Source organism: Hypomesus nipponensis, chromosome 12 (genome assembly GCF_054491055.1).
Source record: "Hypomesus nipponensis isolate SF chromosome 12, ASM5449105v1, whole genome shotgun sequence".
Lineage (NCBI taxonomy): Eukaryota > Metazoa > Chordata > Actinopteri > Osmeriformes > Osmeridae > Hypomesus > Hypomesus nipponensis.
Window position 1 is genome coordinate 9,535,661 of NC_140372.1, and position 121,896 is coordinate 9,657,556.

The 121,896-nt window shown below is 49.1% G+C and overlaps 9 protein-coding genes, 1 long non-coding RNA gene and 1 pseudogene across 13 annotated transcripts in view; 5 read left to right on the forward strand and 6 right to left on the reverse strand.

The window, feature by feature from the left end:
• LOC146260992 (receptor tyrosine-protein kinase erbB-4-like) overlaps nt 1–3,180 on the reverse strand; it is a 144,021-nt gene extending 140,841 nt beyond the window's left edge. The window contains 1 exon segment of the mRNA XM_084667462.1: nt 2,821–3,180. Within this exon segment, the coding sequence (XP_084523588.1) occupies nt 2,821–2,893 (73 nt within the window). The 5' untranslated portion in view covers nt 2,894–3,180.
• A 1,339-nt stretch (nt 3,181–4,519) lies between these two features.
• LOC146260993 (receptor activity-modifying protein 1-like) lies at nt 4,520–10,674 on the forward strand. 2 transcript variants are annotated; one of them, XM_084668648.1, is made up of 3 exons: nt 4,520–4,985; nt 6,214–6,385; nt 8,421–10,674. In XM_084668648.1, the coding sequence occupies exons 1-3, from the start codon at nt 4,931–4,933 to the stop codon at nt 8,674–8,676; spliced, it is 483 nt and encodes a 160-aa protein (XP_084524774.1). In that variant the 5' UTR covers nt 4,520–4,930; the 3' UTR covers nt 8,677–10,674. The 2 variants fall into 2 exon arrangements, with proteins under 2 accessions (XP_084524774.1, XP_084524775.1); XM_084668649.1 differs by having other exon boundaries at nt 4,528–4,985; nt 6,247–6,385; nt 8,421–10,356.
• On the reverse strand, nt 5,503–8,488 carry LOC146260994 (uncharacterized). Its single transcript, XR_014724818.1, has 2 exons — nt 8,439–8,488; nt 5,503–7,077 (listed from the first exon to the last, which is right to left on the reverse strand). It is a non-coding gene; the product is annotated as an uncharacterized LOC146260994 (long non-coding RNA).
• A 686-nt stretch (nt 10,675–11,360) lies between the features above and the next one.
• LOC146260995 (putative methyltransferase DDB_G0268948) lies at nt 11,361–14,278 on the reverse strand. Its single transcript, XM_084668065.1, has 6 exons — nt 13,966–14,278; nt 13,514–13,674; nt 13,186–13,399; nt 12,911–13,014; nt 12,493–12,630; nt 11,361–12,204 (listed from the first exon to the last, which is right to left on the reverse strand). The coding sequence occupies exons 1-6, from the start codon at nt 14,173–14,175 to the stop codon at nt 12,108–12,110; spliced, it is 924 nt and encodes a 307-aa protein (XP_084524191.1). The 5' UTR covers nt 14,176–14,278; the 3' UTR covers nt 11,361–12,107.
• A 35,239-nt stretch (nt 14,279–49,517) lies between these two features.
• Nucleotides 49,518–73,308, forward strand: LOC146260996 (Krueppel-like factor 7). The gene is made up of 4 exons (XM_084668647.1): nt 49,518–49,891; nt 64,195–64,822; nt 67,660–67,783; nt 69,073–73,308. The coding sequence occupies exons 1-4, from the start codon at nt 49,790–49,792 to the stop codon at nt 69,122–69,124; spliced, it is 906 nt and encodes a 301-aa protein (XP_084524773.1). The 5' UTR covers nt 49,518–49,789; the 3' UTR covers nt 69,125–73,308.
• A 3,587-nt stretch (nt 73,309–76,895) lies between these two features.
• LOC146260997 (cyclic AMP-responsive element-binding protein 1-like) lies at nt 76,896–81,440 on the forward strand. Of its 2 annotated transcripts, none has more exons than XM_084668203.1 (8): nt 76,896–77,058; nt 77,942–78,057; nt 78,331–78,477; nt 78,582–78,682; nt 78,833–78,972; nt 79,140–79,319; nt 79,519–79,672; nt 79,759–81,440. In XM_084668203.1, the coding sequence occupies exons 2-8, from the start codon at nt 77,950–77,952 to the stop codon at nt 79,901–79,903; spliced, it is 975 nt and encodes a 324-aa protein (XP_084524329.1). In that variant the 5' UTR covers nt 76,896–77,058; nt 77,942–77,949; the 3' UTR covers nt 79,904–81,440. The 2 variants fall into 2 exon arrangements, with proteins under 2 accessions (XP_084524329.1, XP_084524330.1); XM_084668204.1 differs by having other exon boundaries at nt 76,899–77,058; nt 77,942–78,039.
• A 125-nt stretch (nt 81,441–81,565) lies between these two features.
• mettl21a (methyltransferase 21A, HSPA lysine) lies at nt 81,566–82,963 on the reverse strand. The gene is made up of 3 exons (XM_084668215.1): nt 82,558–82,963; nt 82,344–82,455; nt 81,566–82,211 (listed from the first exon to the last, which is right to left on the reverse strand). Exons 1-3 carry the CDS (start codon nt 82,702–82,704, stop codon nt 81,814–81,816), a joined length of 657 nt encoding a protein of 218 aa, XP_084524341.1. The 5' UTR covers nt 82,705–82,963; the 3' UTR covers nt 81,566–81,813.
• A 150-nt stretch (nt 82,964–83,113) lies between these two features.
• LOC146260999 (cyclin-Y-like protein 1) lies at nt 83,114–86,201 on the forward strand. The gene is made up of 10 exons (XM_084668202.1): nt 83,114–83,911; nt 84,173–84,247; nt 84,331–84,365; nt 84,505–84,605; nt 84,725–84,760; nt 84,886–84,937; nt 85,046–85,165; nt 85,282–85,448; nt 85,600–85,762; nt 85,896–86,201. Exons 1-10 carry the CDS (start codon nt 83,752–83,754, stop codon nt 86,010–86,012), a joined length of 1,026 nt encoding a protein of 341 aa, XP_084524328.1. The 5' UTR covers nt 83,114–83,751; the 3' UTR covers nt 86,013–86,201.
• Nucleotides 86,202–86,255: 54 nt separating this feature from the next.
• LOC146261000 (frizzled-5 pseudogene) lies at nt 86,256–89,520 on the reverse strand (annotated as a pseudogene). The gene is made up of 2 exons (XR_014724776.1): nt 89,159–89,520; nt 86,256–88,945 (listed from the first exon to the last, which is right to left on the reverse strand). The product of XR_014724776.1 is annotated as a frizzled-5 pseudogene (transcript).
• Nucleotides 89,521–95,328: 5,808 nt separating this feature from the next.
• Nucleotides 95,329–116,013, forward strand: LOC146261001 (voltage-gated delayed rectifier potassium channel KCNH8-like). Its single transcript, XM_084668592.1, has 15 exons — nt 95,329–95,419; nt 99,612–99,845; nt 100,002–100,136; nt 100,316–100,461; nt 106,196–106,454; nt 107,172–107,329; nt 107,769–107,976; nt 108,904–109,269; nt 110,980–111,179; nt 111,396–111,645; nt 112,591–112,805; nt 114,287–114,555; nt 115,044–115,141; nt 115,267–115,319; nt 115,423–116,013. Exons 1-15 carry the CDS (start codon nt 95,344–95,346, stop codon nt 116,011–116,013), a joined length of 3,258 nt encoding a protein of 1,085 aa, XP_084524718.1. The 5' UTR covers nt 95,329–95,343.
• Nucleotides 116,014–116,513: 500 nt separating this feature from the next.
• LOC146261002 (gamma-crystallin S-like) lies at nt 116,514–117,731 on the reverse strand. The gene is made up of 3 exons (XM_084668225.1): nt 117,723–117,731; nt 117,175–117,417; nt 116,514–116,786 (listed from the first exon to the last, which is right to left on the reverse strand). Exons 1-3 carry the CDS (start codon nt 117,729–117,731, stop codon nt 116,514–116,516), a joined length of 525 nt encoding a protein of 174 aa, XP_084524351.1.
• Nucleotides 117,732–121,896: the final 4,165 nt, after the last annotated feature.

Below are 121,896 nucleotides of genomic sequence, written 5' to 3' on the forward strand. Positions count from 1 at the left end.
TGAGGGTAGAGTGAACGTGGAGAGGAGAGGAGCCTCGGTAAGCTAGTGACTGGCGTGGGCCGCCGGCCCCTCCCCAAGACACCCTGTCAGTGCTGACTCATTTACACCGGGAATTCATTCCCCCACGCTCCTGTACTGTGAAGACAAACCGATTGTCTAGACAGATGCTATCTAAAGCGCTTAATTAGACGCTGATAAATTCTCATTTCCTGCCCTTCTGTGAACTCATCCACCCAGATTAATCCGAGCGACGGCTGATGAATAATTTGATATTGGTATTCACAGGTCCTCCCTTTGCCGTTTACTACAGAGAGATGCTTAAATGTCAGACTGCAGCCTGATCAGAATAGGAGAGCCAGACTGGGAGGCAGACAGACAGACAGACAGACAGACAGACAGACATGCACAAGGGCAGGAAGACAGACTGGAGCCCAAAATGATGTGTCAGATGAGAAAGTACTGACTGAACACTGGGTGTGTGAGCCAAGCTTTACTAAACCATATACTTACAGTGTCCTCACAGTTAGTTTATTCAACTTTGGTTAAAGCTTGCAGGATGTACTTAAGGCCCTCAACTGAGCTTAACAGCCAAGACAGAAAGATGGGGATGAGAGAGAGAGTGTGTGTGTGTGTGTGTGTGTGTGTGTGTGTGTGTGTGTGTGTGTGTGTGTGTGTGTGTGTGTGTGTGTGTGTGTGTGTGTGTGTGTGTGTGTGTGTGTGTGTGTGTGCATAAGCATGTGTGTGTGTTTGGTAGGAGTGGAGGACTAGGGAGATGGTGGGAGTCAAAACCAAATTACTATTCAACGCACATACACACAAACACACACACGCTCTCTCACACACACAACTTCCCAAGCGAGCAAGCGGCATAGTTCAGATTCTTTGGCAAATTTGCATCACAAATATGGCCTTGGCTGGGAATATAGGCATGCCAAATAACCCAATCTGGGTGCTGTTTTTCTCCTCAACGCCCAACCATCCATCCATCTCTGTCTTTCTCTCTCCATTCCACCTCCACTTCTGTCAGTGTCGACACAGTCACTCTCAAGAGAAACCAGGGTTCAGTTCCCATGTTCGGTTCCACAGTGGAGATGAGGGTTGGCAGTGTGGATCCCTCAGCATAACGAGAGAAGTGAGGAAGCCCAAGCTGTATAGGTTTGCGAATCCCCACGACACACTTACAGATAATGGTATTGGCATTCATATTTGCTCTGGCACAACAGATGCATCATTCACTAAATCAATTGGCACAGGGACTCGATGCCCGAGGGCCACCATAAAGCAGGGATTGCAATAAAGCACATATTCTCCTCTATCAGTCACCAAAGAAAGCAGGATTGGAAACTGTCAGCTCCCAGAGTATGTATATGTTTGGATTGTGAACTGTTAAATAAAGGTACAATGAAAGACCCTCACAAATTCACCATTTCACAAAGTGGCTAGTCCCCCAAACAATGCCACGGTGTTCATGTCAGAAAGGGAGAGAAAGTTCAAATGATCAATAGGCCCATGAAGGTGTATGCGTCTGTACAAGTGGAGGCAATAGAAAAGTTCAACAGTAACCATAATTTCACAATTTATATGCCACCCGTCATTATCATCGGTTGAATGGTTAGGCCTACATTATTCAAATGGCGTGTAGGCAGTAGTCACATTTGCAGAAAACACTGATAGTCACAAATGATTTTAAATTAAAAAGGAACGCTGACGCAGCCACCCCCGTGCATACCGAGGTGACAACAATCCCTTGATTCATAAACGACTCTTTTTCACTTGCATTCAGAAATGCATAATGAACAAACTCGCGGGAATACGGTACGGGACACGGGGTAAGAGCAGCGTGGGACCCCGGTAGGAAGAGAGATATTCGCTTGCATCAGTAACAGTGTACCTCTGTTTATAAGCCTCCACCGCTGACCAGACCAGAGCGAAAACTATTTCACCTGTCGCTTTATTTTATTCCGAGAGAAGGTAGGGTGACATAATAAAGACAGAAACTGAACCCTAGTGCATTGCCTTGCACTTCTCTTTAAAATAAGTATTGTTTTGTGTATGCTCAAAAGAATGCCCAATAATATTGCTTCTGAAAACTCATGCCAACCTGGTATTTTAGGTAGATTAAAAACAATTATGAGGACGCAGACAAATTTGTTCCTAATAATATAGCCTATTATGAAATATGCCACAGCATAAAATGTTGCCGAAATGCAATAATATCGATTTGCAAATAAACCAACCTACAAATGCAAGTATGACGTTACGACTTTTTAATTATTTTACAATTCATTCATAACAATTCATTGCGTTCACAACTGCCTTGGGTTGCCAATCCATCAAGAACAATTTCCCCCAACAACATCGCCCAGACCTGGCTCCAAACATTTGAGAACTAATTTAAACCAGAGATGAGAACGACGCAGATCAAACACTTCTAAATTCATAATTTCATCATCCCTTTAAAATGTATGACCAGTAAAATCTGAATACCAATTCGTTTCTTAATTAATATCAAGCTGTAGCTCGTGTATTCCGCCAATATATCGATTCAAAGATCGTTTATGGTACCACAAAATAAATTTAATATAGGGATTATTGTGTTTATTGACGAGCTTGCACTTGTCCTTTGTGGAAGTTTAGGATGCCTTTACGCAGTCTGTGTTAGATAAGAGACTGCCTTACAATGCCTAAACAGAGTTATCACCGTAGAAGCCCCTTGTTTCAACGACAGATTGAGGCAGATTGCAACAAGAGGATCCGTTAGTTCAACCTGCCCAGTGTCCAAACACCTTGCGCAACAGCGCGCACGGCGCTGTCACTCACCTGCTTGTGTAGCGCTCGACCGGATCACAACAAAGATGACGAGAAGGCTTCGAAGACACGAGGGAAACTTCATTTTGCAGGGTGGTGATTATAACTCCTGTAACTCACATGTCCAATAAGATATCCCGTTATCAAACGAACTAAATGAAACGTCAGGTCTTGATAGTGTCAACTGTGCCTTCCGCGAGTCGTCTCCTTGGTCCCTCGGCAAAAGTAGTAACTGTGCCGAAGTTTAAGCAGTATGTTTGTTGTTTTGATTTACAGCAACAAATATTTTGACTATTTTTCACGGCAGATAACCAATGCCATTACTCTTCTCTGTTCCGTACTGCCGTTAGTTCGGACTCTGGGAACACACCCTCTGTGCGACTCACACCTCTACAACTAGCGGATTGGACACAAAGTCGGATAAACACGCCCACACCACTTGTCACCTTTTCTTATTGGCTCACTAGACTAAAATTAATTCTTATTGTCAATAGTTTATACACCTGTTTGGGACACCTGCCGCAGCTACGATATTAAAAGACTGGTATAAACTCAAAACAAAACGGTTACATGTTTCTCATTCACTTACTAAAAGTTGGCTATTTGAACATACATGTTGTCCTTATCTATTTTAATTGTCATGTCATTTATGCTCAGGTTCCATTTCGTAAACCCTACATTTTGCAATATCGGATACACAAGCGAAGTCTTGATATCAAACCAATCCTAAATACCTTACTCACCCACACAAACATATAGTATAGACCGAGCATGTGCAAGATAAACCGATATATGAGATATGTAAGTGGCTGTTATCGACTTGAAATATATTACCCGTGTAAAGATGTTCGACTCCAGTTTGCTACTCAAACGTAGCTGTGAATAAATAATTGTCAACCGATTGACGCCCAACAAGAACGCACGCGTCACCATCTGGAAATATCCACAAGGGGGCCTGTGAAATTATATTATTTACATTTGACTTGTACAATCTGTAATTTTATTACAATCCATACTAATTTTTACGCATTTATTGAATGGAATCATATGTTTTACATCTGAATGCTGGAACCACTACATGGGCAGCTGGCCAGGTTAGGAGTGATGTTAGGAAGAGAATTATGATATTAACTTTCAGTCTATGAATATCAGTTCAATATGTCCGAGGGATATATTATACATATTCATAGTAAAAGGCTAAAGATTGTTGGTTCATCAATTGTAGTAGAAGTTAGACGCCGAACTGTTCAGGTGATGTTCATCTTCTGTCCTCTACTGCAGTCTAGAGGAATTAAATGGAACATGTGCATCAACCAATGCGCTCACGCGCGTACACACACAAAGGCATACACAGTTTACACGGGTAATTGGTTTGTTAAGATCATATTGTTAAGATAATCACAATGGGTTAATAATATACTATAGTTGTACCCTTTCTGTGAGTATATTGCTCTCACTTAAGCTGACAACAGCCTCAACAAACACTGGATGGCAGCAAAGTTATACAAAATTCACACAAACCTCTTTGGGCAAATCAGACAATAATTGTTACTGATTGTCCCAAACTACACCCACTCGAATCTAATCAACCTTTATGTAAATTGGAGCAACAATTGTTTGAGTGGAAAACACAATAGAGGCTATTCGTTTTATTTGCCACTGTCAAGGGCAATGCTTGGGATAAATGCTTAGGACTTATGATTTCTTCCTTAACTGTCCCCTGCTTTGCAACGCCTTATGAGCTCCTTAATGTCAGTGCCATTTAACACCCGGAATAATTTTCCAAACATTATTTGAATTTCACGTGTAGTATCAGAGAAAAAAAGTGAATACTTTTAAGCAAGGTTAAGAAGTAGCCGACCAAAAACATCTGGGTGTTTTATTAACCACTGTAGGCAAAGTCAAATGGAATATGAAGACGGTTTTACGCAAGCCTCAATCACTTTCGTCGCTGTAGGTTTGAGAAGCGAGATGTTACAGTAGAGGGGGCAAGGAGTGTAGTGGAACTCACGTTAATTTGAGAAATTAGAGTACAAGGGACTTCAGAAGAATATTATAGATTGGTAGGTTGCAGGTCTACACTGCAATACGTTACCTCAAGGTGTATTTTGGTAAATAAACCATGACACTGGATTGGTTATCGACATTGAAACTTGGCATTGTTCTGTGTGCGACAGGTAAGTTATTTTGATTAGTGAACAATACTATGCGAAAGCATTCTTGATCGTACACAATGTGTCGTTCAACCATTAAACTTTGATAAGATTTGTTTGAATACATTACAAAACGGATAACGTAATTGCATCCTTTTTGACAGATATCATTGTGTGGATTTCACGCAATAACTCAATGATGGTGGCATTTCCAATGAAAATGAATATAATAAGTTGCATGGAACAACATTGACTAAAGGTGTAATAAATCAGTGTCCGATGAGGGATCGATGAAGTCACAGAACGGCACATAGTACGTTTACTTGGTATATAGGAGTGTTGGACGATGTCTGGAATTTAATAGAGATTAAATTATTTTGAAAAATATTTATTTAATGCAAGGCCTTGCACAGGTCTCACAGGTCTTCGTAAAAAAAACATGTTCTCAGTGAAGATGTATTTTTCATATTGATTTGTTTTGGGAAACTTGTGACCTCTGACCACAAGGTAGATGTACAGTATAAGCAGAGAGACAGCAAGGTTTTAACGCTGTGATAACTTTTTTTAACGGCATGAAAGATCTTAATCTTACAATTAACATTATTTTCAGGTTCAGTGTATACCAGCTTGTAGTTTTTCATTGAGGACAGCTTATGTGATTTAGTCTGCTAGAGAGCAAACAGTACAGGCTACACAGTGGGCTGTTATCAGCCCTGTTCAGACCTGCTTTGCACCAGGTTTATGTAGACATCAATCAAAAGCACCTGTGTGTGCCCCCTTAGACCATTCAACAGCCATAAGCCACAGACTACTAGTGGACCCCTCCTTCCCTGCACAGAAGCAGCATGTCTGAGCTCAGATCCCTCGGGGGGAAATTGCTCTTTGAACTTGAGTTTGTTTACATGCACCAAAAAAGTATACAAGAGCAGGGCTGGGATTGGAACCCAGACCGAAGTTGAGAAAACAGGCTTCTAGTGCATGAAGCGGTCGATGATTGACTTTCAGATAATGTGGATGGTTTCATGTTGTGGCATGATGTTTACAGTGCGTTCAGATGATTCACTTCTAATGAGAATAGAAATTTGGTTGATCATGTATACTAAACAGTGTTTAGCCAACTCTGACTTTGTGTTTTTTTGTACTGTATCATATTGTTTTTATTTGAGTCCCTGAGATGCCAATTTCATTGAAGCACACTCTTAGAGTCACCACCTGTTATCTTCCTGATTGCTGCTTCCCTGATTGTATCCAGTCACCACTGGATGTTTCTTCTGTCCCTATCCAGCTCATGGGGTCCATGCTGTGACTGGTTGCAGCAGCGTCTACTATGAGAGTGTCATCACTAAGTTATGCCTGACCAAATTTACTCTGGACATGGAGGGACTGGACCCAAACCTGTGGTGCAACTGGCCTCAAACTCTCCAGTGAGTCACTGTGCACATGCAGCAAAAGCTTTTACCAAACACTCTGGAAAGGACTAAATGCACATACCAAAAATGTTTTATCATCATAAACATGAACCATGGGGAGTGATTGGGACATAGGCCAATTTGAATTCATGTTGGATCAGACTAGAATGTTTTCGTAAAAGCTCATTTCTTTACCCATCTTGGATATCAAGTGTTTCTCGAGGGATCTTGACTGTGTGTGTTTATCTGTATGCCATGTCAGACAAGTCACCTCCTCTCTCCTTGATTTCCTGAGGGAGTCAGACTGACAAGTGTCACTGAAGAGGCCACCGTCCATGCAGGGAGTTCCCCCAGCAACGCCCTCTCTCTCCGTTCTACACTGCTTGTCACTGGTGACCTTGCTGTGGCAGCGATGCACTCAATGTGACAGTTCTGTCACCCTCAGAAAGGGACACATTTGTGTTGTCGCAGTGTTCAAAATCGTAGGTGTTTGGTAGTTTTGAACGTCCACATTAGGCGTAGGCGATGTCAAACGCTTCCATGTTATCCATTTTAACAGCTTTAGATCAGATGCCTTCAATCTAACGCCTACAGTTTCCAATAGGCTTTCCAGTGTTAACATGTGTATCACCACGACAGAAGCGACTCTTCTCCCCGTACATGACCATGCTGTGGTTCCACAATCCTTTTATATCACTGCCAATATCCTGAGTCACAGAGATAGAGAGAGAGAGAGAGGGAGAGAGAGAGAGGGGGAGAGAGAGAGAGAGATGGGGAGAGATTGAGCTCCATTCATGAACATAGATAAATGCATTGTCAAAAAGGAATGGAAAGAAGACAAATCCACAGATGTAGCGTTCGGAGAAGAGAAAGAACGAGTGAGGTTCAGCTGCAAAGAGACAAATAGAACCTTTCCCTCATCACTATGTTCTGGGGCCTTGACTTGGAGCAATGCAGGATTCTAGTGGAAGGTGACACCTGTGCGCAGGTGCTGTTGAGTGGCACCCTGCCATGTTGGCTCTTTCTGCATGGTGCCAAGAGAACAAGTCAACCAGGGGATAGTGTGTCATCTCTTTTCCTCCACATCCTCGCCTTACCTTATTAAAGGTTCCTCCACTATGCAGTATACAGTGCAAACCAGGAGAAGGAATATCATGACAGATGATTTAACACTGGATGGCAGCGATAAGTATAACTGTATATGCTTGGTGGGAGGTGTGGGGATTCTGTACTGGAATTGGAAGCAGAGGCAGAAAACAGTACTCACCAGGGTTGCCAGTTTCAAAGGAAACATTGTATTTTCTCAAGGATACTTTGACCCAAATCCAGTGGGACTCCTGCCCTTTGGTCATTCTCTGTGACAGAAAACCCCATGTGAATGTCATTGCTGTTGACTGGAAGTTGTATTGAAGCATGAGTCACCTGCTGCCATGTTGATACTTATGTGCAAAGACTTTTGATTTGAAACATGTTGTGATGGTGCCTTGAGAGAACCACGACTGTGTCGTGGCGGGCTTCAATCATTCAAAACACCTGTAGTATCGCCAGGGGACTAAAGGCACTTTGGTGTCCAGCACTTCTAAATATACCCAGCCAGACATCCTGGTCATTCTGAGTAGCTGCAGTGGTATGGTGAGGCAGAGCGGGGGGGAACTACTCTGCTGGCATGTGTCTAACTTCTCTGGACCCCCCTCACCCCCCACCACCACCTATCTAGTTATATTTAGCTGTGCTAAGCCCAGCCTGGTAATTCTATCTAGCTGCATTCTGCTTTGGATTCTCCCATTGCTTTGACCTCCGCATTGAAACTGGTCACTTTTTAAAGGTCGTTTTCCGGAAGACGAGAGGTGATCCCGATCTTGCTTCTGTTGTGATGGATGAGCGCTCCCAGATTTCTTCCCACCGTCACTGCCTTCATGTAAAGGCCACTTTGCATACAGCGACGTGAGAAACGGAATCAAACCAGTTGCGTTGTTCTGCACTTTGCGTAAAGCATCGTGTAGTAAGATCAGAAATGAATCAAATGTAACTCTGCTGTCTCCCCCTGCAGGCCATACGGAGCACTAACCAACTGCACCTTCATGGTCGCGTGGAAGTTAGACTGTTTCTGGCCCAACCATGTGATTGACCAGCTCTTCATCCGGATCCACCAGCACTACTTCCACAACTGCTCTCTGACGGGCCGGCTGCTCCACGACCCCCCGCTTCATATTCTAGGCCCCTTCATTGCCGTGCCTGTCCTGATCACGCTGCTCATGACAGCCCTGGTGGTCTGGAGGAGCAAGCGCAGTAAAGGAGTCCTGTAGGAGGGGGACAGCCGGCCCGCAGACAGGAGGGTCCAATTCAGGATATCAGCAAGGAGACCTACAGTATCATGCCGGAAATTTCTCATAGTTAAGACCTGTGTCAAAATACAGTCAGAAAATTATTTTATAGACTTCAGCATTTGCTTATGTTTTCCCTTGGTTTCAGTTTGCCAGACAAGAACAATCAAGCTCAGATAAGCGAAGCACGTTAGATAGCAAGTTAGAACCGAATGTTAACATTGGTCTGCTAGGTTTATGGGAATGGGTTTCTCAAAACCCCACTGGGACAGCATAACTCTGGGCTTTGTGCATTTAACTAAATCCTCTACAAGTCGTGAGCAGTGCCCCTTGTGCACTTCTGGATAAGGCACAGCCCAGCGGAGAGCTGTCTGAAAAATACAGTAAAAACTAAATGGGATACAAGACAGTACACCTTCTGGATTCAAAAGCCGTATATTAATTGTACAGAACATCCCTTCCCCCAATCAGTCTAAAGTGGTTTGTATGTTACCAGTCTTTGTAACAATATAATTGTCAAGATTCAATTTGAAAATATGTTTTATGTGAGCAGTGTCACCACTAGTACATAGTGTGTGTAAATATTGTCATATTTTGCAAAGGATGGGGATATATGTTTCATATTCCAGCATGAATAACAGTATAACAGCCCTTTTGATCCCCCTTCTACAGAGTGGTGTAGGATTGCTTGTTTGTGCTCCATCAGCCCCCACCAGGACCAGAATAGCTCTGCCCAGCAGAGCACTGCTTGTGACTGTACAAGCCATAATAGCACAGCTCCCACAACCCCTCCACCTACTACCCTCTCCACCTGTGTGGAAAACCAATAAAAGACATCAGAAGGCTTTGAGCTCCAGCAGGGGTATAGATAGATCCGTTCTGTCCTCCGCGCTCTGGGTCACCACCACCAGAGCGGCGAGGTGTGACTTCCTGCCTCATTTAGAGACGCCGAGCTGGGAGACGGCCGGCAGCCGGCAGGCTTCCTGAGACCCCGCTCTCAGGAGGAGACGGGGGAACACGAGGAATGCCCTTTTTGACTGACAGCTTCCCAGAGCACAAGCGACAGAGCCCAGAGTCCCCAGTCGGGCTCGCCATAGCAACGGGGGTCATTAGTCTCCGTGTAATGGCGCTAAATGGACACAGATTAAAATGTGGGACTTCGCTGGTTATGTGGCAACTGTCAGGCTTCTGGGGAGGTGACCGGGTGTGTAATGAGGAGGACGGAGCCCGCGGCGTTCACACGGTGAGACGCTGGACAGATGGAGCCACAGGACAGCTCTGATATGATGTCAAAGGGGACAGTCACAATAGCAATAAACTAGAGGGTTCTACAGCTGCACGATTAATGCACACCTAGGCCTAACTACAGGGTGATACCTGCCCGAACACAATACAACATGAGTCTGTGTTTGTGTACTATGGGGCTGGTGTCAGACCGCCTCATTGAGATCTCTCACAGTTCTTGGTGTTTTATGTAACAGCCGTTAGCTGTAGGGCCCCGAGAATCTGATTGCTTGGCCATACTTAATTCAATAATAAAAGCCGCAGTGTGCTGTGTGCATTCAAAACGAAACATGCCCAAACGGTCCCAAAAGGCCAACCTCATCTTTTCATCTCTTGGAGTCTGCCCCACCGAGCTCACGCACAGGCTGGAAATAAAAGGCGGTGATGGAAGGAAGGCCACAAGGCAGCGAAGGCCTCAAGGTTGCTCAGTTCAAGGGAGAGCGATCAGGAAAGCCGGGGAGCATTGTGAGGCCAGGGTAATCACCATCTGTTAGCTTGCCCCTGGACAACCTGTGTACTCATTAGAAAAGTGTAAACTCAGACCCCCACAGGGAGAGTCAACCTGAGGGAGGAAACGGCGGCTCTGTTTCTGAATACAGTCAAGGTCAGCGAGGAGGGGAGAAACAGGTGAAATGTTGTTTGAGGGAGGCCAAGCCATGTGGATTCAAAACAGTTGCACCAATAATGCAGGTCAGTGCATAATGTGGTTAAGGAATTTGATTCCCCCGCCCATCGCCCGGAAGATATTCTGAGTTGTGGAGCTCCCATGGTGTCTGTGTAACGCGGTAGTGCACTCCCATGGAGATGTCTGCCATTTTTAAGTTGGTTTCGTCTTCCACACTCATCCACAGCCCTCAGTCCCAAACCTGTCAGACCAGCAACAGCCTCCTGTAAAAGCCCTCTGGCTCCCCATTACGATTGGCTGAGCAGGCTGGCTGTCCGACTGGCTCGGCTCATTACCGAAACTCCAGACACCCAACTCCAAGCTCTGCAGGCAGAAACAAATACTCTGCTAATAAAAAGTTAGAGCTAAAGTCTTTGGAGATAAAAAAAAAAAAAGAGTCCAGAAGTGAGTCTGTGTAATTGCTTTGGGAGGAAGGGCCCCTTTCAAAGATGGGAATTTAGTTTCAGTAAAAGCCATTTCGTTTTAGTAGGAGCAACTAATATCTCTCCTGTCGTTGATTGTATGTCAGAATTCTGAATCTATGCAGGGACCAGGTGACATGGTTTCCAGAGGGAGGGTTTGGGCTGGGTCAAGACCACTTCTGTTCTGCCTCTAGGGATACCCTGCAGCGTAGAGGAGACTGGAGACTCATTAGTCATATTTGCTCTGCTGGCAAGGCCTCACTCAAACCCTGAATGACTGACAAGCACACAACTCATTGACTGAAGGGGTCACTTGCAACATTTTATTGTTCAGTTGCACACTAAGAACATTAGCATCACCATCATATTTTTATCATGGAAGGTTTACTCCTCAGGTCTTGTTATGGTAAATTAGCTTGCAAGAATGCCAGCAACAATACCAGCCATGACTCTGACAAAAGCAAGAGGAGAAGGAATCAATTTGACAAACAACTGCATCACTGTGAAAAAAAACAACCAGCCCAAGTGCCACTTGCCCCCGAGACAAAGAAGACCTTGCCAGCCATGACTAAGCTGCATTTGAGGACAAAACTGCTTGTCACTTTTTAAGAGTGAAAATACAACCGTTTCAAAGAGCCAGCTTTGGCTACAGTTGTCCTGGGCAGGGGGTTACAGTGGAAGGCAGATGTTTGTGGACTGTCTGAAGGAATTAATTAGTTTTAGCTTGTCCTGACAGCTACCGGAGAGACAGACTGAATTTGCATGAATCTGTTTAACATAAACGTCAGGATTCAAGTTCTACAGTACCATTTTCTGACAAGAGGGGGAGCCAGTGGCCTAAACTCCCTGATCTGCAGGAAACAAGAATGGCCCTAAAATGTCACACTGTAACCAATGGAAATAATTAGCTGAATATATACCTCAGGCACAGGTGTATAGTTGTTCTGTGGGAGGTTAAAAGATTAATTTAGTTTGAGAATCATTTGCAGGTTATGGAATCATGATGACGCAACAGTTTTGCCTTGAAACAGCTTGAGGGCCATTCAGTCCGAATCAGGCTTGCGGGCCAGCCAGTAGAAATACTTCACCACCACAACAACCTCTGTGTCTGGGGAGGGCACCCCCATAGCAGACAGCAATCTAGAGGAGCAGGAGACAGACAAAACAGTAGTCAGCACAGTCACACAAAGAGTAGGGAGACATTCAAGCCAGATGTAAGGATCCTTTCTCCAAAGTGTTCATGCAGAAATGCTTCAGGTTACAATTTCTCGGGTATGCAAGCATTAGTTTAGTCGACTGGGATATGGCTTCCGAAACATTTACTTCCCATTATTATCAGTGTAATACTCTCATGGCCAGTATTCAAGAGCTCCATTAACCTGCACAACTCATACCTCCCACTCTGTCCGTGTAACTGAGGATAATGACCTGTTCTTAAACTCGTGAGAGAGCTTTTGTGCCTCATCCGGATGCTGCTTCAGAAACGCCTGGTAGGTGGAGAAGCTTTCCACTAAGCCAATGTAGCCGCTCAGAGACATCGCCATGCTTGCACGCAGACACTCATGCCTGAATGCACACAGATACAGGTAAAAACTCTCCATAAAATGACACTGAAAACATCCTCTATCTGTCCCTAAAGACAAGGACATCCCACCTGTCGTCTCCTGCGACTGTCTTGTTTGCCCAGTAGTGACGTCAGTTGTGACTAACCCAATTCAGTCAACCAGCTGATTATCAGAATGAGGTCTGCTGAAACTGGTTGCAGGACAAACCCCTTCAGTACGAGGTGCTATGTATCCTTATTGCAATTATTTCAGTCCAGCATCACTGCGAGCGTCTGACTCACCACTCCTTCTCTGGGTATGGGCATGACTCGTACATGTGTTTGTAGAGCGGTAGAGCGCCCGAGCCGAGGTAGGCACTCCGATAAGGCAGCAGAGCGGCGTAGACCTGGAGGTAAATCAAGCCAACACTGATCCTAAATTCTCATCCATGTTGCAACAGCAGAAACGAGCTGCAACAAAACAATCAAATGTTGTACAATGCACGCTGTGTGTACAGTACAAGTCCCTATACTATAATATGTATTTATTTATAGGTGTAGTTTGGCCTTGTGTTGACCTCCTGACAGATGTCATTGAGGGTGCTGGAGAGGGTTTGGTACTCCAGCTCCATGTCCATGGTGTAGCTGAGCAGAGCCAGGCAGCCCCGGGGCTTCAGCAGCCTGTAGGCCTCCTGGAGGAACCGGGGATGGTCGAACCAGTGGGCCGCGCTCATGGACGTCACCAGGTCGGCCACGCCTGCCCCGAGCGGTAGCTCCTCTGCCGGACATTGCCTGCGTGGGCAGAGAGCCTGACGCTTCAGTGGATGAGAGACTCCAAGCTTACACAGCTGCTAGAATAAGCCAAACTAGTACACCTAAGTTTAACCATCTCCTCCTCAAACTGACATGTAGGTGATGTTTGGGATGCTGCCATTGGCCAGGGCCATCTCCAGCTGGGCGGGGCTGATGTCTGTCCCCACCACCTGGGTGAAGTGAGGGGCTAGCAGGCGGGTCCCCTGACCGGAGCCACAGCCCACATCCACAGCAAGGTCATACGGCCCTGCTCTCTGGAACAGCAAGAAAGAATGCAACAGATTAAAAATATGTGCTAATGCCGTGATTTCTGTTGAATTATACATTCTACAATTGCCTGGATTAAACGTATGCTTCGACCTCATTTGTTTGTGAGGTGAAATGTTTATACAGGTCAAAGGTCTTGGGGAAAGTACACATTTTACAAGATTTAAAACCTCCACTTTTTGCTCCAAGTATTGATTAAGTGAACTCTCCTAGATGAATGCACACACACACACACACACACACACACACACACACACACACACACAGAGGCACCTTACCCTTTTCTCCAAGAAGCCCAGTATCTCTGCGAGGAGTTCTTGAGGGGGACCCGACCTGTACCTGAGGTAGGCAGCTGCATGTTCTCTCCCCTCGAAGCGACGGTTAGCCATGGTGTCCGCTGCTGAGTCACTATGACAGAGACCGAGGCTCACCAGCTGACTGGCTCTCTGACTGTCTGAGTGGAACTGATTACATCTCCAACACTTCATCTCACATGAACATGTTGATGATTAACCGCTCTCTCGACCCTTGCACCGGCACACTTAGCCCCAAGCTGCTTTCAGTTTGCCACCGCTTTTGATTCTGTTTGACATTGCAAAGCAACTCTTGTGGTGTCATGCATGTGCCGTGCGAGTGCTTTGTGTGCTGTCAGGCTGAAGTTCCCGAGGATGCACTGGGTTTGGACGCCCAGCAGAGGGTGCTCATGGCATGATGACCAACAGCAGCACGAGTTGAAGGAGTTCATTCAGTGTAACGTTAGTTTAGGGAATGACGTTCCTTCACATGTTCTCGATGTGGATGCGTTGCAGCTCAGCCTACACAGTGTTTACAAGATAGATGAGGCCTAAGTGTGTGTGTGTGTACGTGCGAGTGTGTGTGCGTGTGGAAGGGGGGGGGGGGGTCATGTGTATGTGTGTGACTGCCTGCTATGTTTTAATCTCATTTTGTCATGTGTATGTGTGGTAAACCACAGTTGTGGCGAGGGACCATGGTTTCCAGTAGGAGAGTAGGGAACTTCCATACACGGAAGCCTCTCCATGCCTAGATCTTCCGTGGCTAGCTCATCCATGCCTAGCTCATCCATGGCTAGCTCATCCATGGCTAGCTCATCCATGGCTAGCTCATCCATGCCTAGCTCATCCATGGCTAGCTCATCCATGGCTAGCTCATCCATGGCTAGCTCATCCATGGCTAGCTCATGACATGGGTTCTGGAGAAGAAGGCTTGTTTTATCCAATCATCAGACATTGATCTGCTGTGTCCACTAATCAATAACAGTCACTGTGTTTGCTTGTGATTCTGTTAGCCGGGCCAGGGGCCCGGACCTCCAGACCCATGGCTGCCAGGGCCTACGTAGGCAGTCCCCTGAGATCAAATCAATCAGCCCCAATCAAAGCTGTCAGCACTGCTCACCTCACACCATGCATGTCGGCAGAGAAAGGCAGCGCTGGCCGTGTGTGTGTGTGTGTGTGTGTGCGCGTGTGTGTGTGTGTGTGAATGAATCGAGCATGAATGACAGACATAAGGAAAGCGATCATGTTACACCAGGCTCATGTTTACCAAAACATAACCAATTTCTCCCATTGAGAATGTCCTTTCACAAAGGCACACGCACGCGCCAACACACCAATATGCGACACCATTAGGACACAGTGAAGTGAGTGAACTGGGATGAGCTGCGGCGTTCGTTGCCTTGATGGGCAGCAGAGTGTTATCCTGGGGCATTCTTCCCAGTCATGAATAGGAGTTATTAATCCAGCGAGAACATGGAGGAGCAGGTCCTGACACCTGATTCATTAGACAGAGCCAACACTGCCAGGAATGGATGCATGTGTCACCCAGCTCCACTAACAGGCGCACCATAACAGGGCATTGACGTCCCTGACTGTAATTCAAAGAACGCAAGTGTGTGATTTTCATCTTTATATATATATATATATATATATATATATATATCTTTATTCTTTTTTTTATATACATACTTTTTCCATCTAGCAGTGCAACTGTAACCAAGTGAAAATAATTGGAGGAATTCAACAAGGCTTTTCTAGGAAGACAGCTGTCATACAATTAATTACTCATCTTATTAACTGTAACTCATCCAAATGAGCTGTGAGGGTCTTCTGCCTTTGCTAAAATGCTGTAGACGGTGTGTAAACTCTGTTCCACTCCTGACGTGGAGTATTAGACATGTACTAAGCGATCATACCATTAGCATGGTACTTCTCTCTCCACATCAACAGGGAAAACACAGACCCAGAAATGTCATGGCATTTGGAACATTGTACCAAATCACAGTGTGCTTTGTCGATGCGTCTGTTGATGGTGGCGTGGGTGTGGGAGGGGCTAGAATGGGGGGTGGCTCATGGGGGGGGGGGGGGGGTGACTGAGAAGTGAAACAGCTTGTAACAGTCCACTCAAGGATGCCGTTCCAGCTGTCCGTCCACACTGTCTTTATCTATGTCCTCATTGTGCAGTGTATCAAATCAGGTAGATGGAACTTTATTTTTTAATGTGGACTGAGACAACAGTGCATTTTTCCTGTGAGGAGAAGAGAGGGAAGGGGAGAGGAAGGGAGGGGAGAGGAAGGGAGGGGAGAGGAGAGGTATTGACTACAAAAAATGATATTTCCCGGTAGATTTCTCAGCAGGAAGACACAGATGGGATCAAGATACAAGATATTCAGAATGTTTGAGCTGATAAGCAAGAGAGAGACTGGCAGCGAGGCGGGGTGGGGGGGTGGGGGGACGAGAGGCTTTCAGCCAAACTCTTAGCTTCCCTGAGACTCTTTTGCAGCAGTAAAATCTTGCCAACAGGGTTGCCTCAAAAGTTTACAGTCTACGTGCTAAATATCAAGTTGCTCCTCAGGGCTGAACTCAACACCTTGCATGTGGTCAGCAGTTTTGTCCACTTCATGTTCTGCATTGAAGGTCCACTCAGACAGATATCCTGACTCTTTGGAGGATTTAGATAGATATTGGCTCAAGTAATGGCGATGGATTAGACAGATTACATTAAAGCCTGGTTTAATTGATCGACTTTTTCTTGATTATACTAATATAAGAGTGGATGTGTGTGTATGTGTGTGTGTGTGTGTGTGTTGGACCATTAGGTGGGTCCAGTTCGCTGATTCTATCGAGCTGCTGGTGCAGGTCTGAACCTTTGCTCGCATATCTCAGCTACTTAGACTGTTACCGTGGCGATAACTTCCTGAGATGAGCATGTCACAGTGACCTTTCCCTCTGACCTCGTTAGAGGGGCCACCTCGTTAAGTCCACGTGCTTAATTACGGCCCAGAGCAGTGGAACGCCAATCCTGGACACATCACTGTTTCTGTGCAGTGACATAGATCAATGACCGTAAGGGACATTCCGGGCAGGTCAAAGGGCAGAGGGACATTTTGTGCACCTATGTACACACATATTTACTCACACATTATTACATATACACGCACACACACACCGTCATTTACTTTATAGTTACACCTTTACATACGCACTTTACAGTGCACACCTTTACATACACATGTACACACACATGCACACACACGCACACACATACTCACACACGCACACACACACACACACACACACACAGGGCAGAAAGGCTCTCAAACCAACATTAGCATATTGGCTGACTAATTGATAGAATGGTGGAATCTCATGGTTGGTTAGGTCATCGGTGTGTGTGCTCAAAGTGCTCAGTTAGTCTGCGCTCATAACCACCATCACAGATATGACCAGCAGTGCTTGGTGAGTCAGATCACCTGCTGGCAGACATCATGACACAGTCCTTCACCTCCATGCTGCTGTACCGCTGCTGCACTGCAGACAGTAGACTTTGTGCCCGAGCAATCAGCTGTTCTACGTTTCACTACGATTGTTTATGTTAAGTATTGGCACTGATTGGACATTGATTTCCCTTAATGCCATTAAATCTGTTCATTACGGATGTGGATTAGTGAAGCTCTTGTCTATGTATTTGACCAGCATTTGGATCATCGGGGCTGCTTCAGTCGATCTGTTGGAGAATGTGTTAAATGCATTTTTAATTGTTGTATAGTTTGAACTCTGAAGCCTTGTTTAAGTGAGCCCGCTGTGAGGCTGAGAGCTTGTTTTTGCAGTGATTGTGCCGTTTGTTATTTATAATGCTCTGTGTTTCTCATGAAGGGTTATTGTTCTGGAGATATTTGCTTTCATCATCATACGTAATTTTTGCTCTCCTCCCTCTCGCTCTCTCCTTCTCTCTGGCTCTCGCTGCATTGTCACAATGGTTTCCTCTCCCTCTCCGCCAGGTTGCCATGGCTGCCAGTAGTCACAGCAACAGTGGGGTCAGAGAGTTCTCTGTGACTGATGCAGGCTTCCTAAGAGGCCCTGGTGGAGGTGCCTCAACACTCAGCATACTGGTAAACACACTCACACACACACGCACACACACACTCACACACACACACACGCACACGCACGCACACACACACACACACACACACACACACACACACACACACACACACACACGCACACACACACACACATGCACACTTACACACACACACAAACACATGTGGGTGAAAGTAGCAGCACTTTCAGTCAGGACAGAAAGAGTGGGTGGATGAGAGCAGATTTTTGGATCCAGTTTCGGAGCACAAAGACACCCTCTCAGTGTACAGTAGCAGCGTTAGTGTGTGTTGCACGTGCTGGCTTCAACACAGACACACACACAAACAAACACCTTGTCTTTGCATCAACATGGCAAGTGATAAATCAGCTCCATGACGATTATGACCATGTGATCAACACCACATACTCACTCACTCAGTGTTTGCCCCTCACCACGCTCCAACAGACAAACAGCGACACCTGGTTATGTGTCACTGGGGACTGGCATCACAGCAGAGACAACTAGAGCCAGGGGCACAATGTGGTCACATTGTATCACTGTGTCATACGCTCTTGCTGAATTTACATTTCAAATGCAGCGTGTAATCATTACCAGTCTGGAAATATCAGGCCTGTCAGTCATGTGACCCTCGGCCAGACCTCTTCATAGAGCATTGTGGAACCGAGGGGAGCCGCAGAGAATATTCCATATAAATAGAAGCGACTGGCAATAACTTTGAATGTGCGTGACCTTACACATACGTCTGGATTACCTGCCTCAGAACGTCCTCCGCTGCACCTGGGGGTCGGGTTGCCATGGATACCCCCCCCCCCTTTCCTCCCCGTCCTCCTTCACCCCGACACTCCATACCGGGAGCTCCTCAGCTGTGATTGGGTGAACTGTGGCCCTGCAGGTACCTCTTCCCTCCACGGCGGGGCAGTGTGATGGAGCTGGGGGCTAGTTTCTCAGTCGTCTACTGCAAGTTGGCCTGTCGCACATTTCTTGGGGCAGACTGCATAGGCAGCAAGAGAAAGAGACAGAAATAGACAGAGGAAACAAGAAAAAGAGAGAGAGAGGGAGAGAAAAAGAAAACATGGAAAAGAGACAGAGAGAGAGGGCGGGGATGTGCTTATGCTGAATTTGTGTTAGTCTTGGCTGAGCGGTTGTATCGAAGGATCTCAATCTATCCATCAGTGGGTCAGCTCCTCGCCTTTTCTCTGTCTCCCTCCGTCCCCCTTTCATCCTTCCACTCATCCCTCTCTTGCCCTCACTCATCCTTCCTCTCCTGGTTATTTTTTCCACATCTGTCAACACCAGTCAAGTCTCTCTGCCTATCTCCCTCTGTCTCTCTCTCTCTCTCTCTCTCTCTGTCTCTCTCTGTCTCTCTCTGTCTCTCTCTGTCTCTCTCTGTCTCTCTCGCTGTCTCTCTGTCTCTCTGCCTATCTCCCTGTGTGTCTCTCTCTCTTCCTATCTCTATCTCTCTCTCTCTTTCTCCCTGTGTGTCTCTCTCTCTTCCTATCTCTATCTCTCTCTCTCTTTCTCCCTGTGTGTCTCTCTCTCTTCCTATCTCTCTCTCAATAGAAACTTTTGATCTCCGTAGCCCAGGAGAGACAGATCAGACATAAGCAGATGTGACATCATCTTCTTATTTACCCGGCCTGTGAGGCATACAAACACTGGGAGACAGGGAGAGTGGGGGGTCGAATGGAATAATGAGAAGGAGGCTGTATGTGTGTGTGCGTGTGTGTCTGCGTGTGCATGCGTGTGCGTTGAGTCGCCGCAGCACTTCTCCCATCACAATATGTCATAACTGCGGGCGCCATCGCTCCCACAAGACACTGGAGCTCAGTGACACAGACAGGTCGTCTGTCAGACAGGCCCTGCCAGACGCAAAACAAGGAAGAGTGTGTGTGTGTGTAAAGTGTAGACTTGAGAGAGAAAGTGTGTGTGCATTTGTATTTGTCTATAGGCTTTGTGTCAGAGTGTTGGCTCGCACATTGCGTGTGTTAGTGTGTGTGTGTTAGTGTGTGTGTGTGCGTGTCCTACAAGGGTGCCTAAGTGTGACATAGAGACCCTCGACGTGTGACAGTTGGACAGGAGGAACACCATTAGCCGTGACCCCCGGACTCATCGCTCAGCTCGCCCCTGCCAGGGGCGCCGGGCGAGTCAAGGGGTTGCCACGGTTACAGTTCCTCCCGGGAACGCCGCTCCGAGGCATTCCAGGCTCCGGGGTGGAGCCGTGCTGGCCCCTGCCCTGTCAGGGCCTTATGGATGGGCTTGGGGGGCGTGAGGGGAGGGAAAGGGCTGTAAAGTGGAGCGTTCTTCCTCCAAGTCCTCCCTTGTCCCCTCTTGTCGGAGAGTGGCTTAGCCCTCTGAGGTCTTTGGCGCGCCCCCCAGCATCACCAGTTAATCCACTAACTCTTCCTCTCTGTTTCACTTCGGACTCCTCTAAAAGCTGTGTTGGCAGTTGACGCCCCCTCCAGCACTCGGGCCTGCTGGGGCTGGGGCCAGGGGAGTCTAACCCCCATTTGGAACCTGCATCAGGTCCTCAGACCAGCAGGCGGTACGTGCTGTCTACCTCGATAAAACCTAACCCTTCCAAGACAGACTTTGACAGCCCCCCCCCCCATCATTCCCTCCTGTCCCCCACACACACCCCCCCCCCCTCTCCAGGGGACCTTGGTGTGTGGCAGAGCAGCACAGATCTGTCCCTCAGCAGCCAGCCAGCCAGGTTGTCAGTATCCGGGCAGGGAGTGGGACCTGCTGTAGGAGGTTATTTACCGCCGCCCCCCCCTCCCCCACCACCCCCCCCCTGCCCCCCCACCCCCCCCACTCCTCCCGCCCCCCCTCCGTCTGGGTGACCTGTCCGTCCTCCCGTCCAGCCCTGCAGATTAAGATGCAGCCGCGGCCCCCTGCCAGCCCAGCGCCAGATTGATGGGAAACACGGGGGCCGCAGAGACACAGAGGAATTTTCAACAGCTGCCACCTAGCATCTCTCACTGCTGGCTGGAGGAGCAGGGCGACCGGAGCAGCAGAACCTCTCTCTCTCTCTTTCTCTCTCTCTGTCTGTGTCTTTACAGCAGTCTCACGCCCCCAAAGACGTCGCCTCAGCAGCTTTGCCATGTTCGGACACGGTAAAACTGCAAGGTGTGTCAGCACTGTGGACCTGTGTGTGCGTGCTGTGTGTGTGCTGTGTGTGTGTGTGTGTGTGTGCTGTGAAAGACAGAAAGAGTAAGAGAGAGAGCGGGTAGCGAGGGTATGTAAAAATGAGCGAGTTTGTGTAATGATGGATCATTTCCCAGTAGAGATGATGGGTGGGAGCAAAGTATAAAACTGTGATGGATGTGTATGTGTGTCTGTGTGTGTTTGAGAATGTGTGTGTGTGTGTGTGTGAGAGAGAGAGAGTGTGCTGAGCAAACTGCACTGGCAGGGCTTTTGTTTGAGTCCCTAGGGCAGGAGACACACATGACTCAGCGTCCAGTTGGATTTATAGCAGATTGATTAAATTAGCATTTGTTCTGAAACCACGACAGCAGCTTGTCTCTGCAAACACACGTACATAAACACACACGCATACGTCAACACACACACACATACATCAACACACACACACAGACGCATAGCAAACAACGCACGTACACGACCGCAAAAAACACACGCCCAAACAGGCACATGTATAGTCCATATCCAAGTCCACGTGGTTTCCCACTTCCCACACACTCATCCCCTGAGCCAGGAACCCAGAAGCAATACCGTCAGATGCAATGTGTTGCCGTTCGACCACGGAGAACATCATCCCAAAAGATACAGTAGACGGTACCGGCTAATTAGCAATTATCCTAGCTTGTCAGTGTGATTGAACACAAGACCATTAGAGAGCAGATAGATGAGCAGACCGCATCCTGGGTTTGGGGCTGCTGTGTTTCTGTGGGGGAGAAGGTTCAAGCAGCCAGGGCTTGCTGACAAGCCTTTTTTATGACATTCATCAAAGCCATCTGCCATTTTCCGGTCAATTAATTTGTTATGGGAAGTGAGATCAATTAAGCGAGAGAGGTAATGGCTTTATATCCTTGTTTCCTTTTTATGGCCTAATATTTTCTGTTCTCCACTCTAGCATGAAAAGCCCGAATCGATATCCAGGCCCCTTTTTCTTCCCGTGCACTAATTTGTTTTCTGCGCTCTTCCCTGGCATGATAAACACTCTGCGACCAGGGTTAAGGATAGAGCCTGGAAAACACGTACACACATTCAGACACAGACAGAGGAGTGAACCAATGCAAGGAGGTGAAATGTTACATTCAAAACAGTTTAATCAATGACTCAGATAATCCATTACAGCTGAACCTGCGAGTCACCTCTGTGTGTGTGTGTTTTAATGCTCCAAGCTTCAGCTTCTACCATGGCCAGTGTCCAAGCCCCCATGCTTCTGTCAGCAGGCCAGCAGACCCATTGGTCATGCCATGATGACAGTCTCTGGGGGGGAGGGGGGAGGGGTCAGAACACTGGTCCTGGCCTGACAGTGATGGGTAGTGTTGGGGGGTGGGGAGGTGTCCACTCCATTAGTATGAGGGTCACCACTCCAGGTGCTCAGGACTCCGCTGACTGACCCCTAAGATGTATTGATCCAACAGCCATTAGGCCTGGAGATGCTGTTGATTGATATGATGCAGCAGTGTGTCTGTGGTGACGCTCAGAAAGGAGAGGGCCTGGCTGGTTGGCTGTCTGGTTGGCTGGCTGGCTGGTTGGCTTTTTGTCAGTCTGGCTGGCTGGATCGATGGATGGATGGTTAGCTTGCTGGCTGGCGGGCGGGCTATGTTGAGGTCATCATGGCCAGTCTAGCACTGATGACATTGCGTATTGATTTGGAAATCATCTGATTTGGATGAGCTAAGCGGAGCGCGTCCGTCATTAGTGAGTTTTGCACAGGTCAACACGTAGACCTGCGGTGTTCAGAATGAAAAAGCAAGATGTTAACCTGGGGCTGACTGTTAAAGTTTCAGTGTGTGTGTGTTCTTGAGTTTGTGATTGGGCGGCGGGAGGAGACGGGCCGTGAGGAGGGGGAAGAGGAGGGCGGTGAGGTGTGGGGTGAGGTGTGGAGGGGTGAGGTGAGGTGGGGTGAGGGGGAGGGTAAGGAGAGAGGAGAGGAGGTGCAGGTCAGCTGAGAGATCCCATCTATAATCACAAGTGCTCGGTACCAGAGCTGGGTGGGAGAGCCTTGGCCGTGTGTCAAGAGGAACCACAGATTAAATCCTCATCGATCCGACTGTAATTTATTTATCAATTCAACAAAAAATTAAAGGTTGCCTCCGCCCCCCTGCAAGTACACCTTTAATCTGGGAGGATGCTGCCCCTTGAATACCAAACAAGAATCTCTGGGCTCTTTTTTCGAATATCTGGACATTTCCAAGCAGGTCAAGTTACACAGACACGCAGCCACATTCGTATTATTTACAGAAAGAGTTTGGAAAGGCTGATGGAGTCCAATATCACGTGAAAAATTGCAACTCCACAGACAATAACACACCCCCACCACCACACACACACAAACACACACACTGTCCTCTAACCCCCTGCTCTGCAGTGTAACAAGGTTACCATGCTCCCTGGCCCACATTAGCCTGTGTCAACAGCCTCCCTCTCTCTCTCCCTCTTCTCTCTCGTCCCCCCCCTCACTTCCTCCCTCGCTCTCAGCAGCACTTCCTGGAACCTCTCCCCGACCCGGCTCGGAATCAAATTAAAAGCACATTAAGCCAAATGAATAGCAGGAGATTTAATTAGCTGCTGACGAAGGCTGGTGAAGCTGCGAGACGCGCATCGCCTCGTTCCTTTAACCCTTCATCAGGGTGGGGGGTGGGGGTGGGGGGAGACAGTATCAGCGGAGACGCAGGTGGCAGAGCAGATACTGCGGAGGTGCTTGGGACGATCTGACGAGCGCGGGGAAACTCCCGGATGACGATGGGCGACAGAGTTCCTGCGGCTCGCGAGGTCCGTGGCGCTGGACGGACCGCATTGATCCTCCAGCGAAACACTCCTCGTCTGGCATTCCTGTGGTCGGTGATCAAAGGGTGTGTGTGTGTGGGGGGGGGGGGGGGGGGTGTGCGTGTGTGTGTGTTTGAGGGAGGGGGATTTTGGGACAGAGGGATATCTTCTCCCCAGTCCCCCTGAACTCTCCAGCCCGGACGACATTCTGTTTACAAGCTTCCCCTGTCGACACAACCCCAGACACTGCACTCTGCGTACTCAGCCGCATCTCCTGCCCACCAAGCTCCTGGCATTAGCTTCCCACCGTGCAAGCCCTCTCACCTGCTCCTAATGAGGAGAGACAGCCGCCGTCAGGGGTAGCCTTCACCCCCACTCAGAGGACCTCTACCTTCCCTGCACTCTCTCTCTCTCTCTCTCTCTTTTTCTCCTTTGGCCACTCTCTGTTCTCTCTGTTTCTCTCTTGTTCTCTCTCTCTCTCGCTCTGTGTCTGTGATCTCTCTCTTTCCTAAATTCTCTCTTTTACGTTATCTGTAGCTCTCTCAATGGTTCTCTCTCTGCCATCTCTCGCTCTCTCTCTTTCTCCACCCCCCTCTCGCAGCCCTAAAGCAGAGGGGGGGACAAGCTCCTGTAGGATCAGAAAAATGAGATCCAGGTCTTGGCCAGTCATTTTTCTTTGCCGGTAATAAAAATACAGTGTGCCCTCCAGATCCCTTTATGGAGAGAGACCGCGCCTGAAATCTAGGCCAGGCTTCATTGATTTGGAGGCTACAGTATTATTGGCCATTACAGAGAAGGTGATATGAGAGGGTTTTTTTAAATCAAATATCCAGCCCACCCCCAAGGGGAGGAAAGAAAAGCAGAGGCAGGAGAGGAGAGGACAATCTCTGTTCTCCACTGCCTCCTCTCTGATCTCCCTGAGTCCCGGCCAGCCATGGAGGTATTAGATCGCCATGAGCTCCATCCCAGCGTCTCAGGACGGCGACAGCGGGCTCTCAGGGCCTATCCCCACCCCCCACACCCCACCCCCCATACACCCCTCCCACTAGGCTGGCTAAATAAGATAAGGTCGGTCATTGTATCCGCTCATCAACTGCCTCGCCCCCCCCCCCCCCTTCCATCAAATATTCATGGGGCCCACGGTAGACTCTTAAGTAAACCAGCCAATTTGTTGCGGAAGACGGGCATTAAGATTGGCCGGGCCGATATGCAAGTGGTCCCCCGGGGGCCGGGAGGGGGGCGGGGGGGGCTGCCGTAAGGTCTCTCTCCAGCCCTCCAGCCCGCTATTGTTTCCATCAGTCAAAGCAGCGTGACTGGTGGAGGGGTGGGGGCAGGGGTCAGACAGGAGCAGCATGTGCCTGTCTGGTGCTAACAGGAGGCCCGTGGTGGCGTGTGGGGGGGAGAGGAGCTGGGGGCTGGTGAGGGAGGGTTGATGGGGGCTGAATGGGGGCGGGGGGTTGAGGGGTCACAGAAAGGTTCTTTGTCAGCAAGTAGCCTTTCGTTGTGTACTCTTTCGTACTGTGGAGGGAGGGAGGGAGGGAGGGAGGGAGGGAGGGAGGGAGGGAGGGAGGGAGGGAGGGAGGGAGGGAGGGAGGGAGGGAGGGAGGGAGGGAGGGAGGGAGGGAGGGAGGGAGGGAGGGAGGGAGGGAGGGAGGGAGGGAGGGAGGGAGGGAGGGAGAGAGGGAGAGAGGGAGAGAGGGAGAGAGGGAGAGAGGGAGAGAGGGAGAGAGGGAGGGAGGGAGAGGTTGGATGAAAGAGGGGTAGTCAAGTCCATATAACAAAGAGAAATGGGCACATCCATTCTGGGCTGTGATGCGCTGATGTCTAGGAGATGTATAGGGGTGCAGGGGTGACCGGGGTTCAGACGGATGTTGATGGCCAGTGTGTCACTGAGAGGGACTTGAAAAACCCCTTATCTGTTCCTAAATGTAAGGCTGCCTATCTTCCTTGACAGACTCCCCCCCCCCCACAATGTTCCTGCTCAATAGCAAGACCCCCCAGTGCATGGCCCTTACCCAGAGATGACCACAGATTACACTGCTTCAACTGGCCTGTCCACATTTCCACCCGGGGATCTAAGTGAACAAATCCCGAAAGCAGATTTTGATTTTGCTTTATTGACGTGCTACAGGAGGAGACACAGGCTTTCAGTCCTCACGGCCCCGGAGGGGGAGAGAGAGAGAGAGACAGAGGAGGAGAATGAGAATGAGCTGAGAAGGCTGTCAAAGGAACCCAGAAGAAGAAGAAAAAAAAAGCGCTCGTAAAAGGAAGTCGCTGCCTCGTAAAAACCGCCCATCGGATCGGAGAGGATGGGCTCCCGGCGGGCCACGCTGCTCCTCGCCGGGGGCGAGGCCGGGGCCGAGGCCGGGGCCTGTGACCGCGGTCGGGTGGGAGAGGCCGCGGCGTGGCCACCGGAGGGTTGTCACAGGTCATGTGGAGAAGGGATGATGGGGATTAAGAGAGAGAGAGACAGAGAAACAGTTAGAGAGAGACAAAGACAAATTGAGAGAGAGAGAGCGAGAGAGAGAGAGAGAGAGAGAGAGAGAGAGAGAGAGAGAGAGAGAGAGAGAGAGAGAGACTGGGTGACCCCTGCAGCCTGCCCGTCAGCTGGCACCAGGGAACTCTGGGGGATTTCAGTGAGTCAAACGCGTTTGGCATATTGAGTGTGACTTCGCGCATTTGGCCCCTCACAGGCACCGTGTGAGTGAGAGGAGAGAGAAGAGGGAGAAAGAAAGGAAGATAAGCTGCTGAAATGAGATCTACACTATTCATCAGTTATACATGTATTCATGCCTTTTGTCAGCGTTGGGTACCTGCTAATGAAAGCCTTGAGAGAAGAGTGCTCCCAGCAGTCCACACCCCACCCCCCCTCAGCCATGGATTGACTTGTGGTCTAAATTAAACACTTTAAAAAACAAAACATCTCTGAGTGGGCATTCATTAATCCGGAGCGTCGTCCTGGCATGAACTGACTAAATCAACTCATCATTAAAGCTATCTTGTATCATGGTTGAATACCCTTAGAGAACTGCTTTGTAACACAGTGATGATGTCTCTCTGCAAAATGAAGGCCGGGCGATCATACATGCTAATGCTTCCATGGCCCGGTGGAGGTTCATCTGCTCTGTGAATAAGTTGGAATTTTGATCAGGTCATTTACATGCCTTATCACATTGGTAAGTGAGAACATGTTGTTTCCCCGGACTGTTGATCTGCAAATATAAACAGTCGGGACACCGATTGTACTTTTTTGACACGCATCGATTTCATAAATGTGCATCCACTCTCCAATTAAACACGACTGTCACGCATGTTTTCATGTGGATTAATAGTGATTAAGAGTCTAAACTGTGAAATCGTATCAATGCACCGCACCTGTCATAGGCCTTTCTCTTGTCTCTGTTGCCGTGTTGCCGTGATCACCTGTCCTCGTTATCAAAGCCTCATTTCCTCCACCGCCACCTCTGCCTCGTCCTCACAGCGGCTTGACAAACGCCTCACGTCGAGCCACCCGCTTCGACGCAGACGGGTGCACGCGCCACCCAGAATAACTATGCATGGGGGAGTCTGCGGAGGGTCGAGACCTGAAGACAAACAGAGAGAACGAGAGAGGGAGGAGAAAGAAGCGAAGGAAGAGCAAATGAGAGGGGAGGGTGTCTTGGGGGGCGGACCGGAGGGGAGTGGGAGAGAGACGGCGCGGGGGGGGGGGAGGTGGAGGAGACGGAGGGGGGGAGGGGAAGGGGAGGAGACGGAGGGTTTGTTTGGGCTGGATGTTGATGGTTGGACGGGAGGAAGAGATGGCTTGGAGGGAACATCATCACACACGTGATCTAGACAAGAAGTCCCTGGCTCTGTACACAGGAAGTCATGTTGTACCTGTGAACGATGTGTGTGTGTGTGTGTGTGTGTGAGACACAGACAAAGGGAAACAGGACCAGCGGTCAGCCTCATAAAGTGTATTGGGGACAGTCGGAGTGCGAGAGAGAGAATCCAATTAGGATGCAGCAGCGCCGGTGGCCGTTGACAAACAGCCAGGCCGGCCGGCACACTTCTCTGGAAACACAAACATTACACGGCAATGATCAGCCCTCCGTCTAAGTTATAGACCCTACGTCTCGCTTGTGTCTCTTCAGTAATTATGCCTCTAAACACACAGAGATGATGAAGACATCGTCGTCACCATGGCTATCAGTCACCCCAGGGTTTCAGTCTTACCCGCAGGTCCTTGTGCATGTAGCTCTGACCCTGTTCCGGCCATCATATGAAATACATGTATTATCTCAAGGTAGGCGAAAATCAATGAAAGCAATATTCCTATTGGATTTAGTTTATGCCATCGACCCTGGTCTCTGAGCTGTGGCGTAGATCATGGGTGGAAAGGAGTAGGGGACCTTTGGAACACCATCCCCGCTCCGCAGATTAACTCTTGCTGGTGCTCAGGAGATAACCAGGTAACATCGGGACAGGGTCAAATACGGTTGCAAATCCCCTTGAATACTCAAGTCTCCAGACGGCCGTATCTGGATGCAAGCGTCGAGCCCCTCTTCGGGGTTTCACGGCCTGAGTGGGACAGAATAAAGATGCCAAAGCTAAGTATTACCTTGACTTCCCCCCCCACCCCACCGTGCCCCCGGGGTCCCCAGGGTCCCCTGTGCCCCCGTGCCCCAACCCTGCCTGTGTACAGTGCCAACACTGGGGAGAAGGACGCTAGCCCTTGGCGCCCCCTCGTCTGCGAGGCTAATGAGATCCCACAGGCCTGGCAACAGAATCACACCAAACAGGAATCTGTGTCTATGTGTGTGTGTGTGTGTGTGTGTGTGTGTAAACAGGGGAATAAAAAAACCCCACCTTGCTCTAGTTTGCAATGCCCAGTGCCTTCTCTTAGTCTGTGATTTCCTCTCTCTCCCTCTCCCTCTCCCTCTCCCTCTCCCTCTCCCTCTCCCTCTCCCTCTCCCTCTCCCTCTCCCTCTCCCTCTCCCTCTCCCTCTCCCTCTCCCTCTCCCTCTCCCTCTCCCTCTCCCTCTCCGTGGCCCTATTTCTCCAATCTTCACTTCCTTTTCAGCTGTTCTGGGCTGTGGGTCAAGGCTTGGCTCAGTCACTGGGTCATCCACACACACACTGGAACTCAGCAGAGAGCTGCAATGGAGCCCATTCTGGCGTAGCAGAGGAGCAGAGAGGAGGATAAATCTGCCGGTTCAGGTGACGCCTGTAAAGGATAATACAGAGACCCGATGGCTCTGAAGGCAGGAGGACGGCTGCTTTTACTGAGTCAAGGCCAGAGGCAGGGATTTATGGGACTCAGGACGAAGGGCCCACTGTCCGGGCCCTCTCATTGGTCACTGGACTCAGGCAGCACTGCCAACCCTCAGGCTCTCTCAATTACAGCAGTGGAGAGACATCACACACACACACACACACACAACTAAATACCGACATACACTTCCAGGAAACCAATACTTCGACACAAACGCAGATAAACATTTTCTTTTGTCAGAGTACACATTGTCACAAACCCTTATTATGAACAGCTCCATTTCCCAACATGAAGGTACAGTGTGGATGTTTCATGCATGCGTCTAGTGTCCTGTAGAGGGACTGCTCTGGCCCCCATGATCCCATCACAGGATTTAGACAGTGGCTGCCACAGTAGCAAACTGCAGCACGGGTGTCGAAACATGCCGTCCTCTTCTCTCCTTTGCCCTCCCCTCCTCCCCTCCTCCCCTCCTCCCCCCTCAGCCGTGGCACAGCGGCAGTGACAATGGGAGCTCTGTCTGGAGGCCCGGGTGGTTCCAGGAGAAAGCACGAGGCCCCCCGAGCCCCATTTTCCCCTTGTGATCCTCTGAGATCAAAGCCCCAGCAGGACCCAGGGAGGAGGAGCCCCCCCGTCCTCCACCGCACCCCCGACAGCCAAGGACGCCCCGCCCTCTCCTCGCCCTCTCCTCGTCCTCTCCTCGTCCTCTCCTCGTCCTCTCCCTGCCCTCTCCTCGTCCTCTCCTCGTCCTCTCCCCTCCCTCTCCCCCTCTCTCCCCACCCTCTCCTCGTCCTCTCCTCGCCCTCTCCTCGTCCTCTCCCCTCCCTCTCCCCGCCCTCTCCCCGCCCTCTCCTCGTCCTCTCCTCGCCCTCTCCTCGCCCTCTCCTCGTCCTCTCCTCGCCCTCTCCTCGCCCTCTCCTCGTCCTCTCCTCGTCCTCTCCTCACCCTCTCCCCGCCCTCTCCCTGCCCTCTTTTCGTCCTCTCCCCGCCCTCTCCTCGTCCTCTCCTTGTCCTCTCCTCGTCCTCTCCCCGTCCTCTCCCCGCCCTCTCCTTGTCCTCTCCACGCCGTCTCCTCGTCCTCTCCTCGTCCTCTCCTCGTCCTCTCCCTGCCCTCTCCTCGTCCTCTCCTCGTCCTCTCCCTGCCCTCTCCTCGTCCTCTCCTCGTCCTCTCCCTGCCCTCTCCTCGTCCTCTCCTCGTCCTCTCCCTGCCCTCTCCTTGTCCTCTCCTCGTCCTCTCCTCGTCCTCTCCTCGTCCTCTCCCCGCCCTCTCCTCGTCCTCTCCTCGTCCTCTCCCCGTTCTCTCCTCGTCCTCTCCTCGTCCTCTCCTCGTCCTCGCTCTGTCAGCACACACTGGCTCCGGGGCTCCGGCACACGCCCTGACAGACGCTCGCTGCCGGAGCAGGTACCAGAGCTCGGGTTTCATCGAGGGGTGTGTGTGTGCCCGTTTAGGCATGCTTAACCGAGCGTGGGTGCGCGTTTGTACTTCTCCTTCACGAGCACACGAGCACACACACATCCATGCGCACACACACACACACTCCCCTTTAGGATAGGCTCCATGGGATGAAAGGTAACTACACCCCCCCCCCTCTCCCCCCCTGCATACCCCTCTTTCTGAGAAGTCAGACATCAAAAAGAGAAACCTTGTCTTCTGAGCGGCTTTCCCACTCCGCTCACCCCGGGAGCGGGGGGTGTTCGGGGGAGGGGTGAGCACGGTCTACACCGATGTGAGGGTGGTGCCTTTTCATGCCCGTCCCTTCGGGGCACCACCTCTCACCAGTCTGGGTGAGAGTTCCCACTGATTGGTTGGGGAATATTCCAAAAAGAAATTGTGAGAGAGAGAGAGAGAGAGAGAGAGAGAGAGAGAGAGAGAGAGAGAGAGAGAGAGAGAGAGAGAGAGAGAGAGAGAGAGAGAGAGAGAGAGAGAGAGAGAGAGAGAGAGAGAGAGAGAGAGAGAGAGAGAGAGAGAGAGAGAGAGAGAGAGAGAGAGAGAGAGAGAGAGAGAGAGAGAGAGAGAGAGATTTAAGAGTTGTTGAGCAGCAGCAGCCTCCGGCAAAGTTCAACTGAGGGAGAATTTTTTTTTGAATAAGGACGACACAAAGTGCGTCAGGGGTAGAAAGAGAAAGAAGAAGAGGGGAGAAGGTGGAGATAGTGCGTCTGCCAGAGCTGTGATTAAGCCTTTCTCTCCTCTCGGCATCTCCCTGCTGCTCTAAACTCACTCCAACACAAAGGCGTCATTAAGGCTGGCAAACTTGTCTCCATAAACTTAGATGAGGATTTGGAACAAACAAATCAACGTGCACACAAACAACAAGGTAGATTTGCATCATGCCAGCTTGTTTGTCTGGCTTGTTCCTACGTTAGTAGGATGAAGACAGTGTTGGAGCTTGTCTCTTGTGTACCCTACAGCACTGCTGTGTTCGGATGCCTTTTGCAGTGATGTCAGAGGAGCCCAAACATGACATTATCAACACGTACAAACAAGAAAAGTGATGGATTACTGTTTAGATGACTGTCTTGTTTTGCATACATGCCTGTTTATTGTGGCTGTTCTTTCAAGTTGACCTAGCGGCCTGGGACAGTATTATCTACGAGGAAGCATTGCCAGAGTTCTTTCTCTGCTTCAAATGGAGAAACGCTTCTTTTACATGGGTAAACAAAGAGACCTGAGGGGGGGAAAGGGTTTGTTCCTCTCCTTCTACATCTCCAGAGGATGAAAAGAACAACATTATGTGTGGTGTTGTTGCATTCCTCCAACCAGCAAAATGAAAGAGGCAAAGATTGGCAGACACAAAAGGGCTTTTTGAGATTGTTTCAAGAGCGGGATACCGCCTTTCCCTCCAAATGTGCCACTTGACAGTGATAGAGTGCTTGTCTGATACACAAACACACTGCTGGAAGTGTCTTCAAAGACTCGCAGGAAGTCTGACAGCATCATTAGTGTGTGTGTGTTCTCCCCCCTCTCTCCCTCTCTCCCTCTCCCTCTCTCCCTCTTTCTTTTTATCAGTTGCAGTTGCTGCCTGAGCATGTGGAGGGGCGTAGAGACATCACTACAGTACACCGACAACACCGATTGTTCTCTGCCCGGCATCACAGGCGTGCCACGCAGCGACGAAGCCGCGTGACTGCCGGGTGTGAAGCGCGTCTGCCGTGCCTGCGAACGGCGGTGGCGTCAGGTGGGCCCCCACCGCACCCTCTTCAACAGTCGCACGCCCAGAGGTGTGAAGCTAGCAGCAGACGCAACACCTCCCTTCCTCGGCACCGACGGCCAGCCATTGCGAGAACGACGCTCCGTTTCCAAGCTCCCATTCGTCTCGGCGTCTGCGCGGGTAAGCTGCGCTCGCGTGCGCGCCGTACGACAACAGGATTCCAGGGCAACGGCGCAGCTAAAAGGAGAGGTGGGAGAGGATGGAGCCGTCGCGGCTCTGTCGCTCCACAGGAGCGGGTTAGGTTGCGATGAGGTGTTGATTGCTTGTGGCCATGAGTGGATTAAAGCAAGCCTCATAACTGCCAGGCTTCACACCAAAGCTGACTGTTAGCAGCCTCCGAAGGCACCGCTTTGAACCCAGAAACAATAGTATCCTCTCCTCCGCTTCCTCCCAAAAAGACACCTGCTGCCCCCCCCCACACACACACAGATACACACACACACGCACCACCACGAGCCACCATGTTCATAGCTGAACTTCAACGTGTACTTGAGCGCACACACACAAACACACACACAAACACTCTCGCAGAAACCCAGCCGTCTATGGCACACATGTCAAGTCGCAGAAGCACGGTACACTCATGAATATTTAAGAGCCTTCAGTCTGAATGTGCTCTATATGTGTCACCATCAGCATCTTAGAGGCAAAGGGGAGGGCAGGGGGCTGAAGGAAGGGGGGAGGGTGTGTGTGTGTTGAGGGGGGGGGGGGTTCAAAGTGGGCATATCTGGATACCGCACAGCTTCTCTCAGTTGCAAAGCTGGCAGTTCGTTTCGCAGTAGCTCCATTACTCATTCCTCATTCTACTGTGTGTGTGCGGGTGTGTTTGTGCATGTATGTGTGAGTGTGTATGTGTGTGCATGTGTGTGTGGGGCGGAGTGGGTACATAACGTCCTTTTTCTGTGAAGAAACCAGGTCAATAGAGCATGTTTTACTGGGCAGCACTTCACCTTGGTCACTCTTAATCTCTGTTTCTCTCTCTCTGTTTCTCTCACTCTCATAGTCTCTCTCTCTTTCTCTCTCTCTCATATTCTCTCTCTCTCTCTCTCCCTCTGTCATTCCATTTGTGCATTCATGCAGGTGTGCGTTTGTGTGCGCAGGGAAGTGGTTTGCAGGGCATGCTTGTGTAATTGCCATGCCAAAACTCGTTCCCCTGTTCCGGCTTCTTCTCAAAAATGAATTTCTTCCATTCATGGGGAGCATCATGATGAGCCGCACACTCCCAGCCCAGGAACCCAGACCCACAGGTGAACCGCACCACTCAGCAGCCAGGCGCCAGGAGGAGGCGAGGCGGGGAGTTCCATCAGCCCTCGTCAGCAGACCGCCAGCAGGCGAGGGGTTAACAACCCGCCGCACTGGCTCCGAGGAGAGCGGGAGCAGGTGGCGGAGTTTCTCACTTTACACCACAGTGCACGATGGGTAAACGCTCTCCTCGTTGCCGTTCGCTGGTCCGGGAGAGAGTGGCAGTCTGTCGGAGCAGACGCCACGTCTGCTGTGGGCTCGTCACCCGCCGTGGCGGCCCTGGAAACCCGCGTGGATGAACCTCTACCTGCACCAGGCTGGTGCCCTTCCTGTCTGATACCAGCTGGGAGGTGAACGGAATAGTTCCTGTGTTTTTTTCGTGCCTGTCAGACAGGGAGACAAAGAGGATATCTACCAGTGTGCTGCGCACCCCATATACTGAACGCCATAACCGTCACAGCTTATGTTACCGGCCAATCTATAAGCACTTAACCGCTAAAGAAATTAGCTGCTCTACTGCACTCGGAATGGAGAAATCATTCTGGGCGAGCTGCATGCCTCCGTGCCCCGATGTAATTGCGTTTTTTGAACAAACGCGTCTGTGAAATAGTTGGGAGGGCGCACTCGCCCTTCCCTCTACACACCCACACACCCCTGACACGCACGCACACACACACACACACACACTCTGTACAGGGGCCACACGGCGCTACTTGTCATGGCGGCGCTCGTTAGTGCTATGATTATGCTAATTCAGCAGAAAGAGAGAGAGAGAGAGAAGGAGAGAGACAGAACGAGACAAAGACAAGGAGCGACAGAAAGAGGCAGGGCAGAGAGGCAGAGATGGAGGGAGCGGGGGAGAGGGATCAAAGCAGGTCATCGGAGATGGGGAGTCAGCCGTGGCGCGTGGTGGCATCCCTGGGCCCACAGGATCTGCCGTGGAAGATTAGAGGAACAGCTCCTCGCTCTCTCCAAGATCACATACCCTTTTAGTTGAAACGTCCAAACGCATCTGCCTCCGACGAGACTGGTCATGTCAGATTCTATCTCGCGGGGGGTGGGGGGGGGTTAGGTGAACCCCGTCCCTTCGCTCATTCCCAATGCGTGGAGGGGAGCAGTGGGGTTGGGCGAGGGGTTTGGGGGGGTTAAAGCGGTGTAATGCCCTAACACGGACACTAAAAGAAGTGTGGAGAGGTGGAGAGTGGGAGGAACCTCTGTCAATCCCCTTCAAGGACGAGGACATGGGGGGAGGCAGGGAACAGCCATCCCTGTGCCCTCCCCTGGCTCTCTCTCTCTCTCTCTCTCTCTCTCCCTCTCTCTCTCTCCCTCTCTCTCTCTCTCTCTCTCTCTCTCTCCCTCTCTCTCTCTCCCTCTTTCTCTCTCTCTCTCTCTCTCTCTCTCTCTCTCTCTCTCTCCCTCTCTCCCTCTCTCTCTCTCTCTCTCTCTCTCTCTCTCTCTCTCCCTCCCTCCAGCCAGATCTGGTCTGGGGGCGGCTCGTTGTCAGCGGGAGATGTTGTGGAAGGTTATTGCTCTTGCATGAGCATGCATGATTCACACCTACACACACACACACACACAGTCATTCCACACTCCCCCAAGAGTGGTCTTCATGGCTCCTTTGATGCCCAGAGGAGTCCAGACTGTGAAGAAGCCCGAGGACAAGAAGAGGAAGATGAAGGAGGAAGAAGAAGGAGGGAGGAGGCGGAGAATGAAGGAGAATAGAGTCACGGATGACTTCCCTCGCTATGTAACCCATTATCTCCCTGCAGCACTGACCCACTGGATGGCTCGTCTTAAGCCCGCTGCCTTATCAGTGCCGCGCTGTGTTGGCCAGCCATGCTGCTCTGGCAGGACATGAAACATGGCGTTGAAGACATGACACATACATGCCCTGACTGGTCGAGCGGCACTATCTGCAGGCAGCACCAAGCCTGGTCCATATTCATGGAGACTTCCAAGGTGAGCTCCGAGACGGGGGGAGAGGGAGGGGGGGGGGGGGTCGACTGTCCCTGGGGCTCAGTCTTTATAACACACACACACACATAATCAAAATCCTCACTTAGATATGTACAAACTCAATACTGATATGCACACACACACACACACCAAGATCTAGGTTTGCATTGGTAAGCGGCAGTTGCAGGTTAAGTGTCAATTTGTATGCATTTCCCCTGCCTGGAGTTCTCTCTCTCCTGCCTCACACACACATACACACACACACACATGTCAATGGCAGCCATTCTTTATTAAATCTGACAGGGGCCCCATCCCTTTAGCCTTTAATCCACATTTACATCCACCACTTCCTCCTTGTATTCCAACAAAGGCATTAGCGTCCCCAATGCAAATAACCCCAACATTCAGCTTAACGATCGAGGCTGCTAGCTGCTGTGCTGTGTTATTAACTACATGGTGCCATTAAAGAGGGCTGAAGCCAACAAGGCTCTGGGTTTTTTGCCAAGACGCATGGATTCTGCATTAATGATTCCGACTTCCATGTGGAGTTTAGCACCAGTGTGTATGGAGTGTAATAATATGCATGCGATTCTCTGAATCAATACCCATAAGGAGCTGGAAACTTTGCTTGGGAGATATACAGCCATCGGACCACCCATCAAAAGTTAATGAGCTATTAAGCGTGTGCTGTTGGTCAGCACTCTGCAGGGGCAGCATGGGGCTCCGCAGGCCCTGCAGCTCTGAGGCCCCAGATCCTGGAGTCCCTGGAGACTGGCTGGGGCTCCGGGTTAGTCCCCAGCCCCAGCCCCCAGCGGTCCTGGTCCTGGTCCTGGTCCCGGTCCCGGCCCCAGCCCCAGCCCCAGCCCCAGCCCCAGCCCCAGCCCCAGCCCCAGCCCGGTCCTGGTCCCAACCCCAGTTCCTCTCTAAGGTTGCATTCAGAGACAGTGTTTCCCTCAGAACCATCCTCAACCCCGCCATCAACCGCCATCCCTACTTCCTGAGGAATACCAGTGCCCATGGTTACCACCCAGCCCCCACCCCCCTTCAACACATACACACACACAGACACGCACACACACACACACCTACTTCCCCAGTGGTGACAGTGACCATGGAAAGCTCCAGAGCGTGCCTCCAGTCCAGTCCAGAGGGTGTATGGGGAGCCGGGATGTGATCAGAGAGGAGCCCTGCCCCAGAAGACACACCACACAGAGATGATCAGTCATTGATGAACAGTCGCGGCACGACTACAGCAACAGCAATTGAATTATTTATAGGCGAACTGACGAGGTAACGTGCATATGTGTGTGTGTGTCTGTGTGTGTGAGATAGAGCGTGTGTGTGTGTGGGGGGGTGAAGGTGCGTGTGTGGGGGGGGTGTGAGGGTGTGTGTGTGTGGGGGTCGGGGGTGTGAGGGGGGGGGGGCTGGTGATCCTCAATCTTCTCCCTCCCATGGTGGGCTGGCTGTGACTGAGCATGAAACATGGGGAAATGCTTACAAGCCATTTGTCATGGTACCCTCCTCCTGGTCTCCCTGCTGGGAGATTGGATTCCTGGGTGGGAGGGGGTGCTGGCCCCTGCAGCACTGGTACCACTGACACGGCATTAGGGAGGGTTTTTAGAAAGGCTTTCTGATCTGTTGGTTAGAGTCGACACGCAGAAATTCACGTTCCCATCCGCACACAGTCCACCCCCATTTTGCATTTTGTGTGACGTCGTATAGTGAGTGGGTGTGCATGATTTCCTGTGATATAGTGAGTGTCTTACATATACATATGTGTGTGTGTGTGTGTGTGTGTGTAAACCATAGGCTCCCATCTGACCCTCGGCAGTAACACTGTCAGTGAGCTCCCACTGAACGTGTGCTTTATGGCATTCCAGAACCACCCACTGATCCCTCTGCACTACGGATGACTGCTAGCCACCCAGGGGCTCTGCTCTGCCCCTGCACTGAGCCTGGAGCGGGCCAGGCTGCTGTCAAGGCAGAGCTCTGGAGCCACGGCCCTGGAACACGGCGCTCAGACAGGCAGCGGCCGTTTGGACGCTGCTGTGTGCCCGGGAGACAGGCTCCCACTCGTTTCTTTTGAGAGAGGAAATTTGTGTCGTGGGGTGCCTGTTGTTGTTTCGCTCCTGGAGACGTGCTCGTGTACTCTATTCATCTCGCTCGCCTCATGCACACGCCCTCCCCTCTCTCATCCTCACCGTAACCAAATGTCCCAGTGTACAGTTTGGACCGGAGAGTTCTGTTGAAGTGTGAGTCATACCCTGAGCCCAGTCCTTCTCCCTGTCTGTCTTTCTGACTGCCTCTCTGCCTGTTAGTCTGACTGCCTGGCCAGCCTGCCTGTCTGCCTGCTTGTCTGCTTGTTCATCTGCCTGTCTGCCTTTATCCTCTCTTTAGAAAGCCTGTCTTGTCATCCTGCTGCTCTACACTAGACTGGGTGGTTTACTGACATGCCATGGGGGGACAGGGACATAAACTCACACATAAACAATTGCTTTCTGTCTTTCTTTCGCCCTTCTTTCTCTCTCACACAGGGGTTTCTTAAAACCAGTGTTCAGAGAAAAGGTGTTGCTTTTTTGTGGATAGTTGATGACATCAACAGACATTGGAGAGATGGATATGTAGGTTGCAGGAGTATACTGACACTCAAACTACACAGCAATCAATCTAAATATTGAGACATTTTTACCTTCTCATCCCTCTGTCCTTAAAATGTATTTCAAAATATAGCCTAGTAGTCTGTGAATCTACACACATCTCAGATCGACATAAATACCCATGTGAAGCCACAATGACATAATGCTTGCGACTTGCAGACAGCCATCGGTACATAAACATTAAGGCCGACAGTATGTGCTGCGTCGGATTCCTATCAAGAAACCGGATCACCGCACACTCTTAAGCCACTTCACAGTTATGAGGTGTGTGTTTGTCTGTGTATGTGTGTATGTGTGTTGTGTGTGTGTGTGTGTGTGAGGGAAGATAGCTATCTGTGTTGCTGAATGCTATCCGTGTGTTATCCCTCGCCTCCGACAGACAGGTAAACACGCAGACGCCTGGGCCCCGGCCACCATGATAGCATCTCTCATCCTGTTTACTCCTGAGTAAGCCCCCAGATTGCATTCTGACAAGCTCCGATCATCTCACTCCATCCCTGGCACCCCGGTGGGGCCAGATGAGCCCAGCGCTCCACTTCTTATTAAAGAGGGGGGGACGGGGGGGGACGGAGAGAGGCGAAAGTGGAGGAATGAAAGTGGGACATGACCAGACTCTGTCATCGGCGCCCCGAGAGCGGAGACAGATGGAGAGGAGCGAGCGCGGGAGGAAGGAAGGAGGACGAGGAGGAGAGGCGGGGGGGGGGAAGGTGGAGGATGGCGGTGGTGGTGAGCGTGTGTAAAGCATGAGCTCACAAGGCCGTAGTGACACTGATCTGACAGATGACACCCAGGTTATGAGGAGTCGACCGGGATGTAAATTGAGTGCCGTCGCCGCGGCACTTCGCTCGGGAACGCCGCGCACCCCGGAAATGGGAGGAGATGGAGGACGGCAGATATCACGTCTGCACATGTCGCGGGATGCAAAACGGTTGATGAATGAAAGAGAGACCCTGTGATGTATTCCCTGCCCCTGCAGCTTAGATGCTGTGTGCACTCAACTCTCAGAGCAATATACCACTTTATCCTGAGCGCATCTGCCTGAAACAGGCATATATGCAGTGGGCGGTGCTGCCACACGCACACTTCTAGTTTTAAGAAACGTCCTTTTGAGCACACATGGAAGTTGGCACAGTCAGCGTGCGACAGGACACATATAGCTGCTGGAACAGTGAAGGGCTCACACACATACACACACATGCAGTCTGGAGTCCCGCTGGGCCCCTTACTCTATGCCTCTCCTCACTCCTTACCTTAGACCTATGCATGATTTCCATCCAACACTTCTACTGTTTTAAATTTCTTCCTCCAATCTCTTCCTCAAACTCTCCCTGCTTTTTCACTCCTCTGCCCACTCTGGCTGGTGAGGTCAGTACATATTAGATAATACACATCCTTCACCCTCTAGACATGCATAGACCCAGCTATAAGCCAGCTGCCTGTTGCTTCTGTCTCAGTGAGCTAGTCTATCTTCATCCCCAGTCATTTCTCACTTAACACAAAGTCTGGTGGAGTCCAGGAGTAGGCGAAAGGAGAGAAGGATTCTCCAGTCTGTAGAAGACAGATATTAATTACTCCAGCCTCCTCCTCTGTTCTGTATCTGCTGAAAGTGGTAATTACTATAGGGCTGTCTCCGTCCACACACTGCTCCACGCCATCAGAAATGACGCGATAACCAGAACCCCAATTACCTCACTGATGAGACAATCATTGGTAGTTCCAGCTTTGCCATGGCATCAGGGAATTGCTCTAGATTTGGATGCTTCCAACATGTTAGTTGGTTTTCCCTTTTTTTTCTTTTTTCTTCCTCCAATTTCCACTTTGCAAAACCAAAAGATGGTGGGGGGAGATAAACTAGATGGGGGGTAGGGGTTTATTTTCATTCTCCCTGTTTTTTCCACCTTTATTTTTTTTTTTCAATAAGAGAGTGTAATCATGGCCTCATCCAGCTCTCCTCGCTCTTTGCAGCTGGGTAGAAGAGTGATGGAGAGGGAACATTAGTAAGGATCTTCATCTATCTCGGAGAACAGACAGAGGAAGGGCCAGAACCACAATTAAAAGAGCTTTTTCTTCTCTCTCTTCCTCTGACATGACCGTCAGCCCGTTGCCAGGCACCGTTTATGGGCTGTATACCGTGGTGGGACGGTGGGCTTTGTCCCACTATATTTCATGACCTGTCAAGAGGGTATTGATTAGGTGGGGTGGATTAGGGTGGGCAGTGGTCTATGGTGCTCTGGAGGGAGGTGGGGGACATGGAGAGGAGAGGGAGTGTGTGCTGAGGGCTGGGGTGGGGTTGGAAGATATCCCTTGACTGTGTCTGATCCCCCTCCAAATCAAATAGAAAACTGCTCCTTCACTCCAAAAACTCTTTCACTCCACGGCCCCCACCCGCACAGCCCTCCACTTCCAGCCACCCATCACTATCCCCCTGCCATGAAATTGCGCTAGCCAGCTAAGTCCAGAATTACCTCTCTAATAGCTTTTTGCAGCTTTGTGCTAATGTTACCATGGGGGACCATAGCAAGGCCCTAGAAGCCATAGAGAAGCAATCACATAACATATGCATGGGATATGAGGGGATATCTGTCTCTGGTCTGGCTGTGACAGAAAATATCCTTCTCAATCAGGCAGCTTCAATGGCTCTAATGAACAAACCCATTGCCCATAGTGCCCCATACCACAGGGTAAATAGCACACACACAACACACGCACATCCCCACAAACTCACACACACGCCATTAGCATCACCAAGGAAGGTCCATTACTCTCTGTCCGGGGTGTGGGGCCTGTCCTAATGAGAGCCTTCCCTGGGGGGGGTGTGCAGGTGGAACCCAGAGAGGAGTTCCTCCTGGATGGACAGCACTGGCCTCCTTACAGGAACCAGGGCACGTCTGCCGTCCTAGATATGGATGAGACAATCAGGACATGGGAAAGGACACACGGTAGGATTTCTGAATCGGTGGCACTGGTTTGTACCAAAGCACAGGATTTTAATCTCACTGGGCTGCAATGACTATATTCATGCCCGTGACTTTCTGGTGGATCGTGGCCACTGAGAGAGCAACACCCCTCCCCGACCTCCCCCCCCAACCTCCCTCCTTACCAGGACGTGTAGCTGTGTACACACACTCTTTCCATGGGGGTGGAAAGTACGCAAGGGGAGGGGGAAGGGGGAGGGGGGAAGGGGGAGGGGGGGCTCTTTCAGCGCGGCGGCCAGGCCGCTACCAGCTGCGCCTGATTCATCCTCTCATCCTAATCTGCGTAAGTCATCCTTGATTAACCCCCGCAGAATGAGCCTTAATTACTGCAAATTAGCCCCACCACAATGAGCCTCTCTCCGCGGAGGAGAGGCTGAGAGGTGGAAGGGTGGGCGGAGGGGAGGCCAGCCGGCTAGCAGGCATCCCGACCTGGCTCTCCTGCAGTCAGAGGCCCACTCAGCCCTGCCCTGCTATCAGGACGTGCAGGAGGCGGAGGGGCCACGATGAAGAGACCATTTACCCAGCACAGTAATTGCCTCGGTCTATCATCAGCAACAGTATTTCTATTATTTCAGTGTGATGTCGGGTCTGCCAAAGGGCCAGCCTGCCTGAGCGGATAGCTGGTCGGCTGGCAAACAACTCTCATTTTCGGATGGCTTGAAGAGCACATGTGTGTATTCAGGCTCGGGCGCAACAAATTGAAAAGTGGATTTTGTGATTGGGCCAAAAACATGGAGGTGTAAACAGGGGTAATAATGATCAGTTCAGGTCATTATGGTGCCAGAGAGCACCAGAGAGCCAGGCACAGTATGAAGGCAGCAGGCCTCTGTTTACAGTCTAAATTTGAAAAACGGCTCGACAGAATTATTCGTCTATTATTGTCTTGTTATTATGTTACCAAACATATTCAGACTGGGTGAGAATTAGCATGACTCATTTTCTATGGATGGTCGGCCGTGTTTTGTCAGTGGCCCCGTGTATCCTTTGCTATAAGTGGTAGTCTAGCAGTGCTTTGACAGATCCCTGGGTACATAACGATATAATTATATATGATGGTCTGAATTCATATCACATGACCATGCACGGCACACGGTTGTTTTGTTTTCAGGGGAAATAGGCCATACAGTTGTCAGTTGTTGTTGTTGTCTCTGTCTGTGCCAACAACTGTCCACAGAACGGTGCTTTCCACAGTCTAATCATATCCCAGTATTGGTTTATATCTGTAACTTGCCTGAGGTAATTTTTTCCCATATTTGAGTCATGTCCTAGTGGAGTCTCCATGCCCTGTAACCCTAATCGATAGTCATCATGAGCTTTATCTGAATGAATGACTTCTGCTCTGGAGAGATTGGGGACTTAGGTGAAGAGGTGCTCAGCAGTTGACCACCCTTCCCCCCCCACCTTTCTTTCTTTTTCTCTTTCTTTCTTTCTTTCTTTCTTTCTTTCTCACTCTCTCACTTTCTGTATTCCTTCTATCCATCACTTTCTTCCACTTTCTGGATATTTGTCTAGTGCTGCCTCTGCCTCTTCCTCTGTCATTGTCTTTCCCTGCCTCTCTCTCTCTCTTCCTCCCCCTCCCCTGCGTTCTCCCACTCTGTTATGTTTATCTGGGGAAGGGGCTTTGAACCGTCCCAGCATTAGCGGCTTGTGAGGCTTGCGGTGCACCTGCTAATGTCACTGGTAATGATGTGAATCCTTCTATCTGTCTGGCGATGCACCTTGAACGTGCCGACAAGCGGAAGGCAAGCTCAATCACCCTCTCATCTCCGCACCCATTTACATAAATGTATTCATGAAAGAAGTGAACAACCACGAGGAAAAGAGACGCAATGACAGCAAAGACCTCCAGAATTCCAGACTCAAGACACAGGCGCTTCGAGCAAATCATTTCACACATGCCCTTTGAAGTGGCAAAATAAGCCCCTCGAAAATGGGTGGGGAGGCCTCGCTTTTCTCAACGACGCGAGGATGAAAGGAAGTCAGCCCCTCGTCAACCTTTTGACCTCTGTGTGGAAGGGATCAGACGAGGTGCAGGCTGCCTACTGCTGCTGCTTGCATGTGTGTGTGTGTGTGTGTGTGTGTGTGTGTGTGTGTGTGTGTGTACTGGTTCAGCAGTGTGCCAGGCGGAAGCCACATGGCGCTCAAGTGACTGGAGCAGGAGGTTGTGTAGGGAGCATGTGCACCTCTTTCCACCCACAAGGCCATCTCTAGACATCCACATTGCACGCTGATCTGCAAACACACCCCCACAATTATATGACATGTACCGTATAGAAACATCTTGAACAAACATCCCACCAACACACTGATTTGCACTGTAAAGAGATTCACTGCTTTACATACAGTATGCTTGTTTTGTTTTTTACCGTAAAAACAGCCTTTAGCATCAAATGACAAACACATAGGGGAGCTCAAAACAAGAAGCACACATTGTGAACAACCAAAAAATAAGTGCCAAAGGGAAGAACCATAAGAGCATATAGTTGAGCAAGTTACAATTAAACTAGAATCTCTAAGTGCAAGTGTACCTGTAGAAAAAGCAAGCAACAGTAAAAATAAAAATAAGATGAACTAAAATAGATTATTTTGCAGCGAATGCAACAGTTTAAATCAGTTACCACTAACCAACAAGAGCAACAAGTCTTTGTGATCCTTGAGGAAACAAGCATTGGGTTCAGCAAACCATTCAAGTACCGTTGTACTCCCGGAACAAGTGCGTCTTGAGCCTTCTCTTGAAGGTGGAGAGACAGTCTGTGTCTCTGATGGAGGTGGGGAGTTGATTCCACCACTGGGGGGCCAGACAGGAGAAGAGCTTGTGTTGGGACCGGGCGGTCTTGAGCGGTGGGACCACCAAGCGGTTGTCTGAAGAAGACCGTAGGTGGCGGGTGGGGGTGTAAGGCTGCAGGAGAGACTTGATGTAGTCGGGTGCAGTCCCGTTCACTGCTCGGAAAGGTCAGTACCAGGAATCTGATGCGGGTCGTGATGGGTAGCCAGTGGAGGGAAATGAGGAGCGGAGTAACATGGGAGCGTCTGGGTAGATTGTAGACCAGGCATGCCTCTGCGTTCTGAATCCTCTGAAGAGGGCGGGTTGTGCATGCTGGGAGACCGGCGAGCAGCTCAGTAGTTAACACACTGCCTTGTTAGAGCTGAATGTATTACAGAGATAACTCACACTGGTTGGGCTGGGTTAGAGAGATGGATAGATGGTTATCTCATAGACTAATTACCGGTTTCACAAGCCCTGCAAATGAGCCACGGTGTTGGGGATTTTGTCTCAAAGCAGCAGCTTTTGAATCAAAGCTTTCATTTGTTGAAGTTTGTAAAGGGGCGATCCCACTTTGTGTGCCCTTTGAGATGCTACGTCTGTGTCTCACAGCCCTACGGTCGAAGCAACGGCATGATTCAGGAACCATATTGAACCTCGTGCTTCACAGCTACACCTACATGCGATCGGCATGGCCACATTTCGTTACATAAGATCTGTTATGTATTCCTGCAGAAGTATTTCTGCTTCTTCAGACTGATTTCAATACCCTGTCTGTATCTGCATGTGGAAGGTAGCCGGCAGCCTGAGCCCTCTTTGGGAACAGCTCTGATCATCGATGCAGAGTGTGTGCTGTCAATATTGGACCATTCACTGGGAGTGGGCACGAGTCCCCTGACACAGACAGCCATCTGGGTAATAGCTAGGATTAAGAGTGGAAGGTACACACATGAATATACAAATACAATATGGCCTCTCACATCTCGGCAACGATCGGGGGAAATCAGAGGACTGCGTTGCCGCGTGCATAGCAACCAGCCACAGCTGGAGAGTAATAACAATGGGATGAAATATCGCTCACGCATACTTAGAATGAACAAATACCCCTCCACACACACACACAAACATACTTTCAATTAGATCGTTGGAATCCTGATGCAGATTTATCAATCAATGGTTGATCAATGAATCAATCGAATAATCCATGAATCTAATTAGCTTTGAATTATTTACATTGCGCTTTACAGAGGGGGAATCAGTCTTAGTGCGGGGGGGATGCAGGATGCTAATAGATGGCTTTCAGGGTCTGAAAGCCGCTGCGCTAGGTGCTGTTGCCATGGCTCCTCAGTGAACAGCCCGGTATCTCTGACCTCTTGGCTTCGCTTTTATGCCAAGTCACCATGTGAAAACATGCAATCAAAACACAGCGCACCTTCCTCACGCACGCACGCACATCTAAACACTGCCGCTTCACGTTGACAAGATAATGCCTGGTTCAGACCAGTAACGTCAGTGAATGAAAGGCTCATGGTGGAGGCGCAGGGAGGATTGGAAATCTTACAGCTGTTATTGCACTTTCCCAATTTCCCATCACACCTTATCATTTCTGTGTCATCAGTTTAAGGCAGGTTATGAATTCTATTAGGTATTCAGGGGCCAGGTTATTGTCCTGTGTGGTGGTTTATGACAAGGCTGGAACATTGGTTGTCACTGGCTTTCAGGTAAGGTTGGGGGCCAAGCAGACACTGAATGAAATTCTAATGATCCCCACATTCAGCCAGTGAGGCATCGCCAGCATTGGGACTAACCTTTATCAGACAGACAGCCAGATATGAAGGGACAGGCTTTGTGAGAAACATCCCTTTTCCAAACTGTCACTTTCCGCCTACCACTTATTGCAGTTTAATTGGTTCTAAACAGCTGCCCTCCGTGGCCCTGTCTGGGTTCAGCTTCTGTTGATCAGGCTTGGCGTAGGAAGCACCAGCGCAGCATTAAATATCACCCAGCTGAGAGGGCACTTTCCCTCCCTCCCCCTCCATACCACTGCTCTCTCCCTCTCCCTCTCCCTCTCCCTCTCCCTCTCCCTCTCCCTCTCCCTCTCCCTCTCCCTCTCCCTCTCCTTCTCCCTCTCCCTCTCCCTCTCCCTCTCCCTCTCCCTCCCTCCCAGCACCCACTGGGGAGATTGAACCCCCGATAGACCCTACCATTCATTATCGCTTTCCACGGCCCGTCGTTCCAAAATCCCTCCTCACCCCCGCCCTCCCTCCCTCCCTCCCTCCCTCCCACTCCCACCCTCCCTCCCTCCCTCCCTCCCTCCCTCCCTCCCTCCCTCCCTCCCTCCCTCCCTCCCTCCCTCCCTCCCTCCCTCCCTCCCTCCCTCCCTCCCTCCCTCCCTCCCTCCCTCCCTCCCTCCCTCCCTCCCTCCCTCCCTCCCTCCCTCCCTCCCTTCCTGCCACTTCATCTGAAGACAGGAGGGACCGGCAGAGAGAATATCCAGCCTGTGGCGGGCCACAAGTGCACGGCCTTCAAACAGAAGATGAGATCACCGGTGGCAAAGACATGGGAAGGAGACCATGCGTGAGGGTGTGGGGCCCGTTCACGCACACAAGCCCAACACTCGAGCACATCATGCAGACCATTGAGGGACTCATCACAATCCCCCCCCCCCCAAAAAAAAAATAAAAAAAAATAAAAAATGTTGTTGAATCAAAGGATTTTAGTTGTCATCAAATAGATACAAAATAAAATACATAACAACTCTGGCATGAATGCCACCTCATTATTCATAGCAGAATAGAATACCAATGCAGGTGGGGAAGAATAGGCTCCTCCAATGAACAGCCGGAAGAGAGGTCCCATTAATCTTATTCTGTTTAAATACAAGAGCTAACTCCTGCCAATGGCAAAGCCATATAGCAAAAGGCCAAGGGCATCTGTCATGCGCTGGGGCCCTGCTAAACTCCAATGATATTGTCCCACTCCTTCCCCCGGGTGCCAGGAGAGAATCTGGATGGAACTGACATGATTAGCGGCCTCATATTCTAGTTGATGGATAGCGGCTGTTCCATTATTAATACAGTAAAAGCACTAACTGCCAGGTAAGAGCAATGTCAGCAGCATCAACATATAACTGTGTGTGTGTGTGTCAGAGGAGAATGGCAAATGGGGTTATTTCTTTATCTATGATATGCATGCGCTGAGGGGATTCTCAATTGGAGAGAAAGAATAGGCCAGCGATGAAAGCTTTCCTTCTGAATAACCAGCCTGTGTCAGCACTCACTTTACTACACACCATGGGCTGGTATGATATGGTCTCATAAGCTGTGTGTCTGTGTGTTCGTGTACGTGTGTGCGTGTGTGTGTGTGCGTGTATGTGGGGGGGAGGGGGGTTGGGGGTTCCCCCTGAGATGCCCCCCCATAGCCCCCCCTCCACCTGCAGGCGTTAAATATTTACGGCCCAGTCGAGCGTGCCGAGATAAGCAAAGCAGAGCGGCTGACAGACACGGCGGGCCCGCTGGTCTTCCTGGTGCTAGAGCAGTGGCCGCTACACCAGGCTGGGACCAGTCATGTGGGTTTGCCTGCTCTGTTATTTGTTTTGCTTTCATCTCATCTAAATGTATTTTCATGTGCACACATGGGGAGGTTTGGGATATGTAAAGGAAAAACAAAGACAAAGAAGAGAGAGAGAGAGAGAGACATACAAACAGATAGAGGTAGAAGCAGTAAAGAGAGAGAGAGAGGGGGGGGAGAAAGAGAGAGAAAGAGAGAGAGAGAGAGAGGGAGAGAGACATACAAACAAACAGATAGAGGTTGAAGCAGTAAGAGAGAGAGAGAGAGAGAGAGAGAGAGAGAGAGAGAGAGAGAAAGAGAGAGAGAGAGAGAGAGACATACAAACAAACAGATAGAGGTTGAAGCAGTAAAAGAGAGAGAGAGAGAGAGAGAGAGAGAGAGAGAGAGAGAGAGAGAGAGAGAGAGAGAGAGAGAGATAGAGAGAGACATACAAACAAACAGATAGAGGTTGAAGCAGTAAAGAGAGAGAGAGAGAGACACAACAAAAGAGACAGAGAGCAAGAGGGAAAGAGGAAGAGAAAAAGGGAAATAGGAAGAGAGAGAGGGGGGGAAAGAGGGAGACGAACGTGTCAAATGGATAAATGTCAGTGGGTGCTTCATTAGCTCCCAGCTTGCTCTCCCTCCCCAAATGCCATGTGTAAATCGCATATCCAGGGCCGTCAGCCAGCCTCCCAGAGCACTGTAATGAGATTACCGCCCTGTACAGTACTCTCTCTCTGTGTGTGTGTGTGTGTGTGTGTGTGTGTGTGTGTGTGTGTGTGTGTGTGTGTGTGTGTGTGTACTTGTGTGATTTGCTGCCTTACATGAAACCCGCCAATAAGTTACATTACTCACACTGAATAAGTAGAAGGAAAATACAGTGGTACAATGTATTACGCTACTTTTTGGCAACTTAGTTCATGTTTGAAAGACCATTAGGTTTGCTGAGAATGTTAAGAGTTATAAGGGACAAGTGAAAACTCACTTGTTCAGGTTAGCTTTTGAGTAATATCTGTCTTTGGTCTATTGATCATTTGATCCTTTTTTATTTATTTTTATTATTAGACTTTTATATTATATTGACAAAGTACATTGTAAAGCACTGTCACCCTATCTGTGAAAAGTGCTGTATAAATAGCCTACATTTTACTTACTTACTTGCTTACTTACATTATGTAACTCAATGTTTTATTTATTTATTTATATCTTCATTATAAACCTGCAGTATTTTAAGTGTATAGGAACAACAAACTCAATTTCAGGGAGTAGAGAGGCACTACTTGAAGAAACGTGTTAATGGTCATGTTAATATTTATGACAAGTGTATTACATAGGCCCTACTGTATGTCTATTGTGAATCACATTCTAAAAAGTCCTTTAAAAGTTAAGAAAAATAACAACATTCAGTTGCCTGCAAAGCACTACGTCTTACTTGGTGCCACAATTGTGAGACTAAAATAAACAAGAAGAATGAGGGACCGCAACTTCCTCGACAGTTTAGCGTGCACCAAGGTAGATGTTGACGCCGTCGCTTCTTCCTCGAGACTGGCAGCCGAGAGCTTATCAAATCTATATAGCCATCCATAAATAGCTCACCTTTCAAGCCCATATATGGCTTGAGTGACAGTAAGGGATATCGTATGCTGGCCCAGTGTTCTGCATAACTCCTCCTACAGGCATCCTTCAGCGCCAGTCTAATCGTCTTCTCCTTGGATCGTCAACCCCATTTACCTTGTATGGTAACGCACAGAGTTGATTGACAAACACGTCACGCCTCCTCACTCGCTTATCTCCTCCCCTTTGGCTCGCGATCAGTGTACGATCATCCAGCCTGTCTATTTGCCTGCTGAAACTGGGCACGGGGAAAAAACAGCAGAGAAAGGTTCAAACCTGGCAATACGGATACACATGGAGCCTCTATCAGCGCAACTTCCCATCTCTCCTCTACTTTAAATGATACGCTTCTGCATATAGTGTAGAAATAGTAATACTTTCTGAATTCATCTGCTGACCTTTTTTCACGTGTGTGTATTTCCTCATTTGGACCAAAATTAACATGGATTTAGTAATCTGATTAAGTATAGGGGGACTTTTTTTTCGTGGAACTGTCTTTTATCTGCATCCCATAACGAGCATCACCATGGACGTTTTGGCGAACCATAGTATTTTTCAGGAACTTCAGCTCGTGCACGATACCGGCTACTTCTCCGCGATGCCCTCGCTGGAGGAGAACTGGCAGCAGGTAACTAGGCTACTTATTAAATGATTACTGCATAAGGGGTATCTCTTGATTGCTGCCATTAACAGTTATGCGCTTAGATAGAGGTGTCAACTTTTACGCGCGCATCTCCAGTACTAAGCTTAGTGTAAGGAATATGATCTCAAATTTCAATGAAATGTGTAGACCAGCCTATACCATTTGACAGGTGTAAGCCAGTAGCCCGAAGGCACCAAAGGTTTAGTTGTAAGCTACATTACGTTATATTTGGCTAGTGTGCACAATCAAATTGATTAAGTGAACTATTTTAACTTAAATTCGGCTTGATTCTATTTTTCACGTTCATATTGTCGGAGTGTTGTTGTGCGTCGTCGAGAGCAGGTTGATATTCCCCACTGCCGTACACAGACCGGTGCGCATCGTCTAGCTGTTAGAGGCAATTAGAGGAAGTGGTCTTAACAATGTAGACTCTAAATAATAATAACTGACTACGAATAATACATCTACCTGCTTCCTTAAGCTGGTGGATGAATATTTTGGTCAATATAGGTTCCGTATTTGAATGTGCTCTACACACGAGAAGGAAGTGAAAGCGTTTGAAATGTTGGGGATCACAAGTCAAGCATGACCACCCTGCAGGAAAGCTGCTTTCTAACCTGGATCCAGTTTCATTTCCTTATTACAATGTTTATTTGCCCATTTTGTTTCGATATATTTGAATTGTGCACTCGGTAAGTCAACGAAATGTTTTCCATATGGAGATGAATAAATGCTTCACTGTAAAGCCAGACCGCCCCATAAAACACTGATTTAGTTCACATGCTATCACAGTCAATACTACTACACAACAAACACTAACTAATTACCATATCACAAAATGTCTATAGACAGGTGACGGTTTAGTTCATGTGGTACTGATGCGCGCATGGAAACAAGCGACATGCCGGCTGTGGTCTACCTGCATTCGACTGGCATCATGTGATGACGCTTCTCGACAGTGGATGCAGGCAAAACCTGCGCATGGAAAGTCCATGCCGGTAAGCTTCTGGTGCTGGCGATGAAGGGGATTTTGTTCATGCTAAATCTTCGCCGTGCGTAAAAGGCGTAGACTATCGTTGTCTGTAAGCGGTGCCCGCTCTAGTTCCTACTTTCATCAGTGCCCCACTGTCCACCTACTACAAACCCTTACCAACGATTTATTTCCTTTGAACCCTATCTAGCAAAAGCTTGTCCTATAGAGGGAGCAACTTTATTTTGACATCCCCTTCCTCACATTTTCAGAGCATGCAGTGATGTGCTGGGTGTTTGTGTGCAAGAGGAAGTGTCAACATCTTGCCATACAGTATGGCGTTGGGGTGTGATGATAAGTCCTACAGACAGAACTGTCTACCTTCAGTGGCCCATACATGCAATCTACTCCTCCTACTAACTAAACTAATGCCTCCTTAAAGGAGCGACGGCCCGCTGCCGATCCATACACTGTCTATTTGGAAGGTAGAACTGGCACTATGATGACGCCCCAGTGCTGTCAGACACAATTTAGACGGGTGACATTTTTATGAACCCAGATGCGTTGACGACCAGGTAGCGGCCTAAATGGTGCACTGTGTCTTCCCTGAGACAAAGACAGTCATGCTCCTTCCTGTTTCCAGGGGGATGTAGAGGAGAGGGCAGGCCTGGTGAATGTGAGCTTGGTCTCCTCTCATCTGGAAGACGTGGTGTGACAGGGAATGTCAAGTTGCACCCAATTCAGAAGACCTCCAATCCTGACCCATTCCCACTGTTCTTGTTGGCCATTGCTCTTCGACCACTGGGTTCAGTCCTGTAATTGTACTCTACGCGAGCTGTCTGTCAGTGACCTTGAGACACACTCTGACCTCCAACACGCTATGTCCCGCCGTGTGCCAGACAATCACTTAGCCATGCCCATGAGGTCAAACGCTACCTCACTTCTAAATGTGATGATATGGCCAGATGTTTCACATGGGTGAAGTCACACTGCCTATAGAAGTCTGTACAGTATGTGTCTGGGTGCATCCATGTGTATGTACAATGTGTGTGTGAGTGTGTGTGTGCGTGTGTGTGTGTGTGCGTGTGTGTGAGAGCTCCAGCAGCAGCCCAGACGCGTGTGATGTGGTGACTGGGAGGCCGGGGCGGCGAGGTGGGGAGAGGGAGGGAAGTGCAACACACGCATATTCTCCACTGCAGGGTTTCACATTTCACACTCCAGTGGGCTGAGCCCCAGGGAGAGTGGCGGACGAGACGGCGAGAGGAGAAGAGAGACACAGGATCCTCGAGAGAAAACACACATGGAGCAGGTTTCTTAATTTACCCAACACCCTCCCTCCCCCAGACCGCTCCCCTCCCACTGACTGGACTCAGTGCCCCTGAGAGGATCCAGCGCCCTGTTAACACTGACCCGGTTCTGGCCAGCTGGCCCGCCTCACCCAGGGAGAGTTCTCCACCAGAATACACTCCCCCCTCTATAGGCCACCCCTTCGAGAGAGAGAGAGAGAGAGAGAGAGAGAGAGAGAGAGAGAGAGAGAGAGAGAGAGAGAATGTGTGTTATGTCATCCCCAGTAGGGCACAGCTGTGTTCTCACACACATCAGGGTGACGGCATCAGCATAGCCAAGCTCTCCGATCGTCCCCTCTCTTCTCCCCTTGGCTCCTCTTTCCTCGTTTCCTTCCTTGCTCACGCTCTCCAAACCACCTGTCTCTCCCTCTCCCTCTCCCTCTCCCTCTCCCTCTCCCTCTCCCTCTCCCTCTCCCTCTCCCTCTCCCTCTCCCTCTCTCTCTCTATATATATATATATATATATGTATAGCATCAAAGCCCTATGGCTTTCAGGTGGATGGGGCAGAGTAGGGGTTCTTAGTTAGGGGCCCCAGAGCAGGCGAGTCTCCCAGTCCTGGCTGCTGTCTGGGACAGTGCTGAGCCCAGCGCCCCTCTGGGACCACCAGCTGAGTCAGCTCTCAGCTTCTAGAGAATGGAGGCTGAGATCCAGGGAGGCTCAGAGGAATAACAGAAGGCTCCAAAAGGCTTTCCTTGACATCTTCTGCCTTCAGAAGACGAGCCTCTTCTTCCTTTTATCTTCATGGACAATGGGAAACTGGATTCCTGGTCAACAACTTGTTTCTAATTGCTTCGCACAGCCACTCTCTCAGCCTGCTGATCTGTTCTCCATGGCGTGGTCATACAGAATAAAGCATGGTCATGTAGACATTACATCATTTTGTCATGGGCTGAAAAGATGCACCTTGTTTGACTACAGAGGCTCATTTTCCATTTCCCCTTGCTTTGAAACAGTGGATTCAATCTCATTGAGAGCATTAGAGCAAAGTTACAAACTGAAGTATCCATTTGTCCTCTCATTCATGTGAGTCTTATCATATGATCTCAGGGTAATTGAATTCAGTGTGCAACACCCAGTTTTAGAGGTGTTGTGTAATGGTAATGTGTTTCTGACCCTCAGCGCGTGGTGTGGGACTGTGTGTTGTCTACGTGGCGTAGGTTTGAGTCATACACACACAGGTTATTAGACACACTATTAGATATGCTTCTCTTGGTGCTATAAAAAGATGCTTTGTGGTGGAAACATCTTTAATAAGTTCCTCAGGTCTCCAGTGGTTAATTAGGAAGCCATAAACCATTTCTGACAAATTGGAGAGTAAAGACTTCTTGTGGGTGGAGACATATTCCATCCAACCCCCCCCCCCTCTCCATCCCCTAACACTGCATAGTATGTGTTCATTTGGCTCCTTAATACTAGAGATGAATACATTCTGAACACTGTCAGTCTCCGAAGCTAGCAGGTTGTGTCCAGAATCGGAGCTGTTGCTCATGCGCGCCCTCATTATTCTACTCGCACTCTGGAACACCTGCCTGACACTCCTTTCATCAGAGCGTGTGTGTGCGTGCGTGTGAGATGGGTGCTGGGCTGACCCCGTGACCCGCAGTCATCACATATGTCATCGCACCGCAAATTCACTCTGCTCTTCTCCGAGTGTGTGTGTGTGTGTGAGTGTGTGCGCGTGTGTGTGTGCGTGTGGCAGGGGTGATTGCCGGTGATGGCAGCTGCTTGTAAGGGCACCATGAAGAGGTTGAAGTGTTGATGAAGGAGAGGATGGGGGGGAAAGATGTGTTCATTTGTCTGCTGCCTCAGAGAGGGAGATGGAAGAGGAGGAGGAGAGAAGGAGGTGGAGACGGGGGTGGAAAGCAGAGGGAACAAGCACATCTTTATGTATGGATTCTGTCATCCTCACAGTCAGCAAGCGGCCGAAGCACCCAGGGATTTGATTAACAGCAGGGAGAGGAGCCAGTCATTTTTTTTCTCACACCAGCACACATGGCTTGGCAATGACTTTCACATCATTTGAGCAGAAAAATCGGAAGCTGTTACACTGCTTTACAGCGATCCGACACGCTCGGGTGCAATTCATCCTGGCGACCGGAAAGAAAAGCCACAGACATTTCCTTAAGTTTAAGATTTTTTTCGCTCTCCCTTGCTCTCTCTCAATGTCTCCTTCTCTTTCTTGCCCTCAATCAATTTGGCATCTTCTGAGCTTTAAAAGACCCATTACAGAAAGCTGAGCATACATGAGATTCAAGAAGATTCAAAGGATTCGAGTACCTACATGCCCCTCCCTGGTTTGACCTTTCAACCTCCTCAACCAGAGTCCATTCTCTGCATGCCCAGCCATGCCAGACACGCAACAATCCAGACTATCTGACAACACCTGTTGCTAAGCAGCGCTACCGAACAGGAGGCAGGATTTGGCTCATTTGTTTGTTTACTTGCGGGTCTAGGAGGATAATCCTACCCAGGGGACATCCCGGACCAGAAAGTACGCCCTGTGGTGAGCCTCCCTGGGCCAGGAGGAGGGAGTGAGTCCCTGAACAGGCCTTGAACCAAGAAGGAGAGACAAGGGCAATTTGCGCTGTGTAAACACGGAAGCTTGTTGTTGTCATCGCCTCCACCATCAATCACAGCCCAAAGAGCTCCACGTTGACAGCAGCAAGGACAGGCTAGGTCCTAAAAAGGGTCTGTATAAACCCCAGCGTTCGATAGTGAGAACCGTGATAGAATTTCCAATACTACGTTTGCTGTGAGATAAGTACCTGAACCTGGGATGGTGGTGGGTCTCCTTTAGTGTAGACACTATGGAATATTATAGTCACAAAGCTTTCATGTTTTAAAGAAGTATATGACAGTGCTTTTTTATGTTGCAAACAATCATGTTTTGAAATGGGGAAGTTTCAAAACACTAGGGGCTCTAGATATATAGCCAGAGAGTGTGTGTGTGTGTGCCAACGAGTGTGTGTGAAACCGACAGTGTGTGTTTGTGTGTGTAATGCACACGTGTGTGTGTGTGTGTCTGAGATTGAGTGTGCGAACGTTTGCATGCGCGCCTATGCCTTCAGCTGTGCGCCACAATATGCAAACCCAGCGGTATTTCCATATGCTCTGAGTAATCGTTTCCCCTGTTCCAACTCAACCTGGCCACCCTCCAGTCAGGCAGTGTGTCAGGACCTCTGTGTAATGTCTCCCTCCCTCCCTCTCTCCCTCTTTCCCTCCCTCTCCTCGGCTGTCTCTCACTCTGTGCTGGCTGCTAGCTGGCTGGCTAGCTCCCATATGACAGTAATACAACACATCCTGGAGCTGTGGCAGGCCTCTGTAGGGAGCGGGGGAGAGAAGAGGAGAGAGATGGCTGCAGAGCTTGGCGCTAGACTAGACTGCTAAACTGGTAAATAGCCTGAGGAAGTCTACACCAGTGATTTAATGAGTCGCCTTGCTCACTGTTTTTCAGGATGCAACTATAAAACCAGGCCCAGTACAATGTTGTCCTTTATCCCTTTGACTACATTAACAGGGTCTTGTGATGCAAGTGTTCGACACGACAAGGTGTTAGAGAATATTTGGGAGGATTTGTCTGTTTACAAGACAGTATCCCACCTCTGTCTGACTTAGCTACAGTACGACTTCTATTCACTCTAGTGCCCTACATAGCCCAGGGCTGTACAACGATGCTAATTAATGACCCAGTCACCAATGGCTTTAGTCTAACATTGGGTTTTCTACGTTCCAATAGGGGAAGTTATGTGGGTCACTAGCTATTTTTGTCTGTGATCTGTTGCCGGGAATACCTTGGGGAGCAGCCACTGTTTTATAAGAGAGGCCATCAACAAAGTTTTGGTGTGTGTGTGTGTGTGTGTTTGCATGTGTGTGAATTGATCTATAAAAGTGTGTGTGTGTGAGCAGGTGGGTGTGTTTAGTATTTGGAGGACATTTCTCAAAGTCTTGGCAGTGCCCACTCTGCGAAGGTTCAGTGGAGCAGGTCGCATGTGCACACTTAAATCGCAGGTTGTCTGAATTATTTAGGCTTGAACTGCTGTAACCAGCATGCCAGCCAGCAGCCGTTCAGCCAGTCTCCGGGTGGCTGTTTTTCTTCACCCCCCGTCCCGTCCCCTCCTCCCCCCGTCCTTTGGGTTCAAACCAGCCAAACCAAAGGCCCTCGGTCAATCATGGAAGGCCTTCATCCTAATTCTCCCTCAAGCACCTGCGGGTGTACTGGTCTCCTGGCGCGGTGTCTGGCTGGGAAAAAAAGCTTGAGGAACATGGAGGAATATTCACTGAATTCAGGCACTGAGGGTGGTTGAGATGAGGTCATGTTTACAACCTCTTTTTATTGTTTTACACCAGGAACTAAGGTGGCAAAGCACCACCTCCAGCCTCTACAGGGCTTATCAATGAACATGTTGAGGGTACAGCATTCCCTTCCTTATGTTGACCCCTGCCTTTAGGTTCAATCAGACTTTTGTACTCTTTGCTAACCGCTAACCAGATGTAACTCATTGAGTGATTGACCACATTAGGCAGACATGTGAGAGTGGATCCTGTGGCGAGCTGTTTCCAAGCACCCAGAGGTTATGAAGGGGCCTGCGATGTCTTGTGATGGGTCCAGGGAGTCAAACACATCACACGGGGCGGTCCAAAACATGACCCATGGATCGCAGATCGGCTGTTGTGGACAGTGTCATACTGTCTGATGCACAGCTGTGCGCAGCTTACAGTTGAAATCAAATAGCACACCCACACACACACTGTTGTAGGTCAAGGGGGCTTACCCGGTGACTAACATCCATGGTGTCTCTTAGACTCAGAATTCGATCAGTTGTAGCGCACAGACGAGTGACCCGGCTCGCCGTCTCCCCTAAAGAGAGTGTAATTACGGGGATGAGACGGGGGTTAGAAGTGGCTGCACTCTGGCTGAGCTCTGGCTGAGGAGACAAAGCTGGGTCAGGAAGACAGGCGGGGCAGAGGGGGGACTGGGTTCAGCATTGCGTGCTTCCACAGCCTAATCACACAGAAAGCAAACGGGCTGTGCCCTCCTCTCGCTCTCTTTCTCTCTGTCTCTCTGTCTCTCTTTCTCCCTTTCTCCCTCTCTCCCTCTCTATATCTCCTGGAAGAGCGCCCGCTGCCACAAAAGGAGCAGAGCAGAGACGTCTTTCAATATTTATGCGGCTTGAGCCAATCTGTGTTGCTCAGGTTTGTTTTGAAAGCATTCCTGCTTGAATAAAGAGAGTCCCAATGACAAGCTCCTCCTCCTCATGCGAGCACCGACCAACCAAGCTTTTCCTGGCCCATGCAATCACACCCACACACAGAAACTCACGTCAACACTCAACTGCACCCCCTCACTGACCCCCCCCCCCCCCATGGCCATGGTCGTCCCTCGTTTGCCCCTAACCCCTAGTTGACCCCACTAGGGCAGAGCTGTGCTGTAACCAGCCCCACTGTGACTGTAGACAACCACCCCACAACCCCCTTACTGCAAACACAGTGCTATGTGAAGGCATACAGCCTGAAAACTTGCCCACACACACACACATACACACCAACACATGAAAATAAACCTGGCCACTGGCAGAGCGGATGGCATTTTATTTTTTTTCGTCTCAAGAAAAGTGTTGTACATAGCCGAGAGAGAGAGAGAGAGAGAGAGAGAGAGAGAGAGAGAGAGAGAGAGAGAGAGAGAGAGAGAGAGAGAGAGGCCATTTTGGTTCTTATCTCTGCAGACTCAGTGCCACAGTTGCACTTCCCCGTGTTGGGACGTGACTGGGGTTCCAACTGCCTGAGCCCTTTGAGTGGCACCAGCGTGAGGAGGAAGCCCACTTTTTTCCGGTTAGCCGTTCCCTTTATCTTTCCACTCCTCCGTCTCTGTTATCCGCCCCTCCCCTCCACCCCCGCCCCCCCCCACCCCCTCACTGCTCTTTTGTTTTGGAGGGCCGTAGCCGGCAAAGTCTCATTCTCTCTCTCTGTCATTGTGCGCCGTAATGAAGATTAGCCAGCCTATGGAATACAATGGTGTTCCCCACATCCGCCATGCAGACTCCCCCAAATCCTACGGCAAGCTGTTAACCCCTGTGTAAAACGCCTGTCGCCCAGCCCCCCCCCCCCCATCCCCTCCCCTCCACCGTGTGTAGGGGGGGCCACTAATGCCGTCTGACTGGTTGAATGGGAATGGATGTATCCTGATTAGATTAGCATGCTTTTGGCAGCTGAGAGGCCGCTTGGTGACTTGGACACGATAAACAGCGGCTCACCCAAATCCAGTTAAAGAGAGACAGGGATCACCTCCCCAGTGAACACAACATCGCGACAGACCCTCAGGATTATCCCCCTGCCTTCCACTCCAGCCTCTACTCTCACTCCTCCCTGGTCTCTCCTCCCCTCCCCTCCCCTCTCCTCTCCTCACTCCTCCTGTCCTTCCTCCGTCCTGTCCTGGAGCAACGCAGACATTTTCACAGCTGGTCACCGCCAATTTAGTCAAAAAGCAGAGCATTGCTTCGCTCTTGCGAGGCATCGCAGGATTTAACCGCTGGTGCATAGCAAGACCGTGATTCTCTGCACACATTCTATCCGGTGTTCACAGCAACATAATAGGAAGCCCTTTGCACAGTGACACAGTGCTTTGTGTTGAGGATTCCTGTCAATAACAGTTCATCTCAGAGGTGTCTGGCTCCCAGCTGGTTTTATTGGTATTGAGTTGTTATGTAACTACATTGACGAGGTGAACATTGTATGCAGAGTATAGAGACATTAAAGGGCCACTTGAACAGTGTGGCTGACTGGCTGGCTGGCTGGCAAGCTGGACAGGGAAAGCAATTGGAAAAAGGGTTGCGCTCCACTGAGCAGAGGTCTCCAGGTCTGTGCCCTCATTCTGGCCTCCCTTGGATGAGAGCTTCTCTTTAGCCACCATCAAAAGACTGGTTTCCCCAGACGTTTCTTTTTTGGTTATCTTTTGGTAGCTCCAAGATGAATGGACCTGTTACCCTCGAGGAGAGCTGGAGATTCCGCAAAGGCCGCTTTTGTTTCCCATTTGTTTCATCCATGAAACCTGCCCAGCCAGCCAGACTGAACACTCCGTCTTTCCGCCGGGTTGTCAGCGTCTCCCCCCACACGGCGTGCCCTGTGAGGAGAGCCGGAGGCAGCAACCAGCCACGTGTCTGGATCTCCTGTGAAGGAGGGGGCTCTCGCTGGGCGATGCTATACTGCCAGGGTAATGTTGTCTGATAAGGCCGCGTGTGTGTGTGTGTAATTAAGCCATCGCCGTGCTCTCTTATCTGTTCCTGAGCTACGCGGAGACACTGGAGCCGGGACTGAGCGGCCCATTAGTCAACGGTTAAACGACTTTTCTCCACGCCGCTGCCGCCGCCGTTTACATCTGAGGAGGACGGCGAGGCCTCGGCGTCTCCCCCTCGCCCTCGCCCTCGCTCCATTTCACCAAGCTCCGCCCGGCTTCAGACGGAGAGTGGAACCATTAGATGTCTGTGAGCTAACGAACCCTCCGTGTGAATGTGGAGGATAGTCCCAGGTTGTGAGGTATTCAGATCAGGGCCAGGCCTCAGGAAAGTGGAATATTATCTATCCCTCCCCGGACTGTCACTTGCTCTGTGTTGTTCCCTGATGGGCTTAGCTTCTGCTCTCACAGTCAGTCAGTCACACAGACAGAGCCTCAGATCTCAGCCTGACTTGCTCAGAGACGACTCTCAGTACAGGTGCAGGAGGTGTGTGTGTGTGTGTTGGTTCGAGCTTATCTAAGTATTGCTCAGTGAAGCCATAAATTAGCCCCTCTGTGCACCGGCAGGGCCACTGCTGATGAGATCACGCACAGGCGCATCATTTCCCATCGATTAGGAGGTGTGACACGCGCGCACACACACACACACACACACACATCTCAGACTGGCAGGTCTGTGGCTGCAGTCAGGCCACTGGTCATTTGGGTGTCAGGTAAGAGTGATGGGCTGGCTGGTTGGCTCTCATTGGATCAATGGCAGAGCACAGGGCAGGACAGTCCGATAGCACATCGCAGTGCAATAACACACACAACACACACACACACACACACACACACACACACACACTGTGTGACAACTGTCCAGTGTGCTGACTGCAGACGCAGGGCTTGTTTAGCCATTAGAGGCGTGTGTGTTGGGAGGCGTCTGCCGTGTTTGTTGCTGAATCATGAGCTGCTGAGCTTCTCCGAATACAAATGACATAAACGCTGGGAGTACAGTTGGCGTTGAAACACTCGTAGCGTTTCAGGGCTGCAGGGTGTGGCCTCCCGGCCTGAAGAGGGAGAAAAGAGAAAGAAGGTGGATTGACACGAGCTGAACCTTCTCCATGGAAAAATGGCATGAAAAGGAATCCAGACATTCCCCAAAGAACATGTTGGGTCAGTGCTGGTTCTTTGGCCCTTTGTCCAGGGTCACATAGCCTCTCAGTTTATAGTTCAGAGTTCAGTGGTGAGTCGGGCTCACAGCTGGATGGCTGGGTACAAACTGTGGGAAGGAAGCGAGCTCTTTGATGCTAACGGCGCGCTGTGAGCGGGCGGAGTGTGAAAGGGCTGATAGGGAAGAAGCGTGGGTGGAGTTGGCAGAGCTGGCACGACTGTGCCATCGTTCCAGGGTGCCCAGCAGGGGGCAGAGGCAGGAGCGCCGCGGAGAGACGAGGGCTTGCAGTGACTGAAACAGGGCCGTCGCTTCCCTTGCCGTGGTTATAAAAAGAGCTGTCTGTATGTGTGACTGACAGGTGTTTCACGGGCTTCACCCACCTCCAAATGTAGCACACGAGTCACTGTTTGTGTGTGTGTGTGTGTGTGTGTGTGGGGGGGGGGTGTGGGTGGGGGGGGTGTGGGGGTGCATGCGTGTATGTCTGTATGTGTCTGCATGAGGATATCTACCACTGCTTGTGTGTCTGCTTGGGAGATGTGTGTGCGTACCTCTTCGTCTCATCCGTGTCCAGGGAGTGCTGGTGAGTGTGTTGCGTGTAGACAAGCCAGAGCTTCCAGGCCGTCTGTCTGGGTGCTTGAAGGCCAGTCCATCAGCCCAGCTCTTTGTTGTGATAACAGCAGTGGGCAAAATGTCACAGCACGCTTCCTCTGTTGGCCCAACACACCTACGCAGGCAGGTTCAGGCTAATCTCGCGCCGTCGGCTCCGTTGTGTCGTTGCACTTTGTCGGAGGTGAACAGCAGGGCCGCTAAGTGAGAGACCTGCATGTGCCCCCTGAGCAGGTCAGGGGATCATTTCACCTCACTTCCTTGTCTTTAAAAGCCCTTTAGGGGATTTGCGGAGCTATTTGCGTTGAGTGAATTTGTGTTGACGGTCTAGATCAGCGTCTGTCCATTATCCAGAGGGCACTCATAAGTGGGTTGTTAACCCCCCCTTCATCCTGTCCATTGTAAGGCATCGGCCCCAGACTGTTGTCACACACACACACACACACACACACACCCAGGGTATATACATCTTGGGTTCCACTCCCCCTGTTGTATGCCCTGCAGACCAACACAAAATGGGGCAAGTGCACACTTCCTCATGTGGCCACACATGCCATTTCCTTTTCTGCCTCTTTCTCACTTTCTCAGTCTCTCTCCCTCCCTCTCTCACACACACACACACACACACACACACACACACACACACACACACACACACACACACACACACAGACAGAGACATACAGTTGCTCCAAAACTGCAGCGCTGCCCTTCTCTACAACAATATTCCTTTAATGTCACCCCCCTAGGGGTATGGATGAGGTGAGAGGGTGGTGATGGAGTGATTGGAGACAGAGAAAGAAGAAGAGATGGGGGGGGGGGCGGGTAGGGGAGGTAAGAAGAGAGCACCAGAGCTACCTTGGCCAGATAAGCTTGATCCCATTGTGCCGGCACATCTCCCCCTGACCCTATCCAACCGACTCTCTGAACACCTCCACCCACCTCCACCCGGGCACTGCCGTCTCACGCCTTTCAGCTCAACCCCACACCATCACACTGGGCATGACTAAACCCACCCCGCCCGCACGCCCGCCCGCCCGTTTCTGCAGTGTGTGTGTTCATGTTCCGCTGACCTTGTGTGCGTGTGTGTATGTGTGCCTGCTGAGAGGATGCTGTTAGGCTAAATGTCACAGACCCAGATAGGATTTACCCCCCGCAGGGAGAATGAAGTCCCCTCACTCCCTCTCCTTCCATCCCTCCCCCTGCTCCCTCCCTCGATTGGATACCTTCTCTGGTGCTCCCTTTGCGGCTTCTTCACCTTCACCTCTACAGCCGTATCCAAGCCTTGCTCTGCGACTTTACCTGCTAGCTATCTTCCTCTCCCACACACACACACACACACACACACTCACTCACACACACTGTTTTCCATTGTCAGCAGTCTGCTGAATAAACTCTGCTTTTAACTGGTTCCTTTTAGTGGCTAATTGCTCACAACCTCAGGAAGAGGAAGGAGAGAGAGGAGGAGGAGAGATAGAGAGGGAGGGAGGGAGGGAAAGAGAGCGTGTGTAGTTGGGGTTGTGGGGGGTAGGAAAACAACTTAAAGAATACAAAAACATAAAACCAGTGCTGAGCTATGATTTTTGCACTCAGACAGAGGTTCCATGTTTATTCTGTTATCACATTTGAATGTAAATACATTTTGGACAAAGTAAGCTCACGTAATTGAATTTGCATTTCACATGATCATATTATTCCTGGAAACAGTAGGGAGCTAACAGAGAAAGCATGAAAACAATTATCCATAAAAAGCCTCTTCAAAACAACTTCCTGCGTGAAGCGACTAAACAGTTTCCATGCCCCGTCTCTCGCCCGTCTTGGGGAGCTGTTCATTTTCGGTTCATATGCAAATGTCTCAAGTATCTCTCCCCCCAAAAAACCCCAAACAAATTCCGTTATTCCTGGAAGAAGAGGACGACAACAACAACAATCTCCTAGCAACAGAAGCCCCCCTCCACCCCACAAAAAAAAACAACAGAAAGAAAAACCTGTTTTATTTTTAGACAGAGAGCACAGAGGGGGGAGTGTGAAGTAAACGTCTCAGATGTATGCAGGCAGCTTCCTCTCTCTCTCCTGGTAATGAAGCTTGCTGCTCCAACTGTCAGGGCCCATTCTCTCAGATGAAATAGCTGGTGCTGAGAGACCCAATGGTGCTGTGTCCCCCCCCCATTCTGCCTGTCAGAGTGGTTTAGCCCTGACAGACTTAACACAACACTGATATCAGCCTGTGTTGGTAGCTGTTCAAACAAAATGGCTTTATCATGTAGCGTGGAGTCGGACAGAGTAGAGTGGAAAAACGACCACTTCCTTCCAGATGGGCAGTCTGGTCCTGTGTTCAGCGAGCCCTTCCTTCATCAGAGATCTGCCATTGAATTAGTTGCATCTCTGATCAAAAGTATGAGGGCGCTCTCCCAAACACAGCTCCCCAAACTGGTGTTTATCCATTACAACTTGACATTTCCTCGACATGGTCGACCTGCATGCCTGGGTGAAGCAGGGGTGTTTGGGATGGTGGTGGGAGTGGGGGGGTGGAGGGACTGCTAAGATTCAGGGCTGCTCTCCTCCTCCCCTCCCCTCCCCTCCTCTCAGCCATGGTAATCAATCACAGTGTAATCAGCCATCTCCAGCCAGTCAGCCGGTGACAGGGTAGGTCAGCTGGTCAAGACTCTACTGGGGAGCTTCAAACCAGGTTCACCTACGACAGCCGGGACGCTCTGAAGGACCCACATACGAGCGATTCCCCTTCCCGTTCTGAAGCGGTTGTCATCAATACGCAAAACGTGTCAAGTGGAAAGACTCAAGCGTCACATTCTGGCATGTGTGTGTGTGTGTGTGTGCGTGTGTGAGAACCTGACTTCCCATGTCGCGGTCAACGCTGCAAGCTCTTTAGTTAGGGTTACCTACTTTTAGCTTGAGTGTGTGTATTTATCTGTGTGTGTGTGTGTGATGGGTCTGACTCATGTCTCGTCTCTCCCCTCCCAGACGTGTCTGGAGCTGGAGCGCTACCTGCAGACGGAGCCCAGACGCCTGTCCCAGTTCTTTGACCAGGAGCTGGACTGCCTGCTGACCCCCGCCTACCTGAAGGAGGACAGCGAAGAGGAGCTGATGGACCCCCTGCTTCCCAACCTCCCCGAGGAGCCCCCCAGCCCCCCGCCCCTCCTCTGCCCCTCCCGGAAGCACCTCTCTCCCTCCTCCGGACCCAGGAAACCAAGGCCCGGGGCCGGGGACAGGACGGGGGCGGGTGGGGTCCACCAGGCTCAGCTGAGCGCCGTCACCTCCCTGACGCCCCCGTCGTCCCCGGAGCTGGGGCCGCACCTGGCCAAGCCCACCCACACCCTGAGGGCCTCGGCCGACGGCACCCTCACCCTCAAACTGGTGGCCCGGAAGATGGGCCTCAGCGCGGCCAGGCTGGTGGCCGCCCACGCGCTCCCCCTGCCGGGCCGGCACGCCGGGGGGAACCCCGAGGAGGAGGAGCCGGGCGCCACCTGCGTGATCGGGGTGGGGGACATTCCAGAGAACAAGAAGAGGGTCCATCGCTGCCAGTTTAACGGCTGCAGGAAGGTTTACACCAAGAGCTCCCATCTGAAGGCGCACCAAAGGACACACACAGGTGAGCCTCCCTCCTTCCCCCCCCCTCACACACCCACGGGGAGAGCGGACCTCCGCCACTCTGAACACGAGTGTCCTTCATGTGAGACACAACTCCTCTCCGGTCTCTCTCCAGGTGAAGAGCACTCTCTCAGACAGCCCTGCCAACTCCTTCAACACTCGCTTAATCACATTAGCCTGAGTCATGCACCCCATCCATGCGTGTTACTCTAGTCCTCAAGCAGAACATACTGTACATTTACTCCAGATGCTAATGTGAAAATACAGTTCAGTTCTATTCCATTCAATTCGGACGTCGAGTCCAGTCATTAAGTAGTTGGTTGGGGCCTCCTCTCCAAGGTTGCCCCAGTACTTCCTCAGTGGATTCAGGGGGGTGGGGCGGGTGGGGGCAGTGGAAACAGCCCATAATTCTCCCTCTCTTCGATCTCAATCCAGAACCACTCAGACCTCTGTCAGGAAACTGTCTTCCCCCTGACTAACTGCAGCATGATTGATGGATTGACCTGGATAAGCCGTAGTTTCCGAGTTTATTTGAGTACCCCCTCCCCATCCCCCTCCATCCCACACCATCCACATCTGTGCTTCCTATATGTCACTGTGAAGGCACAGCTACCTGGGACTGGGGACATGGTAATGGTGCCGTGCTTATGTGACAAGTCCCAAGCACTTGTAATGTCACACTCTGTGTCAGTTCTCCGGGCTCTGGGAGAGTGGTCGCTGTGATAGAAGGTTCAGTCACTGACATAAATAAATACCTGAGACAGACAGAAGCTGTGGCTTAAACTGAGACAGGGGCTGGCCTGGGGTAGAAATTAGGTTCCGGGGTTGGGACTGGGACTGGGACTGAGGTTGGAGCAGTGGTTCTGGGTCTGGGGTAGAGGTTGGGGCTGGGGCTGCTGGAAAGCAGAAGTGGGAAAATGTAATTGGGAGACCCGATGCCACAGGGGCTCCATTCACAGAAAGATTAGCAAGATGAGTTTAGAGATACTATTACTCAAATCCCCCTCTTTTTTCTGCGTTGTTATTTCCATAAATTACTTATGGAGAAAAGAGTATGATTTAATCTGGAATTAGGGAGACTGTGTGGAAAATGACTTGCCGTGTAGAGTAGTTTATGAATGTAGTTTTTAATGCAGATAAGGGATTGTACAATTAAACTTTTGAATTGAGAGAATGTGTAAAACATGAGCTTAATACAGTTCCTCTCTCTCTCTCTCTCTCTCTCTCTCTCTCTCTCTCTCTCTCTCTCTCTCTCTCTCTCTCTCTCTCTCTCTCTCTCTCTCTCTCTCTCTCTCTCTCTCTCTCTCTCTCTCTCTCTCTCTCACTCTCCATATCTCCCTGTCTCACTCCATCTCTCTCTCCATCTCTCTCATATATCCATATAACAGCAGTATGTCAGGGAGAGCTGGCCTGTTCAGGGCTCTCCTGCTGCCCTCATGTCCTCAGAGACCACCATACCCTGGTCCATCACAGGCTAATGGGGAGAATGCAATTAACCACAACCCTGGCACCTGAAAGACTGTGTGTATCAGCGTGCCTGCCTGCGTGTGTGTGTGTTTTTGTGTGTGTGTGTGCGTGTGTTTTTGTGTGTGTGTTTCTGTGTGTGTGTTTCTGTGTGTGTGTTTCTGTGTGTGTGTGTGTTTCTGTGTGTGTGTGCTCTCGTCCGTCCATGCTTGCCTGCATGTATCGGTGTACATGTGTCAGGGGAGGTGGAAAAAGGAGGAGGGGGGGTGGGGGGGTTCAGTTGCTAGGATACCAGAGAGAGCGTATCAGTGGAGGAGTGTGGAGCTGAGTGGTTATCTGCTGCTGGAGGCACTGGTCTCAGCCTGCATCCCCGCTGCCTTCTCCCGCCTCCGCCGCCACCCTCACTCCCCCCCCCCCCACCCCCGCCGCGTACAGCACTACGGTTACCGTTGCTAGGCAACTGCATCCCCCCTCTCTGCCAGCGTGAGCGGTAATTGGCTGGTGGCACGGCGTCTGTTGATGCCAGATCCAGCCAGCTGCACTGCTGCCTCCTCGTGTTTCATTCCTACTAGGTTGCTAGGCGACTGAGTCAGGCATCCATGTCTCCCAGTGAATATGATTGGTCGGTGAGCAAACAGCGGCCCAAACCTTCCTCTGTGGTTTTGGGAGGACTGAGGGAGAGGAAGGTGCTGGGATATAGCCCAGTGTTGGGAGATGGAGGGGTTCTAGGTCTGCTATATGTGACTTTTCCTGAGTGTTTTAGGTCCCATAGGTCAGAGGACATCCAAAAGGTGATCCCCTGAGACGACAGCTGGCAGGTTGCACATCTGGTGCTACTTTCCGTTTAGCAAAACAACCGGCCTGATCATCATCATCCCCCTCCTCCTCCCCTCCTCCTCCTCCCCTCCTCCTCCTCCTCCTCCTCCTCCTCCTCCTCCTCCCCTCATCCCTCTTCTGCCTGTTCAGCAAGATGGGGAACCGCTGGGAGCCTCTCTCTCTCTCTACGCTGGTTGAAAATTCACCCTCCCCAAAACCCAACCCCCCCAAAACCACCTTATATACCGGCAGTTATCTTGAAAGGCGAGACGGGAAAATATGAAGATGAGATTCTCGTGTGTTTCACTGATGTTTTGGAGGGAGCAAGACATATTTACAGTATGTTGAAATGCGTAGATTGCAAACCAAGTCTCTTCATACAGTCAAAGCATGTCATCAACCATAGCCCATAATCTTTCAATGTTTTTTAAAGCAACGTATTAATATGTATTTGATCTCTTTATGGTGAGGACACTGAACTGAGCTCAGATGTGGCACTGACAAACAAATGATGAACACTGGTGTGTTGAGAGGGTGCGTTTGTTTCGTTTCCCCCAGGTGAGAAGCCCTACAAGTGTTCGTGGGAAGGCTGCGAGTGGCGATTTGCCAGAAGCGATGAGTTGACGAGGCACTACCGCAAACACACCGGCGCTAAGCCTTTCAAGTGTAACCACTGTGACAGGTATGTCAAAACACACACTCACTCTCTCCCTCTCTCCCTCTCTCCTTCATTGATGCTCCCACCCTTTAATGTGTAGCTGCTATGACACAAAGCTTGGAATGAGCCGTTTGCCGCTTGCCGTTTGGTAAGAAAACAGAGTGAGAGGTGGTTAGCTAAATGTTGTGGCTGATATGCTAACCTTCATAGAAACCGTATGAAAACTACAGCAATGTAAATTAAATTACGAATACATTTGATACAATTAAAATAGACATGATTTAAAGATTGGCCTGACATTGACGTGAGGATTAGAGAGCGGGGCTGATAATGAAATGGAAATTTGAAGTCCTAATTAACGTTAGCTTTGTTCCTACACATTTACCCAGTAAGGAACTAAATTTTATTTGCGGGTCGCCTGTCTGATCCAAGCTGATGAGCTCTGGGACCTAGCTGGTGCCTGGAGTGAGGAGGAGGGGGAGCAGAGGTGTCACGTCATATCTCAGCAGGGCAGTAAATACAATATGTTACAGTGTCCAGATCCCCCCCCCCCCCCCCCCCCCAGTCTCAGACACATAACTAATTCTGGCCCATCCTGTCAGGACCCCCTAGTGAGTTGGAGAAGGGAGCGAGGGCGGACAGGGAGGAGGGAGAGGGGGGGGGGGCAGCAACAGATCTGTGGCATTACAGCTGGCTTTGTGCCCCATGGTCGTGACTCATTCCGCCATCTGTCTGGCCAGCCAATCCCCTCCTCAGGGTCCCCCCCCCCCCCACGACACACACACACCACCTCACTCAGGTTGGGGTATAACCATGAGACAGAAGACTGGTGGCTTATTGATGTGTGACGCATAAGCAGAGAGGAACACATTGACTATTTGTGAATGTTTCTCAAAACGATTACATTTTTTACGATGCCCATTTGGTTCCTTCTGCAATTCCGTGCACCCAATCTTAAGTGAGAAGTGGCTCCTCATCCAATTTAGCATTCAGTTCAGGAAAAATGTTGATGTCTGTTGGTTATACCAGCCATGATTCAACAGATCCATCTGCAGCCTCCCTCCCTGTTCAAACTGCAGCTGCCGTCATTATGAGGACTTGAGAAAATGCTGATTATGAGTTAGTTACACAGTCTTAATTGCCTGTACATTAGAGCTGCCTCGGCGCTCTGTAGCTAACAGCAGCTTTTAAACTATTGACTAAATAAACACCCCGCTCCTGCCTTGGCAACAGACTAACAAGTGCTCTCCTCAATATCTCTCTCTCTCTCTCATTCCTTCTTTCTCTCTATCCACGTCTCCCTCTCTCTGCAGATGTTTCTCCCGGTCAGACCACTTGGCACTACACATGAAGAGGCACATCTAAGGAGGAGGAGGAACAGGAGAGGGAAAGGAGGATAAGAGGAGAGGAAGAGGAGGACAAGGCGGGAGGAAAACAAGATGGCTGCCCGCCAAGCTCCCGAGATGTGGAGAGGTGGAGCGCCGGAACTGAAGCCCGGTCTCGTCAGGTGGCGGGAGAGGCTGGGAGAGGCTGGGGGAGGCTGGGGGAGGCTGCACACAGCAGCGTTGTCACATGGAACAGAGACGTGTAGATTTGTGTACAGACAAACCGCCCATGACGGTCCTGGCGTCCTGGAAATGGGACCTAGACAGATCTTTATGCCACAGTTATTCAGTGCCACACCGGCTTCCCCCTGGGATGTGCGCGACTGGAACGTCAGGGAGATCTGCACCCTCTTGTCATCTGTCATGCTCCTGAAAGTTACCTCTCACAAGGAACTACTACCAGCAACCACGAGGTGACTCTATCAATCCAACCAGGTGTCTTTCTTAACGACAGGTCACATTGTACAGACACGGCGACAAGCCCTTATCAGACGCTTCGCGGTGTGATGACGTATGACATTTGCAAACTTGCCCTTCTCCCCCTCCATCGCTTGTCCTGTCTCTCTCAGTTCCTCTCCGCCCGACAGCTGCGCAACTGACACTTTTGAACCTTTTTGTAGAACCCCCCTCTGTCCAGAACGGGATCGTCTTGAAACTCACCAAACGTTGGCTTACATGCTGCTCCGACATGGACTGCCATATGCACAGAAGTAGTACAAGCAGATAACTGCGACAGAAGCACAGACAGCTAAAAGAAACTCAAAAATGTGTAAAGATTATTTTCTTTCGAATACCGCCCCAACCCCCTCCTCCTATGACCGATTGAAAGTTGAAGGACAGATCCCGTCATAAAAAAGAAAAAAAAGAAGAAAAAAAAAAGAAAGATTGAGAATGTTTGCTGATGTTATCTTGTGTGTGTATGAGACAGACTGTGTGGGACTGGTCAGAGCCTGGCTGTGGTTGGGAACCGATAGCTAGGCTAGGCTTCACACTTTCCCAGACAAACGGCACTAACCCTGTGTGCTCGTCTTGGGAGCTCGAGGCAGACGCAGCGCGCGATCACACAATGTGCTTCTCACTATCCAACATCAGACTGCATTCCTGCTAATGTCTAAAGTTCATTTCTATGGGCAGAGATCATTCCGCCTACAATGTGGGATTACTATGGGGGACGGTGGGGATTCTGATTTGTGTACAATCAAAGGGGATTGGGTGGCTCTCTCAAGAGCAAATAAATGTGATGAATGTACTGTTTTGTCAAGTTTGTGCATGACACTGGAACCAGAGAGAACATTGGAGGAGTTGGATCTTAGTACAGTTTATAGGTGGCACTGGTAAACACATTACTGACAGTGTGGTCATGAGTAGTGTCAGTCAATTGTCTCGTATAGAAATAGCCAGATGTAGAAATTCACTTGCCCTCAGCCGAAATACCGACCAAACATCCGTTTGTTGTCATAGACATTTTTTGTTATCCCATGCGGCCATTTTGACATCTGTTCAGTGAGCATCATCCCACAGCTGCCCACCAACTTGGCTGACATTGACCAATGAGAGGGTACTCTGACAGCAGGGTTACCTAGGTAATGAGAGGGGAAATATGCGCCCTCAGCAGTGGTCAGTGTTGTACGGGCCCAAACACAGAATGCAATGGAGTGCGACCCATACCACTGCTCTCTCTCTCTCTCTTTCTCTCTCCCTCTCTCTCCCTCTCTCTCTCCCTCTCTCTGGTCATGCTGACAGAGAGGTCACACCCCTCTGCTGACCGACACAGTCCATTTCCCAGACGTGGTACTCTAAGTGTTATCCTTCCCACTACACGCTCTCTCATGCTGCAGCATCAGTGCCCCAGGCCTGAAGACCTCCAGGGGTAGCCTTGCATGACAGACAGCAAAGGGGATGCTTTAAGGCACACCTTCACGATGTCAATTATTTGCAAGTAGTAAAGAGAGAAAATGAGAGAGGGCAAACAAGGAACACTTCCTGGGAGAAGATACCGTTTAGTCCTGTCTCATCTGTTTAACATGAAGGAGACGTAAAGTGTGCTGGAGACCAAAAATGGGAACAGGAAATGGAGGAAATATTTGAGAGAATTAGACCCTTAAAAGGAGACTGAATAATCATTAGCAGCTTTGCGTGCGATTCAGAATTGACGGGTGAAACACTCATATGAACTGGCTGTTTGTAGATAAACAAATGTTGTATGTGAATTTGGGATCATAATTAAGGGGTGGCCCATATATTTGAGGTTTTGATGGTACTGTACTGTATGTATTACTTGATGCGTAATTCATAACAGGATAGACAGATCCCATCATGGCTGGAAACACAAGTCCAACAGGCTTGGTTTGAATCCATCCCACCTTAGTGGGTAGAAATCTACCACACACAGCTACAATGTGCGTTAAAGGGAACGAGACATTAGCTAGTTACTGTTGTTTCTCATTTGACTACAGTTGTGGGTCTCCTGCGGCATATTGATGAATGATTGTGTGTTATCTGCTGTGCCTGTGTGTGTTGTTGTCTGTTACTGCAGTCAGAGACTTACCAAACCTCTCTTGCACACACATTCTCTCTCGCTCTCTCTGGGGCAAATATTTGGGATAAAACCACTTGGAGCTGTTTTGGGTCTTGTCAAACATATTTTCAGGTGATTTGGTGGTGTTTGTGTGTCCTATACTCTGGGACGACAGGGCACTTTGTGTCTGTAAATTCCCTGTATGGGTTCAGTGAATGGCTGTAACCATGTGGCAGAACCTTGGACACAAACGAACGAACAACAGGCATCGCTGTGCGTCTCTTTTCACAGGGTGCTTTCATCTCTGTGGGTTAGACATCTGTGAAACAGCATCGGTGTACATTGGTGTGTGAGAATAAAGGAATGAGTACACCATCGTGAGCCACGTCCTACTAGTACCAAGTCTTAATCTCAGATGGGAAACTGCTCCTTCTTTTTACCAGCATCTCCTCCCCCATCCTCCTCTCGAACACTCTATCATCTGTCTAATCTGTTCATCCATCTCTATATCCACTTTCGCCTCTGTTCTTATTCTCATGTTTCTGTACAAAGTGTTTGAAAATTATTATTTGTATATTATGATGTGAGTATAATAATGTTCTTTGTTATGGAAAAAGGAAAAATTTATTTTTGTTACTGGTTTGTTTCATAATTCTTTTTTAAATTGGTATTGTAATATCTCTATGCAAGAACTGTTCAGTGAATCCTTTTTATTTAAGAATGTAATGTGTAGTAAATTGTAGAATCAGTTTGGTGTGTGGCATCTCTCTTCTTGCTAAACCGCTTTAAAGCACATATGCTAGTTTTGATGTTATGAGTAATATGGTGCGATTCATCTTGTGCATTCCTAACAGCTCTATTCTTCCTCCGGTTTATATTAGAAATTGCTAGCAGGTTTTCTCAAAGCTTTTCTATTACCACATTATACACTGATGAATGGCCAGTGTGTGTTGAAGACAGAGACGGTATTTCATAGTGGAACATCATCACAGCATATAGACACCCCCCTATGAGCACAGAACAGAAGAGAGATGCTCCTGGAGATTGGCGTGATAAGGGATCCAACATTCTCACTCACAGACACACTGCTTGTTAAAAACAAACTCTTCTTACCAAGGTGATGACTTATCTGGCATTGGTGCAGCCTTTTGACCGTGACTAACTGATAAAAGGATAATCGAATAACTAATGGCTAATTAGGGAGCAATTACGTGCTGTTAAATGGCCCTGTGCAGTGTATTAATTCTGTTTCTATCTGGCAGGGGGCTACTCCCGTAAGGTTTCTCATTAAATGCCCCTAATTGAAATGGGCACCCTCATCAAGTAGCTTACATGTGTCTGTCGGACGTAATGTGCCTCTATATGTAATTGCAGACATCACATTGCCTGGTATCTACTAGTCATTGCATATAGATCAATCAGCCAGACAGGTTATGAAATTGAAAATGAGAGACTCATTTTCACTCCCAGTCCCTTTGACATCCCATGAGTATTTTTCAATATGGACAAAGAGACCCTGCCATCATTTTGATCCCAAGGGGCCATATTGGGACTGACAACATATGAGAAATTGTATTATACCAAGAAACCCTGTTTTGAGATTCAGCATGATCAGTTCACAGTTTTGAAAATGACTATCATGAAATATCCCACTAACAAACAGACAACAAATAAACCTATTGATGAGTCACCATGAGCACCATGAATTGTACACTTCTTGTCCTTGATTATCTGTTGCATTTACTGTAAGTACTTTAGGTAAAAGTGTCTGCAGAATGAATACCTCTAAATTAGTACTTAGCAATATTTGAAATGTTCCTGTACAACTAAAGGATGCTCTCAGTGAACAGCAAGACTTTGCTGCGTGGTCATTACCAACACCCAGATATCTACATCATGCTTTCTACAGCTTTCTAACAGGTTTAACGGCAAGCACAAAATGTATGAAGACAAAAGGGAAATTGGTTATGGAGTTAATTGAATTCCAAGCATAGGATTCCAAAGTGGCTTACTCAGGATTTAGGCTTCTCATGCTCAAATGCTTTGGCCTTCTGATCCAGTGAGCTCCGACTCAACATTATTTGAGGATGCATACTTCAGAATGGGAGAACAACTCGGGTCATTCTCATTCCTTCCTCTCAAAACATCTTCCAGGCGATGTAATCTAGAATATTTACCTGCATGTGTGTTGAGGTAGTGGAAATGATATGCTATTGTGAAATCATCTACTTTTGTGATGACAGGTCCTTTCACACTAATTCTTACTTAACTGACCATATCATTTCTCTGTGGTATGAAATCAGAAAGGGAAAGACAGCTTGGCACTTATTTACTTCTAGACCTGTCTATGCTGAAGGAACGCTGGTATTATATGACACATCCTCTTCCCATTCACAACCACAGTACCAGAGGGAAGTATTAGGAATCCTGACAATAACTCAGTAAAACCTACTGTCTGATCACTGTTTTGGTTTGATTGACATAAAAACAAGAGATAACAAAGAAACACAATGATAGTGTTGCAAAAAAAAACACACAAAAAAACGATCTGAAGACTAAATTGTGTTATTCATGTTCCTCGAGGCAATAATGAAACATTCACCTGTCATCTCTGTACAATCTGGATTTACTTTCACTGTCTTAGAATGAGACTGAACAGTGTTGACATCACAAAGACAAGCAATTCGGCTGGAAAGGCAATGGAATCCTCCACTTAAACACTATCCATGTAATTCACTTGAACAGTCCTCATACAAAACTGATTGGCTGTGCAAATCACTGCGAGCTGCCAGGTGTCTTGTAGGCAGTTGGCAGCAGTTTGGGGAACATTATTGTCACATCTGGCATTGTTTAGGAACCTACCAACTGGGAAAGTGATTCTCAGAGTTGAACCTCCCACAGTTGATCTCTGTCAACCGTACAGCTTCATTACAGCCTGTCACTGGTTAAAGCCTCAGAGAAGGGTCTCTCTTCTCTGCTTTTGTTGTGTCGGCCCCCTTCAGAGGTGTACAGTTGCAACAAACAAAGACACAATCCATGTTTAGTGGAAGAGTGGTCAATTGAAGGTGATTTAGAGATGCTCATTATAGGAATAACTCCCAAAGTGAAACAACAGTTTCTTGTATCATGTGCATATTCATCATAAAAGTCCATATTTCTGTTTATTTGTCTTATTTTCTCGATATCTTATGAGGGGAGTCGTGCTCTAAACAGGTTCATATATCCATCATCACCTTCTTCAATTGATTCTTTTGTATCCTGGTCAGGACACCAAAGTGCTTAGATATTTCCAATTATTGGGAATGTGTCAGCGTGGCCTCAGTAATTAAAGCCTAATCAGCAGGGGTGAATTCCGAGTGCAATCCTCATCAAGGTTTCATTAGTGTCCACCTGCCTCCGCCACCCAGAACCACCCCTCCTCCTCTTGGTCTTTAATAGTCCAGTGACCCAAGAGAAACGCAAAACGTGGGGGTTTGAGACCTGAGAGGCCGCTGCCAGAGACTGTTTATCTGTACGGTCTGAATCCCTCACTCTCTCATTTCTCATACAACCCCCCCCGAAAAAACAGGAAAATGAAGTCTGCTAGAACACATGGGCAAGGACTGAGAGAAGAAAGAGAACCATTTAGTGAAGCCTCAGTGGACAGCTGGAAAGGCATTAAAGAGTGGTCTTGTGCCGTGTAGAGAACACCTGGACTTCCAGCCCAGTGTGTGCTTGACTGGCAGCGTGAAGTCACACCTGGAGGAGGGGGAGAGAGAGAGATGTACATGAATCCCCCCACCACCCTTTCTCGATGGGGCCATGCATTATGTAGGAACCCTTTTCCCCCCCATCTCCCCACCTCCCGCTCTGCAGTAAAAATAGACGGCCGACCTGTGAGCTTCCAGCTCTTTCTGCTTCTGACACCTCTCGTTTCCCAGGTGCAGCAGGCTAGGGTTCTTATCTCAACAGACTGATGATTAATGATCATGTTAGTGTGACAGTATGGCAAACATGCTTAGGCATAGCAGTAGGTCCAGGGACAATACATCAGACATGCACCTCTGTATCTGGGCTCAGTATTTTTCTATAGAGACACAGATCGTAATGGATGGGCTGTGAGCAGAGTCTAAATCGGTACAGAGAGATGGAGCAAAGCGGCTCGTGGCTGAAGGGTACAGTATTGCTGAGTGTTGAAGTGAATGCCAAAGTAAACCATCCTGAGGGAGACACAGTTGGGGCTGTCTGAGACTGCTACCCCAAGGTCAATTTGAGCGCGTGTCTGTGTGTGCAGTGCAGGCTGTGTGCTTGGATCAACTATCTTTTTAAAGCATTGAAAGTGACCCGCCCCATAAAGATCATGGTCATAAATCGGTCTGAAGCATCATTTTCCCTCAGGATCACCACCAGCTGCTGCAGCTCACTATCCATTTCTTCTACAACATTGTTCATACTCAATGTGTCTCGATTAAAGAGCAGGTTTTACAGCTTGTGTAAGTTAGTGTGCTATTATAAAGATATAGCAAAGGGAATGGGCATCTTGAGAGTTATAAATAGAAGTACCTCAAAAGCCTACCTAGCTGGTAGCCTTTCCCATTCAAAACCACGAGTCATATTCACAAAGGAGTGTTGATCAAAGGCTTAATTGAAAACTTACAAATGTTCCATTATTTAATTATTATCAATTAATAGTTATATCCTCAATGTAGATCAGGTTACAGTTTGTATTCAGGTCAAGTCAGATTTACTTATTTTTGTACAGGTGCGAAGATGACGACTGGTAGAGTAGTGTATTTTCAATTTGATGTCTGGCCTGGCCATGTAAATGCTATTGTTGTAACAGAGCGCTCAGAGAAAGGGTTATGCTGCCCCCATCTGGACGAACGAAGCACAGTCTTTCTCCTAGCTTTAATGTTACATGCTGAAATCTAAAGAACCAAAATAAAATAGAAAATAACAATTAAATATATATAAGATTACAGAACCAAGCCAACACATCTATAATGATTGGTGTATTGTTCGCAGAAACGATCAACTTTGTTTTCTTCCGGTCATCACCGCCCTTTAAATGTATACTTAATTAATTTGCATTGGGGTTTATATTATGCACTATTCGCTTCTGTTGTCTTTTATTGTCATAAAATGTGTAGGATTGAAACTTACGCATTTCGATTTAGTTTCCGTTTATGTGCGAGAATGTTCGTGTGTGTCGGTAAACTTCGTGGCATTTCGGCAACACTCGTTTAGAATCGAGCCCTGTCGATAGAGCTGATTTTCGTCGTCTCCCTAGCCCTCTTCTCCGTGTTGTTGTTCTCGGTGACGCGACGGAGGTGTAGCCTGACGCGGTCTCTTACGTGTCGGTCTGAATAAAAGTGGAGCTCCGTGGACCCGGGAGTGACGAAGCGAGTCTGTGTCGGGTAAGAGGATCAGCATCCGATGTAGCAGAGATAGATAGAAGACTTTCTAGACAGGTGTTTCATAAAGATCAGTACAAACCTAACAAAGAAATCATGGCGGCGGTGTTGCAGAGCCACACAAAATGAGTCAGTCTGCATGGCTAGCAAGCAAGCTATGCGAGTGAGAGACTTGGAAAGGGAGTGGGGCTTGCGTTCTCAACGTTTGGAATAAATATTCAAGCATGCCTTGCTTTCTATCTGGATAGATGGCCATCTAGCGTTGCTACTTCAGTGTGCCCTTTTATGTCAAAGAGATTGTTGGATATTATAAACGTTTCTAATTTACCTATCGCTATGTAGCTAGCCGGTTTGCTATCTAGATATGCTAGCTACGTTAGCTTCTACAATGCAGTGCAAACTGGCATGCACTGCACCAGGCATACTGTAGCTAACTAACTTTCCCCACAAGCAGTTTTTTGTTCACAATTAACCAGCCAGGTTGTCGCACAAAATAAAGGAAAAAACCAGCATGGTTTAATAAACTATATTGAATACACAATATCGTCTCTACTTTATTCTTTTGCATCGCATTGAAGACACCCAAGTGTTTTACTTGTTAGCTGAAGTGCTAACCTATGAAAAAAGGCGGCAACACAATATGACTAGCAAGTTTTGACATGCAGCCACCCGTTAACGTTATACATTGGACATGCTATGCAAGTGTCTGATATATACAATACGTATAGAAAATGTGTATCTATATCCAAATTTACTATATGCTGTTGTGAAAAGTAATTATTGGTGTTTAGAAAATTAGTATTTACAGAAAGGTGGCTCTCATACTGGAAATAATGTCCAGTTTTGACCAATAACACTTAGCTCAACTTCCGACTCCTATATCCAGCTAAATAGATGACCATGGAAGCGGGTGCCGAAGCACAGCAAGGAGGTGAAACGGCAATTTCTGAGTCAGATGCCCAACAGATTGCCACCCTGGCACAGGTACACTCATACATACCGGTAAACAGAAACTATCCTTACCAAAGCACTTGCTTTTCTCATCATGTATTTTAATATCAATAAAACATTTGACTGCAGATTCATATCCCTCTGGACAGTATGTCACTTAGGATAAAACGTTAATTACAAATCCATCATGAATATTGATACCTTAGCAAAGTAACAAGTAAAGTTTACAAGGGCAGTTGACAGTTGTGTTTGGAAACGGGAAAGACACTGTGTGTAAGTGTCTCACCTCTATTTGTCTCTGGCTGTGTGGCCTCTGGGATGCAGGTTTCCATGGCTACAGGACAGGTGTCTTCCAGTGGATCCACTGTGACCCTGGTGCAGCTCCCCAATGGCCAGACAGTGCAGGTGCATGGAGTCATCCAGGCTGCCCAGCCCTCTGTCATCCAGTCCCCACAGGTGCAGACTGTTCAGGTGAGCAGGCCCCCCCTCCCCAAGCCACACAGATTATACCTGCTGCTAAATGCCACGAGTCCATAAAATGCAGATCAGCCAGTGAATGATATTTGCTGTGACAGATATCTACTGTGGCTGAGAGCGAGGACTCTCAGGAGTCAGTGGACAGTGTAACAGACTGTCAGAAGAGAAGAGAGATTCTGTCTAGACGCCCCTCTTACAGGTAACCCCCTCCTCCAATATCCGTTTTTTCCTCCTTTGTGTGCTCCCCCCCTTTTTTTTCATGAAAAGCACACAAACGGAAGATTGTCAGATTGTATTAGAAAGATACAAAAAGATTGAGAGAGACTCAAGTGTGCGTTCCCCCCCGCAGAAAAATCTTGAACGACCTCTCGTCAGACGCACCGGCAGTCCCACGGATCGAGGAGGAGAAGTCAGAGGACGACTCGACCCCTGCCATCACCACCGTCACCATGCCCACTCCCATCTACCAGACCAGCAGTGGCCAGTACAGTAAGTACCTTCTCCTCCCCCCCCCCCCACAGACCATGTCAACAATAAACATTTCCACTTTTTTTGTTCAAAATGTGACCCTCCAAATATCGACCTGTAATTCTAGGACTGTGGATCTGACAGGACTAGATGGGCTCTAACTTGTCGGTCATTACTCTTCCCTGTAGTTGCCATCACACAGGGTGGGGCCATCCAGCTGGCTAATAACGGCACAGACGGGGTGCAGGGGCTCCAGACCCTGACCATGACCAACGCTGCGTCCCAGCAAGGCACCACCATCTTGCAGTACGCCCAGACCAGCGACGGCCAGCAGATTCTAGTGCCCAGTAACCAAGTGGTAGTGCAAGGTTAGAACATCAGACAGTTCCTGTTTGAAGACAAATCGCCTGCGTGTAACCAACCCAGAATGGAAAATTCCCTTTCAGCGCTTGGCATTACAAATGTCTAAACCCCAAAATGGCAAAGAGTAACAGTTTTTGATTTCACAGCAAAGATAGTACATGCATAGTTGTAAAAACATGCTCTGCTCCCGCCCTGTGTTCCCAGCTGCCTCTGGTGATGTCCAGGCCTACCAGATCCGCACAGCCCCCACCAGCACCATAGCTCCGGGGGTAGTCATGGCCTCCTCTCCCTCCCTACCCTCTCAGGGAGGCACCGAGGAGGTCACCCGCAAGAGGGAGGTGCGACTCATGAAAAACAGGTATGTCATTGTAATATGAATAGGCCCCGGTCATGTTAAAGTGTGCCTCAAAGTGGACTGATGATGGTTCATGATGTGTCCTACAGGGAGGCGGCCCGGGAGTGTCGCAGGAAGAAGAAGGAGTACGTCAAGTGTCTGGAGAACCGCGTGGCCGTGTTGGAAAACCAAAACAAAACCCTTATCGAGGAACTGAAAGCACTCAAAGACTTGTACTGCCACAAATCTGAGTAGAGGCCCTGGGCTCAGGCCCCTGAAGTGGGGGGTGTGTCCGCATGTACAGAGACTCAGCACTGACAGAGCCATGCATCTGGACATCACTCCTCCTTTTCTATCTCTGTTTGATTTTTAAACCGCCATGTATCCCTCGAGAGACACAAGTCAGGCATAGGAAAGACATGACATGCCTATACCCCCTCCTACCCCCACCCCCCACAGCCTTCTATGATTTTATCATGGGGTTTGAAACCCGGAAGAAAGGAATAGCGTCATGAGTCCTTCTGCAGAACGAAGAGTGCTGTTCCTCTAAAGAGCTCCCCTAACAGGATTGGTTTCCCCTGTGGAGAGAGGTGTCGCGGGGCATTCACATATGCGGCGGCGCATGGATTTCACGATTAGAGACGACATCACATCTTCCAAATGGGGTCTGCTGATCGTACCCCAGCATCGCCCCCACACACACACCCCCACCTCGCAGCGGCCCCTCCATATGTGAATGCCCCATTAGGTGGTGTACTGACCCGTCACTGGTGTGTAGACCCAAACACTCACAGCCTTTGGCACCAAGAAAAACTGCGACATCACCAGCTGTGGATGACTCCACTGCCAATCCTTAAATCACTACCATCTCATGGGAAATCTTTTAGTTCTGGCCTACCAATGAGTCAAACGATTTGGCGTGGTTTTCATTATTGCCGAGGGCATCACTAGTACATGTGCTGCGCTGATTGCTTTAAAGCTTTTGTTAACTTTACTAATACTTATGTGAACTGTAGATCAACCATGTCATGGAGCGTATTCTCTTTTATTTGAGCTAGACTTGGTTTATCATGTATTGGATTTCTGCTTGCAAACAATTGTTCTGCCTCTTTTTAAATACCAGCTTTCATAGATACAAAAATAACTGTTTGGTAGGAAGTGGGGATAAATATGGGTTATCGTGATAAAAAATATATATTAAAAAAAATCATCTCTAGAACAACTAACAAGGATGTTGATAGTGTGTGTACTTACCAAACAGCTCAGACAGAGCCCACCAAAAGCCTGAAAACATTGTTTGGACAATTCGACTGGAGGCAATGGGTGTTGTATATGGAGTTTCGGATCTGAGTGGCATTAAGTGTTGTTTGCATCTTCACGGCTTGAACACGTACAATCCTACTTCATTTCACCTGTGGGGTACACTCGTACCTCCAAATCCTTCTGACGGGACAAGTGAAGCATTAGGACGCAGTAAAGGGACAAGCTGACCTGCGTCACAGCCCACTGCATGGTCTGCCTATCGACTGAAGAATCCAGTCAACTGATGTGGAATTAAACTAGTCTTCTGTTTGATTTTGTTAAATGAAATGCCATACTGTATTATTCTTTTGTAATATATATATATAGCCATCTGTCATATTGTATCTTTTTTTTACACTTTTATTGCCATTCATATTTTGTATTCTTAACGTCAGCATCACTTGTATGAGAAGCAAAACTATTATATTATAGCTATTTCTTCAACTATTACATTTTGGCAGCTGTTAATAAATGTGTTTCTGGTAACTTTTTACTTGGTTGGGTCTTGTAGTTGAATCAATCTCAAGTGCTAAATAAGTTCTGCACACCAACCACTGGTAAAAGGCTCATCCTTCTGCTTCGTATGTTTATGTTTCTGTAAATATTTACCTCGGGTTGAATAGAAAAATCAGATGCTTTATTTACTTCCCCACAGAATATTAATTGATGCGACCAATTCTGCTACAGCTAGTAACTTCATTGTAAGCATACACAGTCAACTTGCAATTTATATATCATAATGACCACAGGTACAGCAAGGCTACACACCATCAATTGCTGTGAGTGAAATTGGTTGTATGTGATAGGTTGGTTGAAGAACACATCCACTGTTGAGCAAAAGAACCCCAAGACTTCCAAAGTTTTTATAGATCCCTCTGGGACGGAATCTTAACAGCCTTGTAGATGTGAATGTCCCTCTGACTCTCATAGTGGACCTCCTCAACCATGAACTTCAGCCTCAGCATGTCCAGGAACTTAGTGTCTCTTTCATAGCGAATCTTACAGGACAGCAGTATCACAGTGTTTGCTGAGCAGAGGTGCTCCAGGGTCTGTAGTAAGCTCACAAAGGTGTCCTCCAGGTATACAATGTCTGCTCCCAGAACTATATCAAAGCCGCCTGCTTGATAGTGTTCTAGACACTCACCCCAGGTCAGCTCTGACACCTGCACTGCTGCCTCCTGCTCTGAAGGTATGTTGGCCTTCACATTCGCAGCCAGGAACTCCAAGGCAGGCTCCCGGTCAGTGATGGTCACCCTGGCACCTGGGGGGAAAAAGCACAGTTTGCACTGATATCGTTAATTGATAAGTTCGTATTTATAATAAGTCTGGTCCTATGTACGTAGTTGTGCGCAATAGAGAAGTGTACATCTAGCTATATAGAAGATCTATTCACCTAGCAAGGCTGCAACGATGCCCACCAGTCCGGTTCCTGCGCCAAGCTCAATTGCAACCTTCCCCTTCAAGTCCACCTTCCCCAACTCCAGGTACATGCACAGTACAACTGCCTGCAAAGGAAATTGATAACAAAGTTATGAATAAAGACAATTATGAATCAATGTACAGCCCTGAATTTAAATAATGCGCAGTGTTTCAAATGTTTCACTGACCGCATCCCAAACGACGGCTGCTACTCCAAGTTTGTTCCAATCTTGAGTAAGGGTGACGTGGTGGTTGGCAAAATGGAACTCCGCTGACGAATTATGTAATTTGGAGAGCACGGGAACATAGTTATCCACGTATGGAACAAGAGCCATTATAAATTCATTAGGTCTAAAAATCGCCTTGCCAAAGCACTAATCTCAAAAATCCATCGAGCTGCCCCATGCTATGAAATTTGCGACACACATCCGGCAGATTGTTAATACCGATCAAATGATAATTTGGACCAATCACTGTCAAGCGCCAAAGGTGGGATAGGCCAATGGAGTACACATGTTTGAAATGGGTGGTTCCTTGTTGGCCTTGGCAGATTCAGAGGATTAGGAGGTCCATTCGTTAGATATACCCAAGTCCTTCCCGCGGTGTACTAACACATATTTGATTTAGGAGCACTTGACGGTGATTGGCCCAAGGTATATCTCGAACCGCGCTGTGTAGAACTAGCTAGACCATGTGACGGCACATAGACAATGTCACCCTAAACCAAGAACCCACGGCCAGCTCATACGAGTTTAGAGATGACAGCAGCGGTATGCTAGCTACCTAAAAAGAGCTATGTTTTAAAATGTATTTGGATCCGCCAACCTAGATGGCCGCTGTCAAGTGTTAGCTACCTACTTCCCTTGACGTCTGCTTGTCGGTGTTAGACGTCGTTGAATGGTTTTTGAAGACCTTCGGAAATCGAGATCAAAAAGACTAAGAGTAGCTAGAAGCTAGCTTGCTAGTTTAGTTGGCTAGTGTATTGGTGAGTGCTAGCAGGGAACGTTAACTAGTCATCGCAGTTTTCTCTGCGCTGCTCTGACTGCAGTGTATCCCGACCGAAGGATTTGGGGCGTTCTTGTGTTTTGGCTTGAGTAGCTGAAATCACCGATCAAGCCTATCAATATCTACTTGACGTATCAATGCGCTATGCCTCTGCGCACACGCCCTGAAAAAGATAGGCAGTCAGCTGTTCTGTGTGGATGGTGTTCAGATATAAACCCTAATAAGTGTACGTGGCTAGCAAGTCATATCAGAACAGATGTTGCATCTTGAAACCAGACATCAGCGCTTCTGTCTGATGTTAGCACAGTGAGTGGGGTTTTTCCTCAGATTTAAGGGATGCAGTGGTAGCTAGCAAGGGCTTAGCTAATTGCTCAGTCATGGGGGCCACTGTGTCATGCTGCATGTCCCCCGGAGGGAGTCCGAAAATTCAGAGGAGAGAGTACGAGCTCGAGGATTATCCAATAACCACTACTGAAGACGTTAGCGAGGACACTGGGACATACCTACAGCACATCAGCGACAGAGAAGTCCCTGACGGTAGGTGTTCAGTGGCTGAGTTGCGAAAAATGCGTCATCAGTGGACACACCTCAAAAAGATCAATCAACTCATAATAAATAAATAAATACAAACCATAAGACCAGCACATTGGCAAAGTACTGCAAAATATAGCAGTGCACTTTGTGATATCGCTTTTCTTCATAGTTTAAATGTTCAGAAGTGCAATTCCCTTTGCCCATGTTATGTAGACTTTTGCAGCCAAAGTTGGTTTCATAAAGCTCTTTTCTGGTTTCTTTCAGAACTGGCACACGAGTCAAACCCGTCTGACCACCCGAGAGCCAGCACCATTTTCCTCAACAAGTCGCAGACAGATGGTCAGAATTATTAGTGTTTTACAGCCAAGTCAACAGTCTACCCCTGATTGTATTTGACCCACAATCTGTCTTTTCCCCCTCAGTGCGTGAGAAAAGGAAAAGTAATTACTTGAATCATGTAAGTAAAAAAAAATACCATCTGCTCTGTGAAGCGTTGGAATTAGCAGACATGTTTAAATATTGAGTCAGGAATGTCTCGTCCACTGTTTTGAACTAACAGTCTCTGTTCCGGCTGTGTCGAACACACACACACACAGATGTCCCCTGGGCTCCTGACGAAGAAATACAGCTCCTGCTCCACAATCTTCATTGATGACAGCACAGTGAGCCAGCCCAATCTGAAGAGCACGGTCAAATGGTGAGTGGCTCTCGTTCCCCTTTCAGACACATTCCATCATTCCCTCAGGCTCTCCTTCCTTATATGGCTCAGCTGTGCAAAGGCTCACTGTCCTGTCTGTCTGTGTCTTTTTGTTCTAGTGTGACTTTGGCGATATATTATCACATAAAAAACAGGTAGGTTGTGTCTGTCGTTGATCATTTCACGTGGAAAGACAAGAGCGGGGCAGCTGGGACAATTGGAGCAGAATTGGGCGTAGTTTGTGTCGAAAGTTAACCTCTTTGTTTTGTTTCGTCGCCAGGGATTCAAACCGCTCTGTGGACATATTCGATGAGAAGAAGCACCCGTTGACTGTGAGTTTTGTACCGGGGGGAAAACCCCCCACCGTGTGTGTGTTCAAGTTTCCCCTTCCTGTGCATACAAGCAGACTCTGACAACCCTGTATGCTCTGTCTCCTCTAGAGAGAGAAGGTTCCGGATGACTACTCCAGTGTGGACCCAGAACACAAGCTCATCTACCGCTTCGTCCGCACGCTCTTCAGCTCGGCCCAGCTCACCGCGGAGTGTGCCATCGTCACACTGGTGAGTTACGTCTGCCGGGAAGACGCAATAGGTCATCCTAACTTTTTTGCTGTTGGGACTAGCTTGTATGTTCACTGTCCAGCCATTTCTAAGCTGTTGTGTGTCCATCCTCTCAGGTGTACCTGGAGCGCCTGCTGACCTACGCTGAGATGGACATCTGCCCGTGTAACTGGAAGCGCATCGTGCTGGGGGCCATCCTGCTGGCCTCCAAGGTGTGGGACGACCAGGCCGTGTGGAACGTGGACTACTGCCAGATCCTCAAGGACATGACTGTAGAGGACATGTGAGGGTTTCCCCACAGTCCCAGCCCTGTGACCCCCCCCCCCCCTCCCCCGTAGCATCAGTCACCCTCACTGTCAGGGTCAACACAACAGCTAACGGTGCCACAGATTGCAGTGAGCGAATCTCTCTCTCTCTCTCGTTTTCCCTCTCAGGAACGAGATGGAGAGACACTTCCTGGAGCTGCTCCAGTTCAACATCAACGTCCCGGCCAGCGTCTACGCCAAGTACTACTTTGACCTGCGCTCTCTGGCTGACGAGAACAACCTGAGCTTCCCTCTGGAGCCTCTCAGTAACAAGCGAGCCCAGAAACTGGAGGTGAGTGGGCTGCACTACCAAATATGGGCCAGGCCAGGGTGTGGAGTGGTGCAGACTCTGTGGGGAAGTTTGTGTGATTCGTTTTGTTGGCTGGAGTTTAATATTGGTTCCGTTGTGGCGATGTTGTCTACAGGCCATCTCCAGATTGTGTGAGGACATGTACAAGGAAATGGGCAAGACCGCCATGAAGAGGTCACTCAGCGTAGACAACCTAGTGGGTGTCCGAAACACACATGCCGTGCTGTCCTAGAGAAGACGGCACACACACGGAGATTTACGATCCCTCTGGAACTACCCTGTGGTGTAGTTCCCCAGAAAGAGCGGGAAAATAGACAGACGGTTTCCTTTGCTTACTATGTAGGCCCTTTAGCTGTGAAATGTATCAGTTTGTAATTGAGATCATTTTCAGTTGCTGTATTTTAATAAACTGTATACAACATTTGGTTTTGAGATAACTTATCAAGCACTTCACACTTCACATGATTTTGAAGTTTGGTTTATTATTTACAAGGCCCTGTGAGAAAAGATTCTACCGAAAGCAATCAATATTCTGTTGAAAAGCTATGATTTGAATGTTCAGGTCATGTCAGCTTACCCAATGTATAAGTATCAGAACCACACATGGGAACCCCTTATGAACTGCAAAGCTAACTAAAAAGCTGTTGTACATGCTGGCAGTCTAGCTGGAGAAGGAGAGTGAGATTATGCTTGAGGGAGATGGGATAGATCAAGCTTCCTGAAGTGCCATTGTAGTTACAAAAACAGACCACATGGGGGCAGACTATACAAAGGTTCTTCCATAAACTGGCAAAGGCTGGTTCAAATCCAGTGACCATCAAATTAAAACACATTCTTAAACATTCATCAGTTATCCTAAGGCAGAGGTTTAATTTATAGGGACACATTCTTATCCTTGCACATAAGCATTTACAGTTGGCTCATAACCATCATGTCAATTGAAAGACCAATTTCACATAAAAGCTAGCACTGCACTCTGAACTTATCTGAACTTGACAACCATTTTAAATAAAAGATATAAACAAATAAATATTGATGATCTATGTTCACTGTACATAAAACTGAATTGGAAACTAGCACTGACATGGTATGTACAGTCTCATTGGGGAATGTAGTATATCCCTAACTACCTCTGTAACCAAGCCATGGTCTTATACAAAATAAGGAAACCTACCTGACATTTTTCCCTAATTTAACTCTGTCCATAATTCAACAATTACACAAACTATTACATGTATACAAAAATACAAGATTTTGTTCTACATTCTCCCAAAACACATTTTGTTTTAAGCAAGTTCTTCTTTGAAGATTCAAGTATAAATACAGGGGAGAGCTCAAGTCTTTGTACATCGTTTGCAACCAAGTTCAATAAGTTAAGCCGACGCCCACCCACGTGGTCAAGGGCAGGTCACACGGTGGGGTGGGACAGGGACTTGTGGTCCGACTGGGAGGGGGGCACCCCGGTGCGGCTGGTCAGGGACGTGCTGGCTTCGCTGTACATGGAGGCGCTGGAGGGCTTGTGGCCCCAACAGGAGCAGCACCTCCCCAGTAGCCTCCCCCAGGCCTCCAGGGTCTTCCCTGACCACACCCACACCCCGGAGGTGATGCCCACCACCAGGCACATGAAGTACTTGAGCATGAACACGGCATGGTCCGGCCCCAGGCGCTGACGCTCCGCCGGGCAGGCACACGCCAGGGCCTGTTCCCACCGGGGCCTCAGGTGCTGCTCGTACACCAGGCAGGCCACCACCGCCGCCGCCGGCACCGTATACAGCACTGTGAACAGCCCCAGGCGGATCATCAGGCGCTCCAGCTTGTCCGTCTTGGTCCCGCCCTGCTTGATGACGCTGCGGATGCGGAAGAGCGACACGAAGCCGGCCAGGAGGAAGAGGGAGCCGGTGAAGAGGTACACCACCAGGGGAGCCAGGACGAACCAGCGCAGGCTCTCCACGCTTTGGTTCCCCACGTAGCAGATCCCCGCCACGGGGTCTCCGTCCACGGAGCTGAGGGACAGCACGGCGATGGTCTTGACGCTGGGGATGAGCCAGGCGGCCAGGTGGAAGTACTGGGAGTAGCCGGCGATGGCCTCGCTGCCCCACTTCAAACCCGCCGCCAGGAACCAGGTGAGGGAGAGCACCACCCACCAGATGGAGCCGGCCATGCCGAAGAAGAACACCAGCAGGAAGACCAGAGTGCACAGGGCCGGGCCCGACGTGTCGTACAGGACGTGCTGGCGGTCCTCGGAGCACGCCACCCTCTCGTGGCCCACGGCCAGCCGCACCAGGTAGCCCAGAGACACACACAGATAGCAGGCTGCCAGGTAGATGATGGGCAGCTCCGGGTACTTGAAGCGCTCCCTGTCGAGGAGGAAGGTGGCCACGGTGGTGAGGGTGGAAAGGAAGCAGAGCACCGACCATAGCCCCAGCCACAGGCCGGTGAAGGTGTGCTCGTCCTGGCTGAAGTAGGGCTGGCGGCAGGGCTGGGCGCAGTCGGGCACTGGGCCCGTGTGGACCCGGGAGGAGAGGGGGTGGCCGTCGCTCTTGACAGGCACCAAGGGGCGGCGGCAGCGGCAGTCGCGGTCGCACTCCTGGTGGCCGTGGCTCTTGGGCGCGGGGGGCCTGCGGCGCAGGGGGTTGTGAGGGGGCTTGGGGGTGGGCTTGGGGAAGGCCGGGGTCAGGGTGGTGACCTCGCTGCTGTTGCGGTCCATGCAGAGCCTCTCGGCGTCGCCCAGCTGGGGCAGCCGCTCGCAGCTCATCCTCTCGGGCCACTCGAAGCCGTACTGGCTCATGAGGGGCGAGCAGCCCCGCTTGGCTCGCTCGCACACCGAGCGGCAGGGCGGGAGGGGCTTGCGGTAGTCCGGGATGCAGATGGGGGTGTACATGCTGCAGAGGAAGAACAGCAGGTCGGCCGAGCAGTGGATCCTCACCAGGGGCCAGAACTGGTGCACCTCCAGGCCCACCTCATCCTGGGTGTCATGGTTGAACTGGTTGGGCATGTAGGTGAGGTTGTAGCCGATGCCTTTACACATGGGCACCGTGATGGGCTCACACACTATGTCCTTCGAGGCTGCGTGAGCCAGCTGTGGACCCAGCAGGATGAACCACAAAACGCAGACAGGGAGAGGAGGGGAGCTCATGGTGGCTGCCATCTCAAAATCTCTCAAGCCTGAATATTTGAACAAAGGGAATTAATTGCAAGATGTTATTGGTTTTGACAATGCATTGAAACACTAAACAATGTCAAAACAAAAAAAACAAACATGAGGGCTGTTTTCACTGTAAACCAGTAACATATTGTATATTTCAGCTCCAAGTTTGAGGCAAAAGCATTTAAAAAAATGGGAAACTCCAAAACAGTCTACTGTGTGGTTTAACTCACCACATAGATCACAAGGCGCAAATCTTCAGTCAATTTGTTGTGCGCAATTTTTTTTATTCCGTTGAATAGAGCGCTCATCTCATTATCATGATCGTCGAAGACTTCTGTTATTTCAGCACGAACTTTACATCCACCATTAGATAACCTGTAATCACGAATTGAAAACAGCTCCCGTATCATGCTCGCGTTTCTCGTAGCTTCCAATTAATTAAATTACAGTCCATGGTTCATAAATCTTAAAACACGGAGACTTGGAGAGCTCCGCCGGGTGGATAATATATTTTTCTCTCAGTTGCCTCAGTCTATAGGTACCCAACAATTTTTTCTCCTTCTGCGTAAACTTAAATACAAGTTACTTCGTTTGCCTGTGGTTGGACATCCTCTCGGCTTTGGATCATGCTTCAAATGCCTTGTGAAAAAAGCTACACCTTCCTCTTTCCTGATCGCCAGCCTCGCCCACAACGCTGCGTCCGCTCCAATAAGAACTCTGCTCGCAACATCTCAATCAGAAGAAAAATTTCCATGAAGATAAACAATTTGTCAGAACGTTCAAATTAGGTCAGTTCCCTGGTGACAAATGTACATAGCCCTATCTCAACTGAACTAAATGAATGTTGTCACAGTTAACTCCTAGCGTCTTACTGTGTGTTGTGAGTAGGCTGTGATAATACCATTACCTTGTCCAAACATGGTTTTCACCTGAGGCAAACATTTTGACACTTCACATTTTTCAATAGTCAATCAACTCACAAACGGAACATCAACCCCAAATATCAAAACTATATTCTTGGGTTATACAAAGCACAAAACCCTTACTTTCCATGTTAAATTTAGGTCAATGTGTGTGTGTTTCTTAGAGACTGTGAGTGTGTGTATGCATGCGTGCGCGTGTGTGTGTGTGTGTGAAAGGGCCACATCCAGGCAGTTTTGCAATCTTGTCCCTCTCCTGCTGCCTGTATTGTTAGATTATCTTTTGTTTTCCTTTTCTAATGGCATCTCTGGCCTCTTGTTGTCGGGACCCCAAATGAGCACCGATTGGTCCGCGGGCCACTGGAGAATCACAAAGACGACTCTGCAGCTTGCTACAGTTGAGCCATTGTGGAGTATGTCAGTGCACTAATTGGCGCTGACAATTATGCATGTTAGCATACTAGGTTTGTTCTCTCTGCTCCTCAGCTAGGCTTAGGGGCAACTGAGTCAGCCAATCCAGAACACACAATGTATGGCATACGTAATGCCCTGCATACACACACTGCAGAGAAGAGAGAACACGTTTCTTGCTGGTTGCGTAGAATGCACCCTAGCCTCAGTTCCCAAGCTACAGCAACAAGTGTGTGACGGGCGTGTTCTTGTGTTGTCAGAATGTGTTTGGTTTGACAACGCTGACCTGCCAGTGTGTGTGACGTCAGAATAGTGAGCCTATGGTCCACTGTGCCAAGTAGCCCTTGTGTTTGAGGGTGACAGAATGGAATATTTACCTGTGTCTAACTGAGGGTGTGTCTGTCTTATCCTCTGACGAATGACTAGTCATTCAGCAACTCCACACCCTGGAACTAAACTGTTATCAGTCCTCTGAGAAGGTAGTACAAAATCAAACTGGATTTGACCTAACTTCTGAAAGGAATGTGAACTACAGCCACATCAGCCACATCACAATGATACTGTACATACTTTCCTTGATACTGTTATTTTGACTATGTTGCAGGATTTTTGTGTTATTCCAACCCCCCTTTGTGTCTGCGTTCATGTAGAATGTGGAATCTTGCCTGATGCCTACCTCACACACAGGGTATTGTTGTTGACTGTGAGGACGCTGCATCCCTCCCTCCTTCCCTCCGTCCCTCCTTCCCTCCTTCCCTCCTTCCCTCCTTCCCTCCTTCCCTCCTTCCCTCCTTCCCTCCTTCCCTACTTCCCTCCCGCCTCCTTCCCTCCTTCCCTCCTTCGCTCCTTCCCTCCTTCCCTCCTTCCCTCCTTCCCTCCTTCCCTCCTTCCTTCCTTCCCTCCCTCCTTCCCTCCCTCCTTCCTTCCTTCCCTCCCTCCCTCCCTCCCTCCCTCCCTCCCTCCCTCCCTCCCTCCCTCCCTCCCTCCCTCCCTCCCTCCCTCCCTCCCTCCTTCCCTCCCTCCCTCCCTCCCTCCCTCCTCAGACCACACCTCAACGGACCTGGTTAACTGTGGGAAAGATGCAGTTCTCCAAGCGTGTGTGTCTCCGGGAGAGACCTTTGCTTGTCAGGCCACTCGTGAGGACAGCACTTCCTCCCCCTCCAGACGGAGCCAAAGCTGGCAGGGCTGTGCCTGAGACCAGCAGGAGCTCCCAGCACTCTGTGGGAGAACAGCAACACTTACTGCCCAGCAAAGGCAGGTTCAATGGAACGAAAAGAAATCCAAAGTGGCCAATTAAATTTCCAGGAAAATGACGCTCGCGACCACACGCTAACTGAAGTACAGTGTTTTTCGAGAGGGGGGAAAGAGAAACTTCCTGAGAGGAGGAACAAGAGGGCAAGCTTTGATGTGTGTGTGCATGCGTATGTGGGTCCCAGACCAATACGCACTCTTCGTCAAGCGGTACCGGACAATTTTGATTCAAGCCAACCCCGTTCCCCATCCCCTGCACCCTGCACCCCCACCCCCAGTCCTCCCTCCATACCTTTCCCCACAATTCCATGTCCCCCAACCCTCCATCCTAACCTGGACCCGGCTATTGTTCCTCCAAGGGCCGGGACCTCTGGTTGAAGTGGGTTTTCAACTCTTTCTTCCCTCCCTGCCTCAACTCTCTTTTTACTCTTTTTATTTGTGCGCCTTCATGAATAAGGCCCCTTTGATGAGGCCTTAAACATAGGGTCCATCTACTTCAGGGAAAGGTGACATGCTAGGGATGAGGTCTTAATGCATACAGCGGACATCAAGACCTAACCGAGCATTCGATCTATAAGGCCTGGATCAAAAGGTTCAATTGGGCTGGATTTTTAATGACATTCATCACACTGTTGATGATATACATCAAAGCTCATATGTGGTTTAATATTCACACAAAGTGTGGTGTTGCCGAGCAGCGAGAAGATGCATCCGCAGGGTTCCGTTCATTTCCATGAGTGAAAGTAAGCGTTTGGACGGTCTTCACAAACGTGAGTATTTGCTTGTCGCAAAGCGAGGACAAACCTTGCCCTCGGGTGTCGACAGCTATGGGCTCCAGTGAAGCCAGACGTTGCTTGAAAAAAGGACTACAAAATAAGAAATATGATTGGATTTCAGTTGACGTACAGAGCGAGGAAGGGACATAGAGGAGGGACTTGGTGACCTGGCCCTGTGGGCTGAACCTCTCTGTCCCGGCCAGCGCCCGCACGGTGGGGATAGGAGCAGAGACGCTGGGCAGAGGGCCTCTTTGTGTCCCTGTTGTTGTTGTACTCATTTGACATTTTACAAATTCCTGTGTCATCAAGTTCCTCAAGTGTGGTAATTAAGAGAGGCAGGTCACTCCTGAATGGGGCCTTGCAGCCTGGAGGGCCTCTAGCAGTACGGTGCAGCTGAGAAAGGGAGGTGGTGGTGGAGGTGGTGGTGGTGGTGGAGGTGGTGGGGGTGGTGGAGGTGGTGGTGGTGGTGGGGATGGTGGTGGGGGTGGTGGAGGTGGTGGTGGGGGTGGTGGTGGTGGTGGTGGTGGTGGTGGTGGTGGTGGTGGGGATGGTGGTGGGGGTGGTGGTGGTGGTGGTGGTGGGGGTGGTGGAGGTGGTGGTGGTGGTGGTGGTGGAGGTGGAGGTGGTGGGGGTGGTGGAGGTGGTGGTGGTGGTGGGGATGGTGGAGGTGGTGGTGGTGGTGGAGGTGGTGGAGGTGGTGGTGGTGGTGGAGGTGGTGGGGGATGGTGGAGGTGGTGGTGGTGGTGGAGGTGGTGGGGGATGGTGGAGGTGGTGGTGGTGGTGGGGTGTGGTGGTGGGGGGATACAGCTTGGGTTATGGTGGACAGAACATTCCCATTATCCCACGCACACTGAAGAAGCTGATTGTACGGAGCATGTGTGTGTATGCCCCGAGTTTGGGAACACAGTCTTCCGTTTGTGTGGTGTCTGTGTGAGTGTGTGTTGGGGGGGGGGGGTAGCGTGCAGCAGCAACACTGTGTCTTCCAGAAAGAGAAACATTATTATACTTCATTTTCTGACCCCCCACAACCCCCCACCCCTCCATCCTGGACTCTGCCGGCCTCCTCCTTTTCCACCTCCCCCGGCCTGGTCATTGTTTAGGTTTGTTTAAGAAAGCTGTCGGTAATGAGGGTCTAATGGGTGCAGCTCTGCCCCTCTCCCTGGGGCTTTGTCAGGGGATAACGGCCACATGGACCCCAGCTGTAGAAGCAGAGGGCCCATATTGTTCCTGACACCACATGTGAATGACTTTGACATGGTAATCATGTTAAACAGGGCTTCTTTTGTCGTGTTTTTTTGTCAGTCAAACAAGAGGGCTGAGAAGGTGGTTTGGGCTCCAGCCGAGGACTATTGGAGGCTATTTGTTTGGTAACTTGACAAAGTGATTAGTGTGGTCAAGCTGGCAAAGAGCAGGAGGAAGGAGAGTTCATTGTGGTGGTGGTTTGAGGTGATTGACTACTTGTTCGGGCTACATCATTTTTGTGTTCACTGTGTGGTGATTCTTCATCTTTTCCCCAATCAAGTCTCCAAAACATTTCTTGTCTTACCCCCACCAACACTCTCTTGCTTTTTTCGTTCTTCTCTCCCTCCCGGGTATCTCTCATTTCCATTCTCTCTCTTACATCCCCCCCTGCCCTGTACGTCTCTCTCCCTCTCCTTGTCTTTCATTATGCCCACCTACACTGAGGACTAAATTATGGTTGTTTGTGTGGCTGGCAAGGCTTTCATCTGCCCTGTGTTTTCATGTTGTGGGCTCTCTCCCGCACAAAGGGGCCCCTACCTCTCTACCTCTCTCTCTCCCAGGTTGGTTTGATGAGTGCGCCTATTGTCAGGTCTCCATAGAAACAGGTGCAGGAGACTCTGCTCTCGGTTAGACTAACGCACACACTTACGCACACACATAGAGATGAGGGAAGAGATGTTGTGAGGAAGCTGTCCATGGCTGTAGCATCACACAGTACTGTCATTTTAATTATAAATAAGGGCTTCATTCAGGTGTTTTGATAAAGAGACAAAAAAGAGAGTATTTTGATATTTGAAAAAAAGCAGAAATTGTGTTGACTATATACCTAACCCCAGACAGCCTAAATATCAGTTGTATATAGGGATTATCAGTAAGGATGTTTGTCAGGTGTTTGGTAACCCCACAGAAGGCATCTTGTTTCACAGAAAATCACCTTCAATTAAGAAGATGAGTCTTTACTTGGAACGTGAACTTTAAACTTTGAATAAAGACTGAGTTGTCTCACACCCCCTTTCCCTTACCTCACTTAGCCTTGGAGGTGGGACTGCTTTAAATCAGGGAATGGTATTGGATGAGGTAGGCTTTGGTATTGTAAAGGCGTCATTGCAATGTGAACACACGGCACCACCCAGTGGTCGTAGAGGAGTTATGCATGAACGTAATTTCTTTTCTCAGAAGATGGCGCTGTCCCTCTTTAAATGGAGCGAACAAAGTCTCCATTGAACTCAGAGAAGTGTGTGATTCATGCGAAAAATTCACAGGCAGCTACTACAACATGAATGACATGAATGAAAAAAAGGAAGAAACCATAGTCAGCTACCTTGTCACCAAGCCATAGCGATACTGACCTTACGTGCAATTATCGTGTGCATGTTTGTGTATATGGGACTGCATTTGATATGTATGTATGAGATACAAAGAGAGATAGAGAGATAGAAAGAGGAGAGAGAGAGAGAGAGAGAGAGAGAGAGAGAGAGAGAGAGAGAGAGAGAGAGTGCAGTAAGCGCATGCAGCGCAGATGCTGCTCAGCGTCCGTATTTGTCGATGTTCTTACATTTCACTCAAGTGGAGATAGTCTGCACCCAGTTGATTTAACCGATTCTTAAATAAATTACATTGTTTCTATTTATCTTTTGACCATCTGGTGGTCATTATTAGAGTCTCAAAGTGGAGTCCCGCGGTTCTCGGATTGGCGCGCTCCTACAGGGGTTGGGAGGCGCGCCAGGTACCTCAAGATTTTTACCCGGATTTGTTCTACCTTCCGAGACCAATGACTCGTCTCGCCGAGATAAGAGAGGGTCTACCCGGTCTAGAATGCCAGTTATGAGGGGTTTACTGGCACCTCAGAATACCTTTCTGGACACAATTGCCACCCGTTTTGACGGAACCCGTAAGTATAACTCCAAACATGCAGGTAAAGTGTAACCTTCTCTCAGATGTATAACAGAGACACGCTATTAGTTAGTAAAATCCTCTTCTTTATTTGAATAATTTTGACCAGTCATTCTTAGCCTACACATGACACACATTTTCATGTGCACATGCATACATTCCTCCAGTGAGGTGTTATTTTACAGAACGCATAGGCTACATACTTAAGATGTCTCTGTGCTCTACATTTACATTTAGTAGACACTCTTATCCAGAGCGACTTACAGTAAGTACAGGGACATTCCCCCCGAGGCAAGTAGGGTGAAGTGCCTTGCCCAAGGACAACATAATTTTGCACAGCGGGGAATCGAACCGGCAACCTTCTGATTACTAGCCCGACTCCTTCACCGCTCAGCCATCTGACATCCAGAATGATCTAGAATGTTGGATCAGGGCTCTCAAGTTTGATTAGATTGGATGGCATTACATTCTATTATAAGTTTGGGGCTAGGCACCATATGTCACCCAGGATAACTCATGTAAATGCATAGGCTTATTCTTCTCCTCTGAGAGTAGAAATGGGTTTGTAAATTTGCATGCCAACAAAAAGATTGATCTCCAGAGTTCTGGATAGATTACCTGCAGGCAGCAAATTTAACCCTTCGCCCCAAATAGACAAATGGTGATGACCTCCCCACTAGTCAACTACACAGTCAATCCTCTGTAGTGCCTCATAAGGGACTGGAAGGTATTGACTGATTGTAAGTGCATCTTATATCAGTTTGACGGCCAAACAGAAAGGGTAGGTTGCATGCAAGTCGATGTTGGGTACACACTTACTTAATTCATTCAAGGGTTCTATATGTTTCTTGATAAGTGGATTCATGTATTAAACGAAGGTTGCTGTCAGAGCACCTGTCCTATTAACACAGAACACGTCTTACTCTCAAAGCAACACCCAGTTGACATCATTTCAACATTGACCAAGGTGCAGAATAACCACCACTGATACCCAGCTGAAACCACCATTATTGGGCACAGTGGAGAGCTCTCGTCAGAGCAGCAATATCGTAAACATTTTTTTATGATTGAGAAGTCATTGCCAAGCAATTGTGTCCAATATCCTGTCCTGACAGACAGCTACCCATGCCCAGTATTTTTGTTGTGTTCCTCTAATAATTGGCTTCCTGCCAGCTCCCAGTTAGACTCCCCTGGGTTAGAAGGAGCCAGTCTGACTGGGGATGTGAAGGTTTTAATGGGAACCACTCCTTTGGGGACATCGAGAGACAAACAGACAGACGCACAGACAGTTAGATTGACACACACAGACACACACACACACACACAGACACACACACACACACACACACAGACACACACACACACACACACAGACACACACACAGACACACACACAGACACACACACAGACACACACACAGACACACAGACACACACACACACACACACACACACACACACACACAGACACACACACACACACAGACACACACACAGACACACACACAGACACACAGACACACACACAGACACACACAGACACACACACAGACACACAGACACACACACAGGCAGGCCGAGAGACAGAGTGACAGACCGACTGTGACTGTGAAAGAGATACAGAGGTAGGGAGGGTGTGCTGAAACATCCCCGTCCAGACCTGTGTGTCTGGACGGGTCCTGGAGCGCTCGTGTCGGGGTGCAGTGCAGTAGGATGCAAGACAGCAGCGAATGCTGAGAAGGAAGAACAGGAGGTTTATGTCACCAGGGTAAAGGGGTTGTTTCCCAATAGACCCACTGCTACTGACACTGTGGCCAATCACTGACGGCAGCCCTCCTACGGGAGAAAGCCTTAACTGCAGCCCCAGCCCCCCAATCAGACCCTGGTCACATGGTCCTGGCTAGGGCAGACAGACTCAGTTAACCCAGGTTGGAAACTCTCACACATTGGGTGGCACACTACCACCTCTGCTGAAATTCTCCCTGATCCATTCTCAGGGAGAGATGTACTATGCGCGGGCCTGGGAGTGCACAAAATAGCCATAACATCTCCTACCAGCTGGATGGTCAAAGTTGGCTTCCCTCCACAACCCAGCTGGGATCCTCCTCTCATCCTCAGCAGCAGTAGGAATCAAAACAACATTTGGGAACATTTCAACAGACAGCTAAAACATCTGTCTTTGGTCCCTCTCTGGGCCAGAGAACCTGTCAGTCACAGAGAAACCGCTGCAGGCCATCGAGATCGAGGACAGCTTTTCTCGCATTTCTATTTGCACACACTCCCGTGGTTCGATGTCCGTGGGAAAACGTCTTTCAGCATTATTTGACGTTCGCTATCCACCGAGGGTTCCAGGGTCCAAAGATGGGGGGGAGGGAAAGAGAGTGTGAGAGTGGCAGGTCCTGGTATAGAGCTCCAGAGTGACAGGAGCTGACAGGAAGAGAGAGAGAGAACGAGGGATGAGGATGTTCTTGTCAGTGCTACGCTGTGGCAGAGGACCCCGGGCCATGTCTTTGTTTGAAGATGATCTGGAGTGAAAAAGTGTCTTCCATGCAGTAGGCCGGCTGCATGTGAGGAGGGCAGGTTCTCCAGGAGCAAGCCAGGTTCCTCCTCACGTGACTCTCTCGTAATCTCTTCTAATCCTGTCTCATTTGTATTCTTTTGAACGCTCTCTCTTCCAGCATTTGTCCCTTTCTCTCTCCCCTCTCTCTCCCTCCTTTCTCTTTCTCCTGTCATTTCTCTCTCATTCTCTTTCTCCTGTAATTTCTCTCTCATTCTCTTTCTCTGTCTCTCGCTCCCTCTCTTCTCTCTCTCTCTCTCTCTCTCTCTCTCTCTCTCTCTCTCTCTCTCTCTCTCTCTCTCTCACACACACACACACACATACACACACACACACACACACACCTACACGCAGGCTGTAGTCAGGCAGCATGACTGACAGGCCTTCATAATGGTGAGTTGTCATGGTTCTGTCAGAGTGCAGCTGTAGTGAAGGGGGCCTCCTGAGAGTGGATTTGGAGCTGCTACACCAACACCTATGTCTTATTTAAAAAAACGGGTGTATGGCAGCTGCCTGTTCCTGCCCCCAGGGAAGCTCTGTTTGGAGGTAAGAGGTTTTAGCTCCAGAGCTTTGTGAGGGTTCACCCAGTGGTCATGAAGATAGCATCCCAGCTAGTTTTTAGATGTCTCTTCAGACTTATGGCCCTGCTGTTATGTCTTATTTAGAGGGTCAGGTTTTTCTAAAGAGTGGCCCTGGAAGGGAAAGTGAGATAGCCCAACCCAAACCCCTTGGGGATGTCAGTCTGTCTGTCTCTTAGCAACATGTGGTGGTGGTATCTATGGACACTCCGTCCCTGGGTTTCTGGAGACTGTTATTCTCTTTGAACCGATCAGAAAGCTAGTGCTGCATTTTCATGACGGTTTTCCTGTGGATTAAGCTGGTATTCTTTCCCATCCACTCTATACCCCTTCCTCTTCTCTTCGCCCCTCCCCTCCCTCCCTCCCTCCTCCACTTCCTCTTTCCCTCTCTCTCTATTGCACCCATTCTTCAAAACGAGTGCCCCCTTTAACAGATCCCATTTCTGTATGGACCTTAATCTTCCTGAGGACTGAATGGTTCTGCTGCAGTGCAACTAATCAGACAGCTCAATTATGTATTCAAATAATAAAGAAAGAGTGTGTCCGTGTGTGTGTGTGTTTGCACATCAGTTACTCTGAAGTGCCTGACAATCCGGCTACCTGTGACTCAGCCACAAATGTAATATATGCCTATGTATTCATATGATCACATGCCAGGCTTTCATTACCCAGGGGTGAAGCTGGCCTTAATTGGGCCTGGCTTCATGGATTCCTCCTCTCTCCCATGGTCCTCAGTCCCTGCAAAGCCCTCGCAATAATTCAGAGAAAAACACTATTAACATTTCATGCAAAGTGCAACTGAGCTCTCTTAAATGCTCTACATCCTTCATCCCCGTTTCTTTTTCTCCTGTTCCAGAGCTTTCTTACACACACTCAGAGCCCATTCAAGTTCAGGTAACGGTCGTCGTAGATAAGCTGCCATCGCCTCATGGTTTTACTGTGAGGCTTCTGTTTCTTCCTAACCGCCCTCCTGTTTCTCTCTCTCTCTCTCTCTCTCTCTCTCTCTCTCTCTCTCTCTCTCTGTCTCTGTCTCTGTCTCCCTCTCCCTCTCTCAGACAGTAACTTTGTTCTGGGGAACGCCCAGGTCCAGTCTCTCTACCCGATCGTCTACTGCTCCGATGGCTTCTGTGAGCTCACCGGATTCACCCGCGGCGAGGTGATGCAGAGGAGCTGCCGATGTCACTTCCTGTACGGGCCAGAGACGAGCGAGCGGTTGACTTTGCAGATCCAGAAAGCCCTGGCAGAGCAGCGGGAGTTCAAGACCGAGGTCATCCTTTACAAGAAGGGAGGTGAGAGCTGTGTCCTGTTATGGCAGCCATTTTTTAGGTTGTCTTCATTGCTTCTACAGGGCATGTATCCTGACATACAAACAAGATGCAGGACTACTTTGGTCGTATTTGCAGACGTAGTGTGGTGGTGACTTGTTAAAAAATGTGTGTCCTCAGGTACTCAGTTCTGGTGTCTGCTAGACATCGTGCCCATCAAGAATGAGAAGGGAGAGGTGGTGCTGTTTCTCGTCTCACACAAAGACATCAGCGAGAACAAAAAGGACCAGGATCTGGGACAGGACTCAGAGACTGGTAAGAGAGAGAGAGAGAGAGAGAGAGATGCAGAGGGAGGGAGATTCAGGGAGAGAGGAAGAGAGAGAGAAAAGAAAAAACCCACAGCAGAGACACGTGACTGTTTCCACATGGTGACTCATGGTGTTTCCTCTCTGTTCTCCCCTGCCGTCTCTGCCTGGTCTGGTCTGGTCCCCCAGATGATGAGACAGGTCTGGAGGTACACAAGATCACCCGCCCCCCAGGCTTCACCTCCAACCGGCGCCGTAGCAGGGCCGTGCTCTACCAGCTGTCTGGACACCTGCAGAAACAGGACAAGGCCAAGAGCAAGCTCAAGATCAAGAACGTGAGTGACAGTTCTGGTAACCAATCAGCCCCCGAATTCCTTCTTGATTGACACATCCTATTACCACTCAATCTGAAACACACCCACATCTCAATTTCTCGCTCTACATCTCTAAGCTTTTCCATGGACAATCTCCTTTTGGAAAACATTACTGTTAGGGTTGCTTGGGTAAAAGCTTTTTTCGGTCTGTACCGTTTTTGCTAAACAGTAGCTCCATGTTATTATACATAAAGCTGTGTTTAGTGTTCAAATCAAATCAAATCAAATTTATTTGTATAGCCCTTTTTACACGCAAGCATGTCACAGAGGGCTTCACATACGCCCATAGAACTGCCCCTCAACCAACCTAAACCCTCAAGGAAGACAAGGAAAAACTCCCAGAAAAACTCCCAACGGGAGAAAAAATGGAAGAAACCTTGGGAGGAGCAATTCAGAGAGGGATCCCCTCCTCCAGAGACGGTTGGCAAGAGAGAGGAGCAGAACACAAGCTAAACATAGTCATACAGTGTCAATGGGTTTTAAAACACCAAAAATCCATTGTTCGGCTTTATAGACGTTGGATGGGACCTGGAAACTCGCTGTTGACCGTCATGGAGGCTGGTTTCCGGTTGACGACCTGGTCCAGCGTTGGTAGACCGACGACCAGGCAGGTCCTGACAGCTCAGACCCCCCACACCACAAGGGATGTGTGGGGGGGACAGAGAGGAGAACAGGGATTAGAGAATGCCAGGAGCAGCTAACAGTTTCAGTCGTAATAGAATGAGATCCCCACCGGTCAAGTGTGGACTAGTGCAGCAATTTAACAAAGCTAAGAGGGTATGTGATGCAGCCCCACACACCAAGACAGCGACAGCCCCCCTTGGTTGGAACATGAAATCTGTTCCAGGGGAAACAACTCTAAAATAGGTTATATTTATACGAATAAGGATGAAAACAACCAGCCCCCCGTTGTCTCCAACTAGTAAACTATAACAATTAAAATATACAGCAACGGAACTATTACAGTAACAATATACAATAACAGGTTTACTTTATTTGTAACATTTAAATGGGCAGTGTGAACATAAGCTAAAATTACAATTTAAAAGTTACATGTGATACACACATAGGCAAACGCACACCCCAGGTTTACATAGAAAGTACACACATTTAACAATCATAGGATTGACTAAACAGGAACGTTTTTAATCTAGTTTTAAATGTCGAAACAGTATCAGCCTCCCTAATTGAGACAGGTAATTTGTTCCAGAGAAGAGGTGCTCTATATGAGAACGCCCTACCTCCAGCAGTTTTTTTCTTAATTTTGGGTATTACCAGATAGCCGGCATCTTGAGATCTTAGAGTCCTTGCAGGGCAATAGGGTGCAAGGAGACCGGAGAGGTACAGTGGTGCCAATCCATGTAGAGATTTGTAAGTTAGTAGTAAAACTTTGAAATCAGCTCTGGCTTGGATAGGGAGCCAGTGTAAAGAGATAAGAGTAGATGTTATATGATCAAACTTTCTTGTTTTTGTCAATAGTCTAGCAGCAGCATTTTGTACCCGCTGTAAATTTTTCAAGTAGGTAATTGGGAGGCCAGAGAACAACACATTGCAGTAGTCCAATCGGGACGTAACAAAAGCATGTATTAGTTTTTCAGCATCATCCTTTGAGAGGAATTTTCGTATTTTGGCAATATTACGTAGATGGAAAAATGCAGTTCTGGTGATTTGTTTAATATGGTACTCAAACGAAAGGTCTGGGTCCAATGTGACTCCTAAATTTTTTACCAACTGGCTTTGAGATACTTTGACACCATCTAAGTTTAAGGTCAGATTGGATAAATTATTTCTGTATTTTTTAGGGCCGAAAATTTGAACCTCGGTTTTATCCGAATTAAGAAGAAGGAAATTTGCTGTCATCCAAGTTCTCAACCCGGAAACACATTTTTCCATAGCATGTGGAAATTCTCCAGGCTTTATGGACATGTATAGCTGAGTATCATCTGCATAACAGTGAAAATTTACCCCAGAGCTTCTAATTATGTTTCCTAAAGGCAACATATAGAGTGAAAATAACAGAGGGCCTAGAACTGAACCCTGTGGTACTCCGTATTTTACAGTAGTGCTCCTGGATGAGCAACCATCATAGTGGACATATTGTGATCTATCAGATAGATACGATCTAAACCACTGAAGTGAAGTACCAGAGATCCCAACATAGTTCTCCATACGCTCCAGGAGAATCTCATGATCCACAGTGTCAAATGCTGCACTAAGGTCTAGAAGAACCAGAACAGAGATAGAGCCCGCGTCAGAGGCTAATAATAGATCATTGACTACCTTAGCTAATGCAGTTTCAGTGCTGTGGTGAAGACGAAATCCAGACTGGAGAGGTTCATAAAGCTGATTTGAGGAGAGGTGCTCAGTTAGCTGTTGTGCCACAGCTTTTTCTAAAATTTTGGAGAGAAATGGCAAATTTGAAATTGGCCTATAGTTGCTAATACAACCTGGATCCAGGTTTGGTTTTTTAAGAAGGGGCTTAATAATAGCTTGTTTGAAATTGTCAGGGATTTGTCCAGTTACAATAGATTCATTAATAATACTAAGCATGGAAGGTCCAATAATAGGGAGAAGTTCCCTACAAAGTTTGGCAGGGAGGGGATCAAGAAGGCAGCTGATGGGTTTCGAGGAATCTACCAGCTCGATGAACGCTTCCATAGAAATAGGGTTAAAGTGGGTAAGAGCCTCAACATGCAGCATGCTGGGTATAGAGTCAAATTCTGTGTTGATGGCCACTCCTCCAGGCCTAGTCTGTAGTTTGTCCCTTATTGCATAGATTTTTTGGTCAAAGAAATCTAAGAAATCATTGGGAGAGAGATCTGAACTAACGCAGAGTGTACTTTTCTTAGTGAGTTTTGCAACAGTATCAAATAGGAACTTTGTGTTGTGTTTGTTCTTACTAATCAATTTCGAGAAATATTCTGATCTGGACCTGATGAGGACTTGCTTGTACTCAATTTGGCTGTCCTTCCAGGCCAGGCGGAAAACCTCCAATTTAGTGGTACGCCACTTATGCTCTAATTTTCGAGTGGACCTCTTGAGAGTGCGGCTTTCCTCTGAATACCATGGAGCCATTTTCTTGTCTTTTCTTTTCCTTGGTTTGAGTGGGGCAACAGAATCTAGGGATAACTGAAGAACCAAATTCAGATCCCTTGTTTTAGCATTTAATGATTTATTTGGGACGTCCAGTGCTTCTAGTGCAGCAGGTAGAATATTAGCCAGTTCCATAGCTGTGTTTGGGGTTATGCAGCGGCTAGTAGAAATATTCTGGGTGCCTCCAAGGCTCTGGCAGAGATCCATTTTAAAGGTAACCAGGCAGTGGTCTGATAATATAGGATTGTGGGGGTGGACAATGATGTCACTAATCTTGATTCCCCGTGTGAGAACTAAATCCAATGTATGCGAGTGAAGATGGGTAGGTTTAGAAACCACCTGAGTGAGACCTGTGGAATCCAATAGAGCAGTAAAGGCCTTACTTAGAGGATCTTTTGGGTCATCCACATGGATGTTAAAATCACCCATAATTAAGACATTATCAGTATATGTCACAAGATCAGCACTAAAATCTGCAAATTCCTCTAGGAAGAGGGAATACGGGCCGGGGGGCCGGTATAGAGTAACTAAACTAAATGAGGGAGGGGGGGCAATAGTAGAAGAATTAGTCCTTTTTAGAGTAGTTGGTGGTTTCATGCAAATTATCTCAAATGATTTAAAGGTATTTACGGATTTTAGGCTAAGGTTGAAGCTAGCTTTATATATCATAGCAACACCGCCACCTTTCTTTGAGACACGAGGGATGTGTGAGTACGCAAAATCCGGAGGCGATGCTTCATTCAGGGAGGAATATTCTTCAGGTTTTAACCAGGTTTCAGTGAGTCCAATCAGGTCCAGGTTGCATTCAGACATCAGATCATTAATCAAAACTGCCTTTGGGGATAGAGATCTGATGTTTAGGAGCCCAACATTCCAGTATGGGTTTTTGGCAGCTTTAGACGTAGGTAATCCTTCTGAAAAGGTGGCACTGCTATCAGAGAACTTAGTAGGAAGAGCAACGGGGGAGCAAGGCTGAATACATATCAAATTGGTATAATTCCTAATAATTGAGGGCCGGAATTTGGAAAAATGGCGGGGGACAGACACCGTCTCAATGGGAGAAACAACATCAGCATCCACGCTGGCTACACTACAAGCTGAGCTATCGGGCCCCCAACAGCTCACAACATGCCTATCAACATATCTATCAGACTCTCTAAGAGACTGTGGCCCGGCTTGTTCTAGTGAGTGTCAGGCCTGCTCTAAAATAGCTTCAATATTCCTAGACAAAAGAAAAGCACCTCTCCAGCTAGGATGGAGCCCGTCACTTTTCAACAAGCCAGGTTTGGCCCAGAAACGAGACCAATTATCTACAAATCCTAAACCCTGTTCTGAGCAAAAGCGAGCCAACCAGCGGTTGAGAGAGACAAGCCTGCTGTAGATCTCGTCAGTCCCCCTAACAGGTAGTGGGCCAGAGACTATTACTCGATGCCGACTCATCTTTTGAGCAAGGTCACATGCCCGAGCTATATTAACCTTCGTGACCTCTGACTGCCTCAGCCTTACATCATTGGTGCCGACATGAATGACAATATTCTCATACCTATCATCAGTGCGTGCGCCATGTGCCTTAGCTTGGGCCTTTGCCTTAGCCCTAGTGCTAGCCAGCACCCTAAGATTAGCTTCTATGTCGGTAGCTCTGGCCCCCGGTACACAGTAAACTGTCGCTGGTTGCTCTAATCTAATGTTACGAGTGATGGAGTCACCGATCACTAACGTCTGAGGAGTCCCACTCCCACCATGCTGCAAAGGTGAAACCGGTGGGGCTAAACTTGAGTTCTCCCTCACGCTAGGACTCCCTGTCTGTGATGTTGCGCCAGTCGCATCTAAAGTTACTAGCATACGTTCTTCCTCAAGCGACTGAACGCGACTCTCTAACAGAGTCAACTTATCGAACAAAATGGCACATGTAGGACAAAGTGAGTGGTCGTGAGACATTATAGTTAACTTACGTGAATAGTTTATGCCAACCAAGATAATCCGTCAAGAGCGTTGAGTTGGTTAGTTCAACGGGAACAGTAGCGTCGAGCTCCAAGGAAGAAAGCCGCGCCGAGTAAACCTATAACTAGACAGTAGATGTATGGATTAAATCGGTAAAGACAAAATAAATGAATAAACGAATTAATATATAATATATAGCGGTTAACAAGAAAAAGTTTGGGAAAAGTTTGGAGCAGCTCAGGTGCAGCGCGGTATGTCGTCAGACAGGAAACAGCAGACACCCTGTCTTTTGAACACAAACATGCTCTTTTGAAGTAAAGATTTTAATTAACCTTTGGAATTTATTATTAGTGTATTGATTTGCTGGCATAGGTCACTGTGATTAATGTGCTTTAAGCAGATATGCTTAATGAGTGATCCTGTTCCACTCCACATGCCCACAGAGTAGCTTCTTCACCACATACTAGACTGATATACCGTATGTCAATCAAATGTCTGATAGGATGAGAAAATACCTATATGTGTATCAGCATTGATTGATATGTTTCCCAGAATTGATCCTTATTGTTTTATTGAATACTGTCATGCATGTCGGTTACACCTTCCATTTCTAAAGACGGTAAGGATCGTAAAGCTTCTCTTGACACGTATGTTTGTCCAGAGTGTGTTTGGGGCCAACGCCAACCCAGTCCCCGAGTACAAGGTAGCAGCCATTCAGAAGTCCCGATTCATCCTGCTCCACTATGGAACCTTCAAGGCTGGCTGGGATTGGCTGATCCTGCTGGCTACCTTCTACGTGGCCATCACGGTGCCGTACAACGTGTGTTTCACGGCGGCCGAGGGGCGCGAGGACGGGGGCACAGGGGCACGCAATCCCCCCAGTGTCAGCGACATCCTGGTAGAGATCCTCTTCATCATCGGTGAGGGTGAAACCAGCTCGGGCTTTTTTTGATCGTAGTCGTTTCAACGCACGAGTCAGAGAAAACCAACCCAAATGTGATTTATGGGGTAATTGGGCACATGTACAGTCTGACGATTAGCAAAATAGGCAAGCAAAGATAGAGAGCCGTTCATTCATGTGGAAATAATTAAACCCATGAGTGGCACTGAGAGCCGTCTGATTTCACTTTGAGAGAGGACTGAGAGTTGAGCACAAACGAATATGAGAGAGTTCTTGTACATTCATGTTTGTCACTCTCTCTTTCACTCTCTCACTGCTTCTCTCTCTCTCTCTCTCTCTCTCTCTCTCTCTCTCTCTCTCTCTCTCTCTCTCTCTCTCTCTCTCTCTCTCTCTCACATACACATCTTTCATCACCCACCCACTGATGGGTTATCAATGGCATCACTCTCTCAAGTCATTACCAGAACACCCTATAATAAACCCCCGCTCCTCACCAGAGTGGTCAATAGACAAGGTTCCCACATCAATGAAGCCCCAAGCACATCAATCACTTGAATCACTACTCTGATTAACGAGAGCTCCTGGACAGAGGCAAATTACACAGACAGATCACTGAATGGTTTGTTTCCTAATTAGTTTGGAAGGAATCAAAGACCCCAAAAATGCAGTTGTTTTGTTTACCAAAAGACTTCCTCTGCTGTTGCCAACCCCTCCGAGTCATGTGTTTCCGCGTCAGACATCGTGCTGAATTTCCGCACCACCTACGTGAGCACATCAGGCCAGGTGGTGTACGACGCCCGCTCCATCTGTCTCCACTACGCCACCTCCTGGCTGTTTGTGGACCTGATCGCCGCGCTGCCCTTTGACCTGCTCTACGCCTTCAACATCAGCGTGGTGAGTCACCACACACACACACACGTACACACACACACTCACCACAAGGCGTCAAAGGCTGGCAGGTCAGTGCCTTTCAAAGAGTCACTGCGGGGGCGAGGTGACGGCCGTGTGTGTGTGTTTGAGGTGTATGAATCTGTCATTTTGACAGGTGTGTGGTGTGCTGGTTCTCCCCCAGGCCAGTGCTAGTGTATGCCAGTCCCTGATTCCTGCTGAAGTATCGATCCACTTCTCATTCCCACTGCCCCCCTCCCCCTCCCCCGGTATGTTGACTGAACTAATAACCAACAGCACAAGTCGATGTCAAAATATGTGCTCATCAAAACCTTCACCTCTCGAGGCGCATGACATAAACAAACAAAACAAAACCCGTGCAGCTTCCCCGCCGTGCTCTCCATAGCTCCTCCCCATGTCTCGTCTCCGTGGTTTCTGGTTGCAGAACTTCGGGGTCCACCTGCTGAAGACGGTGCGCCTGCTGCGCCTGCTGCGTCTCCTGCAGAAGCTGGACCGCTACTCCCAGTACAGCGCCGTGGTGCTCACCCTGCTCATGTCCACCTTCGCCCTGCTGGCCCACTGGATGGCCTGCCTCTGGTACTTCATCGGACGCTCCGAGATCGAGAACAACAGCCCCAGCTCGTGGGACATCGGTGGGCGCAAGTCGGCGTACACTCGCACACACACACGCACGCAATTATTCATAGGAACATCCGAAGGTGGCTGGAGAGTGCAATCATAGAAACACACACAGTCGTGCTCTTGCCCATACAAACTCAGAAACGCCTGACTTGTTGACAGGATAGCTTGTTCCTCTGTGGTCACCCCCTGTACGGTGAGGTCAGGCCCGCTCCTCCTGTATTCTGGGCATCTACCTCTGCAGTATGGACCTTTTAACCTCAGACCTGGGAGACGAGCCAGAGAGACCCTCACTGACAGATAGACAGACAGGCTCTCTCTTTCTGGCATTCTATCTCTCTTTCAAATCTTTCAGAGACAATAGGGATGAGGCAGGACTAGAGGGGAAGGGAGATAAGAGAGGAAGAGAGAGAAGATGGAAAAGGAGAAAGACAGGGCGATGAAGAGGCTGACGAAGCAGTGGAGAAACAGATTGAATGCTGGTCTATAGCAGCTGGGTCTGACGTGCTGAGATTCAGCACCAAGGACAGCCCCAGGGTAGATAAGCCGTGCTGTTTGGATGCTGTCTGCTGTAGCAGGAAGTGTCTGCCCAGACTGAACACTCCTTGAATTAAATACTGTGGTTTAAAGTCGTTTGATTTATTTTGAGTTAGTAATTCACACAAATTGGTCTCGATGAATTTTGAATTTAGACGGAAATGGAATCTCATCATAATGGGGTGTTAGGACACATAAATCCACACAGGCACACACACTCTCTCCCACACACACACACACACACACACACACACTCACACACATACACACAATTACTGTGGCCTTTTGGCATGTGCTGTATGGTATTAGAGCTAATGAAGCAGTATGCATAAATGTCAAGACATTAGCATTAAACCGCTCACTCTGCTATGATGCTAACTCTACTGGACTGGCCTTCTCCTTAGGCTGGCTCCATGAACTGGCCAAGCGCCTGGGCACACCCTACTTCCTGTCACCTTTGACCTCACTACTCGGAGTCTCTGATTCGCCGCAAAGCTCCATAATGGCCCATTACAATCAGTGGAACATGTCTGGATCGGAGCCCGTTGGACAAGGCCCCCTGGGCTCCGGCCAATGGAACGTGAGCAAGAGCGGAGGAGGGCGCCAGCTGAACGGGACGGGGGGGCTGGGGGGCGGGCCCTCGGTCAGGAGCTCCTATGTGACATCGCTGTACTTCGCCCTGAGCAGCCTGACCAGCGTGGGGTTCGGGAACGTGTCTGCTAACACCGACTCAGAGAAGATCTTCTCCATCTGCACCATGCTCATTGGAGGTGAGGTCACACACACACACACAAACACACACGCACATACTCTGATGAGGCCTGAGGAACAAGCCAGTGTTGATTCTCCGTCCGGAACCTTCTAGAAATGGACAGAATCCTGTTGTGCTTCTCTAGATGAAAATGCTACTTCCATTAGCTGTAAGTCTGTTGGCTTGGAAGAAAAAAACAAATAGAGAGAGGGGGCAACTCGTTTTTCAGATGGACGATTTCACGGTCTGTGCACCGCCCCGGACTAGCCTAACGGTTGCTAGGATCTGGAGAATGGCAGTGCGAGACTGAACGACCTGCTCTGCCCTGTAGCTGTCTTTAAAACGCATTAGCGGGCGTGGCGCCATGACAACGGTGCCCCGAGTGCCCTGCTGCTCTCGTCGCTCTCTCGGTGGCAGAGTGAGAGGGACCTCGGATGGCAGAGAGGCTGGTGGCCCCCACACCTCTGAGGCCGGCCCTGTGAGGCCTGGGGTCTCGCGCTGATGGGGAGTTGCACATAAATACACATAAGCCACTGAGTCAGACACTGAGTCACCAGCCAGCTGGGACAGAGAGAGAGAGAGAGAGAGAGAGAGAGAGAGAGAGAGAGAGAGAGAGAGAGAGAGAGAGAGAGAGAGAGAGAGAGAGAGAGAGAGAGAGAGAGAGAGAGAGAGAGAGAGAGAGAGAGAGAGAGAGAGAGAGAGAGAGAGAGAGAGAGAGAGAGAGAGAGAGAGAGAGAGAGAGAGAGAGAGAGAGAGAGAGAGAGAGAGAGAGAGAGAGAGAGGGAACGAACGAACGAACGAACGAACGAAAGAAAGAAAGAAAGAAAGAAAGAGGGAGGGAGGGGATAAGAGGGAGAGACAGAGAGAGAAAACCCAGAAGTTGTATATGCTAGAACCATAGAACCCTGTTCTATGGAACTCTGTCTACAGTTGCCCACAGTCCCCCTCCAACCATGTCCAGCTGGCTCTGAAATCAGGAAGTCACAGAGAGAGTGGGGCAGTGGTCACAGAGAGGGACAGGGTGTTGGGAAGAGCAGCAGGAGGAGGACAGGGTGAGCGTGGACATGTGAGGTGGTCCGACACACTCCTTGTTGTGGACGCGCCTCAGGTCCACTAGTAACCAGCTCCAGCCAGACTCTGGCACGCCAAGCCTCGGGGTCACGCACTGGCACGTCACCATGACAACTGGGAGGGACATGGCACAGATGCAGTGGGTATGCCAGCCAGACAACTCTCTATGCTGACATTAATCCCTTTGGGGCAATGAAGAAAAAGGACTGTGAGTGAGAGAGAGAGAGAGAGAGAGAGAGAGAGAGAGAGAGAGAGAGAGAGAGAGAGAGAGAGAGAGAGAGAGAGAGAGAGAGAGAGAGAGAGAGAGAGAGAGAGAGAGAGAGAGAGAGATAGATAGATAGATAGAAGTAGTGAGAGAGAAAGAGTGAGAGAGTGCGTGTGTCCGTGCATGCGTGCATGAGCATAAGTACATGAATAATGAATGGACAGGAGTAACTCATGAAATATTCATCAACAACGATAGTCTTCACCTGTCTCGTGATCTACACAGTTCTCTTTTCTATCTCGGACTCATCCTTTTCACTCTCTGTAAACCTGACCTCCTATCCCTCCGTCTCCCCAACCCTCTCCCTCTCCTCTTCCCCCTGACCCCCTGACCCCCTGACCCCCTGACCCCCTGACCCCCTGACCCCCTGGCCGCCTGGCCCCCTGGCCCCAGCCCTGATGCACGCGGTGGTGTTCGGGAACGTGACGGCCATCATCCAGAGGATGTACTCGCGGCGCTCCCTGTACCACACGCGCACCAAGGACCTGAAGGACTTCATCAGAGTGCACCGCCTGCCCAAGGCCCTGGAGCAGCGCATGCTCGAGTGCTTCCAGACCACCTGGTCCGTCAACAACGGCATCGACGTCAGCGAGGTGTGGGTGTGTGTGTGTGTGTGTGTGCTTGTGCGTATTCAGGGGTGCTCGTCACTTCAGCTGCGCTTTGGATTTTCGATGAGTGAGATATGGATCCTCCCTCTCTCTCTCTCTCTCTCTCTCTCTCTCTCTCTCTCTCTCTCTCTCTCTCTCTCTCTCTCTCTCTCTCTTTCTCTCTCCCTCTCTCCCTCTCTCCCTCCCACCTGTACTCCCCAGCTCCTGAAGGACTTCCCGGACGAGCTGCGGGCCGACATCGCCATGCACCTGAACAAGGAGCTGCTGCAGCTGTCCCTGTTTGAGTCGGCCAGCAGGGGGTGCCTGCGCTCCCTGTCCCTCATCATCAAGACGTCCTTCTGCGCCCCCGGGGAGTTCCTCATCCGCCAGGGTGACGCCCTGCAGGCCATCTACTTTGTCTGCTCGGGGTCCATGGAGGTCCTCAAGGACAACACCGTCCTGGCCATACTGGGTGGGGATGCGCGCGTGTGTGTGTCGAACGTGTGTGTGTGTGTGCACAGGAGGAGGCTAGGCCCACATGTCGATAGCTCGGTACCTACTTGGGGTATCTTCAAAAAAAGCTCTCTCTCTCGCTGTCTTTATCCCTCTCTCCGTCCCTCCCTTGCTCTCGCGCACACACACACAAAGACCCCCACACACACATTCATACGCACACGCAACACATATCGTCTTTTGGATCGTGGCTGCAGTGAGTGTCACGGCGGTGGTCTTCCCTCTTCTGGGAGGGTCTTCTGGGAGGGTAAGTGGGAGGGTCTTCTGGGAGGGTAAGTGGGAGGGTCTTCTGGGAGGGTCTTCTGGGAGGGTCTTCTGGGAGGGTCTTCTGGGAGGGTAAGTGGGAGCCAGTGGAGCATGAGGGAGCAGGCGCCTCAGCTCTGTCAGCTCCTGTGCTCGCTCCCCCGCCCTGCTTCACTGGCTCCCTCGCAATCCAAATGTCAGCGCAAAATGACATGCCCGCATCTATGCGTGTTCGTGCGAGAATGTGTGTGTGAGCATGGGTGTACGCGTGTAGAGGTGTGTGGCGGGCGTGTGTGTTTGGTGGGTGTAATCGTGTGTGTGTGTGTGTGTACAGAGGCTGTAGTGACAAGTGGGGCAATTACATGTCTCTCTTCCCAGGAATGGTCCCTCTGTAGTCAATTATAAAGGCTGTCTGCATTATTGATACAGGGATGATTATTAAAGTGAACTGAGCTGGAATATCCAGCGGTCTGGGATTGAGAGGCTCTTCAAAGCCTTCATTATACAGACAATTGATAGAGGATGGCATTAGGACATGAGGCGGTGTTGCATGTGTGCCTGTTGTGTTTGTTTACCCGTACCTGTGAGAATACGCGTATGCGCGTGTTGACGTTTGACGAAAATCTACGTGTGTGTGTGTGTGCGTGTGCTCGCCGTCCAGGTAAAGGGGACCTGATTGGCTCCGACTCTCTGACCCAGGAGCAGGTGATCAAGACCAACGCCAACGTGAAGGCCCTGACCTACTGTGACCTGCAGTACATCAGTCTGAAGGGCCTGCGCGAGGTGCTGTGTCTGTACCCTGACTACGCCCACAAGTTCATCACCGAGATCTCCCACGACCTCACCTACAACCTGAGAGAGGGTCACACTGCCGAGGTACACACACACACACACGACCCGTGCACAGCCACCAAACACACGCACACACCCTCGCGATTACAGTTCATGCACCTGACCATGCATGCGTCCCCGCGCGCACAGACAGTCGTCAGTCCCACCATCTCGACACAGAGCTCACCCAGGGGTTTCCCGTCCGCTTTTGTACGGTTGACTACTCACATGCACACACATGCACACACACACAGCCTGTTATAATGACAGAGGTGCTTCACCAGGCGCGGTGCTGCGCTAAATATAGCCAGGCCGTCAGGAGAGGGCTGTCCCTGACTGCCTGTGTCTCCCTTCGCCTGCAGCCCCAAATGGAGCCCGCCAGATAAATATAGACTCTGAACAGACAGATGGGTAGATGAGAAAGGATAAAAATAGATGAGGAGAGGCGAGGGGGGGGGGGGGAGAAGGGGGTGGGGGAGAGCGGGTTGGTATCTTGGCTGAAATTCAGCGGAGGAATATTTGTATGCAACTCACGTGCAAACACACACACATCCTCACTGGCACACACCTCATGGTTCCTTTTCTCACACTCTCAAACACATGCCTATATGCGCTCGCTCTCTCTCTCTCTCTCTCTCTCTCTCTCTCTCTCTCTCTCTCTCTCTCTCTCTCTCTCTCTCTCTCTCTCTCTCTCTCTCTCACTCTCTCTCTCACACACACACACAAACGCTACGTTATGTCTGCAGTGTGGCAGTGCTTACCCTTTCCCCAGCACGCTGCACATTAACTATGGCACGTGCCCACACACAAACACACACACTTACATACACACACTTGAAGTCAGAGTGCAACCTCTCCTCAGTACACTTCCCCAGGCATCCCAGCGCTAAAAATAGATTGTCAGATCTAAAAACAGCCCTCAGCCAGGGGCACTTTTGACTGGAGATGGAGGGATGAGGAGAGAGGAAAACAAACAGGGGCTGGCGGGGGTGGCACAGTGGGGGGCCAGGGGGTGGGGGAGCAGAGTGGGGAGTGAGGATGTACAGTCAAGAAAGATGTGGTTGTTTTTATTTGTCAAAGATACCAGCGCGACATGTGCTAGTGTTCTGGAAGTGTGGCTGCACGTGTGCAGTATGGTGCTGAATGGAGAGGGGCTGCAGTCCCGGTGTGTCGGTAGTGTGAATGGTGTTTCTGGTTCCACTGCAGAGGGAACGGCATTCCTCCGTCCTTTCAGATTTCAGACACCGAATTGTGAACGGCATTCCTAATGATGCCGTTCTTCGTGAGGGCTTCTGCCCTCAGCTGTTGGAATGCATGTCATTTCTTCTCATCTCGTTTCCCTCTCTCCGTCCCTCTCTCTCCGTCCCTCTCTCTCCGTCCTTCTCTCTGTCTGTCTGCCTCTCTCTCACCATCTCTCATTTAACGATCCCTTTTCTCTTTTCTCTTTCTTTTCACCCTCCCTCCCTCCCCCCCCTCCCCCCCTCCTCCCCCCCCCCCTCCCCCCTCTCCCCCCCCCCCTCCCTCAGATGGACTGGGAGAGTAACGGGGGCCCGGTGAAGAAGCTCCCCTCCATCACCGAGGACGAGGAGAGCCCGGAGGAGGAGCCCCCCCCCGCGCCCCACATCCCGCCATCCTCCCTGCGGCTGGGGCGGGGCCTGTGCTCGCCCCTGCGCTCGCCCCTGCGCTCCCCCCTCCTGCCCCCCCGGCCCTTCCGCGGCGACCACGCCCGCCCCCCCGCCAGGCTGCAGGTCCCGGGGGTGAGCTTCAGCTGCGCCCCCCATGACCTCGGCCCACGGTACGCCACCACGACACCAGTCACGCTCGCACGCTCCGGGGGAACGGTTTCCAAAAGACGAACGCCCAATACGACCGTGTACCTTCTGCCGTTACGTATTCAAGCCCGTAGTGCATAGCGAAGTGTTGTCCGCTGATGTTGTTGGCAGTAAAGTATAACTACAGATTCGGTTTTGTGTCGTGGTATGTGTTTTATCCAGTCCGCTATCTGAGAGGGTGATGATAGTCCCATAACAGTGGACTGTGTACGTTCTCTCAGACAAGGAAGAGCCATGTGCTGCTTCCTGCTGAATGATGTATGCCCAGGCAGACAGCTAAAGGTGGGAGGCATGAGTCTGTTGTGAACTGGGCTACTGGAGAAAGCCGCTGCAGCCTTCTCTGGTGCTCCGCTGCCACCTGGTGGAGATAGTGGGGATCAACTTGTTTTCTTTTTCTTGCTTTGTCTCTCGTGTTCCATCTCTCTGTCTGTCTCTGTCCTATGGCCTTCAGGTTTGTGGATGGCATTGAGACAGAGAGCAGCAGTTCTTTGGGCCAGAGGTTTGACTTCAGTCCCAGTGTCACAAGGAGCTTCGCGAGTTCTACCATAGGTAAATGACAGCCTCCATGAGGCTTCCTCCTGCATACACTCTGTCTGGGAGTTTTAAGGGTCTGAAGTAAGTTCTGCTGTGATCATGTAGTGTGTGTGTGTGTGTGTGTGTGTGTGTGTGTACAGGAAGCATGGAGGAGGCAGAGACCATGCAGAGTATCGCTAAACTCAAACAAGAGGTAAGAGACCGCAAAGTGATGGTATCTTTCATTCCTGGATTTCAATGTTTAACTCTTAAAACATTGTTTTCTGCTCGCCCCCCCTCCTCTCCCCCCTCCACAGATGAGCTGCCTATCTCAGCAGGTGTCCCAAGTCAGCAGAGATCTCCAGGAAATGACAAGCCTGCTCAGGCCCCTCCTCCACAGCGCGGTCATCCCCGCGCTGACTCTCCCCCCCAGTGTGACGTCCGACGGCTGCTCTCCAGGCCCCGCCCCTGAACCGCTCCCCTGCACCTCCGCCCCGTCCCTCTCCCCTGCTCTGGGTGTGGGGGAGACCGTCAAGCTCTCGCCCCTTCCCCAGTCCACCTCCCCAGGAGTGGACCTGCTCCAGAACAGCCCTGGGGCCTTCTACCCTCCCCAGTCTTCCCACCCATCGGTACCACCCAGCACCCCTCCGGCCCCCTCTCTCGCTCCTCCCCTGTCCTCCCCGAAGGAACGCCCCCTACGAGGGTCCCGCCCAGCACAGGTCTCCTCCCCGACTTCCTCCGTCGCCACCCTCCCTCAGGTGTCGGCCCACCGCCCTCCCATCCTGGACTGCAGAGGGTCGGGTGGAGAGCTCACCTTTCCCCAGGCCCAGCCCCAGGGCAAGGAGATGAAGTGGGGGCTGCCCACCGCCCAGGTCAGCTTCATCGATGAGGAGGGCCCCTCTGGCTGAGAGAGAAGGAAGGTTTTGCCCAACAACAGGCTGGACAGACTGAATGGACAGGACAGGCATGCAAAACCTCACTGCATGAGGCACACATGCCCATGGTTAAACTGAGTTCCAGTGTACCTTTTGAACTAAGATCAGTGGTTTTCTCTTACAATGTTATTTCTTTCGCACTCCGTATAACATAAGGATACTAATAAATGAATAAAATGTTTTCATTTTGGCTTGAGATTTGGATAGACAGAAACGGTGTAGTGTCTCTTTACGTTCCCATATACACCCAAACACATACATACACACACACGCACACACACACACATACACACACACACACACACACAATAAGAACGCAACCCATCAGCTGCTTTCCACTTAGGTTTTTTATTTGGGCTGGTGGTGTGTCTCTGGTGCCCCTAGCTCCGTGGTGACGTAGAAGGAGCAGGCTTGCTGGTACGACCGGAGGGAGAGGGAGGGCCTGGGTGGTGGGGGGTGGGGGGGTGAGGAGGTTACTCTGTCAGCCGTCTGAAGGACTGCACGGTGGGACACACAGCGCCCCAGTCCATGGGCTTGCGATACTCTCCCTTCTCCAGGAAGTACTGGCGTCCTTTGTAGTTGGGGTGCTCGTAGAAGACCCAGCAGCCCCCCGGGACCTTGCAGGAATGGACCTCCCTCCAGTGGAACTTCTCCAGGACCGAGGGGCAGTCCTCCGTCGCCTCGAACACCTGGCCTGCAAAGTCCCTCTTTCCGTACAGCTGGATCTGGTATGGAGCTACGCCCGCCTGGATGGGAGGAAGGAGGTAGGGTTGGGGGTGGGGTGGGGGATGGGGGGGCATCAGTGGAGTTGAGGAAGAGAGGGGCGAGCAGAATTGGTGAGAGAGAGCGAGAAGCATGGAAACTTGGGTTGACCCAGAGATCTCTCTCCAGACAGACATTTCTTGGGCAGAGAACAGTCAAATCTGTATGGAAACGTCAGTTGTCTGCATTTACTCTACATAACGCCAACATTCATGAGTCGCGAGGACAAACACTTCACTGCAAGCTCAGTAAATCACAGTCAACAAAAGCGACACACTATCACCCTCATCTATCACGGTGGAACTGGACATCCCCCCCCGCATCACCCAAGACCAAGCAAAAGCACATTATCCTGAGGGGTCAGAGCCTTACAAAGTGGACCATCTTGCAGGAGCAGATTCTTTCGTTGAGGCCCATCCAGCGCTGGTAGTCTGGGTAGTCCCCTCTGGTCAGGACGTACTGGTAGCCAGTGTAGTTGGGCCTCTCGTATACCACCCAGGCTCCACTCTCCACCCGGATGGAGTTACAGCGGCTCAGGTAGGTGTGGAAGTCAGAGCAGTCGCTGTCGCACTCATAGCGACGGCCCTGGTAGTTCTTGTCCTCGAAGAAGATGATCTGGAGAGGGAGAGAGGTTAGGGCTCCAAACCAAACAGAGCTCTTTTCGTTTGCAGTTTACCATGACAGCTCGGGTTAGGGTTAAGGTTACTAGGTAGACTTCTTAACCGGCCTGCTTGACAGATGTTTCCCGTGTACGAATGAAATGACAGAGCGATCTCTGACATAGTAAATAATTTTCAAATATCTCCAGGGTCTGCATGGACATTCTCAGCAGATTTTGAATTTTAGGCTGAAATGTTGACTAAAGGAAAGGTTAAGAAACGTGAGTGTTCCTTTAGAAACGGCTGTCCTCCAGTACTCACCCTGCCCATCTTTGATAGTTGAGTTCAGCTCTGGTAGTTTCCCTTAAGTCCGTGTGAAGTGGCACTGGCTGTCTCTCTGATGCCCCGACTCCCTTTTTATATCCCCCAGCGGAGGTCTATCAACCGGACAATTGCTTTGTCATGAAAATGAGATCCAAAAAATTGAGTCAGTGATTCGAATGCTATTCACGTTTTCTAGAAAAGCAAAGTGGGATTACATGACATAAAAGCTGCTCTGGACACACGCCCATTGACCCCCGTTCTGTGTTCAGCTCAGTTCTCTGGACCCCAACACAACATGGCAAACACAGATACAAACTTGTATGCACACACACACACACACATACACACACAAAGCAGACACAAACAAGCAAACTCTCCATTTTTTGCCTACATTCTACTAGACTGACACACAGTAGGATGCACACTTGCACACAGTGTGGGCACAGTCTCTGTTTCTCTCTCTCTCACACACACAAACACACACACACACACACACTTTAACACACATCTACATCCCTGCTGTCAGGTCCCCAGCCAAGACCCCTGGCAAACTGTTGAAGCTCCAGATGAGTTGGATTCCAGCGTTCCAGAGGCATTGAGAACAGAAAACAGCTGAGTCAACTCCCCCTGCACTCAGCCACAATAATCAATAGCAGGGCGACAGCTGCTTAAAATTCACAGCGTCATCCAATGGCAAACCTTGGGAGGAGGTTTCCATCAAGTCATCAGCTATGCCAGCCAATTATTCTCAGAATGCTAGGTATGAAGCACATTCAACCAATGGGGGGAGTACAGAATGGACCTGTTCCTACTGTGGGAAAAATTAAGTTCCTTTTTCATTTGAAACTGAATGGTATCAAAGGTCTGTACCAGTGCACCACTCATGTAGGTGAACTGTAAGATGCTATCGGCTACTTTATCTGACTTAACCAGCGAAGCAGGCTAGCGTAGCTACTTTTCTGTAGTTGTCCTGGAACTGAATGGTATTCAGCCTATTGGCCGGCACCTCTCTGTATCAACACCATCTCTAGAGGAGAGGTCCCTCACTGAATCGCTCCTCCCAAGGTGTCTTCCATATTTCCTCTCTGAGTTTTGTCTGGGACTTTTTCCTTGTTTTCTCTTAGGTGTTTTTGGTTAGCTTGCTCAGCATCGACCACACGGTGGCAGTATTCCTTCATGGTAGACTAGGGCGTTCAACGTATTGTCCTGTCCCTCCTGTCAAGACATTTTGAAGCTTTCAGTAGAGGTTCTCTTCTGACCTCTCACAGTCAATTTTACAATTTTTAAGTGTCAAAGAACTCATATTGTTTGTCTTTTTTTACTAAATAAATACTATAAGCAAATATAAAAAGCTAGAGGGATGGCGGTGATCTGTGTTTTTAATGGGTTCTTGGCTAGTGAAGGCAGTCTTTACAAGTGACGCAGGCCTCCCCTTTTCTAACTTATAGACACACACTAAACATACACACACACACTCACTCACTGCTGGCCAATAACTTAGTGGTTGGCTGTCGGAGGCTCTTAACCTGATGCAGGGCAGACATGGCAGCCTAACACAGCTTCCTCCCTGGTGGTGGTTGTAAGCTGGCCCTGCACCACCAGGGAGGACGGAGGCCAGAGGAGCTGCAGGGAGAAGGAGGTGGTATGGTGAGGGAATGGGTGAAGTGGTTTGTATGAGTTGGCCCGTGTGCAGGGTGAGACTGACCGGAGTAGGATGGGAGAAGCATCGATTACATTCCTGCTCTGTTGGATAGAACCTTGTTTAGACCAATTGGAGGGGACGATATGAAAGTCCACAGCATTTTGGAAGCCTCTGGCGTGAAGATATGTGTGACTGACTGCTGGGCAGTTTGAGCCCACTCATCTTTGTTTTTTGTGGACAATGAAAAGTAGACAATGATTACTGCCTTCCACACAAAACTGGTTTCTTGTGGAGGGATGCTGCATTCTAGCTTTATTGATTAGCAAAATGTCTTCATTTTTTCCCAATAGATTTTATTAACTACAATGATTAATCCGTTTCTATTTAGTTGATAGTTAACAATTATTGAGTAAATGACGTAAACTATAACATGGTCACTATCAAATGCACAAAACCAAATATATATATATATATATATATATATATATATATATATATATATATATATATATACATACTATATATAAAAATGATCTGACAAATCTAAGGTAAACAAAGGAGTTGACTGACATTACAGGCCTTTACACACCAAGACATACCAGCATAAGACATACTATACAAAAACTAGGTTTAGGTTTGATCTTTCAGGCCTACTGTAAAAGTGTTTTCATCTCATTTCTGGCGTTCTGAATGACTGAAGTATAAAAAACTATTTGGCTCCTTGAAAAACAGCCGAAGGTTGGCTGAGACTAGACAGTTTTTAGTATTTTAGTTTATCATTTTTGCTTCACTTTCTCATGTCCTTCTTTTATATTGTAATCATTAAACCTAAAACAAAATCCCAATGCTACATGTTCCATTATTTAATGAAATAGTCCGAATTATATTTCTTTACACCAAATAGAGACACAGTAGGGAAACCGCGATTAGATCAGTATCCCATATATTTTTATTCTGTCAACATTTGAGTTATTGAAAATTAAGTATTCTATAGATTCGTTTATTTGATTGAAAAAAAACCTTCTCCTCTTCTTCTGAAAACATCCAAGACCAATTTTGAAATATGCGTTAGGCCTATGATTTGAAATTATAGACATATGATGACTACCGTAAACTCGCAAATATTTTGCCAGTCATAATTTTAGTTTAAATTATTCTAATGTAGATTGAAGAGGTCATCTTAACGAAAAACTGTTGGTTGAATGTTAACTCAGTTGTGTAGCACACATTTTATATAAACATTTATTTTAAGGATTCCTTCTTGAAACGTCAGGTCATTTAGCCTATGGTCAAAAAGGGAGACAATCTTTACAGAAAGATTAAAAATAGGAACAAACTTCAAGAAAACAGGGGACAGCTGTATGATCTCAAAAAAAGGCATATTTTTCCAGACATATTGGCCAATCTAGGTTGAATAAAGAAATAAAGTTTTTTTTATTCTATACAGGTTAGCGCTTTGGTGAATGAACAATGATGATATTGTGCCGCTGCAAGCAAATAGGCCTACTACGCCTCATGATACAACTGATCGTTTTATTGAGGAGGCCCTATAATATGTTTAGCCTATGGTGCACTGATAGGCTACAGAAGTAAACATATGCCTTAAGACAAGTTTAGACTAGTCGAAGGTCATTTTACTTAACCTTGACGCACACATTTGATTATCAGAATGATTACAAATCCATATGGAACGATTAATTCACACATAGCCTTCAGCGAACATATTATTTGTAAGCCTAATGCAAAATGATCTGCTATCCATTATCATTATTTTCTGGGCGTTTTAAGCCGCCCAAGTTCAGGCGATATTGACTTTGTTATTTTAATTTCATGAAGTTGGGGACTACGTAACCAATGCTATGGATGCAAGTGGGTGAGGGTGAAAAGATAATTGGCTCTGATACCTCCCACTCTTCTGTCTGTCCCTCTATATTTGTCGTGAGCCAAGGCGGACCGATGCAGCGTGTCTAACCAACGCTTTCCTTCATTGTATCTATGCGGTGATTGATCCCTCAAACCTGCAACTCAGATGCAGCAGGGTCTAACAGCCACTTGTTTCCACTTCCGAGACCTTTTAACGTATAAAAATAAATAACAGGATCCCTTCCGCGGTGGCTTGTGATCGTTACCACCACGCAAAGCGATTCGGTGAGATCTCTCTCTCTTTCTCTCTTTCTCCTCTCCCTCTCCTCCTCTCTTTTACTTAGCACTCTGTCCATGCCCTCTTGCCCGCCTACTACAAACGAAGCGCAGCGTGCAGTGTGTATTTCTTATCCGTCTTATCTTGTCTCTCTCGCTTGCTTGGCTTGTTAGCCCTTACTGTCACCCTTGTCAGTGAGTTCCGCAAACAGGGTCTTCGTAATCATTTTTTTGAAAATCAGCTCTTGGAAAAGCAATTTCAACTTCAGCCCTGGATTCACTACATTTGATCAATGGACAGCGATTTATCCCCAACAAGGCGAAGTACAGAGAGCGCGTGAACAGTGAGTATTACTTCGCACCGTTCCTCTTTTTCACTTGGCAATTCTA

Bases quoted from the DNA above. Each gene is read 5' to 3' on its own strand.
- LOC146260993 (XM_084668648.1), top strand. From the start codon at position 4,931: ATGACACTGGATTGGTTATCGACATTGAAACTTGGCATTGTTCTGTGT. The intron at 4,986-6,213 runs GTAAGTTATTTT...GATTGTATCCAG, and splicing joins CATTGTTCTGTGTGCGACAG to TCACCACTGGATGTTTCTTC. The intron at 6,386-8,420 runs GTGAGTCACTGT...CTCCCCCTGCAG, and splicing joins AACTGGCCTCAAACTCTCCA to GCCATACGGAGCACTAACCA.
- LOC146260995 (XM_084668065.1), bottom strand. From the start codon at position 14,175: ATGAAGTGTTGGAGATGTAATCAGTTCCACTCAGACAGTCAGAGAGCC. The intron at 13,400-13,513 runs GTCAGTTTGAGG...CTGCCCACGCAG, and splicing joins ATCCCAAACATCACCTACAT to GCAATGTCCGGCAGAGGAGC. The intron at 13,015-13,185 runs GTCAACACAAGG...ATTTACCTCCAG, and splicing joins TCAATGACATCTGTCAGGAG to GTCTACGCCGCTCTGCTGCC.
- LOC146260996 (XM_084668647.1), top strand. From the start codon at position 49,790: ATGGACGTTTTGGCGAACCATAGTATTTTTCAGGAACTTCAGCTCGTG. The intron at 49,892-64,194 runs GTAACTAGGCTA...CTCCCCTCCCAG, and splicing joins TGGAGGAGAACTGGCAGCAG to ACGTGTCTGGAGCTGGAGCG. The intron at 64,823-67,659 runs GTGAGCCTCCCT...CGTTTCCCCCAG, and splicing joins GCACCAAAGGACACACACAG to GTGAGAAGCCCTACAAGTGT.
- LOC146260997 (XM_084668203.1), top strand. From the start codon at position 77,950: ATGACCATGGAAGCGGGTGCCGAAGCACAGCAAGGAGGTGAAACGGCA. The intron at 78,478-78,581 runs GTGAGCAGGCCC...TTGCTGTGACAG, and splicing joins CACAGGTGCAGACTGTTCAG to ATATCTACTGTGGCTGAGAG. The intron at 79,320-79,518 runs GTTAGAACATCA...CTGTGTTCCCAG, and splicing joins TAACCAAGTGGTAGTGCAAG to CTGCCTCTGGTGATGTCCAG.
- mettl21a (XM_084668215.1), bottom strand. From the start codon at position 82,704: ATGGCTCTTGTTCCATACGTGGATAACTATGTTCCCGTGCTCTCCAAA. The intron at 82,456-82,557 runs GTCAGTGAAACA...TTTCCTTTGCAG, and splicing joins CAGCCGTCGTTTGGGATGCG to GCAGTTGTACTGTGCATGTA. The intron at 82,212-82,343 runs GTGAATAGATCT...TTTTCCCCCCAG, and splicing joins CATCGTTGCAGCCTTGCTAG to GTGCCAGGGTGACCATCACT.
- LOC146260999 (XM_084668202.1), top strand. From the start codon at position 83,752: ATGGGGGCCACTGTGTCATGCTGCATGTCCCCCGGAGGGAGTCCGAAA. The intron at 84,366-84,504 runs GTAAGTAAAAAA...ACACACACACAG, and splicing joins AAAGTAATTACTTGAATCAT to ATGTCCCCTGGGCTCCTGAC. The intron at 84,938-85,045 runs GTGAGTTTTGTA...TGTCTCCTCTAG, and splicing joins AGAAGAAGCACCCGTTGACT to AGAGAGAAGGTTCCGGATGA.
- LOC146261001 (XM_084668592.1), top strand. From the start codon at position 95,344: ATGCCAGTTATGAGGGGTTTACTGGCACCTCAGAATACCTTTCTGGAC. The intron at 99,846-100,001 runs GTGAGAGCTGTG...GTGTGTCCTCAG, and splicing joins CATCCTTTACAAGAAGGGAG to GTACTCAGTTCTGGTGTCTG. The intron at 115,320-115,422 runs GTAAGAGACCGC...CCCCCTCCACAG, and splicing joins TCGCTAAACTCAAACAAGAG to ATGAGCTGCCTATCTCAGCA.
- LOC146261002 (XM_084668225.1), bottom strand. The intron at 116,787-117,174 runs GTAAGGCTCTGA...CCTCCCATCCAG, and splicing joins CCTGCAAGATGGTCCACTTT to GCGGGCGTAGCTCCATACCA.